The sequence below is a fragment of the Candoia aspera genome, chromosome 10 (genome assembly GCF_035149785.1).
Source record: "Candoia aspera isolate rCanAsp1 chromosome 10, rCanAsp1.hap2, whole genome shotgun sequence".
NCBI classification, from domain to species: Eukaryota; Metazoa; Chordata; class Lepidosauria; order Squamata; family Boidae; genus Candoia; species Candoia aspera.
The window spans coordinates 11,728,110-11,835,872 of record NC_086162.1 but is presented as its reverse complement, the minus strand read 5'-3'; the positions used below and the strand labels follow the sequence as shown (position 1 = coordinate 11,835,872).

At 42.4% G+C, this 107,763-nt stretch overlaps 3 protein-coding genes across 6 annotated transcripts; 1 reads left to right on the top strand and 2 right to left on the bottom strand.

Moving 5' to 3' along the window:
* Positions 1-47,424: 47,424 nt before the first annotated feature.
* Positions 47,425-57,022, bottom strand: LOC134503162 (metal transporter CNNM4-like). Its single transcript, XM_063311817.1, has 8 exons — positions 55,747-57,022; positions 54,180-54,320; positions 52,821-52,949; positions 52,411-52,580; positions 52,121-52,220; positions 51,463-51,490; positions 49,353-49,491; positions 47,425-48,284 (listed from the first exon to the last, which is right to left on the bottom strand). Exons 1-8 carry the CDS (start codon positions 57,005-57,007, stop codon positions 48,126-48,128), a joined length of 2,127 nt encoding a protein of 708 aa, XP_063167887.1. The 5' UTR covers positions 57,008-57,022; the 3' UTR covers positions 47,425-48,125.
* Positions 57,023-64,106: 7,084 nt separating this feature from the next.
* On the bottom strand, positions 64,107-71,614 carry TRNP1 (TMF1 regulated nuclear protein 1). Its single transcript, XM_063312287.1, has 2 exons — positions 71,532-71,614; positions 64,107-65,557 (listed from the first exon to the last, which is right to left on the bottom strand). Exons 1-2 carry the CDS (start codon positions 71,612-71,614, stop codon positions 64,675-64,677), a joined length of 966 nt encoding a protein of 321 aa, XP_063168357.1. The 3' UTR covers positions 64,107-64,674.
* A 9,660-nt stretch (positions 71,615-81,274) lies between these two features.
* Positions 81,275-107,504, top strand: KDF1 (keratinocyte differentiation factor 1). Of its 4 annotated transcripts, none has more exons than XM_063311884.1 (5): positions 81,275-81,693; positions 88,576-88,642; positions 96,800-97,886; positions 100,102-100,182; positions 106,642-107,504. In XM_063311884.1, the coding sequence occupies exons 3-5, from the start codon at positions 96,821-96,823 to the stop codon at positions 106,722-106,724; spliced, it is 1,230 nt and encodes a 409-aa protein (XP_063167954.1). In that variant the 5' UTR covers positions 81,275-81,693; positions 88,576-88,642; positions 96,800-96,820; the 3' UTR covers positions 106,725-107,504. The 4 variants fall into 4 exon arrangements, with proteins under 4 accessions (XP_063167954.1, XP_063167953.1, XP_063167957.1 ...); XM_063311883.1 differs by having other exon boundaries at positions 88,571-88,642; XM_063311887.1 differs by lacking the exon at positions 81,275-81,693 and adding an exon at positions 85,722-85,928.
* The last annotated feature ends 259 nt before the right edge of the window (positions 107,505-107,763 follow it).

The window sequence follows — 107,763 nt, the reverse complement described above, 5'->3', positions numbered from 1 at the left end:
TGCTTGATCGTTTGATTACTTACTTCCCAGTTCAGCCTTCAGCCTTTGATTTCCAGAGAATTCCCCATCGAAGTAATAGCAAGGATGGATTCTCTTTAGCTTTCTAGATCACCCAAGGCCAGCTGAAAAGGAAACAAGTTGGATGTAGTAATATGAAAAGTTTCAAGAAAAGGAAGTTTTTTATTTCATTGGGGTTTTTTTTCTTCTGTTGTTTATCCATCCTTAGTCTTGAGATATATCAAGAGTCAGGTGTGTAATTTATTCACACCTGAGGGCTACAGCTGAAAAACTCAACTCTTAATTGTTTACAAAATCTCTCATTATTGCTATTATTTGCATTAAAATGCACCAATTTGGTGGATACACACACTTGGCTGACTACTATTGTTTAGTTTGCAACTTTAGGTGACTTCAAAGCTTGCTTTGAGGAGCTGCTTGAAGAAATAGTCACCATTTAACCGAGATCACCATTTAAATATAATTGGGTTCAGAGATGCACATGTCCCCTTTGATAGAGAAAGTTGTTGAAGACCAGATTGCACTGTCTTCCTCTCATCAAGTAAAAGAGTTGAGAAAACAAAGTTCAAAGGTATGCAAAATGATGTGACCCATGACAAGTGTGAAGTCTAGTGAAGTGTGAGGGAATGGAAAAGCCACAGGATTCCATGTCTCGCTCTAAACAGATGCCAAGACTATTTCTCATGTTGCTTTCAGGCCAGAATGCTTCACACAGCGTTGTGCTTCAACATTCCTTTCCTGGTGAGACATGCACAGGTAGGTATACTGCAAGGCAAAATCGGATGTTGTATGCTTTGGTCAGAAGAGGTGTGTCGCATCTGCAGGTGGGGTAGTAATGGCAGCAATCATCTCAGCAGGAATGCTAAATTGGCCCTTCTGAATAAGGCTGTAAGGAGTAGAATGTGCTTAGATGGGTGATTCTTCACGTACAGAGAGACTTCATCTGCCTAGTGAGGTAAAGGTAAAGGTTTCCCTTGACGTAAAGTCCAGTCGAATCCGACTCTAGGGGGCGGTGCTCATCTCCGTTTCTAAGCCTTGGAGCCGGCGTTGTCATAGACACTTCGGGTCATGTGGCCAGCATGACGACTCGGAACGCCGTTACCTTCCCGCCGAAGCGGTACCTATTGATCTACTCACATTTGCATGTTTTCGAACTGCTAGGTGAGCAGGAGCTGGGATTAACAACGGGAGCTCACCCCGCCACGCAGTTTCGAACCGCCGACCTTCCGATCGACAGCTCAGCGGTTTAACCCGCAGCGCCACCGCCTAGTGAGAAGTTATAATAAATACAAATGCAGTATTTTATTCCAGGGATGTACAGCCTTTCTTTTGGGTGGGATGGGGTGTCACACTTTTTAAACATTTTTCAGCAGTTGAAGACCACCAGCATATATGTGTATACATGTGTGTGTGAGAGAGACTGTCACTGTGAGGACACCAGAGGATTAGAACTTTCAGCCACCTTTTTGTGATTTTGAAGGCCAAGCTCCTAAGTTGGTTGGAGAAAGCTGGGGAAAATGGATTAGAAAGCTGACCTAGTATGTTGTGTTACAGATTGAGAGAGAGAGAGAGATTTTTTAAAATTGCTCTTTGTTTTGAAATGGTAGATGAAACATATGCATATAAATCAAAACTTAGGACAATAGAATGCTATAGTATAATCCAATATCTCAACAAAAAACAAGCCTAATGTATAAGCAGCAGAAAAAAATCAAACTGAACTGGCTATCAGACTAGTCCAAATATTGCAGAGGGAATGGGGAAATGTAGGCCTTTGTCTCCACCAGAAGGGTTCATATTATTTGAGCTCAGTAGGGTTTAACTTCCATGTAAGCTTCTACCAAACTGCAGCCTCTGTTGAACTGATTGTAACTTATGTCTGCATCAAGAAGCGTACAAGTAGGCTAGCTCCTTCTCAGATTTGATGCCAGCCATTCAAATGATAGATTACAAAAAAGTAAGGGGAAACCTCCCAATCTGTTTTTTTTTAGTTTGATGTTTATGGGGATATTTGTCACAATTAGATTTTTAATATGCATTTTATTATTCAAATTTATATGTGTCAAAATTAAATTGCATTATAACTTGGATTATATTGCATTATATAAAGACTGTAAAAATTTATACTTATCACTTTAAGCCAAAACTCAACAAGCCACATTTAATTCAGTGGAGGTTTTGAAGCTGTGCCTCCTTACTCCTAGTTTGAAACTTTACTCACTGCACAACCCTGGTTTCCAGGGAGCTCTTAGGCTTTCAAATTCAGGAGCTACATCTCCCAACTGTGCTAGGCAACATAAAACAGTGATGAGGTTCACAGAACATATGAAGCTGTAAACCATAGCTTTTACAAGTACAGTAGCTTGGTTCATATCTCACCCAAAGCTAAAATCAAACGAACCACATTACATTTTAGTGCGATCTGTAGTTTATTATGAAACACAACAGTTAAACCCAGTTGTTGCCAGGTTCAGCCAAAAATATGAGGCTGTTGGAGGCAGAATGGCAGATGGACTGCCCAGCTGGATGACCACTTGGTGGATATTGAACCTAAGCAAGGGTTGGTTAGTTCTTGGATCAAAGACCACTAGAAGATACCAATCCTGTAAGCTCGGCAGGAGAGTTTTTAAAAAGCCCAGAAGAAGGTGATGGAAAATCATTTCTGTATTGTTGCCAAGAAAACAACATGGACATGACCATGAAGTCATCAGAATTCCACATGGCTCGAAGACTATTTCCTAAAATTGTTCTGGCACGTAAGACAGAACACCTCACAAACACCTCTTTCATTCACTGCCAGTCAAAATACAATAAAAACAAATTAAATTGCTAAGAGCTTGCTCTGCATTCATGACACCCCAAATCTATTTCCTGGGGCTGCCCTAATGGGAGAGCCAGCCCTGATATTTGCTTAGGCACAGATATTTAACTGATGATGCATTTCCTATGACTTTGTCATGGCAGAAGAAAACCTTCACCCAGAGAAAGGCAACTATTTTTGCAGTTGTTCATAGGACAAAAGAGCTTTGGGTGAATGGATGGATCCAGCCTTTGTCCGGTGGCAGAGAAGCTGATCTTGCAAAACCCTGAGCAGAGAAGAGAATAAACATTAGTCCACCATCAAGAATTTATTCTTTGGTATCAGACAGTCCGGGCAGTCTTAATATAGGAAAAGAGGAGGATACTTTTATTTAGCAAAATAAAATTTGTATTTTAAATTAATCAAAGCACACATCCTTACAATAGCTCAGATCTCTCTAATCATATCATGAAACTAAAATATAAGTAGGTACCTGATCCTCTTTCTAAGAGGATATTATTATATTTGTCAGACTGCCTTAGGCTGAGGCAGTTTCTGAAAATATTTATTTTACTGTATAACAGTATATTGTAGTTCAGCTATAACTGGTTATTTGATTGATTGATTGATTGAATCTAGATCCCACCTTGTCTCTGACAGCTCAAAGTGGTTAGAATAGGGGTCTCTTGTAGTCTTATCCCAACAAGAATGCTGTGGGCATGGGTGCCTGTGGGGAGGGGGGGCAGGAAATCTGCAAGATGGAGGGTATGGTGTTAAAATTGAAGCCACACCCCTTTTGTATATGTATCACAAGCGTACAAATAAAGCAGGGCTTCAGTTGTGATGCTGTGCTTGCCATCTTGCAGATTTGGACACACATACTCCCCTTCCCCAAACACCACTGCTTATGGGATAGGTTGGGCAGGGACTGGGAGAGAATGGCTGTCCCAAAGTTATTCAGGGAGTTGTTGGGTGGTGGGAACTTGAATCTGGGTCTCTCCATTCAAAGCCTACACAGCACCGATTAACCAGGTTAATGATGCCAATGAATTCCATTCACCACCTTTCTAGCTAATCTACCTCAAAGGATTATTGCCAGGTTAATGTCCTCCAGATCTCCCTGGAAATAGTAAGATAAAAATGTAGGCAATAGGGTCAATAAATCAATCATGACCATCTGTTTATCCCCACGGAGTATATTTTTCCAATAGACAAGAATATCTGTAGCTCAGGGTTGAACTGTGGAGTCCTTGGTGCTCTCTGAGCTTGGTGGTTTTCTTGCAAATGTTTTGTTGCCTGACTAGGCAACATCTTCAGCGCTGAAGATGTTGCCTGGTCGGGCAACAAAACATCTGCAAGGAAACCACCAAGCTCAGAGAGCACCAAGGACTCCACACAGTATATTTTTTCCTCTAGTCTTGCCTTTTCTTTCATGTACAAGAAGAGGGAGGAGCTCTGTGTAAGCCAGAAAGAAGAGAAGACTGTTATACCTTACCTGAGTTTATCAGCAAGGTAGGAGAGGCATTGCCATATTAATAGCCCTGATTGGACAAGTTTCTTTACCTTGGTTGGCCACTGATTTTTTCCATTTGATATGATACTGTGGGCACTAAAGAACTGGTGGGCCTTGATCAGGAGGAACAAGGCTTGGGAGAATTTCCATTTGTTTTTCTTATCAAGAGATAAAGCCAAAATCCAGATGGCTGAAAACTAGAGGATTTTTAAAAGAAAATTTAAAAAACCCAAGAAAGTAATTGTGTTCTTACATTAATCTCTGTAGCTGGTTTGCTCTGGCCACCATTCCTGCCCCGCTCCTTCCCCCTCCTTCCCCCAAGGTTCTGCTGCCATTGGAATAATCAGCAATGTCATAAGGGCTTATCTTTGCAGCCAATATATTGGCCCTACTCCACAGCACATTTCCTGGGTCAGTGGTGGTGAACTAGTATGCTGTAAGAATATTAAAAAGAGCTAAATCAACCTGCTGGAGAATATTTTTAGGCTCCCACAGACCCAGCCTTGCATAGACTTAAACTCATTCTACCCAGTCAGACGTGTTGTGGGAACACCAAAACCCAATTGCTCCATGTGGCTTGTTCAATCGTTCAAGCTTGGGAGAAACAGCAGCTGAAAAAGCAAGACTCTGCTACAGAAGTCGCTGCCAAGGCCTGGCAGCCCAGCACAGATCACACCAACCATGACTGATTGGGACCTCCCCTTGAAGACTACTCAGAAACTTCCGCTTGTCCAGAATGCAGCATCACAGGCACTTAGGGATCCAGACTGGTTCACCTTGTAACACTACTGCTTCAGGAGCTGCACTGGTTACCAATTTGCTTCCATCTATAATTCAAGTGCTGGTTATCTTTTTAACACACTTTCTGGTTAAGGACTCGGGTATCCTCAAGACCACCTATTCCCAATTGCAAACACAAACATGTTTGGCGGTGTCCCCTTGTATTTTCACGAATCTGTACATTTGTATAGACATTTTCCTAATCACCTTTATATAAATACATACATATAAATAAAAGAGTTCAGTGCTCAATTTGTAAAAAGTTGGACAAACCAACAAAAGTTTGACAAGCTTGTCAAAAATGGAAAGTGGGGTGAGATTTGCAGAAATGAAAAATCTGAGAGAACCCAAAACTGATAGATTTGTTCCTGCTGGAACAAAGGCAAATTCCATGTAGCTTATGCAACATTTCCTAATTTCTTTTTTGCTTTCTCCCACTGGCCCAACTTTGTTGGCAGCTTCCTTTACTAGCTGGCCTTTCTCTAAAGCTGCTCGGACCAAATTCCCTCTCTACATGCCCAGCTATTAAAAGCATAGAAAATCCATTCTGGTTTTGGTTGTGGTCACTTTGCCCCTGATTCAATCCCTCGGCTCTCTAGGGAAGGTTCTCAGGTTCCACCAGAGGAAAGGAATTTTGACTGAGACCTTTTGAAGAACCATTCTGAATTATCACAGAGAGTGGCAAGAGACAGTGGCTATAATGAAGGAACTTATTTTTATCCTTGTGATCGTAGGCACTAGACATATTTTGCGTAGGAAACTAAACTGGCTAAGACCCAGCTGAAGAATCTGCCCATTCCTTTTTGCACCGTCCAACAAATCAGCGTACACATTGCTAAAATGTTTGGAACATTACCACTCGGGCCGTGGTAAATGAGATGCTTACATTTGATGTGATTATGAAACAGCAGCATTGCAATGTAATTTCTGAAAACAGCAGGAATACATTTGCCAGTTTAATGGCCAAGATAATATGAAGCCTTGAATGAGAATGTGAAAATTTTTGGAGTGACATTTAAAGAAAGATCAGTCTACTGGTGAAAAGCTGGCATCTCCCCCTTCCCCCCAGTTTGGGACTGCTCCAATTTTCACATAAGTCCAACAAACTGAGCCAATGGGACCTTGAATTGCTCTTCTTTCCTAGCTAATTACTTAAGTTCATGATTCCATAGGGACCACATTCTCCCATAGCAGCCTGGGCTCATTCCAATGTTTTTTGGAGAGGATTTTCTTGCGGTGTCCCAAATGGGGCAGAAAGACAATTGGGGACAGAAAAGGAGCATTCTCAATGGTTGCATCCAAACTATAGAACTCCCTGTCCTTGGGACCAGGCCGGCACCCACTCTGGTGGTCTTTTGGCAAATAATACCATCCTATTTAGGAAGGCTAGATTCATTCAACAATCATTTTAAATTGTGCATGCTATAAGAAGTTATGACCCTATCTCTTGCTTATACTAAATCATCATTTTGGTCTTGTTTACATAATTTAACTTGTGTATTGATTGGACCTAAGACGTAAAGAGATAATTACCTAGTTATCTCTTCATAAGGTGGCCGCTCACGCACTTCAGAGAAGATGAAATATCTTAGCAAACTAAACTGAGAAAAGAAGACACAGATTCATACAAGATTTCCAAATCTCAATTATATCCGAAAAGGCACAGTCAGACATTATATCTGTGATACACTATTATTTTCCAGATAGACAGCTCTTTTTGGTCAAGAATTTAGGGCTTAAGTGGGGATTCAATGGATTGCCTAGTTGCTATTTTTTTTTCCTTAGCTTTTACTTTCTATTTGAATACAGGGTCTTTGTTGTTACATTTTCAGAATCATTTGACCGTCCTTTGGAGTGTTAGGGGTCAGTTGTTTTAGTAGGTTTCTAGGGATTGTGAACCACCCAAAGTCTGGTCACTGAGGGCAGTAGATAAATGTTGTAAGAAATAAATAATATTAATTCAATGGGAGTAAAAGACATCTCACCACATTAAGGAAGACGTGTGTTGTGGGCTTTTTCCCCAGATGCTGTTATTAATGGGTAAATCCAAGACATCCCTTTTCCTTCCCCAAGGTGCTTTGGGTTTTAAGAGGCTTGGACTAAACAAGATAACTTTCAAGAGGAGAGCTCTCCTCTACCGTGGGACACAAGACCTCCCTACCAAATGACGTTAGGCCAAACACAAGATTTAAACTAAGGTCCTTATTTGTAGCTCAATAGCCTTAACCACAACTGAGTACGAATTCTGTAGTCCACACATCGCAGGTGGAAATACCCCTCCCAGGTCCCTGAAAGTCTGCAGTGTAGATTCCAGAAACCTTCAAAATGTGTTGCAGAACTGCAGTGTCTAATGCAGTGTTTCCCAACCTTGGCAGCTTGAAGCTGTGTGGACTTCAACTCCCAGAATTCCCCAGCCAGCAAGCTGGCTGGGGAATTCTGGAAGTTGAAGTCCACACAGCTTCAAGCTGCCTAGGTTGAGAAACTCTGGCCTAATGTGACAAAAGGGAGAAATGCTTGGCTAGATGCATTACAACTAAACTTATTGCCTAGGTGTAATTTGAATTAAGTTCAAAGTATTGGTGAAAACAGATTTGGGGTTTGCACTAACATCATCTACTACTTTGGACAATAATCAGGAGGAGTCTGGTAGCACCTTTTCCATATAACACACCGTATTCAAAGGCGTAAGATGGGGTGAGTTCCTGAAAGCATATGCCTGTTAATAAAACAGATTAACACGGCTCTCCTCCTATGCTGGCTACTTTGCGCAATGTGATTTCTGGCACCCTGGAGCTGTGCACACAAAGCATGGCTAAAGGCAGCTTTCAGCCTGAGAAAAGTCGCACCCCCTTGCTCTAATCATCTGAACAGGAAGCACTGGAGTTAGCAGACTGAGCTGATTTTGAAAATGATTTTGAAAGGGTGTTTGGTGTGGTCTGGGGACAAATAGGTTAATCCTGATTCTCGCAGGGTTCTAAGGTTATTGTGGTCACAGTGTTGAAGATGAGTGGGATTATTTGGTGGGCTTCAAGTAAGGATTTTAATAAGGAAACTTCACTTGGAGTTTTCCAGGCACACCAGCCTTCTCCTCCTCCTGCTGGCCCCAACACCGGCTGCCAGCTGGGAGGTGGAAAGAGCAACCAATGTCTGGGCTTTGTTTTGAAAAAGAAAGTAGATCTGTTAACTCAGTGCATTGCTATTGCAAGAATTCTGACCTCCGCTCTTGTTCCATTTCAGGGAGACATTCCCAAGCTTCTTCTGTCCTTGGGCAAGTCACGGAAAAATGCTGCAATTTGCCCCCCCCCCCGCAAAAAAGTTAATAGGATTTGGAGGTCATTGCGTAACTTTTTCAAATATCGTTCATGAAAGGTCTAAAATAATGAATTGGCCACATGCTCAAGTGCTTCTGCTGGAAGCTTGGAATAGAAAGACTGCCAACCTGGAAAGATGTTCCTCCTACGTCTTTCTCTATCAGCCCCAACCAGGTGTCACACTGGTCTTTTAGATGCTGCTGCCTAAAACCAAGCCTTTTGGATGGGGGAGGGCAAACTGAAAGCCCCATCCAAAGGAGGGTTCAGTATTCAAACCGAGCAGGGGGACTAAAGCAGTGTTTCTCAACCTTGGCAACTTTAAGATGGGTGAACTTCAACTCCCAGAATTCCCCAGCCAGCCATGCATTCTGGGAGTTGAAGTCCACCCGTCTTAAAGTTGCCAAGGCTGAGAAACACTGCACTAATGTCTGAAAAGTATTTCAGTCCATAGGCAGTAAGATCAATCAATTACAGTATGAATCCCATGGATTGATTTCAGATTGATTTCCCCACACCCAGGTTGGATTCACACAGCATTTTCTGGTTTTCTCAATATGCTGAATTAGGAACAAAATGGCCTGGTTCTCACAATATGCTGAGCCACAATAACAACCTAGACAAGGTTAAAACCTAGCTTCACAAGTGTGAATGCAACTGCCAGACTGATAATAAACTTGTTTTGTGTCAGGGGCACGTGCAAGGGTGGCCAAAAAAGTCATGACTGTGCAATTTAAGCTCTACCCTTTCTTAACTGGCATTGCTGTCTTGACTTTTCTGACCACCCCTGCATTATGTGTTGTGTGACCAAAACAATTCCCAGTTGCTGGGCCATTGGCACCAGCAGCAAGAAACAATGGAGAAAAAACATGATACTGATGCAAGGAGAAGAAACTGGAGGGTGTGTCTGTGTTTCAAATGAATATCCTACATTCCAGGATAAGCTATTAAAATGGGCCTGGTGGAAACAGGAAAGTTGGTAACTTTAACCAACCTGTTGTTCTGGAGTAATGCAATATCTGGGAGATGGTGAGCAAATAATTTTGACATTTTAGGGAAGTGCTCACATAAAGGAGCTCCTTGGAAAAGCACAGCTAAAATGAAGAAATGAAAAACTAACAAAACAAGCATAATACAAATAGTCCTCACTTACCGACTACCAATATTCCATTTTCCGTTAAGTTGGGAGTAAAGTAGCTGCTTTGGGAGACGATGATCAGGCATTCGAACAACATGGCGATCCAGCGAAGTTGATGTTGGATGATCATTGTCTCAACACAGGCGGTCTTCGCTTCTTCCAATATGCTGACATGAGTCTGCCTATCTTCCCAAGTAATTTGCAGGATTTTTCAGAGGCAGTGTTGGTGGAATCTTTTGAGAAGTCGCAGATGGACAGCAAGAGAGATTCAAAGCTAATTTTAAAAAGCTTGATATCAGCACTGAGAACTGGGAAGTCCTAACTCATGACCGTTTAAATTGGAGGTCAGCCCTTATTAAAGGCGCTACGGACTTTGAAGAAGCACGAGGACAGGGCAAGAGGGGGAAGCGAGCCACGAGGAAGGCACGTCAAGCAAATCCTCATCGTGACCCTCTTCCACCTGGAAACTCATGCCCTGAATGTGGGAGGTTGTGTGGATCCAGAATTGGCCTTTCCAGCCACTTATGGATCCACTGTGAAGATTTTAATCCTGGAAGACCATCATACTCGGCTACGAGTGATTGCCAACACACACACACGCTTACTGACTGCCTCATTGAGTGACTGGTGCAAAAAATAGCTTTGTGACCAATCCTCACAGTTCTGACTGTGACAGCATCCCATGGTCACGTGATCGCCATTTGGGTGCTTCATAACCAGCACGCATTTAGGATCATTGCTGCGTCCCGTGGTCACATGATTGCCATTTGTGTGCTTCGCAACCGCTTGATGACAAGCAGAGTTAATAGAGAAAGTGGAAGCAAAATCGTTAGTCAAGGTCACATGACATTTTGCTTAACAACCAAAGGGGAAGTGAGGTGGTAAGCCTGCCACGGTCACGTGATCAGCTCACCTGGTCGTGTTTCTTGTCTGGTCCACGCGGGAAGGCTGTTGGGGAGGGCGCGTCCAAGGAAGACAAAAAGATATCACCACAAGAGCCCACCCATGACAGCGTGCTTGGTAGCTACCCAGTGCCGACTGACAGCTGAACAGAGTGCTTGTGGGCAGAGGGTGATAGAGTTTTTAAAGGTTAATAAAAGAACTCCAAGCAGCTAACAACAATCTTGCAAAGTAGAAGCGTGAACCAAAAAGAAACTTGCACATTAAGCTTAATTACGTTCAGAAAAGAATTCAGTCTTTACACAGTAGTTAGATGAAGAGAAAAAAAAAGGTAGCTTACATTTATTCAGTAGATCTGGATACAAGTAGCTTCATAGTAGAAAGCACTTATTCATCACCGGTTCTTTGTAGACATTTTCTATGGAAATAGAAATGTCTGCGTGCAAGCGAGATGAAAGGATGAGAGCTGCATTTTGCAGCACCTCCTGCTTGCAGGTGTGCCAAAAGGTAATCATTAATCCCCAAACCCAAGAAGAAGAAGGAAGTGGAAATCAGGTCACCCTGTGACATCCCACAAGCACAATAGAGATGCGTTTACTAGAGAAACCCCCTTTTTATGCTTATGAGACAATGCCAAGTTGACCCCTGATAATTCCAACAGAGGGGTGACGGATTGTCACATTGTAGAAGAGGGCATGGCTGGCTGGTTGGTTGGCACAAGGAGCAAGAAGCTTTTTGTTGCAGCTGTCTTTGGTAACCTCTCAAATGCACACTCAGTTCTCCTCTCATCCCCTTCCTCCTGGCATACATACTTCATGCTGCCCAATTCTCTGACACTGTTGTCTCAGTGATGTGACTGGAAAGAACTTCACTGACTCACTTTTTCCACTCCAGAAAGACCCAGGGATCCAGCTATGCGTTCTGCACGGGGACACTGCTGCAGGGCTGGGCGGATAGGGTTGTTCTTTGTATCTGCTGCCTATCGCTGACGGGGAAGGAACGGGGAACAGATTAGTCAGAGGGATAGGAAAGCCCAAACAAGCCCAAAGCAAAGATCTGGGGGTAACGAGCAGATACATTCTGCAGCCTTGGTAAAAATCCCTGTGCTCTTTCTCACTGGTCCAATGACTTTGCACAGAGCTAATTGCATACCTTTCCACTCTGACATTAGCAAGATGTTTAGAATGTCATGGCTGTCACTGCACAAACAGCAGGTCAGCTTCAGTTTTGTCCCAGTTTTTCTAGCAAACTATTTTAATAATGAGCTTCGGCCCCAGAACATTTGCAGCTTGTAACAGCAATTACCTGTAAGCGTGTACCATAGCATCCTATTTCCCTTCTCATTGAATAATTACAAATGCTTCCTATCTGGGTTTAATAGCTTCTTTTCGATTTGGAGGGTGTGACTTACAGAAGCTAGCATGCTGGCCTGTGCCCCAATTTTCTGAAAGCGAGCAGTGAAGGGTCTACTTTTCTGCTGCACATCAAAGCCTAATATTGGCCACTATTAGAAGATAGATATGCTTGCTTGAAGTTCGTTGTAAGCCATTGATCTGCTGTAGCTATAGATACACTGAATTCTAACTGGAACACAGAAAAAAGCACTGAACTCAGTTGGGAAAGTTCTTAACACTCTCAGTTGTTCTTGTTAAGCCAAATGTAGTACATGTTATACTGATAGTCCTTCTGGCTTGCAGCTCACTTTTCTCCTAAACTTTGGGTGGAATCTGAAGCCAATTGAGTGGCCTGCTAGGACCACTGAAATGGAGCAGAGCTTATAACACAGCTGAGAAGCTGGCACAGAAAAATAAAATTATCTTAGATAGCTTCAGTGAGCATGCCAGAGAAACACAGGTTATGGATCTTACACATTCAGCCCCCCCAAGCATAAAGAATCACACGCTTAGACATATTAGGTTAAGATAAGTAAAAGAATTCTTACTGACTTTATTGTTGCTTGTGTTACATCCATCTTGGTGGAAAAGATGAAGTTCCTTTGCTCTTATTTTCTTTCTAAATACTTCGTTTTGCCCTAAACTCTCAGCCCTACAGCTGCCAAGAGCTGCATGAAAGAAAGGAGAATTCCAGGCCTACCACATGGTGCCCAGAATGGAGGAGAGCAGTACACATCTATGTGCTTGCTTCTGGTAGAGAAGAAGGAAGAGAGAAAGAGGAAGTGGGAGTGGCAACAAACAGCTTCCTCAGAGCTGCATTGTGGGACAACTCAATTTACATGTTAATTCACATGCAAATGAGGCATGCTGGATTTGCCAGGACTTCCAACAGAATCATGCTTCTGTCCTTGCAGATGTAGCTTACCTATCTTCCGTCCTTGCACGGGGGGGAGCCACAATGCCCATATGAGCACCATTTTACAAGTATTTTATCTCTTTTATTTTATTAGGCTTTTTATACCATCAACTACTGAGGTGTCTTGATGGTAATTGACTTTACAGATGTGTACTAATGTTTTGTTGTCATAGTTTAAGCCAGAGATGTGCACCTATTTTTGGACCAAGAACCACATTTGGCCTTTCAGGGTGCCATGCAGGAGAGTTTAGTCTACTATACAATACAGATTGATTCCCGTAAACTACCTGAAATTAATTAAATACAGTAAATACAATTGCTCCATGTATATTTAATATTTGCCCCTTCCGCCAGATTAAAAATACAAGTGGGTGGCAACTTTTTAAGGCTCTGGGAGATGTTCTTCAAGGCGTCTGAGGGCAAAGGATGCTGTGGAAGTTCTCCAGTGAGGCACCTCCAGTTGAACTGCTTTGTGCCAAAGTGTTTTTTTGCTTGGTTGTTTATGGAGGCCGAAAGGTACGACTGTACCCTTGGCTAAACATGATGTAGCAACCTCACTTGCTGCTAATTGCATGGTGAAAAAAAGTCCTTGCAGCCTGTCTGCCTGGCATAAAATAGAAGACCAGGAGATACATACCACCTAGCCTTGCCTTGTTTTGCCTCTCTGCAAAAATCTCAGATTCTGACTCCACACTTGTTGTTTCGCAGAGCTTGGTATTTTCCACTGCTCAGTAGCTGGTCCCCAGCCATTCGTAACAGCTGCCTCCAGCTAAGCCAGATCAAGTTTTTTTTCCCTCCCTTACAACCCCGCCAAATGTCCTGAGCCACAGGCCAAGAGAAACAGCCCTAAGTTAGCAATTGCAGCTGAGGGAGTGGCAGATGGGGTGGCTAGGAGGCAGGCCTCGAAAGAGGAAATGAGGCTAAGCTGGATTGATGACGTGCATAACACTGCTGCGATAGACCTCCTCGGCTGCTTCAAGGACTCCTTGATGGTGATGAGTAAGTGGAAAAAAGAGGCATTGCATTGGCCGAAACATTTAACAGACATTCAGGTTCGTTCCTTGGAGGAATAAGGTCTGGGAAAGGAAAAGGCCTTTGCCAGCCTGCATCTCAGAGGACACAAGTCCTTCAGCTCAGGTTGCACCTTGTACTAAGCCATGGTTTCTCCACCCTTGTTCATTGAATCAACCATCGTTGGTTGGCTTCATCCAGTAGGTTAAAGCCCAGACCAAACCAATCATATTAGGGCTTAGTACAATGTGGGATCCAGGTCCCTCAGTTAAAAGTTGTGTTATAACTACAGTGACCATATTTTCTTGGGGGAAAAAAGGACGAACCTGAAAAAGGGGGAAATCTGAAAAAGATCCTTATCCTTCGTAAGGATAAAAAAAAATTAATGGTTTATGTCTGTAACTTTGCTTTACAAAGGGAGATTCAAGAACAAAACCAAGAAAAAAAATAATTAAATTAAATAAAGCTAAAGGACAGCTTTCTGAAATAAAGGACTGTCCTTCATAATAAAGGACCTATGCTCACTGTAGTTATAACTGGTTTCCTCAGTAAAGGGCTGATAATGTTTAAAAACTACTCAGCAGTGCTGTTATTACTGAAAGACAAGAAGATGGCACAGGAAGAGGTGGTTTTAATCTGTTGTGAACCCAACCAGGCAAGGTTTAAGTGGGAGAAAAAAAGGAAAAAATGTTTGTGGAACAGCAGTGTTGGGGGGGGGGGGTCATAAAAGGCAAAATGGCAGTCACTGCAATCATCAAAACCCTGGAAAGTAAGGGCCTCATTTTGTTTTTTAAGGGATGAGTAATGGAGACCCAACCAGCATGTTGTGCAAAGCATTGCAATAGCTCTATGGCAACTAGGCTAAATTAAAATAATCAAAACTGATAGCCATAAAAGAATAAACAAATTAACATAAGCAACGAAAGAACTGTATAGAGATGGAGGATTCTGATGCTTTTCCTTTCCTCCCAAATTTTTTTTTTTTAAGTTTATCCTTTTTCTATCCCATTTTTGAAGAACTGGTGCAGTTAGTGAATTCTTACCAATTATTTTGTTTGGTTTTTGTGCTTTCAAATCAGTCTTGACTCCTGGTGACTACACAGACAAGTTCCTGCAGTTTTCTTGGCATTTTCGGAAGTGGTTTGTCCTTGCCTTCCCAGGGCTGAGAGAGCGGGACTGGCCCAACGCCACCCAGCTGGCTTTGTGCCTAAGGCAGGATTAGAACTCACGTTTCTCCATTCCTAGGCCAGTGCTTTAACCACTAGACCAAACTGGTTCTCGTTTAGCTATGCCATTCATAATTCAGTCATCACAGCTATTCCAGTTGAGAAGAGGACTTGGCTCAATCTTTTTGCCATGAAGATGGGGAGCCTACTGGAAAACATTAAATAGTATCCTCAGAACCATATGATGAAAACAGATGAAAACACAGACATTCAAACCCACATTTTTAAGAGCTAAAACATTCTTCAAAACATTTTTAAGGTCTAAAACACTCTGTCCAGACAAGCGAATCTATTTCACCTTTTTCCAAATTCATTTAAATAAAAAACAAAGAAACCCCAATCATCGTCTATACCAGTTATGAAGAAATTTGGTGAGTTCTTATCCAAAAGTAAAGCAGAAGTAGTCCTGGGCATATTTTATTATATGCACAGCAATTCATTTAATTCCTCCTTTTTCAGCATTTTGAAACCCAGCTCAGGAAAAGACATATAAAGTGTGCCTATATGGGGAAAGTGTGAAAAAATGTATTGTTAGGACAATATGCACATAACAGTAGAACATATCTGAGAAATTGCTTGCAAAGAGTGCAATGTATATGTGAGAAATCCCCACAAAGATTAGCATACATTTTGTTTTCCACAGATTCTCTAGCTGAAATGAGAAGAACCTAGAGATAAATAAGTAAGCAAAGAACTGAGCAAAATCAAGCCTGAAAGATTTGCCCTTTGTGCTTAAGAGGGGATCACTATGAATTCACTAAAAGTAGAAGTGAATTCATTCTCCACCTGTATAGAAAGATGCTAAGATGCTACCAGGAGGTTTGAAAAAGTGCAGCCCCTTCCCCCCACCCTGTAGGGGGGAAACAGTTGAAGATGCTCAGTGGCCATAAAAACCTGTGCCCATTGATGAGAAATGTCAGAAAACTGGGAGGGAATTGGAATAGAGTGTCCTGGGGGGCGGGGAGTACAAGTGTCTGGCACTTTGAATAGTAAGACACTAAACTACAACATTCTGTTGCAGGTCTCCCTAAATCTTAACAAAACAGAGGCATCAAATTCACAGCTCTTGGCTGTTTTTGCCTTGATTGAACTTAGATGAAAGGAGAATTGAGGCATCCTAAGGCATGCACATACCTGCCAATAATCTGTTTTTTATTTGCATTAATTTTTAAGAACATGACATCCAATCATCTTCCCCGCATTGTAAATGTCTTCTGCCCCCAAACAGACAGGTGTGCATTGACAATCTCCTTCCAATTTCTAACTAAACTCTCTCCCACCCCACCCTCCTTCGGTTGCCAGTTCAGGTCCCTATAAACTTCCCTTATTTTTCAAAGCTACAGCTGGGAAGGTTTCTCAAACATAGGAAGTTTCTATTTGCAGCCAAGAAACTAATTCCAGAGAACAAATGTATTCATTTCCCCCAAGTTAGAAATGGGGTTTGGGGTTTGAGGGGGCGGTTCAAAATAGGTGCACACAACTCCATTGGGTTTATTTAGGCCTACCCTATGTGGGAGAGCCAGTTTCGTCCAGTGGTTAAGTCAACGGGCTAGAAACCAGGAGGCCATGAGTTCTAGTCCTGCCCTAGGCATGAAAGCTGGCTGGGTGACTTTGGGCCAGTCCCTCTCTCTTAGCCCTGGGAAGCAGGCAATGGCAAACCACTTCCAAAAAACCTTGCCAAGAAAACCGCAGGGACTTGTCCAGGTAGTCTCCAAGAATCGGACATGATTGAACAGATTAAAAAAAGAAAACCATATGTGGACTATAACCACCTGGATGACCACCAGGTGGCTGCAGAGAGATTCAGGAATCCCTATCTCTTCATCTCTTTTATATGGCAGCCCAGCCATGGCAACTACTTATCACATACCAACATTGTTTGCTGATGATGTGACCCAAGTTGTGACTCCTTTGTCATGGCACTTCAGGGTGGTCTGGAAAGACCCTTGGGCAGGGCTCCTTGCAGCTTCAGCTGGGTGAAAAATAGCTAACACAGAAAGTCAGGACATCTTCCTAGGAAATGAATCATCAGTTTCCCCAGCCATGGACCCATGACACAGGTGCACATACCACTTGGTGGTAAAATATCTTTGCCTTAGATAGATACCAACTACACAGATAGTAGTCCATTATCTGTACACAGACTTACATTTAATGGCCATTTTACAAGTCCCACTCCTTGGAAGATTGCCTTGGGAGCAATGTACTTGCCAGGATTATGGTTAAAAGTCAAGTTGGGGGTTATGATGGTGCAACCAATGCTCTGGCTGCTTTTTATTATAAAAACCCCACACCCTTGACTTTTTTAACCATACTCTGCAAACACTCCTGTCTATTTGGAAACATTGCAGAGCCAGCTGCATTCCAGGGGAAGTCGGGAGCTTCACGCAGATAAGACATGGCCTGAAACCAGACAATGGACCATACCTGTAAGGTTTTGATTTGTGGTGTCGATTTCCCAATAACTCTAACAGGGAGAATAGCGTAGTCTTTGGTTGTAGATCCATTTCGGATGGATCAAAGGAAGGCTCTACCTCTAAAAGCCAGTTCCTGGGGAACAATAGTGTGAAGAGCTTGAGCGACTGGATCTGCTGGTTGGCCGTTCTAGACATCAGAATGCTGGACCAAATCAGCTGAACTTGTTTGTTTCAGCAAGGAGGTTATTCTTATGCCTGTACATGACCTAAGATACATATCCTTTTAATCAGCTTTCACCCACAGGGTATAATCCATATGGGTTGGACTTCAACTCCCACGCTGGCCAATGCATCTGGAGGGCACTTCATTCAGGAAAGTTGCTTTAAATCATGTTTACTGAAAGCCCCAAACCACTATTGCTACTATAGCAAGGTTTCTCAACCAGGGTTCCATGGAACCCCACGGTTCAACAAGAGGTCACTAGGGGTTCCCTGGGAGATCACAATTTATTTTTAAAAATTATTTCAAATTTGGGCAACTTCACATTAAAGAGGTAAGTTTTCATTCTGTATTTTTAGTTTAAGAACACTGTTCATGCATATATGCAGGCCTACCCATGAAACGAATATAATCATCTTGTGACTTCTGGCCTATCTTTGAGCCTGAATGTGCAGGGGTTCCCCGAGGCTGGAAAAATATTTCAAGGGTTCCTCCAGGGTCAAAAGGTTGAGAAAGGCTGTACTATAGTAAGTGGAGCTACCAATTCTGGGCTGCAGAAACCCAGATAGCCACTATATGGCAGACAAAGCTTTCTGCAATGTTTTGCTGGCATCCAGTGGTTGTCCAGATGTTTGCCGCCCAGATCTGGTAGACCTAAGAAAACTAGTACTAGGCATAACCACATGGGTATGTTTTGATGATTGGAGGCAAAACACAGTCTACATTTCTAGAATTGGCACATATAGCAGTTATTCAGCAGGCTATGCCTTTTAAACAGATGATATCAAAGGATATGACACGAAGGACAACAAACGCTGGGGTGAGGCTCTCTAGAAATCAGACACAAAGGTGTGTCCCTTGCTCATAAAACAGCAAGCAAACAGAAGCAAACACATTCCAAGTGTGAGAATCAAGCTGGTCACCAAGTAAAGTGAGCAGCTATTTATCTCTCCAGGTGTGACACCAGTGCCTGAAATACTAGAAGTGACTTTTGGGGATGGTAGTCATGCAGTTGCCAAATACTACATCATGGGTGGATGTGCTAGGTCTTCCGTACTATTTGTCTACAATCCCTTATCTAATTTTGGAAAGAAATGTGTTTATTCCATGGCAAGTTAGAGTAGCACCTGAGGCTTTTTTGTGTGCAGAGGAGGTATAGAGGGCTCTGACAGAAGTAGGTAAAATCATGCACGGTATGGAAAATGGGGACAATTTTTTCAGCTCGGTTTCTCTTTCATTCCCTATCACAATGCTGGAATTTGAGCGGCACCCATTAAAATTAAATATGGGGAAATCCATAAAAGGAAGTAATCCTTTATGGAATGCATAGCTAAACTGTTGCACACTAACCGCCACTTTGAAAAGGGGATTGGAGAAGTTCACGGGGGATCAAGCAAGCAGCGGCTATTAGTTCTGATGGCTCTTTATCCCTAGAACTACAGACAACATCCCTCAAATCCTTGCTGCTCAGGAGTGACAATGCGACAGGGCTGTCCCCCTTTTTCCATGTCCCTCAGCTTCCTGAATGTATCTCTCTGGGGTGCGGAATCCAGGACTTGATTCCAGCAGACAGTTCCCATGTTCTTATGGGCCTAAAGCAGTGTTTCTCAACCTTGGCAACTTCAAGATGTGTGGACTTCAACTCCCAGAATTCCCCAGCCAGCATTGCAATGCTGGCTGGGGAATTCTGGGAGTTGAAGTCCACACATCTTGAAGTTGCCAAGGTTGAGAAACACTGGCCTAAAGAAAGCAGTAGTAAATCCACCCTTGTGATCTTACAGAAAAGCAATAGGATGGGCCAGTCAGAGGGCACTTATGGGTTCAACTGGTAAAAATGTATTCTGTGTGCCTATTGGTTTTGGGATACTAAAAGAGAGTAAATTGCATATTTTGTCTGGCTAGTTCTCTAAGGCCATCTTGTGGAAGTGCCTGACTAAGGCATCTCACTAGAATGGAATCTGCCTGTCTGGTCCAGACCTCTAGTAAAGGCCTGTTGAGGACTTTCCCCCACGCTGCATAGGACGTGAGATGGCAGGCCTTCTTGGTGATAGTCTCTTCCATTTGGGACCCCCTTCCCCTGGAGGAATGTGTGGACCCCAGCCTTCTACTATTCTGCAAGCAGGTAAAATCTATTCTATTCCAACAAGCCTTCTCAAATCCATACAGTGTTTAAAGAACCAAAATAAACGTGCTACTTCTAATTATAAAAAGAAAAAGAAAAAAAACGTACCCCAGCCCAAAATTGGGGAATGGGAAATACTGGCTTTGCTTATGGGTGTGAATGCGCACCTGTGCCCATCTTGCATGATGACTATATATCCACACCAGCCCTAATCCCCCCCCCAACAAAATGGTATGCACAGCCCCTCATTTTCCAGACTCTGTTATACAACCTTCTCCTTCTAACTGGCATTTGTGGTAAGGCTAATTAGCCCAGAGTGCGAATTCCAATAGTAATTTGGTACATTTTATATTATTTATATTATTTTATTTTATTTATTTTCTATCCCGCCTTTATTAGTTTTATAAATAACTCAAGGCAAGGAACATACCTAATACTTCTTCCTCCTCCTAGTTTCCCCACAACAACAACCCTGTGAGGTGGGTTGGGCTGAGAGAGAGGCACTGGCCGAAAGTCACCCAGCCGGCTTTATGTTTATCACACTTGATATGTTTAGGTACAAATTTTATTGTACTTAGTAAGATTTACTTAGGACTATATTGCCTAAAGAAAGGAGGGAGTGTGCTCCTTTGCAATCATTTTGGTATTATAAAACCGCAAGCAGGACCCACCCTTAAAAGATCCACATTGGTCTCTTCCTGCCTTGAATTAAAGAGCCACCATAAATTTGTCTTGTTCTGCCATAAACTTTTGAAATTAGTGCGGAGTAAGAGGAATTAGCACATAATGTAGGCCTTCTACATTATGACTTGGGTTATCCCATTCAATGACCCATTAAAATTCCTGTCTAAACAAAGATCTGCTTCTAGGAGAAGCCCGTCTAGCAGGGAGGAGATAGGCAGGGACAAATTGGATAGATAGATAAACAAGCAAACAAACAAACAAACTTTAAAAAATAAAATAAAATAAAATGAAGCCATGAAATCCAGCATTGGTCTATACCTCTGTCCTGCTATTGCTCTGTCCTAATGCAGGGATCTCTAGTCTAATGAAGCCTTAAACCACTTTTTCCCAATTTTTCAATTCCTAAATGTTGTTGCATTACACTCACCAACTTTAGTTATGGTTGGGGATGATGGAAGCTGTGGCCCGAGAACATCTGGGAATATAATAGGAAAGCCTGCTTTTACTTATCATCCTCCATAGGTTTGCTTGGAAGAATTAAAAAAAAATTCAGCTGCAATTTCATCCTTAGCTCTCCAAAAGGTAATGTAAAAAAGAAACTGGTCCCAGTTGGGATTGTATCAGTTCAGATTTAGAAGTAGGAGTTGACATAACTGAATATTCCATCTCTAAATATTAAATCATTATTATTATCATCTTCTTCATTATTCCCAGCCCATAGAAGCTATTTATAAATGAGAAAAAGTAGGGGTGTAGATTTCTCTATGAAAGGCTGGGATAAGCATGAAGTGGAACAGTTCACCCAGATGTTCGTAGTGAAGAACTAGGGCAGCAAAATCTATTCAAAGAATATATCTTTTTGGATTGTTCTGGATAGAAACTCTGTGTCTTTCCTTGCCAGGCCTGTAGGATATGGGGGTTAAAAGAATATATTTATCTCCAACAATTATGTGCTTTAGCACATTGCTTACTGAGCAGTTAATTACGCAAATAAAACATGTGTGACTATTGCACAAACCTGTCAAAGTAACATCTGGCCCACAGAACTGGATGACGATGGGAAAGGGCACAATTCCATCTGGCAGTCGCTTTCCATGAAGCCATTCAAAAGGGAGGGGTGAATCCCAGGCTTTAAAAATACGACTGCCTGCCAGGTTTCATTCCTATGGAAGAGCTGATCGTCTCTCGCCACCCCTAAACCCACAATTCCCATTTTTAATATATATATAATTTTTATTAAAAGACTTCTTAAAAGAAAGATAAAAACTAACAAAAACTAATCTAAAATAAAGAAAAAGAGAAAAGTACAGAAACAAGAATAGAAATAAAAAGAAGTAGCTTCCAATTTTCCTTACAGCAGCCATAACCATAAATATAAATTTATCTCTTACTGTATGATTACAACATAGCTCTGTATGTTGTACATTATAACATATATGTTATAATGTACATATTATGTGTGTGTGTGTGTGTGTATATATATATACACACATGCATATAATGTACATATGTAAATCTCATTTCTGTTGAATGCAGTGAAGAATGGGTAGAAACCTGTAATTATGTGAACATTTGGTTTTCTATCCAATTTATATCCATAATTGTAGTTTTTCACTTTTTTTCCTATAATCTATTTTTTCTAGTCATCAAAACCATAAATCATGAGTTCATTTTTTTCTGTTTCACACAAAAAGTCTATAAAGCGTTTCCAGTCAGCAATAAACGTAGATAATATCTTTTCTCAAATCAAAGAAGTCAATTTGGCCATCACTGCAAATTCCATCATCTTCACCATCCATTCCTCCACTGAAGGTAACATTGAATCTTTCCACCTTTGTGCATATAATAATCTCGCTGCAGTTACCATGTATAAAAGCAAAGTTCCATAACTTTTTTCTAACTGTTCTTAACTTACAAGTTTTTTAAAAAAAATTTACTCCCACAATCATCTCATCTTGTTTTATGTCTCTATTCAGTATTGCAAGAACCAAAATAATCAGAAGAGGGGACCTCACAGTTCCTAAGGCCTTTGAAAGATGCAGCTCTTTGCAACAGGCTTGTTTATCTGCAGTTATCCAAAATGTTGGAAAGCTATAGAAAAGGAGAAAGTGCAGCATTAGCTTCAGATTGGCAGAATCCTTCACATGTGATGTATTTGCACAACCCCAACCCCACCCCAAAGTTAGGTTGTGATAAATGCACCTGAAAAAGAATGCTGATTTCTGAAAGCTAGAGATTAAAGCGAGATGGTTAAAAAGGGTTACATCTGGAAATTTACATTAAAAATGCCAACGTCATGGAAGTTTACACAACAAAAACCATCTGGAAAGTTTCTGTTTAAAAAAAAAATCCTTGAGAATGTTGATTACGTACATTAGGGGAAATTGCATGCAAAAACTTGATACGTTGGATATTTTTCAACAAAACAGATGTGATTATTTTGACAAATAGTTTTTTAAAGTTGACAAGTTGAAAAATTGTAGATTGCAGATGGTGAAGTGGACCAAATGTATTCAAATCCATGCTTCCCTAGAAAGGAAATGAATGAATGGTTTGATTGGGTGCCAGCCCTGCATCTGGGCTGGCCCATGTGGCCCTCCAGATCTATGTAAAGAGCCATAAGAGGTTTAGAAGTTAACAATATTTCTTTGCAGCTTGATGATTGTTGTCTTCCAAGACAACCATCCTGTTGTTCACTGGATTAAAAAAAAAAATACATTGGATTGAAAGGCTCTAAAATGATCCCAAACAATTTCTGATTCCAAATACTCGTTTGGAAAGTCAGCCTTGTCTGGGTGTGAAAAGGCAAAGTGAATCACAGAGGATGTAAGGACAGGCAGGAATTAAATCAGGGAAACCCCAACATAGTCCTGTTTAATATCTAGGTTTTCCTTGCACAGATATAATTCACTGAGTACCCATCTTGACTGGCGAAGTAGCTGCTGCCTCGCCACAGCCATGTTCATTGAATGAGATGAAACATGCCATGGCAACGATTGCTCCGCTGCTGTAATTGATAGTTTGTGTCTGAAAAACCAGCTTGCACTGATGCGCTCTCTGCTTCGTGCTCTGCCCTCTGTGGGTTTCCCAGGCATGGGAAGAGCTAAAAAGCCAAACTGATCAGCCATTCCACATCCATCCAGGGACACACAGACACACTCCAAAACAAACCAACACATCCTTACAACCAGTTGCTGAACTTGGACTTCCAGGGTAAAATTCAGGGTGGGAAAAAGTCCACTCCCAACTATTAGAACGATCTGTAGAATGTATACAGCATCCTTGTGTGCGCAGCAGCTTATAAAATGACGTGTCGCTAGTCCTAAATTAAGTTAAAAATCATATTCACTCGGTCCTGAAAGCCAGGATGATTCCAGCTGGGTGGCCCCTAGCTCTACAGATCCTTGCACTTCTGTTACAAATCTCAAATAGAATTACAGTTGACTTTCCACACCATCTGGGAGTAATGCACGATTGCCTATCCTATTATGTTCCTACCCCACTAAGTTTTCCTACAAGGGTCTTTGACCATGAAGCATTCCTTCACTTAGGATCTGCAAGCAAGGATTTTTTTTCCAGCATAACTTCTGGGTCCTGGTCTGTATCTACCTATAGCTGTGCGAATCTAAAATCACTGTCGTAGGAGCAGTAGAATTGTAACAAGACCAGGCGAGCAGGGTTTGGAACATTCCATCTTGCACATTTAGCACATGGAGAGGAAATGATTCAGGATATTCTTAATGCTTAGTAACATATGGCTGCGAGAGCTGGACCATAAGGAAGGCTGAGCGAAGGAAGATCGATGCTTTGGAACTGTGGTGTTGGAGGAAAATTCTGAGAGTGCCTTGGACTGCAAGAAGATCAAACCAGACCATCCTCCAGGAAAGAAAGCCAGACTGCTCACTTGAGGGAATGACATTCAAGGCAAAACTGAAATACTTTGGCCACACAATGAGAAGACAGGACACCCTGGAGAAGATGCTGATGCTAGGGAGAGTGGAGGGCAAAAGGAAGAAGGGCCGACCAAGGGCAAGGTGGATGGATGATATTCTAGAGGTGACGGACTCGTCCCTGGGGGAGCTGGGGGTGTTGACGACCGACAGGAAGCTCTGGCGTGGGCTGGTCCATGAAGTCATGAAGAGTCGGAAGCGACTGAACGAATAAACAACAATTCTTAATGCTAAGTGTCTTTCCCCAAAGCCCCCCTATTTTTCTGCCCTGATGGAATTTAGGCCTCTAAAAGGCTGATTTATGCTTTCCAACAGCTGTAAGAGAAGCCCAAATCCAACTGGCAAGAATTGCTCCCAGTCAAGAATGCTGTTGTACAACTCTCAAACAGAAAGGAACCAAGGAAAAAGGAAAGGGAAGTGAACCAGAGAAGTTTTGATTATTATTTATTCACCAGACTTACGTTCTTTCTGTTCAGAATGCACACTTGAATGGACTTACCAGTTAAAACAATACATACCAAGAAATACACAAAGTATAAAGATTCAAAAGAAGTATTTGGAGAGGAAGGTGCATGGGAAACAAGGGGACATTTGGAGGGGGCATGCATCCTATTTTAGAAAGGCAGCTCACTCCTTTGAAAGGGTCTTTAGCTGAAATCCGCTTTAAAAATAAAAAATCGCAAGAAGGGAAAGTAGAAATCTTGATGATGTTCTAACACAGAGACAATTGGCTGAGTCAGAAGGTTGTCTGTGTGGAATAATGTGTTTCTATTTAAATTGCTATTAAGTTTGCTCCTCTCTGTGTGTGCAGACAATGCAAATTGATATCCTTTTCTGCCTGGTTTGGGGGAAAATAGCTTCTCCTCCTCCTTCTCCTCCTCCTCCCTCCTTCCTTCTCCTTCTCCTCCTCCTCCTCCTCCTCGACTAGCATGCAGGCTTTGCAGCTTTTTTTTTTCCATATAGAAAAGGAGTCGAAAATCTTTATTCTTTAAGCGTTAAGTATTAAGTTTGCATTTTCAACTGCACGCACACATGCATGCACAAAAGGGATGCTGATGAAGGGTTGACAATATCTAGCCACTTCTACATGTAATGAGCGTGATGTTCCCATTTGCTCAGGTAGCAAAAAGTCTTAATTTAGAGCCCTAGATAACCACTTCAAATTGAAACGCTGCTCTCTGGAAGAGGTGCTAATCAAAGCTGGGAGATCGCCCTTGCAGAAGGAAAAAACTGGAGGCATTATCATTCCATTCCCTGGTGCTCTAGCTTGGATGAAGCTATGAGGAGGCCTGGAGTATTTCTTGCGAGTTCCCTCTGACATCAAGGGCTTCCCCCGCGGCCTCTCTCCATAAGAGGAGCTGTTTCGGCAGCTGGTGTGGCCTGTAAAGGCCTGCAGACTTTCCCCTTCCCCCCTCCTGGTTTTCTTCTCCATAAGAGGCGAGGTGGTCAGGCCAAAAAAGAAAACCACCCCCTTCCTTGGCACCCTGGTGCATTCCATTCTGCTCGGTCACAGACCGATATAGCCCATCACTTCACTCCTCCCTGACGTCTGAAACCTCAGGCTGGGCCAGGAGGTCAGGCTGCACTGAAAGTACCTTCTCAAGATATTGAGCTTAATATGGCTTCTGGGTTGGAGTAACTGTATCCTAGTACCCTGGATCAGATGGCATTAAATCCATTGTGCAATAGAAGCAACGTATTGGGTGGCCAAAGTACTCTTTGTGCCTTTATGTCTTCCCCCACCTCAATGCCCTGTCCGGATTCTGCTTTTCCCTGCGGTGAGGAACCAAGAAGGCTTTCATTCTCTTCCTGTCCTAACAGTCAGGAACCATGCTGAAACAAGGAATAGGTCTCTAGTGTTTTATTACTGCTACATTAGACAGAAAATCCTAACAAACTGAAGAAGCGTGGGAAAACCCAGACAGATAAACCCCAAAAGTCAAGGTGGGTCTGTTCTGTGTCTCTTTGAATGGCTGCTCAACTCCTCACTACTACGCATGTATTTTCCCCCCTGGATAGGGGCCCCCTCCTGCTCACCATCAGTGCTCATGACACTTCCCTTCTCCTGTCTAGATAGCATGGAATTGGTCATGCCCATCATCAAAGCCATTTTGAGTGAGGGCATTGAGACCACGTCTCAGATAGGCTCACTGGCTTGGCAGCCCCATAAATGTACTTTTCCTTGATTGGATTGGTGATAGGGACATCCTTTTCTTGGAAAAAGTGAAGGAAAAGGGGAAGGCAGTGTCAGACAAATGCTTTAAGCATTCTGGTGGAGTTTGCGAATGTTCTTTTGATGTTTTCTCAAAAGCGCAGAGCCTGTTTGGAGAAGCCCAAAGACATTTCTGATGACACAATGACCTTCTTTTCATCTGTCGTGCCTCAGCTGTCACAAAGCTGTTGATGAACTTTCAGAAACCATAGCTTAATAGCTTAACAAGCTATTTCCAGCATAAGACAACTATGCTCATTAAGTTTAATTATTGATTAGATATATATATATCCTCTCTTTTGTTCAGGATTCAAAGTAGCATACAGAGTGCTCCACTATCTAGCTTTTTCCCACAACAACAACCCAGTAAGGGAGGCTGGGCTGAGAGGGAGGGACTGGCCCAAAGTCCTCCAGGAGCTTCCATGGCTGAGGGTGAACTAGAACCCAGGTCTCCCTGATGCCAGTCCAACATCTTCACCACTGCACTACCTGGGCTGACAGAGAGCGACTGGCCCAAAGTCATCTACAAAGCATCCATGGCTGATGGGAGCCTAGAACCTGTGTCTTCCTGCTCCTAGTCCTGCAGCTTCTCCACTGAACCACCCTGGCTGTTGCGCTGAAAGAAAGGGACTGGCCAAAAGTCCCTCAGGGAGTTTCTGTGGCTGAGTGGGACTAGAACCTGGTCTTCCCACTCCTATTCCCAAACTTCCAGCAATATTCCATACTGATTCCTGTGGGATCTCACACATCTTTCTTTTTTTTGTTGGCTAGAGATGAGGGGATTGATTGATTGATTGATTTTCTATACCTTTGTCTGTAGGTTGAGTCATGGCAACTGGATTTCTTTCTTTTTGGTTCAAACGCTTCACTGCTTGTCCAAGCAGCTTCTTCAGTCTGGGCAAATGTTGGTGAGGGGACCCCATGTATGTCTTCCAGGGTCCCCTTACCAACCTATAGGTAAGGGTCACCTATGGTTGGGTAAGGGTCCCCTTACCCTATGGGGTACCCTTACCAACCTTTGCCCAGACTGAAGAAGCTGCTTGGACAAGCAGCAAAACATTTCAACCAAGAAGAAAGAAATCCAGTTGCCCTGACTCAGCCTACAGACAATTCCACCTGGATGACTGAGAATCTTCATCGACATGTTTCTATACCTTTATTATTTTTATAAATAACTCAAGGCAGCGAATTTGCTACCCTGCAGCAAGAGGGACTGAGCCAAACATCCAAGTGCTGAATATTTTTCCCATTCTTGGTAACTGAGAGGACTGATTTCCAATCTGAACTTTTGCATTGTGTTTACAAACAGTGAATATGATGGACTGCCCCGGGTCAAAAAGGCAAACGTGAAGTCAGGGCAATCATTTCAATACATTTTGAAAAGTACAGGCCTCCTGATGCCAGAGACAAACACTTCTCAGCTGAAAGAAATGTTGTCAGCTAGGAAGGATCTAGGAAAGGGAGCAATGTCCCAGAATCCCCATAAGCTCTTAGCTGAATTCTGCAGTCTCCTGCAAACCAATGAAACACAGGGATTAGGCTGCATTCTTTATGGCCAGTAGGAAAACACAACAGTTGACATCCAGCCACTCTCCTGTCCCCAATCCCCATCCTTGCCCTGCTTTGTCTTTCTAGCAAGAAAAAAAAAGGTTAAGCCTGAGGAAATGGTCTAAAACAGCATGGCACTTTAAAGAGTGCTGAGGAGCAGGAAGTGGGATAAGACAAAAATTCCCATCAAGAGGAAAACTGTCAGCCTGACTGCTTAGAAATCAATGCTCATCAGCACAACTATTTCTGTAGAGATTCTTCCAGCTAAATTGCAGCAGGGACATTTTTTTAAAAAAGGAGGGGGCAGGTTATAAGGATTTGGTGCAAATTTCAAATGGATGTAAATGCTGCTTAGAGCTCTTTGTGCTATGTCTTGATACCAGAAGATAGAGGGGGAATTTGATAGACCTCTTGAAGTACAGTACAGTACTGGAAGGGTTGTGCCAAAAAAACACTGCAACCTGTTTCCTATTGTCCTAGAGTCCAGGAAACAGAATTATGGCTTTGAATGATAAGGAGGCAGATTCTGGTAGTAAGTTAAGAAAAACATTGATCCAAAAGTAGTTGGATAGTATAACCAGGTATCTATAGGGAATTAGTGGATTCTTCACTGGATGTTTTCAAACAAAGACCCAGCCTTTTTTTTTTCTTGGGGATGATTAAATTTGGATCCACTTTAACAAATCCTATCCCATAGCATTCCAGTTCTGTTTCTAAATGCAGAGGCCATGTTGGTCCTAAATTGTTAAGCAGAAATTATGATGAATTTTTTTAAGAAGAGAGAGAGGGTGGGTACACAGTCAGGTGAGTAGACAGCATCCAGGGTTGGAAGGATCATGCTCCCTAAGAGATAGCTACCTGGGCTTTGCTTTAAAGCAGCCTTTCTCAACCTTTTGACTCTGGAGGAACCCTTGAAATATTTTCCAGGCCTCAGGGAACCCCTCCACATTCAGGTTCAAGTAGAGGCCAGAAGTTACAAAATTATGATATTTGTTTCATGGGTAGGCCTGTATATATGTATGAACAGTGTTCTTAAACTGAAAATAAAGAATGAAACTGACCTCTTTAATGTGAAGTTGCCCAAATTTGAAATAATTTTTGCTTGGACTATTCTTTGATAGTTATCCTGTTGGATTGTAGCTTTCTTCAACTTGGGCATCCTTCAGAAGCTTGGACTTCAACTCCCAAACTTCACTGCAATGGGCATGCTGGTGGGGGAATTCTGGAAGCTGAAATCTACAGATATGGAGGCTACCCAGGCTGGCTAGGTCAAGTTATCATCCATGTCTGATGACAGGTTCTAAGTGAACTTGAGCCAACTTAAATTGTCAGGTCAATGACTATGCAGTTATATGGCCAGATAGATGAACTTATTGCAATATTTACTTTCACTTTTCTGGCTCTAGGGTTACTAGAGCGTATCTTATTACAATGGATTATCTCTACTTGTGAGCCTATAGTTGAAAATCTACTACATTGGTTTTTATTCTGTCTTCTTTTTGTGGTCTTTTCCCTTCACAGGAAAAACTCAGTTCATCTTGCTAAAATTATCTCTCTTCTAATAACATATACAGTGTGGAGGCAGGCCACCTGGACTGTGGTCAGGCTTGGCCACTAAGAAGGAAGAGGGAACCCCAAAGTTTCCCAAAATAAATATACATAGACACACAAAAAAGGAAAGGGCAAAGCATGTTCAAGGCCACAAAAGGTTAAGTATTTCAGGATGAAAAAATAGGAAGATGCATTGGACTACAAGAAAAGAGTATGAATTTCTTGCTGGAGCATTGAGTACAAGCCCTGTACATGGCAACATTTTACTGTCTACTTATTTACTTATTAAAGATGATGCACAGTTTATATATGGACAGTAACTGTTTTCCTTGGCTTTCACTCTGTCCAGTACGCAACATAAATTTAATGAAGTCTACATCCTTGTTTGCCATCTGTGTTGTCACAAAGGCTGTTGGCAGAGTGCTAGAACGCATTTGGCCCAGGAGAGATCAGAAAAGTCACACACCAGACATTTCTATAAAAATTTTATTTACAGAAAACAAACATATTTAAAGGCTGTTTGCTGAGAGGAGAGATTTATCTCAGCTGCATACCCTCTGCAAGCCTACACAGAAGGGAAACTGAAACTAAAACAAGTTCAGGCAAGTTCCTCCCTTAGGCAATGCAACCATTAACACATGAAAAGGGGACAATTAAATTCAACCTCTTCACTGGGCCAAAATGATTAGTTACCATAGTAACCTTAATCTGTAGTAGAAAACATATTAACAAAGGCTATACTCACAGCTTTCTGTTTAGAAGAAATTAATTGCAATTGTGGAAAGATTTATGCATTTATATATTCAATTGCCTCTGCTTAAAAGTATTTTACCAAGGGAAACTCATCACCTTCTGTTTCTATTCCCTGTAGAATAGCTTTGCTACCAGGAATGCTTCCAATCTAACTTCTTCCATTTCTACTCTACACCTGCCAAGGAGCTTTGTGATTCGTTTTAATTTGGTGCTTGTACCACAAACTTAATCAGATTATTACAAACCCAGCAGATACATTCATCTAATATGTAGTTTCATTGTTGGTCAGTTTTGAACAGGTAGCTTCATATAATGGGATGAAGCCAGGCCATTTAATTAGCTGAGGTAAGATGTATATTATGTGTGTATTCAGAATCTGGAAAAGAAAAGGGAGTTGTTCAAAGCATGGAAAATAAGGAACAGATGGACATTTCAGCTTTATTTCTTATGCAAGGCTTCAATCCATCAGTTAGGAAGTTTGTGAGAAAAAAATTCAAACAACTCATGAAGTCCCTACCTTAATATACTCACTGATCATGAGGATCACCATTTTCTTATTTTGTTTCCAGGATTCTGTAGTCTAACACCTTTTTCCTGGCATTAAACCTAATTAAGGAGACTGGGAGAATCTTGCTTTCTTGGTTGTGCTCTGCTTTCATTCATTCATTCATTCAATTTATAGAGCCGTCCATCTCATATACATGACTCTGGGCAGCTTAAAGGTAAAGGTTTCCCTTGACATTAAGTCCAGTCGTGTCCGACTCTAGGGGGCGGTGCTCATCTCCGTTTCAAAGCCGAAGAGCCGGCGTTTGTCCGTAGACACTTCCGTGGTCTTGTGGCTAGCATGACTACACAGAACGCCGTTACCTGCCTGGCGCAACGGTGCCTATTAATCTACTCACAGTGGCATGTTTTCGAACTGCTAGGTTGGCAGGAGCTGGGACTAGCAACGGGAGCTCACCCCGTCACACGGATTCGAACCACCGACCTTCCGATCGGCAAGCTCAGCAGCTCAGCGGTTTAACCTGCAGCGCCACCGCATCCCTCTGGGCAGCTTACAGAGTTTAAAACACAGAAAACAATACAAAAATAACCAAAACCATAACAACCAAAACCATTAAAACACATTAACAATAAAAATTATTAAACCTGTTAAAAAAATTAGGGGCTTAACAACCTGCTGCCTACATGAACTCGTTTTCTGAATTGTCACAACCAGAGGAAGAGCTACCCAACACTAACAATAATTAAGGCTAGGATATTGTGCAAAGTCAGCCACTAGCTCTGTAAAAATCTGGGTGAGCATTTTGCACTGCACACATCTATAATTCAGTATATTATTGTGCAAATCTAGAAAATGGGTTCATTCAGTAGTCAAATGTTACAAATTGGAAGCAGGGATAATTTAGAAAGCCTCCTTGACAAATCTCTTTTTCCAAGGTTTCCCCTGTAAAAAATAATTTTGATATACCCCCCAGTCCAGCTGGGGAGTTCCTAGCTCTTGTATCCAGGGCTTCAGCCCAGTTCTAGAAAAAGAGAAAGAGGCTGTTTTGGATCTTCCTGCCCCAAGCCCAGAAATACCTTGGGAAGAAGGAAAACATGGGAAAAGCAATAATCACATACGAAGAGTTCCATATTTATTTATTTGTTTGTTTGTTTATCAAATTTATCACCACCCATCTCCTCCCACCAGCGGGACTCTGGGCGGTTTACAACAAAATAATCACGAAAACAATAAATATATAAAAATACACTATAAAAGAGTTACACATCGCTAATAAATATAAATAAAAATAAAGTCCAGATGGCTATGATCTCATTCAGTCTTTGCGTGAAATGAATACTTCAAACAAATCAATAAAGTAAAATCAATAAAGTCTGCATAGTTAAATTAGTTACATATTACTTCCTTGAATAAGCTTTTGGGTTTTTGGATGGCCGACCCTCCTGCTTGGATGTTCATAGGCAGGCCCTTCTTGCTGGTTCTTGTTTCTTCCTCTTCTCATGTGCACCTACCCCTGATTGATTATGTGCCATCAAATCAATGTCAACTCTTAGCAACTACAGATTTTCTCTATGATGATCTGTCCCTAACCTGGTCTTCCAATAGTGGACCCATTGCCTCTGTAACTGAGTTGCCCTTACCTTTACTTTCACAGAATGTGGGATTGAAGTAAAGCCAGCATCTCTCGGGAGATTAATTATTGCTTTACCTAATCAGGGTCAATGTTCTACCTATGATGTCCTGGATCTAGCCAGCAAATCAAGAATTATCTAAGGGCTAAACTCACTGTCTTTGGATGGATTCACAAAGGTGCAGTCTGGTTTTTACCAGTTCGACTTTTATATAATGGGAAATGTACTTTGGGCAAAACCAGAAAAACTGAATCACCCTCTGTTCAGGCCTCTCCACAAGGGATCAATTTATGAGATGCTGTAGGGAGCACTGTTGTGCCATTAAGCATGTTGTGTGAACAAGGAGACAATGAGGAATTTGGTTTATCTGTCAAGCAACAACGAATAGGCTAAGGCAATCAGCTTCATGAATGTATAGGATGCAAACTATTTTTTAAGGTTAGATTGGATAAGTAATTTAAGAGGATTCATTAGGAATAAGAAATAAGAACAAGATAAATTTAGCAGAGTGGCCTGCTTACTATGGAACATATGGAAATAAGTCTCTGAATCCCACTTACTTCATATTAACATTACCAGTAGGTATTGCCTAAGTTTTCTCAAGACCATGAATTTCCAGGGATTAGCTCAGAACAGTCAGTGTTATAAAAACATAGACTGGAATCAAATTTAAGAGATCTTCTAGTCCAAAGGTGTGGAACTTTTCCTGGGCCAAGGATCACACTTTCTCATTTGAGTGGCATACCTAGAGAAGACCCCACAAAAGCTAATTTTAATTTCATTTGCCTTTAAATTGAGTAGCTTAAATTACACATGTAATTAATATGAGTAGTCTTCTGCCCTGTATGTCCAAATTTCTCCCTGCTACCACATTAAGAACAGCTGGTGTGCCAGATGTAGTGGGACCAGCTCCCATCACAACTCACCATTGGCTGTGATGGCTGCAGTTGATAGGGATTGGATTTAAGACCAACTGAAGGGCAGTGTCCATTCATCCTTTGTCATAGGAATAAGCATTCCATCACTAGTTATCATCCAACAGTGAGGTTGTCACCCATAAGTGAGTCACCAAAAGGCAACCTTGTCTTAGATCATCATAGACCATCATGTTAGACATCAAACACATAATCTAAAAAAGGTTGTCATTCATTATTTTAAAACAATATACACATACATCCTTTAAAGTGCTAAGATTAGAAAGGCTGAAAATTACTGCTGGCATAGCCATTTCAAAGGTTTCCAAATTCATCTAAACACAGAGAACTGACTTCAGATAATAAACTGCAGGGCTGGGCCAGGTTTAAGCCACCAGGCCTGTGGGCAGTTTCCCTAGGTGCCTCTTCAAAAGACAAACATGGTTGTGCAGCTCCTTGTTTCCTGTCTGCAAGTAGGAGTTATAGGAAAATTAATCTAGGGAATGTGGTGGTTTGGGTGTTGCTTCTAAGCAGAAATAAGAAACTCCCAGATCTTGCCAAACTACAGCTCCCAGCAGTCCTAGCTAATAAAGCCAAAAACATGGGATGGTTGGAGTTGTAATTCAGCAACTTCTGGAGCAGGCCATAGGTTGCCTACCACTGGAGCGAGGAATTAATTAATAACGGCTTGATTCTCCTTTTTCACAACTGGTGCCTAAAATTCTTCCTGGCTCCCATCCCCCAACCAAAAGATAGATGCAACATCTTGGTAGATAGTAGATTGATTATGTGCCAGCAAATTGGTATCAACTCTTAGCAACCACATAGATAGATCATTCTGGAGAAGAGCTATCTGTGTGGTCACCAAGAGCTGATAATGACTTGATCATTCTGATCTGTCCCCAAACAGGTCTTCCAACAGTGCATGCACTGTTGCTGTAATCAAATCCATCCATCCTGCTGTCAATCATCCTCTTCTCCTTCTTTCCATCTTTCCCAACATTATAGACTTCTCCAGTAAGCCAGGTCTTCACATAATGTGTTCAAAGTAGGATAATGTGAGCCTGGTTTATGTCATTTATGCCTTGAATGAGAACTCTGAATTGATTTATTTGATGATCCGTGGGTTTGTTTTCTGGGCTATCTATGGTATTCTCAGGAGTTTTCTCCAACACCAAAGTCCAAAAGCATCAACTTTCTTTCCATCCTGCTTCTTCAAAGTCCAAGGTAGTAGATTAGTACTGAATAATGAAGCCTTTGATTGTTGATAGAGATGTAATAGGAATTTGAAAGAGGTCCCTGCATAGAAGATACGCCTTCTCAAATGCTCACAAAGAGGATTAGGACACAAACATAGCTCCTCCTAAGAACTGTTGTGTCTGTTTCCCACTTTCTTTCACTAAAGTGAAGAAACTTATCAAAGGAAAGGCTGAGGGGTAACTATCAGGGCTCCCAGTCTCCAGCAGAAAGTTATTCATAGCCATCCATGAGCAAGGATGTTCATCGTGTCATGTCCATCATGATATTATGCAAGTGACATGAGGTGTGTAATTTGGGCAATGAATCCTGTGACATCATCATGGTTTGTATCAAATGCTCATGATGTTATTCCCTGTAAGATTGGGAAGATGAGACTCAGCCTCTCCAGCAGGAACATTGCAGAGAATATATATTTAGTTGCTGCACTAAAGTCACCAGGTGAGATTTGTTGCAGCATGGAGGTGAGCTCCATGTTCTCTGTTCAAATCTGGAGGAAGGATAATGGATGGTTTCATTTGGTTCATATTGTTAAGCAGATTGAACAAATTTGCACTACCCAGGATGAATATGCAGATCAGATCACACTTACTCTGCACTTCTCAGAATTTTGTGATGTGATTGCAGCTCATGAACTGCATATAAAATTGTGCATGTTACAGACAGTTGCAATCAGAATTGTTATTTAGGGAATGTTGTGTTGGGCAAAAGAATATCTGCGTTAGAAGTTCTCTGTATGAACATTCACATTTATTTCTGTAATCATTAAAAGTTGAGGACCTATGCAGAAATTGAATAGATTGATGAACTGTTGTCATAGCCAAGTCAAACTGACATAAACTGAAAACTGGCTAGTTAATGCATTCTTTAGTCTGCAGATAAGCCAGAGTAGAAGCTGAGGTTTCTTTTAAGGTAAAAGTTGGTAAGCACCATAGCTTATATGTGCCTGAAACAAGATATTTGCAGAAATAAATTCACAGATAACACTTGGATTTTATGTCAACCCACTCGCCAATTCACCCTTTTATAACCACATACTGCACTGTGGCCTTTCACACATCATGCTAAAGCAGTTTATTTAACCACAATTTGATGAAGAAGCCATAATCAGCCCAGATCACACACACTAAATTATAGAGCATGGATTATAAACCACAGCTGGGTTCCTCACTTTTTCTGTTGGAGTGGCGAAAGATTTCCTTCACTGGCAAAGCAATTGGAATGGGTGACCTTTACTATAAAACAACCTGTTCTGTAAATCCTTACAAGCAAAGAGATTAATTGTTTCATTCAGGCTTTTTCAGAGTCAGCCAGTTCTGGAATACTGAGACAAGAACATGCTCAAATGCAGAGTGTCCTTTTTTCAGATAATCATAAATGGCTGCCAAATTAAGCAATTAGGGATGGATGACTGGAACTGGCAACCTTTCTCACCATCATGCCCCCGAGAAATTGCCAGTCTTGAAATCTTACACGGGAGACTCCCAGAATCTCACAAAATTATGTCAATCTGGTGAGATTTCATTGAGATAGAAATGGAGAGACAGAGATATTACGCGGTAGCCAGGGTGGATCTTGGAGGCTGTCAAGCACCTTAGTGTCTGTGGGTGGTGCCACCTTCTCAGCTTCTGATTTACTGAAGCCCACTTTGACTTATTTCAAATGAAAGCTAAACCAAGGTTTTTCTACCATGGCTTACTGAACAAGGCATTATGGCTGGCTTGTACATAGCCCTAAAACATATTCAGTGAGCTCACACAGCCTGCTAAACCAAACTGACCAATCACATTATGGCTTCATGTTATGTGCAAACCAGGCCTTTATTTGTTGGATGTGATGGAGATGTTTCCAGTCTCATATACCTGTATACCTAATATATACACACACATACACACAATTTATTAACTGCAACAATTTATATGCCACTTCATTTCTGGACACTCTGAGCAGCTATGTGTATATACACATCTATCTATCTACCTCTCTAGTTACATACATTTAATAAATAGCAATAAATCTATCTATTATTCATGTACACTAATCTTTTGCAGTTAGCTGCTCAGGATGGTATAGCTACAATCCTGTGCATACTTAGCTATGAATAAGCCTTACCTACCCAGTGGGTCTTGACTTCTGAGTAAATGTGTGTAGATTTATTTGCACCAAAAATAGGTTACCTCAAATTACATAAGGTTTGATATAACCAGGTTCCAAGCATGCCTGCCCATTTTTAAATTTATTTTCAGCGGTCAGGTGAATAATTGCCCCCAATCCCTAGTATAATTTCATTAGGAGCAAGTGTTTGCAATGTAGAAGATACATCTTCCAGACACGACAGAACTTCAGGAAGAGAAGAAATTAAGCTGTGGCTCAAAGATTATTTTGGGACATCTCACAATCGTAATGATTTGCAAGAGAAAAAAATCTAGTATGTAAGTTTATGAACTTCCTATAACAGTATCATAGCTCAATGATGTTGCTGACGCTAACACTTCTGGAGTTTCATCTGGTTTAAAAGAGCTTTCTGTGTTCTCGAATGTAGAACTGGATCCTGGTGGAGTTTTATTGAGAGAGGACACTTTAAAATGGATGGAAATGAAGTTAGCCATGATAGCATTCCAACCAGTTTGCTCTCAGTGTGACTAACTCTGGCTCTACCCTATTAGTGGGATTCACACATTGAGCTAAACTATGGGTTGTTTGCACTGTGGCTTCCAAAATAAGCTACAGTGATAGTGTGGTCACAAATCAAAGCATAAACAATGATTTGTTGGTCATGGTGGCCAAGCACATATATTATGCTGAACGAAAACCAAACCCATTACTGATTAACACAATGGGGGACTGCAGCCAACCTGTATCAGCTACCAAGTCTTGCATCCAAATTCTACACTGAAGGTGGAACTTGGTGTAACCTGGTGATGGAAACATAAATAGTTTCCTTGGGAGGATGCCAACACAGGGAACACGAAGGCCTCAATGCACAAACTTAAACCTCATTGAAGAGGAAAAGAAGGGCATGTCACTAGAATAAGTATATGAGAAATAAATAATATGTATTGCATTCAGAAGACCCCAGATTCAGGGCTGCTGTGTGAAGTCACAGAGACTTCTTGCTAATTAGGGTAGATTAGAATGAGTTACATGGAATAACATCTTACTTAAGTTCTATGGCAGTCTCTCTCTCTCTGTGTGTTATATAACATGGTTGAACTAGGTAGAAGAAAAAACTTCCCAGGGTTTCTTTTAATACAAGGTCTTGAAATATCAAGTTTGGACTGATCGTTCAAAAAGGTAAGGAGAGATTGTTTTGTATAAGCTAGAAATACTTGTCAATTCTTACTGATGATTTTTATTATTTTGGTTATCTTTGTTAATCTTAGACCTAATAATGGTTTTTGGAGTGCCCAACTGATGTATGGTTATCTTTATATATTGTCTTCATTTAATGTTCTAGTTGAATAATAGAGAAATTTTTTCTTCAGATTTTATAAATGTTTGCCTAATTTTTACGATTTGTAAATACCTATTTGTATTTCATTTTCCATTTTTCCCCCCTTTTAGTCATAAGGACATTTTTAAAAAGAAAAGGAAAAAAAATGCCAGAAAAAAACAATGACAAATCACCTGCATATAATTGACCAGAAATTGACCAGAAATGGTCATAAACAAGGGCTTTTTTACCATTCCTGTTCAACCATCTACAATCCACAGTAGTCAGCCTATGCTCAGAAGCCTCTTGCTTGGTGGAAGCCTGAAGCCTGATTGTGCTTCACATGCTTGAGACCAAAAAGGAGAGAGATTTGATCTAGGATATGTTAAAACAGGGGTCCTCAACCACCGGGCCACGGACCGGTATCGGTCCGTGGCCTGTTAGGAACCGGGCTGCACAGCAGGAGGTGAGCAGTAGGCGAGCGAGCAAATTTAGAGCCTAAGTGTTTACAGCCTCTCCCCATCTCTCGCATTACCACCTGAGCTCTGCCTTCTGTCAGAGAAAGCAAGCCCATTGGCTACTATCTCCAAACGGCACAAAGAAAAAAGAATAAAAGGTTGGGAAAAAGAGGAAGTACTTGAATCATCCTGAAACCATCCCACCCACCCTGGTCCATGGAAAAATTGTCTTCCATGAAACCGGTCCCTGGTGCCAAAAAGGTTGGGAACCGCTGTGTTAAAGGGATAATTAAAAAATAATCTGTGATAAACCTGCCTGGGTTTAGTGTAAATAAGCAATTGAGAGCTGATAGGCTGGTTATATCTGAAAAATAATGAATAAATAAAAATGTCAGTGGGTTGTTGTGAAGGAGGGTAGAATTCACTTTTTATATCAGCGCTACCAAAAGGAATCCCTGAATCGTGAGCCGAGTGTCAAGGAAGACAAGGGCACCCTCTTGTGGATGAATTCACAGGCAAGGCGGGATGCACTGAAACCAAGCAAAAGTTTCTTGTGTTGTCTAGAGTTCAGGACAACTTGAAATCCTCCGGATGGTTTGGATTTCAGATCTCAGTCACCATGTCCAAATTAATTATAGTGCAATCTATTTACAGGATACCAGATTAGGGAATAATTATTCCTTAAGCAAGTTTTTCTCATTGTGAACTTCATTTAGCTAAGTCTAACCCTAAACATTACAGATACTGCTCTTAAGCTGGCTTGCGGCTGAAATTCAATAGCCGGTAATTTGCTACCCAAGGAAAATGATATCACTGCTTATTTTAGGGGTCAGGCAAATGAGACTCCCAAAGCACAGCAAGGGCTGCACATTGCCTGAAGAGGCAATCTGTATCCCCAAACCGTGTTTTGGCAGCCCAACAGCCCCTTTCAATAACAGCTGCCAAAAATTGCTCAGTGGATTGAAGGCCTGGTGGTACCTGCAATTTATGAATGAGTTGCTTACAGAAGCGGGTTATGTACAGAGTATTGCAATGAAATAGGGTCATTCTTTTCCAGGCAAAAATGGGTATGATCAAAAACAAAGATGGCAAGGACCTAACAGAAGAAGAAGAGATCAAGAAAAGGTGGCAAGAATATACAGAAGACCTGTATAGGAAGGATAACAATATCGGGGATAGCTTTGACAGTGTGGTCGGTGAGCTAGAGCCAGACATCCTGAAGAGTGAGGTTGAATGGGCCTTAAGAAGCATTGCTAATAACAAGGCAACAGGAGACGACGGCATCCCAGCTGAACTGTTCAAAATCTTGCAAGATGATGCTGTCAAGGTAATGCATGCTATATGCCAGCAAATTTGGAAAACACAAGAATGGCCATCAGACTGGAAAAAATCAACTTATATCCCCATACCAAAAAAAGGAAACACTAAAGAATGTTCAAACTATCGAACAGTGGCACTCATTTCACATGCCAGTAAGGTAATGCTCAAGATCCTGCAAGGTAGACTTCAGCAGTTCATGGAGCGAGAATTGCCAGACGTACAAGCTGGGTTTAGAAAAGGCAGAGGAACTAGAGACCAAATTGCCAATATCCGCTGGATAATGGAAAAAGCCAGGGAGTTTCAGAAAAACATCTATTTCTGTTTTATTGACTATTCTAAAGCCTTTGACTGTGTGGACCATAACAAATTGTGGCAAGTTCTTAGTGGTATGGGGATACCAAGTCATCTTGTATGCCTCCTGAAGAATCTGTATAACGACCAAGTAGCAACAGTAAGAACAGACCACGGAACAACAGACTGGTTTAAGATTGGGAAAGGAGTACGGCAGGGCTGTATACTCTCACCCTACCTATTCAACTTGTATGCAGAACACATCATGCGACAAGCTGGCCTTGAGGAATCCAAGGCTGGAGTTAAAATCGCTGGAAGAAACATTAACAATCTCAGATATGCAGATGATACCACTTTGATGGCTGAAAGTGAAGAGGAACTGAGGAGCCTTATGATGAAGGTGAAAGAAGAAAGTGCAAAAGCTGGTTTGCAGCTAAACCTCAAAAAAACCAAGATTATGGCAACCAGCTTGATTGATAACTGGCAAATAGAGGGAGAAAATGTAGAAGCAGTGAAAGATTTTGTATTCCTAGGTGCAAAGATTACTGCAGATGCTGACTGCAGTCAGGAAATCAGAAGACGCTTAATCCTTGGAAAAAGAGCAATGACAAATCTCGATAAAATAGTTAAGAGCAGAGACATCACACTGACAACAAAGGCCCGCATAGTTAAAGCAATGGTGTTCCCCGTAGTAACATATGGCTGCGAGAGCTGGACCATAAGGAAGGCTGAGCGAAGGAAGATCAATGCTTTTGAACTGTGGTGTTGGAGGAAAATTCTGAGAGTGCCTTGGACTGCAAGAAGATCCAACCAGTCCATCCTCCAGGAAATAAAGCCAGACTGCTCACTTGAGGGAATGATATTAAAGGCAAAACTGAAATACTTTGGCCACATAATGAGAAGACAGGACACCCTGGAGAAGATGCTGATGCTAGGGAGAGTGGAAGGCAAAAGGAAGAGGGGCCGACCAAGGGCAAGATGGATGGATGATATTCTAGAGGTGACGGACTCGTCCCTGGGGGAGCTGGGGGTGTTGACGACCGACAGGAAGCTCTGGCGTGGGCTGGTCCATGAAGTCACGAAGAGTCGGAAGCGACTAAACGAATAAACAACAAGGGTCATTCTTTATTGAAACTGTTGTGTCAAATGATGCATACACAAGTATTCATGTATGAAAAGCCCTCACATATATACAGATGGTCCTCAGGTTACAACCACTTGTTCAGCAACTGTTCAAACTTACAGTGGCACTGAACAAGTGGTACTTGCAACTGGTCCTCCAAGTTCTGGCCATCCCAGCACCCCCATGGTCACCTGATCGCGATCTGGGCACTTGGCGACTGGCTCACTTATGGTCACATGATCACAATTTCCGACATTCCTTGCTGGCTTCCCACAAACAAAGGCAGTGGGTAAGCTGGCAGGAAGTCAGAAGTCACAGTCATGTGAGGTCCTCGCCTAACAACCAACAGTCATTCACTTAATGGTGGCAACTGGGATTGCCAGAACTGCTGTTGCTAAGTGACATGGTCATGTGTTGCTTTGCAACAGCAATTCCGGTCCCAATTGCCATCATGACCCATATCACTTTTTAATTTTCCTGATTATTTTTCTCTTTGTTCTGATATATTAAATAAAGCCACCCATCCGGAAGCCCAAAATTGTCAGAGCTCTTTCTTGAAAATTGCAGGGTACACCCTTTACAAAATTGAATGTTTTTAAAAAAGAGAATTAAAAAAAATCCATCACATACCTGGAAAAAAAAAATCCTGTAAGTGCCAGCCATGCCTATGAACATGGCAAGGCCCTGCTCATTTTGCATTACACCTTGGCCTTTCCCTCCCAAATGTTAGGTGTAGCTACTCAGACGTTGCCCAACTCTGGTATATGTCATAGTACCAAGCCAGAATCAGCTTCAGCCAGCTGCTGAGTTCAGAGCCATTGGGTGAGACAGGGCAACAGCTGAGACAGTATGATTTAGCTTTTGATAAAGTGGGTAGAATAATAATATTCATTTGAAGCAACAGAACTAAGCACTTAAAATATAATCCATGCATCCATTCATTCACTGGATTTTTACCTTTCTTTTCCTCCTAGATCAGGGTTTCTCAACCAGGGTTCCATGGCACCCTAGGGTTCCATGAGAGGCCACTAGGGGTTCCCTGGGAGATCACGATTTATTAAAAAAATTATTTCAAATCCGGGCAACTTCACACAAGAGGCCAGTTTCATTCTTTATTTTTAGTTTAAGAACACTGTTAGTGCTTATAGACAGGCCTACCCATGAAACAAATAGAATAATTTTGTAACTTGAGGCCTAGATCTGAGCCTGAATGTGCAGAGGTTCCCCGAGGCCTGAAAAATATTTCAAGGGTTCCTCCAGGGTCAAAAGGTTGAGAAAGGCTGTCCTAGAGCATATGGTGGCTTTGATGGTGGTGCTGATTTTGGAGATAGGGAAGGATTGAGTGAGCCATTAAGGTGTGAGCTTGCAGAAAAGATCCCAAACTCCAAACCATCCCACCTTGATTTTGTTTAATCTAAGATGGAACAGAGAGAAACTTGGAAAGGCTTTCAAGATTCTGTGGGTCTACCATAGTACAATAGAGAACATGCCTGGAATCTCTGCCATGCCTGTTTCTTGATCTTGCCTACCTCAAAAGGGCTGACCCACACAGAGATCTCCTTCCATTTTAATCCTATAACAACCCTGTGAGCTAGATTTGGGATGGGAGAGAGTGACTATCTGAAAGGCATCCAGTGAGTTAGTAAGGCCAAGAGAGGACTTGAACCTGCATCTCCCTCCTCCTAGTCCCATACCTTCACCACCCCTCCAGAATTTCCCTCCATACTCCAAGGCCATAGACTTCAAGGGACACAAGCCAATAAGCCTATATCAGAACATACACTGATATCAGTCTCATGTGAGGAAAATGGAGAGGAGTGGGAGCTGAAATTGATATTTTGCCCATGAGTTTCCCTAAGTCTGGATCTAAAGAACAGATCCTGAGCTGAACGTAGACCTCTATCTTCAGTCAAAATACAGTGAACCAGCCTCCTTGTTCAGGCTTTAAAAAACATGCCTCTTCAAGCTGAGAAAACAGAATCTTGTCTTAGGAACTGGAACTACCCACTGTGCCCTGGAGAAAGCTGGCAACCCTTCAAAGCGTGCTCTAAGCCATATCTAGCTTAAGCAAGCTCTGCTAACCTCTTTCCTCTTCCCTGATGGCAAGCACATTTTTCTCAGGATCAACGCAAAAAAACTTTTTAATGTGGCTGGGTAGTGTGCGTGCTTCACCCAAGCTCACTTCTGTTGGCGTGTAGACAGAGATCAGTCCATTTGAATAGTAGGTAATAATGTGAGCACAGCAGGTTGACTTGAAATAGGTTGGACGCAATGAGGTCACAGCAGAAGGGTTGTGTCATTAGGTGATGTCATTAGGTGTCCCATTGCTGTGACAACTGCACTTGCTAATTCAGTTGATCTGGACTTCAGAGCAGGTAGCAAGTCCCCATAGTCCCCATCTTTCAAAAAAAAGAGAGACAGCCATGAGTGCAAAAACTACCATGGGATCAGTCTACTTTCTAGGGTTGGTAAAATATTCATGTGGATAATCCAATTCAGAATACAAAACCAAAGAGAATAAGTGACCAGCAAAGAACAGGCTGGTTTCCATCCAAACTGGGATTGCTGTGACCAGATATTCATGTCACAACAAGTCATAGAAGGATGAATCCAATGAGGCAAACAACTCATCATAACGCTCATTGATTTTGCATCTGCCTATGACAGTGTGCATTGACCCGCTCTTTGGAATGCACTTATTGCTCAGGGAATGCCAAGTATGACCACATGGCTCTTACAGCACACTTACAATGGGTCATCAGCAGGAGCCGCACTGGGGCACATTGTCCCCATTGCTGCTCAGTGCTACAATAGATCCCATTATAAGAAAAATCTTATGGGCCAACTGCTGCCCTGTGTACAGCCCAACAATGGTGCCCCTGGATGGAAGCAAAACTCTCACACCATGAGACTGAAACAAATATGATCTCTGATGATACCTTCAGACCAAATGTTTAAACTTTAGTCACTCACCATGCCAAAGAAAACATTTTTTAACAATGCAGATTAAAGTCAATTGATTGACTGGTTGGTTGGTTGATTGATTGTGTCATCAAGTCGTTTTCAACTCCTAGGCAGATTTTCTCCATGACCATCTGTCCCTAACCTGTCCTTTTAAATTTCCCACTGGTGCACTCATTACTACTGTAACTGAGCCCATCCACCCACTGTTGGTCGTCCTCTTCTTCTCTTTCCTTCCACCTTGCCCAGCATTAGAGCCTTCTCCAAAGAGCTGGATCTTCACATAATGTTCAAAGTAGGGTCATTTGAGCCTGGTCCTTTGTGCCTCGAGTGAGAACTCTGGGTTGATTTGTTCAATGATCCATCGGTTTGTTTTCTTGGCTGTCCACTGTGTTCTCAGGAGTCTTCTCCAACACCAAAGTTCCAAGGTGTCAATATTCATCCTATCCTTCTTTAAAATCCAAAGAATGCCCATAGACCTCAGTGGAATTCACTTTTGCATAAACATGTTTAGCTTCATGGAATATATAATGCTTTGCGGGGAAAGCAAATAGCGTCTCTTTCTGAAGCTTCCTGTGTCATGGTGAGTTGCCCAAATTGCTTGCTGTTAGTAAATCCTGATGTATTGATTGAGGCAACGTAAAGTATATTCCCTTTTATCTTGTTTCCCCGATTTATCAAGGCATTTTCCCCAGGCAATGGAATAGGGCAGTGTTTCTTAAAGTTTTTTCTCTCAGGAATCCCACTTTTAAAAATTATGGAGGACCCTGAAAGAGCTTTTGTTTGTATCGGTTATAATTATCAATATTTACCATATTAAAAATTAAAACTGACACATTCACTGCCACTACTGTTTCTCATGATTGTTTGATGGGATTTTAACATTGCATTATTTCTCAACATAAACTGGCAAATAATTTTGGTTTTAATTTCCTAGGACCACACTTTAAGAAACACTGGAATAGGCTATGTAACCAAGTCATTTTTATTTTGTTCACTGACTAGCATTATGTAACATAAAACATGGAAATAAAATAAAAGATAAAAGATAAAAATTAAAAATTAAATGGAATAAAACACAGCCGAACCACAAAAATGTAAACTTAGAAATAATTAAAGGTAAAGGTAAAGGTTTCCCTTGACGTAAAGTCCAGTCGACTCCGACTCTAGGGGGCGCTGCTCATCTCCGTTTCTAAGCCTTGGAGCCGGCGTTGTCATAGACACTTCCGGGTCATGTGGCCAGCATGACTCACGGAACGCCGTTACCTTCCCGCCGAAGCGGTACCTATTGATCTACTCACACTGGCATGTTTTCGAACTGCTTGGTGTGCAGGAGCTGGGATTAACAACGGGAGCTCACCCCGCCGCGCGGTTTCGAACCGCCGACCTTCCGATCGACAGCTCAGCGGTTTAACCCACAGCGCCACCGCGTCCCTCAGAAATAATGACTGTATGTTTAATAGAAAGCAGATACCATGCTTACCTTGCTTAGTTACAAATCTTATTTCATAAAATGTTTATTTAATTTTAATTTACAGTATTTATATGCTGCCTCAGTCAACAATCCTGGATCAGCTCCAACAAACAAATCCATCATCCACAGCATTAAAACAGTGGATCACAGAAACAACATAAAACATAACTAAAAGCACAGTTCCCAGAACGGACTTTTCACTGAGCCCATTAGAACATCCAATCTGTGCCAATAGATTGCAATCTGGGATATGCTAAATTAAATTAGGCTTTAACCTTAATAATTGGAGGGGGTGTGTGAATTAAATGCTTGCCATTCTGAAGTATTTAAATACTTTATGGTTTAATACAGTGTTTCTCAACCTTAACAACATTAAGACGTCTGGCTGGGGAATTCTGGGAGTTGAAGTCCAGACATCTTAAAATATATTGCACAATATATAGTGTGAACGCCACCAGTGCATTAACATGATGGAGAAGACTGCTGATGGGTGACCCATATATTTGTTCACTCCGCTGCCGGAATGATGGGCAAATTCTAGGTCTGTGCTTTGGAATTCTTTCCCTTGCAACTGAATTTAGTCTAGGCAGCACTTCAAATGGAGGATTGCTTGCAGATATTCTGTTAAACAGAGGTCTGCCCTTTGCAAGGAGGACCCAGGAAACTTCCCCGCACAAGCCTTTAACAACCGGAGATCTGGAATGAACACTGCTGAGCCCCCACCAATGGCCAGACTCCAGTGGGTGCTTTTTAAAATGTCCTTGTAGATGAAGGAGGGGGAACCTTTCTGTCAAAGGGAACAAGGACAGTGATGGTCAAAGGAGAGGGCATGGTTTGGCCTGGATTTTCTGTTTCCCTGCGTTTGAAGAACGGACTTTGTGGCTTGCCTTTTTAAAAGGTTATTTTAGGCTGTCTACTATTGCTTTCCTGGAATAAAACTAAAATTCAGCAATCTATTCAAGATAGTTGGGTAAAAACAAGTTTGCAGTGGTACCTGAGTTTAAAGGTTGTCTACCTCTGGGGTTAATTTATCTGTTTTTCCTAGTTTGTGAGAGTTGCAACCTTTCTGTGCCTTGCCCTCTACTTTAGACTAATGTTATGGACTGGCTGAAGAAGATAGATAATTGAGTGGGACATCGTGACATGAGCATGAACCTTAATATTGATTGAACATAGATGTCCTCAGGAGTATCCACAAGGTATGGTAAAAAAAAGTGAAGATGGCACCAACAATGAAACAATTGAAGCTCTGCCCGTTTTTATGCATGACACCAACTTGACTTTTTTTACCACACCCTGCTGACCCCCTCAGATGTCCTTTTCTGAACATCAAATCCTCACAGAACACATCCAAAGGACAAAAAGGAGTGAAATAAATGTGCATTTTATTATCCAACTCAAAAGCAGAAGCCCCATTTTACATTGAGCAAGTAGCATAATTACATACATAAGGAAATTCCTCATTTAAAAAGAAAAGAAAATCACACATTTCTATCAAAGTGGCCTGTGGCAAACCCAGATAAATACTGAGGTATCTATGACAAGAAAAAGAAAAAGTACACACAGAAAATCTGATGAAAATAATTATGATCCACTTGTTAAATCGGTAGCTTTTTGAAACAGGAGATTTCATCCACTTATCCAGGTATAATCCACTAAGCATTCTCTGTCTCATAGAAATAAGCATGTTTTCTACTGCAGTATTCTGAAATCTTCTAAATTATGACACTCCTTTTAGGCAGAATTTAGCCTATGACTCTATTCTAGAATCTTCTGCAATGAATGAATGACTACAACTTCAACAGAGTTCATGCAAAAATTCCTGAGGCTCAAACACTAAATGTATAATTAGAAAGCATGCTCATGTGTGTTTTATTAATAAGAATGCTTTGTTTTGTTAACTTAGTAAGAAGTGGGAGCAAGCAAATTTCACTGCAAACAGAGCATGTAGGGAGGCGGTTCTAACACTTCCCTTTCCAGCCACAGTCTCAGTGAACATCTTTCTCCTCCCCCCATTGATAGGCACCTTAGAAAAAACAGCTCCTATTAGTTGCAGTCCCTAAGCCAACCAAGAAAGGAAGAAAGAAAGAGATGGGGTGCAAGTGGTGGAGAAAAAGATAGGCAGACTAGAGCTTCCTAGCTTCCAGACATGGACTTTGTCATCTTGGGGATTATCAGTGAGTATCTTGTAATCAAAGGACCTCAGATGGCAACTTGAAGGCAGATGCTGGTGGTTCAAGCAGGAGGCATTTTAGAATCAGGTCCTTATGATCTGTTTGAATGATGTGCAACCACCCTCATTCCGACCCAGATGGCTCTTTGGCCGTCTTCAAAATGGATTTACAGTTGTTCTGGGGCGGGTTCAAGAAGTTAGGCGTCTTAGCAGTAACTTCACCTGAGTTATTGTAGTCTATTAAGGAGGCCATCACACAGTTCTGGTATTGCATCCGTGTGATCTGGGTTAGGAAGAGAAAGCAATTGTTCAGAAACTTACCACTGGCCAATCAAGGGCATGGGGTAATTTGGGGGATGGTGCTCCAGAAGTTCCTTCCAGCCACATATTAAACTCAGTCAGGCCAGAAACAACAGAGGATCACAGGGTGGTGACCCAAGCCTTTTCTCCAGTTGAGAAGGGTGCAGGCAAATGGACCAAGCAAAAGCCAAACAGAATTGGCATAGCATACTAAGCCATAATTTGTTTAGCTATGGTATGTTGTTCTCCAGATGTGTTGGATTGTACTGTACCTCCACCATCCCTTGCTTTGTTTAGGAGTTTACCTATCCATTCTATTTCCAAGAATCTATCCTTAATGGCACCATACATCTTTTCTAGCACAAGGTGATCTATCACCTATCTACCTATCTATCAACGTAGGTATCAGCTATCATTTCAGGCTTTTTAAATTTGTAGAGCTTTAGGTTTAAAAAATAATAGGTATAACTCCTCCCATACGAAGCTAAAACCATATGAAGGCTTCCTTCTACCATTGCAACACTTCAGCAAAGTTCACACATTGTCCAAACCATGGCTTGATGATTAAGTCACATGCTGCTCTAAACCATTAGCCATACTTTAAAACCACAATTTGCTAAGCCAATCCTAACAAACCAATTATTTTGCTTATGTAGTAACCAAATCTAGTCACCATCTCTAGAGTTATGAAAATTGTATACAAATGGATGGCATCAGGTTGGGAAAAGGTGCCTTCTAGGAATGTGTTAGGACTGGAGACTCAGTCTTCATATAAACCTGCCACCATAGTATTCTGTTTGTCCCAGAGGAAGGGAGGAAACTACTAAATCAGTGGAATGTTAGTTATGTTCCTTAGTATTCTGTTGAAGGCAACTATATGGAAGCAGAAGTGAGGAACTAGTGGTTCTCCAGATGTTTCTGAGAGTTGTAATTGAGCAACATCTGCAAGATCATGGGTTCTCTGACCCTGATCTACAATAACTACAATAACTAGATTATCTACAGCTTAGAATAGATTTTTGAGTCTCAGAGAAATCCCTGACTGGCTCACCTTGATGAACAGGAGGTCAGTGAGGGCTCGGACAGTGAAGTCAGCCATATATTGCAGGCTGGTGCTGGGGAGAACCTGGTTGGTGCTGATGTTGCTGCTGAAGACAGGAATCATCTTTTCATAGCTTATCCGGTTGATACTGCTCAAACAAGCCATGGAACTATCCTCAAGACCTAGACATTTGTAGACAAGGAGACAAGAATAGTATCCTTTCGCTTGATCCTCTCTCCAACTTGTTCATATCTGTGTTACCTTATCCATCTATCCAGGCTTGGCTTTTTCAGCTGGGGCATTTACCAGTTCACTCACTGTGCTAAAGCATGGTTTATTTAAGCTTCCTTTGCTGAAGAAACTACAGTGCCATGGTCCCCTTCACCAGGTTTATAAATGATTATGACTAGAGTCACACAACATGCTAAAACAGAACTAGTCCAACCATTCTGGAACTGAGCCGAGTGGTGAAAGCAGCCATTGACTGGGTGGGCTCCCAGGGTTTCAGGAATAGCTTTTCCTAAATGATGAAAATGGCCATGAATGATCACTCCTGAACCACAGCCTCTCTCTGAGCAAATACAAGGGCAGCCAGATTTTCTAGCTTCCACAAGTCCCTCCTTTTCCCCCCAGCTATCTTTCAAGGTGGCTGTTCATGAAGGAAGACAAAGTAACACACACGGCACTCTGGTTTTCACTTTGGTTGTTACAACTCAGTTACAAACCCAGCAGCTGCATTTGCACAACATATTGAGTTTTTTCATCTTCATTGTTTTTGCAAGATGGGCAGCCATCCCAATTGAATCAAACTGACTGAGATACTAACTTGGTTAAGGTTCATCTGGCTAGTTTTGGGGTGGTTTAGCAAGCTGGGTGAATCCAGCCTCTTTTGATTATGATTCAGTGCATTGTGCATGTTGGCAGAGTGCTTAGAAAGCATTTGGCCCAGGAGAGATCAGAAAAGTCACACACCAGGCATTTCTATAAAAATAATTTTATTTACAGAAAACAAACATATTTAAAGGCTGTTTGCTGAGAGGAGAGATTTCTCTCAGCTGCATACCCTCTGCAAGCCTACACAGAAGGGAAACTGAAACTAAAACAAGTTCCTCCCTTAGGCAATGCAACCATTAACACGTGAAAAGGGGACAATTAAATTCAACCTCTTCACCGGCCAAAATGATTAGTTACCATAGTAACCTTAATCTGTAGTAGAAAACATATTAACAGTGCAAACTCAGAGCATGGGTTAATTCAATAGCTAGCAAAATAATGTTGTGAGAACACAGCCTTTGCTTAGCATTTAGAGTATTAGAGCAGAGTACAGTAGCATTTAGACTTAGCATTTAGAGAGCCAGTTTGGTCTAGTGGATAAGGCAATTGGCTAGAAACCAGGAGACCCTGAGTTCTAGTGCCGCCTGAGGCATGAAAGCCAGCCAGGTGACCTTTGGCCAGTCCCTCTCTCTCAGACCAACTCACCTCACAGGGTTGTTGTGGGGAAAATAGGAGCAGGAAAGAGTTATGTTTGCTGCCTTGAGTTATTTATAAAAATAATAAAGGCAGAATAGAAAATAAATAAATAAATAATTTATTCCCTGAGCAAGGCAAGGGAGAGAGGAATTAGTTTGTAAACTGTGCTGCAAATTCAAACCACAAGAGGGCACTAGACAGCATTTGATCTAACAGTCAGCAAAGAATCTTGGTCAACAAGGTATAAAGGCTTGCAATAGTATTGCCAGGGGGTGTAATTGGGCTTTATAACTTTGGTGGAGCTTCAAATTCCATGCTATAGAGATTTTCAAAACAAAATACAAATTCAGCTGAGGTTCCTACCACCCCTTCCCTTCCCCCTGCCCCAAAACATTAGATTTGTTTTGCCTTGAGCCCAGAAAGAGAGAACGCACGTATGCTACCATGGCTGCTTAGTAAAGTAGAACAGGGGGAAGAGAAAGAATAGAAAAAGAGAGTGTGCTGGAGGGAAGAGAGAGGGAGCATTTCTACAGGAGAAATCTCTGCCAGTTTGAAAGCAAGGTCCTGTATCCCCAAGAGCTGAGTCTATTTCTTTCTGGCTCAGCTGCTGTATGTTGGAAACCATAGTAAACCCATGAGTGCAATTTACGGGCAGTCTCTTTCTCCATTTGCAGAAACTCCTGCCTCACCAACTTCCCAGCACCAGAGCTTCAGCCATCCTAGCAGGGCTTTCAAGGAGAAAAGGGTCTGGATGACCTTGTAGCTCCCCCTCACAGGAACCACTTGAATTTTCTGTACAAAGTCAAACAAAGGACAAGGAATGGGAGTATAAACAAGTAGTTTACTGTATTTCCTTTTCTATGGAATCATGGAGCTTTTCCAGCACCTGTAGTAGCTGGGGGACAAACAGAAGCTCTACCTAATCTCTCTCTGTCTTTCTGTCTGTCTGTCATATGATAAAGGCTTTAGCAAATCCCTCCTGCAAAGCTTCTTCCCAAAAGAACACCATCCCCTTGAAGGGGTCATGCTGCCAGCTTTGACCAGCACTTGGAAGCGTTCCATGCACACAGCAGGGCGTGTGGGGAGGCTTCCAAGAGATGCCTGAACACAAAAACAACCACCTTCTGCCATTTCCAACAAGACTGAAAGCTAAAAAGCCACTCAGAGAAATTGGGAAGAAAATTCTGAAGCCCCTTCAGGATCAGGTAGAAAACAGAAGGAAAACATCTGTGAAATGGCAGAGCCCATCTCAACATAGCACTAGGCAAAGGAGGCACATGAGTGGAGAGAAAGGAGTGGCAAATTACCTGTTGGGATGGATGGCCCTAGAGCCATGACCCCATAGTAGGAGAAGGGCCCATTCTCAAACTTCATGTTTTCTTTGCATGCTTCTACCTCCACCTTCCCCTGGAACAGATAGAAGGTTACAGTTGGAAAATTCTGTCTTGATGGAGAAGAATTGAACTGGGCATAAATGTGGCCCACCTGGAATGTCACACCACCTTACTCGAGCCATGCAGGTGGGACTCTTGTGCCACTCAGATTTATTTGTGGAGAAGAACCATTCACAGGGCTGAAAGAAGAGACTGCAAAGTACCTGCAAAATGAGGATGAAGTAATCCGCTGTCTTATTCCGTTGATACAAGTAATGGTGGGGGGAGTCCTTGAAACTGTCATCAATTTTCAGTTCACAAATGACATCATGGTGCTTCAGCAGACGCAGTAAGTATTTTTCAGAGATGATGGTGGGGCAAAATTGCAAGACCTCTGCATGATGGGGAAAGGGCACAGGCATGAGAGTGTCCCCAAGGACATCTTTTCCCCAGACCGAAGAGCATAAATTCTCCCCCAAAGCTGCTGCAATAAAAGTCTTCCTGGCAACTCAGATACAGTGCCAAGCATTGCCTCTCCTTCAGGTGGGCTGCTGCCTGAAACAGATCACTTCTGCATGGCAGAGCCAGCCCTGACATGAGTTGCTGTTGGCAGTGGACCCATGGGAACCCCTACCTGTGGAGAGGAAGCGATGGGCAGCCAAGAGTAGCTGCTTGGAGATCTTTGCTTCGGTTTCATAATCCCTGAAAGCAGAGAAATCCCACTTCCTTATCCCAGTGCCTCTTCTTTTAGAGTGATTGTCAGCTGCAAAGGTGAAAGACAGAGAAAAGGTCACTGAGGAATCCTTGCTGGGGCAGCCGTGATCTCCCCTCCCTCCATTTCAGTGAGCGCTGCCAGTGTGGATGTGGTTGGAGCTGGACTTGAACTGAAGAGGACCAGATTCAAATCCCCGCTCAACCATAGACCTCCTGGGGAGGTTTTGGACCAGCCACTCTCTCCACCCAACCTCACAAGCTTCCAATCACATCACAGCAAATCAAATCTTTATTATGGTCATAGACCAGACCAGCCTAAGGACCAGCCTTTAACTCCAACTCCTTCACTACGACACCACAGGAGCTCTTAGGCTGAGAGGAAGGGACTGGCCCAAAGTCATCCAGGGAACTTCTGTGGCTGAGTGCAGGCTAGAACTCGGGTCTCCCACTCCTTGTCCAACACGTTTACCATTATATCATACCAGACTGATGCTCAGTGACACACCACCCCAAGCATGGTCCTCAAGCCAATGGAAGTTCTATATCCCTGATCAAGCCCTAAACCATTTTTCCTTGTAAGATCAGTGTTCCCAAAACTGTTTTCAAGAAAACTAGGAGACCATGTATAACTCGTACGGCAACTTCCAAAAGGCTTAACTGCTCACTAAACAGGCAAAATAACATTGCTAGACCGTTTTTTCTTATTGTTTCTTATTGTTTTTCTTATTGCAATTTTCATTCAGAATCCATTGGGAAACATACCTTCACCATGTTTTCTGAACTGGCACTGATATGGTCTATATCGGTGTTTCTCAACCTTGGTGACTGGGGAATTCTGGGAGTTGAAGTCCACACATCTTAAAGTCGCCAAGGTTGAGAAACACTGGTCTATATTATATAAAGAAACTATGTTCCTGCAGCAACTTCATTTAAGGAAGCTGAATCTGGGGTCAGCCTCAACAGTCCTGAAACTCCTCACCCCTTGAAAGTGAGATGCAAATGAATAATTGTATAGGGAGGTCTCTCTCCTGACCATTTGCAGAAGAGAAGCCATGCTCATCATTAGCAGCAGAAACAAGAGGGGTCTTTTGGGACCTTAAAGACTAATGCATTTATGATATTGATTCACCTAATGCTTATGCACTAATAAACACACTCAACTTCAAGACCCCACCAAATGTGTAACTGTTCATGCAGTGTGAGATTCTCCCTGTTGTTGTCTCTCTCTCTCTCACACAGATACCACAATTTTCTATGAGTATTAAAGAATGAAACTAACTGTAAACATCAGATTCATCCACAATTTCAGACTTGATGATTTCTTCAATGACGTCTTCCAAGGTTACTATGCCCACCACTTCAAAGATTTGGTCACAGTCAACTTCATACATCTTGTGGACAATGGCCAGGTGAGACTTACCTGTGGGACAGACTAGTTATTTTTCTGTGACCAGAGCCACATCAAAACAGTCCTTTAAAACTAGATTTCATTTTTGTAAAATCTTGTAAGGATGATGATGTCTGGGAAACAACCTGTTTCATGTCACCTTTACTCTGAGCGGAAGGGACGCGGTGGCGCTGCGGGTTAAACCGCTGAGCTGTCGATCGGAAGGTCGGCGGTTCGAAACCGCGCGGCGGGGTGAGCTCCCGTTGCTCGTCCCAGCTTCTGCACACCAAGCAGTTCGAAAACATGCAAATGTGAGTAGATTAATTGGTACCGCTTCGGCGGGAAGGTAACGGCGTTCCGTGAGTCATGCTGGCCACATGACCCGGAAGTGTCCTATGGACAACGCCGGCTCCAAGGCTTTGAAACGGAGATGAGCACCGCCCCCTAGAGTCGGACACGACTGGACTTTACATCAAGGGAAACCTTTACCTTACCTTACTCTGAGCAGGGACACTGATTTCCTTACACACTGTCTTACAACAGTTTATACCAGTGTTTCTCAGCCTTGGCAACTTCAAGCTGTGTGAACTTCAACTCCCAGAATTCCCCACCAGCCATGCTGGGAGCTGAAGTCCACAATAGCCTGAAGTTGCCACGGTTGAGAAACACGGGTTTATACAAAGCCCTTGCTTCTATTTTAAAAATAGATGGCGCTCTGGACCCAGATTTTAGCCATGCCTGTCTAGTCCTGTTCAATAATTATAGCAGGGTTTCTCAACCAGGGTTCCGTGGCACCCTAGGGTTCCGCGAGAGGTCACAAGGGGTTCCCTGGGAGATCACAATTTATTTAAAAAATTATTTCAAATTTGGGCAACTTCACATTAAAGAGGTCAGTTTCAATCTTTATTTTCAGTTTAAGAACACTGTTAATGCATATATAAGGCCCACAAAGGAAACGAATATAATAATGTTGTAACTTCTGGCCTAGATTTGAGCCTGAATGTGCAGGGGTTCCTCAAGGCCTGAAAAGTATTTCAAGGGTTCCTCCAGGGTCAAAAGGTTGAGAAAGGCTGAATTATAGCATTAAAATAGTAACTTGTATAAAGAAATTCTATTGCTGAGATACATTTTACAAAATAATTGTTACTCTTAATTTCTTTTCTTATTGGCCTTTATTACTATATATAAAACATTTTTTCTCCTTATTCAAACATAAAGCAAAACTATTAGATATTTACAAAACTTTTAGGAAAGGGAGAAGTGTGTTCGCAGGAGCAGGACTAGGTGCACTGTGCAAACCTCCAGGAACATTAATTCACTACCTAGATTGAGCGTGTTGTGTGACTGATCACAACCATTTCTTTACTTATGGCCAGCCGCTTTTCCCTCTTCTAAAGATCCAAAATTGCTATATTTTATAAACTCCCAAAAGCCAGCATTAAACCCACTCTGCCATTACCTTTTTTGAACTCTTCAAGCACAGCATCCAGTCTGGTACTGTGGGAAACATAATGGATTGGGTGGTTATAAAACTTTGTGATTGTCTTGAGTGGGGTGCAGTCATCTGGGTCAACAAAGGCAAGATCTTTGACATATAACATGTCAACGATGTTAGTCTTTTCCCTCTCATAGATGGGGATGCGTGTGTAGCCACTCTCCAGGATCTCTGTCATCGTATCAAAGTCCAGGATGGCATCACAGTTGATAAAGAAGCAGTCCTTTAATGGGGTCATGACATCTTCCACTGTCTTAGTCCTCAGCTCCAGGGCTCCTTCGATGATATTCAGCTCTTCTTTCATCAAGTCGTTATAAGGCTGAGTCAACCTGAGCATCTCCATCAGTTTCTCTCGGTTGTATATAGTGCCCATTTCTTTCCCAAGCAGGTAGTCCAAGATCTGACTGATAGGGTAAGAGACTGGGAATGTCACTAACATGATCAACCTGGTGATGAAGATGGTGTTGGCACCTATTGCCAAGCCATGACGGGAGCAGATAGCCTGTGGGATAATCTCCCCAAAGAGGACAATACCAAAAGTAGAGACCACAATAGTCCCAAGGCTTGCCCCAATTATTTGGTCAAACAATATGGTAAGAGAAGTATTGACTAAAACATTACCAAGCAGCAAAGAGCAGAGCAAATAATTCCCCTTCCTCCGGATGGGTTCAATCTTGGTGGCATATTTCCTCTCCTTAGGTGTGCCACAATTCTGCACAATGCGCAGTCCCATAGGATCAAGGGCCATTAGGCCCAGATTGAGGCCACTAAGCATGCCGGAGAGTGCCAGGAGAAAAACCATTAAGATAATTTCAAACCAGAAGGGTAGGTTTGTATCCGTACTCTCTATCACTCGGAGGAGCAGATCACTATCACTGAGCCGCTGGCGCGGTTGCCCACGATCATCCTCAAGGCACATCATGTAGTCCTTGAAATGGATCCTCTTCCGCAGGGTCTGAACAGTCACAAAGAGTATTGCAGAAGTATCTCGTACATCATGACTGTATGGGTGTATCAATAAGTCACTTGTTCTTTGGGGACAGTCTGAAGAGTTCCTGATAATGGTGCCCAAGGAAGAAATCTCCACAAATCGAATCCTCTGCCAGATGTATTTGTGAATACCCTTACCATAGACCCGAAGATAGATCATGCTTCCTTCCACCACTTGGATTATGCCCTTTTCCAAAATTTTTGTCTGTGGCTTGCTACTATTCTCCAGCCTCATGCCTACAATTATGGTGCCATTATGGGATGGTGCTCCCTTCCCAGCACTGGCTTGCAACAGGAAGGTGAACAGAAGCACAAGTATCTTTGGAAGCATCAGTACCGGCTTTGTGATCTAATCTCTTCCTTTCTGTCATCTACCACACTTCAATTGATCAAGTCCATGGAGAATTACCTTTATTTAATGCATCCATGGATTTCCTCCAGTTACTCTCTAAACCACACATCAGACTGGAGTAGCACATGTCATAAACCTATCTCCTGTGCAGACCCGCCCACCTCATTTGCATGCTACATTCTTTCCTGGCAACTTTGAAACTCATCACCACCACCATCACCACCAAAGCCTCTTGAAGTAGATTGATTCGCATCTGATTGGAAGGCATCAGAAATTCCTGTGCTCCAAACATATGAATGTTGCATTTCACAGAAGGGAACTAGTTTTATGAAGACCAACTCAGAGTCTTCTGTAAGCTGAAGTGTAGTATGTGTTATACTCCCATCATCCCCAGCCAATGCCACTGTCGTAGAGGTGGTGCTCTGCCCTCTCCATGCTGCCACCTGATAAGAGTGCAAACCCCATGATAATTCCTCCTTTGACTCCTTCCCCTATTTTGCTAGATAGGATTTGACACATTGCTGTCAATTACTGTAGACCAGTGTTTCTCAACCTTGGCAGCTTGAAGATGTGTGGACTTCAACTCCCAGAATTCCCCAGCCAGCATGCTGGCTGGGGAAATCTGGGAGTTGGTCCACACATCTTCAAGTTGCTAAAGTTGAGAAACACTGCTGTAGACAGTCTAAGCTGGTATAGAGCAGGGTTCCTGACTTTCAGCATCATAAAAATCCTAGAATCCTGTCTTTTATTGATCCAGAGCATTGGTCTGAGTTTCTGGGTTTACTACCATGATTTCCCAGACTGTTCAACACCAGATAGATATATCTTCCAAATCTATCTGGAAATGCTGGGACTTGATCCTAGGACCTTTTTATACCCAAGGCACGTGACCTTAACCTTCCTTTGATAATCTGCTAGAATACTGGCAGTTAAACCTGTGCATCATGTTCACAAGTGGGTTCACATATCGCACTTGGTCAGGTCAATTACAACTTTTAGGCTGTGTTTGCATGACATCTTCAACTTCAACTTCATTAGATTTTTTTTTCAGCTTAGCAACTTGTATAAACTTTGTCTAGTTTATGTTCCATGTATCATGTAGACTCAGAAAATGGGTTAATTCAGTAACCAGGTTAAAGATAGAGTGAACAGAGCCAGAGAGAGGAAAAAACTCTAGTATCATTATAGATAACTTTACAATTATCAACTTCCTAAATGTTTTGGAAAAAAATGAGGATTTTAGGGCAAATTACATTCTTGCAATTGGTTAATTTTAACTTTGGTTAGCTTTTTTGTAACCTAACATGCAGTGTGAACTCAGCTGTGCAATATATTGTTCAACGTTTTGTACAGAGAAATAGGATGAATTTGGGAACAAGGACATCTCCAGATGGTCAAGAAGGGGCCATGATGGTGCAAGGCATGCAAAACAGGGTGGAGTTCCACACAGTCACAGCCACTATTTTGACTTTAAACCCCCCACCCCATATCCCTGATTTCAATTCCCATTGCATCATATTGCCAAAGGATGACAGAAATTGCATCAACTTCCATCATCCAATGCATCTGGCAGAAACTAAGTTTGGGTATACTAATTTACCTGTAAATTTCCCCCCATGGGACATAGAACAGCTTTGTAGGGCAAGTCAGATCAGGAAAAAAAAATGCAGCTGAAATTGATCCCTTTCTGTGGTTCCACAGCCCTCTTCAGTTCTCAGCCTCACCTCACACACAGCTGCATTTACCTTTAAAAGGATAGATGGCATTGAGTCTGGTGTTGGACCTTATATAAGACTGGGTAGAGAATTCTGCCTCCTCTTGTTCTGTAAATTGCATTTTTATTTTTCATCCCCGCCTACCATTCATGTATGCCATTCCATCTGGGTAAGATACTGTCATATATTCTCTACTACCCCTTCCATTTACTCCGCAATGCTTCAGGGTTTTTTCAAGCACCCAACAATGCCTTGCCTACGAACTCCAGCAGTTTGTAGTCTCTAGTGGTGGTGCTAGGTGCTTCACCTCCCCCCAATTCCCATTAATCTAGTTAAGAAGGACGCTGGTTTGGAATGAAGCTACTCCAGGATTTCCTATTTGTGGATCAAAGGTATGAGATGCAAACTCCTGTATCCCCATGCAGAAGCCCTCTTGAATTCAAGGAGGTACTTCTGGCTCCGTGGGTGTTCAGACTGTCTGTACGAGAAAGAATCTTCACTCACAACCCGAGTTCATCTGTGCAAAGTATCAACGTGTGTAAGATTAGCTTTCCTTGGCATCTCACCTTTTTCATCCCACCTCTGGCAGCCAACATCAAAGACAATTAATATACAGTGAACAAAATATTTATTTAGGTACAAATGACGTTTCTTTCCAATGGATCCCTCGGCCACAAAACGTGCATTCATTCCAGGAGAGTAATTATCCATCAGAAATGATGGGCCTCAATGTTATACAACAACCTGCTCTCTCTCCATGCTAATCGAGCCCTCCCTTGTGCTCTCATGAAGCAATTTTGTGAGTGGGGGGGTTTAATATTTTTTTAAAAATAAGCATCAAAGTTCCTCAAGTACCTTCGCGTTTCTTTCAAAGAGATACCTTTCTGGGCAACAGAAGGCACTGCTGATGAAATGTAAAGAAAATCAAGTTTTCCTATCTTTGACACAGGAATATTACAGGCAGCTAGAGCAGAACCAACATGAATTCTCCTTCAACGTACATTTGAAACCTGTGCCCACTTTTCTTTATCCAACCTTTTACTCTATAAATAAAAGCTGTTTAAAAGCCATCTGCTTGCCCAAAGTGCTGGTTATTGGTAATTTCACCCTTTCTCAGGCTGCAATTCTATGTCCTCTTAACTGGGATTACAAAATGTCAAATTCTACAGGACTTATTTCTGCGTATATATTTGAGTACTGGAACATACTTAACGTGGCCAGCTAATATCTAGCAGCTGTATTTACACTGCATGTTAAATTTGGATAGCTTAGTTTTAACTCATTTTTAGTGTGTTGTATGAACCCAGCCAGTTAAATGATTCAATGTATAATGTCAGCCCTGAAAATAGGTAAATCTAATACCCAACTTAATTATGTTGGGGAACCCATCTACTGTTAAGCTACTGCACTGTATGTTTCAGAGAAGAAAGTACTATATGCTCAGATAATACACTTCATGGAAAACCTAACTCATTTCAGGGAATGTTGACTTCATCCTGGCATATATTAATTTTCAAGCAGGACAGCATTTAGCTATACAGGCAGTCCTCACTTAACAACCATTCATTTAGTGTTGTTTCAGACTTATGACGGTGCTGAAAAACTGGCTTGCGACCCGTCCTCACATGACCATTGCAGCATCCCCCGGTCACATGATCACGATTTGGGTGCTTGGCAACTGGTTCCATTTATGACTGTTGCAGCATCCTGTGGTCACATGATCGCCATTTTCTACCTTCCCAGCTGGCTTCTGGCAAGCAAAATAAATGAGGAACTGCATGATTTGCTTAACAACCACATGGTTCCCTTAACACCCATGGTGATTTTTTTAACAACCGCCACAAAAAAGGCCATAAAATCAGGTCAATTCCCTTAATGACCACTCCACTTAGCAACCAAAATTCCAGGCCCCATTGTGGTCATTAAGCAAGGACTACCTGTAATGAATCCCTGTCCAGGGTTTCCACCTTCCACCAGTACCTGCCAGCCCTGTTCTTCTGTCTTTAATAAGGACCTGACATGCAACCATTAAGTGGTGATTTTTATCACATGGGTTACATTGGCATGTGTTAACCCATGGCTAATGTAACCATAATTTACATCACCTTTCCCTAAAGCTGGCATTTTCCAGTGTGGTGCTTGGAAGTAGAAACTTTCTGAACCCTGGTCACAATAGCAAACATCTAATACAAATAATTTTCTAGATTGGGAACAATGTTTTTCAGGGAATTGCCACTTCAGCGCTCTCTTTTCCTTAGATCAGCGATCCCTGATTCCCTGCTGCTTCTCACTCCACTCATGAAAGAGCAATACTGTAAGCCATAAAATGAGATACATCTTTATAGTTTTCATTGCTGTATAAAGTAGCAGGACTATCTTGTTGGATGCAGAAACGAGCCAAATTTTACACATTACTCTCTCCTGCTTTTGGAACAGGTATATTATGCAATTTCAACTGATGCTGCTTGTGTGCATGCGTGCCTTCGAATTGGTGTTGACTCCTGGCAACTGCCTGGATGAGTCCCTGCAGTTTTCTTGGGAAGGTTTCAGAAGTGGTTTGCCATTGCCTCCTTCCTAGGGCTGAGAGAGGGGGACTGGCCCAAGGTCACCCAGCTGGCTTTGTGCCCAAGCCAGGACTAGAACTCACTGTCTCCTGGCTTCTAGCCTGATGTCCTCACCACCACACCAAACTGGCTCTTATGCTGCTTAGACCAGTGTTTCTCAACCTTGGTGACTTTGAGATGCATGCTGGCTGGGGAATTCTGGGAGTTGAAGTCCACACATCTCATAGTCACCAAGGTTGAGAAACACTGGCTTAGACTCTACAAATATTCTATTCCTGTGAGTGGATAGGTTAACCTGCAGTTCTAAACTGACAGATCTACCGAACAAAAACTTAGACAGGCTTTTCTCCCAAAGCATTTTTAAGATGGGCTATATACATGCTTTGAAACACATTTCAGTTTACACCCTCAATATGAAGTAGCATACATGTGTCATACACACACCCCATACACCCAGGCCTGCTGGATGAAAAGGATCAATGTTACAATATTTGCTAGATATAATGCTCCAGATTAATGCACTGCATGAATTCAAATGACAAACTTACGTTGAAAGTGTAAAACAAAACTTCAAAAGTCCTCCTCATTTAATTCTTCACCTTATTATGGGGAAGAAGTTAGTCCTAATATGCCAGTGAACTGTCACCTGTATAACCAGGATGGCTCTCAATATGGAAAACAATGCTCCGATACTTTTATACAACAGACACTATACAGTACATTCAGGACAGATGAACCTAGCTCAGGGTAGTAAACGCTACAGAAAATTATCAAAGAGTCATCATACAATCTTTGGAAGAAAACAAAAATTAGTTTCTAAAAATAATTGTCTAGAAAATAGGGGCCGATTCAGGACTCGGCTCAGCTTGGTTATGGTTCTCTCTCAGGCAGCCTTCTCAGAATCAATTTCTTGCAGTAGAAAGGAGAAAGAGGAAGACAGGAAGCTAAACATGGCCAAACAGTGGCAGATCCAAAGCACATATCACAAGGAGTCATCGTCTATGATGAAAGCCGTCTGTCCATCAGGTTCCAACATTTGGGTAACTCTAGCTTTCCATATTCAATAGCAGTATACTCTTGAATCTTTGGCTGATTAATCTGGAAGCCAGAGAGAGAGAGAGAACACCCAATATTCTCTCTGATCTCCAAAATGTCATTATTCAAAAATCCACAGGCTCAACCAGAGATTAGGAGTGACAATGTCAAGCCATAGAAAAGCAGATTTAGGAATTGTGTAAGGTGAAACGGTCTAAAGCAGCGTTTCTCAACCTTGGCAACTTGAAGACATCTGGACTTCAACTCTCAGAATTCCCCAGCCAGCATGAAAGCATAAAGCTGGCTGGGGATGAAAGGCATGAAAGCTGGCTGGGGAATTCTGGGAGTTGAAGTCCACACATCTTCAAGTTGCCAAGGTTGAGAAACACTGGTCTAAAGAAACCAAATGCTCTCTTAGGCTAGGCAGTATATATGCTTGGACTGGATGAGATTCTGTAGAACAGAAGAACACTTTTCTCAAAGCTTCAAGGAGGAATGTGTAACCTCTCAGAGCTGGAGGACTACATTGCAATATGGGAAGCATCTGGTAGGCACACACCCAAAATGGTTGCCACAATAAGCACAGCAAGTCACAAAACCTTTATCTAACAGAAGACAGACTGGTCCGCCTACCTTAGTCTTTTCTCCAGGTCGATGGTATTATTCCAGGAAAAACACCAGACTATAACCATCTCATATGTTTATTTTCCAAAAATGTCTAAAGATTATACTGGAAGCTACTGTTTTGCTTAGCAGCATGTAAATTTCCCACTTATGCAGGGAAACTTACAGGTGCTTCTAGGGGTACATAAGGACCTGCAAGCATCTCCTTGCTTAAAAACCAACCAGCAGAAACACACAGCTCTGGTCTTGCAGGGCTACCTAGAGGTTCATCAGTATTTTTAATCCCTGGATCCCCATTGAGTCAAGCAACCTTCCCCAGTGGCCATGGCAATTAGCGATTCAGAGAACTGATGTCCAACAATATGTCGGAGAAGGCTAGACTAAAGAGCTCTAAGATACAAAGATCAAAGCTAAGGCAACATTGCCCTGCTGATCGGAAATGAGGCTGACCTTATCAAACCAAATCAGCACACAATCTGCTGTCTCTGGGCTGCTTCCAACCCCTGCATCTCAGAAGTTGCTAGATAAAAAAGTCAGTTTTGCAAAAGATCTGGTTTATGATTGAACTAATTTTAGGGCATATGTTGCCTTTAAGTTTGTTCATAGAGCTGCTAGATAATGGAGACAATTATGTGAACACGGACATTCCCAATTGATCTAGCCTTTTTTAAAAATTGTGATTACTGCTTTTTGGGACATTATCAGTCCTTTGCTTTGAAACTGTTAACTCAATAACAGAATATTGCAAAACTGGTTAAAATAATTTAACCTAAGCTAGGCAGATTGAAATGAAAATTGGAATTCGTGTCAGCGGGCAAGCCCTTACTCTATTTAGAAAATTTAGATACAACAGGAACTTTAATTGCTACTTTATTTAAAAAAGAATTATAATGAAAAATAATTGGAGTCATTTGAAAGGAAAGTACACGGCTTGTTAAGCGTTCCATCCTGTTTCAGAAACATTTGAAGGACTTTTCTTTTGGTTTAGTTATAAAATATATGCTCTGTGTTTCAGGACATTGATTTCAAATGCACAGGTCTAGATGATTATTAATTTCATAATTTATAGATGATATAAAAATTATTGACAAGTCCCTGTTCTATTTCAGATAGCACACTAGGTTATCTACTGTGCTGATATTAAAAACAATAAATAAAACACATCTCCAACCCCATCAAGAGTTGTACTCCGACCGCTGAGTTCACACAACACTTAACCCTGAGTGACCCAAATGCAGTTGCAGTATTCATACAACATGCCATGCCCAAGCAACTAGATGCTAGCTTAATATGATGGCTTGATGCACAGCATAAGCCAAAGCTATGGCTGAGTTCCCATCCCTGGCTGAACCCCCACCTATCAAACCCGAGTTTAGCAAGGGTAACAGGCTGAGCAAACCCAGCCCGCGTGAGAAGCCGGAGATGCGCAGGGGAGCCGCCGTCGGTTTCTGCGGCGAGTCACAGGCATCGAAGGGAGTAAGAACCGCCGCCGCCGCCGCACAGTCGCCGCTGCCAGCCAGCCAGACTGCCTCCCGCTCGGGGATTCGGCGGCGACCCCGCTGTCGTCCCAGCTCTTCGGTCCCTTCCTGCCGGCTGCAGCCCTTCGGGACGGTCACGGAGCAGCGCCGCCGCCCTTCCGCTCCCCGGCGCTCGACAGGGGCTCCATCTTGCGCCGCTCCCGGGGGGTCGAAGCTGCCGCGCCCTGGAGACTCCTCCGGAACGGGGACTCCGGCGGCTCCGGGCCGCCCCCTCGCCGCACCCGGCAGGCCGCCCAGGGCACGCAGCTGCCCAGGGCCAGCGCCGAGGCCAGCAGGGCGGGTGGGCGGGCCTTCTTGTAGCGCCGCGCGCTCTTCTTCAGGCGCTGCCCGTGCGCCGCCAGGTGCAGCTCGGCCTGCCCCACGCCGCTGCCCAGGCGCCCCAGACTCTCGGCGCGGCCGGCCATGCGCAGCTCGGCCGCGAGGAAGACGCGGTGGAGGTGCTGGACGCGGCTCTCCAGCTCCGAGACGAGGCGCCGCCGCCCCTCCGCCTCCAGCAGCCGCCGCCGGGCTTCCGCCAGCTCCAGCGCGCCGCGCACCGCCGCCGAGGCAGCGCCGCGCACCTCGAGCTCCCGGCCGCTCGCTGCGGCCGCCGCCTTCTCCGGCTTGGCAGGCTCGGACACAGGCGGCGTCGGGACTCCGCCGGCAGGAGGCGCAGCCCCGCAGCCGGGCATCAAGGCAGGCGCGCCGCTTGGCAAGGAGAGGGGGGCGCGTCGGCGTTTGGGGGCCGCGCTGGATATGCGCCCCGGGGCGACGGGCGCCGCCGCTCCAGGCGCAGAGCGGTCCCTTTCAGCCGTGACCCTTCCCAAGAGCGCTCCGGGAAAGACGGCTGCGGGGGGGAAGGGGGGGCAACGGCAGGCTCGCCACTCCCCGCCCCGATGCTTCAGCCAGGGAAGCAGCGCGGAGCACGCGCGCTCTAGTTTGCGGCGAAAGGCCGAGCGCTCCCCACTCCGTTCAGGTCTGGCCAAAGACGGACCGGCTCCCGAGCACGGTTATAAGGCAGCGGGGCGGGGGGCGGAGGCGACGGCTGGGAGTTGAGAGATGCTTCGCTGAGCCAGTCGCAGAAGCTGCGGGAGCCTCGCTCGGCGGGCTAATCCCCGCCCGGCATCCACTCGGCCGGTTTCCGGAACTCGTCTCACCTCCACCCGCTTTCCCGACCGTTTTCTTCTCTAATGGGGTCGTTGCAGCACCTTCCCAAATATAGGGCTGGGGGGGGCTTTTTTCATCCCTCCCCCTTTCATCTCCGAAAATTGCTGAGAAGATTAGGGTTGATCAGGCACTTTTTCATTCTGACCTCGCGCAAATGTTCAGGCAAACCAGCCTGGAACCTGCGGTTTGGCCCAGCCTCCCCCGACCTGGTGCCCTCCAGATGAGAACTCTTCAACTCCCTCTGGCCAGAATGACTAGAATTGCCAGGATGAAGCATTCCCAGTCATCTGGAGGGCATCCAACGGCAAAAGGCAGATCTAACGAATATTTAGGACTGTTTCAGAGTTTGCTCTAAATAAGTCATTGCCTTATTTATAAACAAAGATGACAAGGACCTAACAGAAGAAGAAGAGATCAAGAAAAGGTGGCAAGAAGATACGGAAGACCTGTATAGGAAGGATAACAGTATTGGGGATAGCTCTGACGGTGTGGTCAGTGAGCTAGAGCCAGACATCCTGAAGAGTGAGGTTGAGTGGGCCTTAAGAAGCATTGCTAATAACAAGGCAGCAGGAGATGACGGCATCCCAGTTGAACGGCATCCCAGCAAATCTTGCAAGATGATGCTGTCAAGGTAATGCATGCTATATGCCAGCAAATTTGGAAAACACAAGAATGGCCATCAGACTGGAAAAAATCAACTTATATCCCCGTACCAAAAAAGGGAAACACTAAAGAATGTTCAAACTATCGAACAGTGGCACTCATTTCACATGCCAGGAAGGCAATGCTCAAGATCCTGCAAGGTAGACTTCAGCAATTCATGGAGCGAGAATTGCCAGATGTACAAGCTGGGTTTAGAAAAGGCAGAGGAACTAGGGACCAAATTGCCAATATCCAATGGATAATGGAAAAGGCCAGGGAGTTTCAGAAAAACATCTATTTCTGTTTTATTGACTATTCTAAAGCCTTTGACTGTGTGGACCATAACAAATTGTGGCAAGTTCTTAGTGGTATGGGGATACCAAGTCATCTTCTCTGCCTCCTGAAGAATTTGTATAACGACCAAGTAGCAACAGTAAGAACAGACCATGGAACAACGGACTGGTTGAAGATTGGGAAAGGAGTATGGCAGGGCTGTATCCTCTCACCCTACCTATTCAACTTGTACACAGAACACATCATGCGACATGCTGGGCTTGAGGAATCCAAGGCTGGAGTTAAAATCGCTGGAAGAAACATTAACAATCTCAGATATGCAGATGATACCACTTTGATGGCTGAAAGCGAAGAGGAACTGAGGAGCCTTATGATGAAGGTGAAAGAAGAAAGTGCAAAAGCTGGCTTGCAGCTAAACCTCAGAAAAACCAAGATTATGGCAACCAGCTTGATTGATAACTGGCAAATAGAGGGAGAAAAGGTAGAGGCAGTGAAAGACTTTGTATTTCTAGGTGTGAAGATCACGGTAGATGCTGACTGCAGTCAGGAAATCAGAAGACGCTTAATCCTTGGGAGAAGAGCAATGACAAATCTCGATAAAATAGTTAAGAGCAGAGACATCACACTGACAACAAAGGTCTGCATAGTTAAAGCAATGGTGTTCCCCGTAGTAACATATGGCTGCGAGAGCTGGACCATAAGGAAGGCTGAGCGAAGGAAGATCGATGCTTTTGAACTGTGGTGTTGGAGGAAAATTCTGAGAGTGCCTTGGACTGCAAGAAGATCAAACCAGTCCATACTCCAGGAAATAAAGCCAGACTGCTCACTTGAGGGAATGATATTAAAGGCAAAACTGAAATACTTTGGCCACATAATGAGAAGACAGGACACCCTGGAGAAGATGCTGATGCTAGGGAGATTGGAAGGCAAAAGGAAGAGGGGCCGACCAAGGGCAAGATGGATGGATGATATCCATCATCCCTGGGGGAGCTGGGGGTGTTGACGACCGACAGGAAGCTCTGGTGTGGGCTGGTCCATGAAGTCACGAAGAGTCGGAAGCGACTAAACGAATAAACAACAACAACAAAAAGTCATTGCCTGGGTCTGGACAATACCCTAAACCATAATCCACAGTCATGTGGTTCATGAAAAGCCAAAACCAAACAAATTATTGCATGGTCAGCGCAGTGCATGAGCCCAGTCACTGATGAGTGCACACTGCACTAGTTAAGGCAGATGTCCTGCCCCAAGTCATGCTTAGTGGCAGAAATGTGTAGGGCTGAAGAAAGGTTTAAGTAGACTGAGTGACAGCCTCCAAAGATGTTGCAGCGTGTGGAATGGGAACGAGTGAATGAAGAGTCACAGTTGGGGGGAGATCTGCTAGGCATGACTTTAATTATATCCTAATATAGAACATGCTACTCTCAGAACAGCAACTGATGCTTCCACATCAACCAATTGGAAGGAATGTTGTTTATTCTGTATGTGGAATTAAAAGCTGTCTATTTTGAGCTGGCCCAGCTTAAGATACATGGAAGCCAACCCCGCTTCACACAGTGAGGGTTGCTTCTGAGTAGCATGCATAGAACTGGATGTGAGATCAATCCTTTGAACTTTTCTTGATTTGTGGGCCAGTTAAAGTTGTGGTTCTGTGCACGTTTCCTTGGGCACAAGCTTCACTGAACACAATTTCAGTCCTGCCTCTCACATTTTGGGTGTGTGTATGGGCGTGTTTAATATTGCCAGTGTGGCACATATTGCTAACTCTCTGAGTGCTGTAATATGATTGATTGATTGATTGATTGATTCTGGCAGGGACTAATTTGGAGGTCCCTTCCTATCTTTGCAGGCTGTGAGACAGTGACTAATTTCACACATCACACTAAGTCATAATCTTACTTGTTTGATTTTGTCTTAATGATTTGAGCTGTTCTGGTGGGTGCATAGACTATAGTCTAAGGCAGTGTTTCTCAACCTTGGCAACTTGAAGATGTGTGGACTTCAACTCCCAGAATTCCCCAGCCAGCATATGATCCCAGCTAACCATGCTTTTTTCAGCAAACTACAGCTCAGCAAACTATGGCTTAGTATGATTGTGAACCATGCTGGTTAGAGTACAGTTCTACTCATTCCTGTTCAGAACTAAATTCTTTTGAGTTTGAAGGGATTAATCCTCACATCTGAAAGCTGCCTAAAAGGCTGTTAACTGTGTCCTGTGAAATGGAAATGACTGTCTCTCTTTGCCCTGTTCCACATAAAAGTCAGCTATTGCAGGTCTGAATCAGTTTCATTTCTTTCTGCTGTGACTCTCCTGTGATTCAGGAAAAAAACAACAGATGGGCTGGTGCAACCTGGTAACATCAAGGAGGAGATGTTTCTATAGTGATCCGTGAGTAGATATGTTCCCAGGGGAAGAGCTGTTGGAAAGGACATTTTATTGCCAGAAAAGTAAAAAGTCTCCTTCCAATTGACTACCTATCTGAGCTGCAAAAATCCAATCATTAATGGACATCTGGATTTTTGCAGCTGAATATTATAGCCCTAGTGACTTCATGACTTGGCTATGTAGGTTGTTTTTTTTTAACCACAACATGAAAGTGATTCGCCATTGCAATCTTCTCCATTTTGTTTAACTTGGTCTAACCCACAGCCCTGGGTTCTGTGGTGTCTCCCATCCAAATAGTAACCAGGCCTGACCCTGCTTAGCATCTCAGCCCGGACAAGAGGACTCCCTGATGCAGTATGAGAAAGAGAGAGAAGAGAAAAAAGGGAGAAAGGAAGGTATTTCCATGTCTTTGTCTCCTGGTGAAATACAATAATTCACCTAGGTTTACTTGCATAAGTAGAAAGACCCAGAATTTTACTCTGAAACAAAACTGGTTAACCTATGGGCCCTTGAATATGACTGAAGTGCATTTCTCCGAATCTCTAATCAATTTCTGTGATAATAGAGCCACTGGAAGTTGTACTTCATCAACTTCTAGAGGCTCAAGAGGTCCTCAGTCCTAACCCAAATTCACTGACTTCTTCCAGTTTGCCATGTCTGGTTTTATATTAAATGCTGATTCCAGAGAAGGAGTCTCGTATAGGGATGGGCTGTAAAAATTTGAACAAGGGCTAGACTTGTGGTGGAGTAAGTGTGAGATAATTTTTAGAGCATCTTGGCAGGACAAGTGATACAATGGGGCTATAGACTGAAGCAGGGCCCACTTCATTTCAGCAGCAGTAACACCAATATTTTAATTTTTCCAGCTTTTGTTTTCTCCCCCCCCCAACTCTCCACACAATGGTTCAAGTTAATCCCCTGAGTTATCTAATCACATTGCTTTCTGGTAGAAAATGAAGCTGGGGAAAATCTGTGCGTTCTTTGAATTATAGCATCCTTTCGGAAAGTGCGCCACCTGATATTACAGTGGGTCTGCCAATAGCACGTTACATAATGCTTTATTAATAAAGCTTGAAGTGGGATGATTTGGCAAGAAATCAGAGACTCACTCAGAGCCAGCTAGAGTTCTGTGACATCCAAATGCCATTGTTACAGCTGCCTAGATCTAACTAAGCAGAAGGGAGCCTCATCTGCTAACCCTTTAAGGATCCGCTTTTTGTTTTTGCTTTCTAACCAGGTCAGTTTAAACTGAAAATAACTGTACATGATAGGTATGCAGACTGAATAGTGGGATTAGCACAGGGTTCCTCAACTTTGGCAACTCTAAGCTGGGCGGACTTCAACTCCCAGAATTCCCCAGCCAGCAAAGTGTTGCCAAGGTTGAGGAACCCTGAATTAGAGTTGCCGAGGCTGAGGAACCCTGGATTAGCAGATATTCTCAACTGGACTCACAGCATTGATTGTCTTACTCTGATTCTTCATGATGGGTGCTGCAGAATAAAGAAGTTGCATGGCAAATATGGACACTTAGTACACTGTATGGTTTCTAAGGGGGCTTAAAGGCTTATAAACACTGCAAATTGGTCGAGGCATAAAGAAGGGGGAAGTCAGAAACCAAATAGCTTTTAAATTTTGTGTTTTCTTTTGCTTTTTTTCTTTTGTCTAATATGCATAAACAACAATAAGTAATAGAGTGGAGATCTTAGTATTAATCTTATGCTTGAGATAGAAACTTTTATATATAACAAAAAAAAATCAATGCATTTTGCAGCTGTTTATCAATGCCACACTCAGCCCTAGAAGTAAAATTTAAGCAAACTTATGCTTGTCAACATTAACATTTTGGAAATCATAATTAAGATTGACATAAACTTTATCTCTAAAGGCTTAAATTATCTAAATCATCAGAGTGTTAATAATCTGTAGTCAACTCTGTATAAATACCACTGTACCCAAATAATATAATGTACTACTTGCGTTTTATAGTAGTACAATAAAGCAATATAAAAAAAGAATAAAGGAAAAAATAAAGCAGCTCTGAACATGAGAAAGAGGCAGAACTCATCCCTCCCCCACCAGAAAAAAACATTGGCCCCATTCCTTTTACAGTCCTCAAAAACATGCAGCTGATTAAATGTTCTGTGTCATGCTAAAGCATACGTATTAGTATCCAGACTTGGTTAATCCTGGTAGGGCTACATGTATGTTTTTAACAAAAGCTATAACCAACAAACACTGCATATGGCTGTGGAAGGTGGACTGAAACAAACATCGTAGAAAGCACATTTTCTTTTTTCCCACGTATCAAAATGTGTCTCTTTTGACATTAGCCCCATTGGAGCATCCACAGTCACCTCCTATGCTTACTTTCCTAAAACTGTTTGTCATTTCTCTCCCACCCCACCCCAAATATGTGATCTGGGAGGCTTCAATCCACTTGCCTAGGTCCTCAATAGGACTTACCTAGACAGCCTGTTTTGGCCCTTAGCATCCCCTAAGCTAGTACAATGAGTTCCAATGTTGAACGAAGATTCCAGGGGAATCATGGGATCTGTGTTTTGTCCTTCAACTCAAGCAGAAAATTTCCTGGCACAGCTTTATTCCAGTCTGTTCTTCCTGTCAATTGATTAAAACAATAGCAGGCACACCACACGTGGGGTATGTGGAAGATGAATAACAGTGATCATCTGGAGGTTACAGAAAATTAAATACCGGCTCATTTCTGTGCTGCATGTTATGACTAAACGCTTTAAGCCTTTCAAGCAGCTTGTCTTCCCCCAGTCTTCTATTCATAACTGGACTGTCAGATATATCTATTTATTCAATCCAAAGAAATAGATAATAAAACCCTTTTACATAACGCCAGTCTCTCACCAGGAGATCTGGGAAGTGGGCTGATTCAACATTTTATTTGGAACAAATCCCTGCATTCTACAATAGTCTTTATCAAATACCTCTGATTATTTTTCCCACCACCAACTACTGTGTTCTCCCAAGAAGCTCTCCCAGTGGTTTTGATTACTGATCCAAATTTGGTTGTCAATCCACCCACCCCCTGTCCAATATCCACGTCAAGTCCATCCATGAGGAACCATCTCATCCCAATTACATCAACCTGCCCCACCCAGTTCAGCAGGAAGGGCATGTTACGGACTCTGTCAGCTAAAGAATTTAAATTGGTAGGGTCTAGGAGGAGAGCCTTTTCTGCCATTGCCCCCACCCTATAATGTTTTTTATGACCTTTTATTTGTAAGCCACCCAGAGTCACTTATAGAGAGAGATGGGCGGTGTATAAATTTGAATAAATAAATAAATAAATAAGTCATCCCTTTGGGGAGAGATGAGCGGTAATAGAAATTTGAAAAATAAATAAATAAATAAATTCCAAGTTGGAGCACTGTGCTTCCCCATCTCTGCCAAAAACAGAAAAATACTGTTGCCTTTACTGTTGACACAATACACGCCCTACAATCTTCTCAGGCCTCTCCCTCTGCCTTCATCTTACTTCCTGTTCTTCTTTGGTCTGATTTTTTTCTCTGCAATGCATCTGGTGCCATGATAGAGGCTTTGCATAGGCTGGGCCCACTCTAAGCAATCAGCTGCTCTCAGCTTCGTCTACTTTTCAACAGTTTGGATTGAGCAAACTCTGCATCCCGGACTGCTAGTAAATGCTCCCAGCCAGTTCTGCAGCTAGGCAAGTGAGGCGAGCCAGGAGACCTTCCAGAGAAGGTGGCCCGGTGAAGCTAAAGCAGGCTGCAAAAGGAGCTTGCTTTTGCTGATTCTTGCTCTTCTTCTCTCTAGAGCAGAGGACAATTCCAATGTGCAGGATATGGGGATAAATATCCCAAGGCAGCAGAAATAAATGTACAGACCCTTCATTTTCATGTGCATAGTTCATCTTGTGGAGCCAGTGTATATACTCACAATATAATCCAGGCTCAAACTCCAGCAGGGAGGGGAAGAGCTGGGGAAGTCTGGAGTGGAATTCTTCAATGGAGTGGAGTTCTTCAATGCATAGCACTCATTGGCTGGTGTTAGTGACCCCAAGCCCTCTTTTGTTATATCCTTCCCAAGGTGTTCTTCAATGTTTAAACAAATTGTTATTTTAAAAGGTTGGAGTGGCAGGTATATATACAGTAAGTATAGCCTGTATTCACTTCCTTGAGTAGAAATCTTACTAACTAAAGATTATTCTGAAGTGATATGCCTAGGGTTGTGTTGTTAATCAAACGAACACAGGAAGCCTTTGTATATCAAGCAAAGCACCTGGCCCCCATAGTTAGGTATGAACTCTAGTGGCTTTCCAGGGATCCAGGCTGGAGTCCCTTTTAGCCGCACCTGAAGAAGTCAGGGGTTGAATTTAGGACACTCTGTCAGCACAGCAGATGCTCCAGCAGTGAACTGCACCTTAGTTAGGACCAAGCCGTCCATCTAAAGCATTGGGAGAGGTGCAAGACAGATGGATGACTCAGTGTTGCACTCACTGTGAATAGGTCTGTCTAAATGCACTAGAAAGGGGGTCACAAAATTTAGAGTCACCCTATGGCGGAGGAACGAAGCCACAAAGAGCTTGATTTCATACAGACAGAGAAGTACTGCTCCAGAATATTTTTTCTAATATTTTTTTCTAAGGTTAGAGCTATTATTATGTTACCTTCCACAGTGCCAGGTAAACGATGGAGTCACCTTGCTCTGCCAAGTGAATGAGAAGATAATACGGGTTTCAAGTTTCAGTGCTATGGATGACAGATAGAAGAAGTCAGAGAAATGTGGAAAATAATAAAACAGCAATGCTGCTGTTTCTTTCTCTTCAGTAGGCAAGCTTATTTTGAAATTAAATGGTAACACTTTATTTTTCTTCAGCCTATTACCCCCAGCAATTTTCAGTAGTCACAAAAAATGCTTCAGATTTTTCCCTTATTCTGGAGATGCCTTCCCAGACCTGATGGCCCCTAGATATGTTTGGAAAATAATTCCCATCATCCCCTGCCATCATGGTCCACAGGATACTGGGAGTTAGCATCTGATTCATTTGAAAGGTGCCAGGTTAGAGAGGGCTATCATGAAAATAGAACCCTTAACAAAAAGAAAAGTAACATACCCAATATTTCATGAATAACTCCAATTACAAGTAGGGGCACTTTTCCTTTTCTTTCTACCTCCTACTTGGGCTTTAAATGGTAAGACATCCTTGCACTGCCTTTTAAAATATACATTAAAATGAAAACTAGGTTTGTTAGGACTGCAGGTGCAAAGCCCAGGCACTATGAACTCAAACATAAACACTGCTGCAGCTGATGGAGCTGATTTTCAGATATCTCCTGTGATGCCGTCCTTCTCTGCAATTCTGAGATTTAATTAGCGCTTTGTTTATTTGTTTGGCTAGGCATCTCTGGGATGGAATTTTCAACAAGGGTGCAATAAATCACAGACAACCAGGCAATAACTGTGGAACAAGCCAGTGAGGGAGTGTCCTGTGGGACTGGCTGGCACAAAGCATCACAATATATACTGCTACACCATGCAACATTTCTCAGAGCTGAAACGGCTGTTTGAAAAATTAAACCCCAAAGGGAGAGTCCTAAGCACTGTGTTGTATGTCTTAAACAGCTGTTTCCATTTTATCACAAGGCCATGCCCTCTGTGCAATCTAGGAGTTGTGGTCCAACATATCTGAAGGCATCAGGTTAAGGAAGTTTAGCATATTTTAGTGGCAATCTCTTACGTTATTTATTACAGAATTTCATTCAGCCAATTGAACACATCCAGACCTTGTGCTCTGCACTAACCATTATTTTATCATTATTATTTATCTGGTAGATGTACGTCCCTCCTTGCCTCCAGGAGCTTGAGGCAATTTGAATGGTATTCTTTCCTCCTAATTTATTTTCATAACAATCCTATGATGTCAGTTAGGTTGAGACGTAATGACTCTCCACTGACACCCAAGGAGTTTTCTTGGCCATCTGCAAACAAACCTGGGTCTCTTCATTCCTAAACTATCACTCTAAGCATGAAACTACATAGGTTCTCTAGAACATTCAACAAATGCCAGTTGCTTGCATTCAGTCCCTCCCAGCTGATAATAGAGGTAAAGGAATGTTGAGATGACCTTGCTATGAAAGAACCATTAAACCCTTGGAGAAGCCATTACATAGTCCAGAAATTGAAGCAAGCATGAGAAAAAAAATAACGCCATCTTGATTTTGCTAGTATGAGAGGGAATCCAGAGAAATTTAGACAGGCTTTCAAGATTCTGTTAGTCTACCCTGTAACAATACAGTAGAATTCCTGGAATCTCTGCAATGTCTGTCTCATGGCCTGCACTTTCTCGAAGGACTGACAATAAGGTACTTACTAAAATATAATTATATGTCCCCCCAGCCTCCACCATGCATGCAACCTAAGGCAGTGTTTCTCAGTTTCAGCAGCTTTAAGATGTGTGGACTTCAACTCCCAGAATTCCCCAGCCAGCATGCTAGCCAGCATTCTAGCTGGGGAATTCTGGGAGTTGAAGTCCACATATCTTAAAGTTGCTGAGGTTGAAGAACACTGACCTAAGGCTACCAGAAAGATCTGAGCTGCACTCCAATGACCACTAGATGGCAGCAAAATATATTGAAAGCTCTTTTTTGCTGCCATCTAGTGGCTATCTGTATTTGTGCAGACCTGTTCTGGTGGCCCTACCCTTGCAAGTAATTTTTAGTAGCTAGAGAAGGCAATTTAAGAACCTATCAGAGAACCCTATTTCTCTATCCTAGAGAAAGTTTCCCTGATCTGATGGCCTTCAGATGCATCTGGACACTAGATCCTGTTATCTACTACCAGCATGGCCAGTGAGATGATGGAAGTTGCTCTCTAGTACATGTGATAGGCATCAGGTTAGAGAGAGCTATCCTAGAAAAAGAACCACTGACAATAAGATTTCCAACCGTTCCTTTATAATTCTGAAGCTCTGGCTGTGTTGTGCATTGCATAATAAGGGAGGTTTTCTCCATTTTTGAGATGGGTTCTTCCTTCTCCCTGCCTTTGTTTTTTAAGCAGTCCAGAAACACAAGCAGATTTTCATTTAATCCTCCATGAGCCTAAGTTTGTTTGGGATTGGCTCTGATTGCAAAGGTCTATTAAAAATAACTATTGTAATGCTTCTCATGGTATCAAAAGCCAGGACCAGCCCCTAAATTTGCCAGGACTTTGCTTCACTGAGCAGAAAAGTACTTTAATTGCCAGTCTACCCATCTTACTCTGAAGTGCTTTCAAGCCTCTCGCCAGAGTGTTATCTATCTAGGAGCTCAGCCACGAATAACAAGCTTTGACGTCAGTGATTGCTGCTTTCATGCGTAGCTGGCTCTGCAGCTCCACTGACTAATAATGCAGCCTTTCTCTCTAGGTTGCAGAGCATCGCATAGGTATCAATAGCATCTTCAGCTGTCTCCATCCAAAGGAGATAGCACATGCAGCCAGCAATTCCAAACAATTATAATAGTAGTTATAACTGATAGTGCATTTACAGTCCAGCTTTCCTCTTCAGAGCTCAAGGCCTTACACCAGGTTGGACAGGCACCTGGTGGTGAGTGATGCTGTAAATCTTGCTCAACAGCATCTGGAATGCCACAGGTTGTCTGTTCCTGGATCAAAGCCTATGACAGGTGCATACAGACTCATCATACGTTGGTAAGCTAAACAGCAGGGGTCTACAACTTCCATTAGCTTGAGGGCCGTACCAGACTTCGCATAGCCTCTTGAGAGCCATTTGGAAAGGGGATCTCTAGCATTTGAACTGGTGAAATAAGCATCTTCAAGGCTGAAGGCGCCCATGTTGCCCCTTAATGCCCCAGCAGATGCTAGAAGAGTCCGTATTTGTGGCCCTATCCACTCTGAGTGTCACAAGAGCCATGCTGGGCTTGCACCCCTCCCCCATGAGTAAAAAGAACAAGAATGAAGGAGAATGTAAGCAACAGTGGGCTGTGAAAACATTATGCTGTGCTAATGGCATTTAAACCCAGAGCCGTTTGCAAAACACTGTTCTTAAGAACAAACATCCTGGCCTTTATAAGTCAAGAACAGCATTAATTAAACAGCACAGTGTTCTAAACTGCCACCTACTGGATGCAAGTTTCCAATTTAGCCTCCCTTTTTCTATCATTTTTCTGAAGCTTCTTTATCTCAAAAGATCTCAAAGCTCTTTACTTGCTGGCTTAATTAACTGGGTCCAGCCTTGGAAAGATCATTATCACCATTTTCCTTTGATAGTTGCAGAACCATATAGATACATAGTGCTACTTTTTCTTGGCAGGCAGAAATCCTACAGGTTTGGATTTTCCCAATCTGGTAGTTCAAAGATGGAGCGCGAAAGTAACTTCAGTCTGAGGGCAGAGTCAAGTCTGTATTGCAATGTGTAGTCCTAGTTTAGAACAAGCCTAAAGAGGCTGTTGTGCACCAATGTTTTATGTGGTGTTCCAGAAGCCCCTTTTTTTCTCCTTCCTGTCCTTGAAGGCTAGCTTTCTTCAAATGTCACCTTCTAAAGAAGGGGTTTTCTCAACTTTTTCTGGGCCAACAGCTTTTTTTTTTAATTGCATTTTCATTTACAATAGTAAAGTATAGTCAATATGAGATAGACAGACAGACAGACAGATAGATGCCTTCAAGTTAGTGTTGATTCATGGCAAATGCCTGGACTAGTCCCTGCAAGTGGCTTACCAATGCCTGCTCCTTCCTAGGGCTGAGAGAGAGGGACTGGCCCAAAGTCACCCAACTGGCTTCATGCCTAAGGTGGGACTAGAACTCTCCTACCATGCCTGATTGGCTCCTGGGCTGAGAGAGAGGGACTGGCCCAAGGTCACCCAGCTGGCTTCATGCCTAAGGTGGGACTAGAATTCATGGCCTCCCGGTTTCTAGCCTGATGCCTTCACCATTACACCAAACTGGCTCTCTAGTCAATATGATTACTGTCCCACAATTCCTCACACATCATTACAAAGCAGTTTGTTAACTATTTTTGGAAGCCTTTGTAGGCTGTCCTCCAAAATTGGGGGGGGGGGTTTTACACATAGTCCCTGGGGCTGTAGTCTAGGCCCCTCTGCTCTTGTTCTTCAAGGATCATCTTTAATCTTTAATGAACCTAATGACTGCTGTATCCATGCAGGATCTCTGATTTCTAGCTCTGTCCTTTGCACATTCGTGTACTGACAGTGCCATGTGCAACCCTGGTTTAAGAATCTGGTGTTTGCTTCAATAAATATGGCACAGCAAGTCTGCTATGTTAGGGTGGATGGGGTGGGACGGAAGTGTCCTCAGAGGGTCAGAAAATCAAGATGGCACCTGCACTGGCAAAGCCCCTACCCATTTTTACCTGATGCACGTAAAAAAGAGGTGGGGCTTCCATCACAAAAACATGGTGCCATCTTGACGTTTTTGAACCGCTGCAGATGCTCCTGAAGGCTGTTCGATGTTTTACGACTGACTCCCATCCAAAGTTCTCACAAACCTTCAGCCTCCTTTGTGCTCACAATCTCTCAGCACACAACCTTTTCTAAAAAAAACAATGACTATAAATTACTGATATGGCCAAATGTCAAATGCTTACTCTATCTGTTCTTCTACCAATATTAATACGTGATCAAAAAGGCTGTTAACCCAGAACTCGCTATTTGTTGCACTGGGGCTAACAACAGTCCCAGAAATTGTTTAGATTAGATAAATGGAATGAGAGAAAAGGATTTCCCTCTCTGGAAGCAGTTAGCACATCAAATGTGAACCCTCTTGTACCTACCTTAAAGACTTTTCTTTGTAAGCTTGGCCAATACAGAAAGACAAGATTATTTCTCTTTAAATTGTACCTGTTTATCACTAAGTTATCTTCCTGCAAGGCTTTCCACCAAAAGTGATAGCTGTTCTGGCTTATTTAGGACAGATAGGAATAGAATTCTGCAACATTTGTTAAACAGGTCAATATTTATTAACCTGGTTATTAGGTTTAAACTGTAAATCATAGAGTAAAAGACTATAAAAGTGCAATCCAATGTGTATTTACTCAAAAGTGTGGAGAAAATGTATTTGGTATAGTATGTCAGTAGGAGGCAGGCAGCAACAAAAATTGTATAAATAAAAAATAAAAGAGGTGTATAAATTGATTAAATAAATACAAGTAACTTCTCATTGCATCTAACTTGATTTACAGGTAGTCCTCACTTAATGATACAGTAGGTACCGGAAAACTGTTGTTAAGTGGTGCAGTCATTAAGTGAGTCACCATGTGACTGGACCCAATTTTATGACCATTTTTATGATGGCTGTTAAGTGAATCACAGGTCTTAAGCAAATACAGCTTCCCCCATGGACGTTTTTTGCTGGAAAGTGGCAAAAAAGGTCACAAATCATGATCACAAGACCGCAGGAGGCTGCAACTGGTCATAAATGTGAGCTGTTTGCCAAGTGCCCAAACTGTGATCATGTGTCTATGGGAGTGGTGCAACATTTTGTGACAGTCATAAGTGTGAGTACAGCACTCTTTCCGAGGCTGTCATAACTTCAGACTGTTGTTAAACAAACGGTCATTAAGCAAGGACCACGTGTACTCCTTAATGTTGTTCATAAAGAACGGCATTTTTTGTGAACACACAGTTTAAATAATACAAATCAAAACTCAATAATCAACAAATTGTCCCATTGTTTAATCATGGTTTGTGGATTAAGTCACAATTGTAAAGGTTCACACAATATGTAAAGCCATAAATCCTGGCATACAACCACAATACCTGGGTTTCACACAACACACTATGCGAAAACTAAACAAACACAATGCCTTAGTGCTATTTGTGGAGTCAAGTCTCTTAAAAACTCAGAAGGCCACAAAGTTGCATTCAGTTTCACAAACGTGTCTCATTTCCCTGCTTTCAAAACAGTCCTTTTGTATCAGACATTTCTTTTGAATGTTTAATACAAAGTGTACTTTTGGCTGAGTGATTCTGAAATCTTCTCAGGGCAAGCAGATCCACCAATAAAATGGATCCCTGGAACAGAAATAGAAGGGGCGGGGGGCTGCTAGAGGCAGATAGGACCTGTAAGAGAACGCATTGTGAGACAATGGACCAATTACATCACGTTCCAGATAGATCTTTCCATTCACCCACTGATCAGCCCTGCACCTTCCCAGGCTGCATTTGGGTCTAAGGGTTCAGTTGCCACTGGACTGCTTTGGGCCCTCATCACACTGCCTTCTCACCCCCCACCCCCCACCGGTTTGCAGTTATAACCCCCAGAATTCCCAGCCAAGGTGGACAAGGACCCTCCAGATTTTTGGACAACAGTACTACTATCTATCTAAGAAGCAGGATAGGAAGAATATTGACCCCTTTAGAATGCTGGTGTTGAAGAAGACTCCTGAGAATACTGTGGAGAGCCTCAAACAAATCAGTTCTCACTCCAGGCACAAATGACCAGGCCCAAATTATCCTACTTGGGACCCATTATGAGAAGACCCAGCAGTTTGGAGAAGGTTCTAATGCTGGGAAAGGTGGAAGAAAAGAGAGGAAGGGGACGACCAGCAGCAAGGGGGACAGACTCAGTGAGTGCACCGTTGGGAGACTTCAAGGAACAGGTTAGGGGTAGATGGAGGTGGAGAAAATCTATCTATGTGGTTGCTAAGAGTTGACAATAACTTAATGGCAGGCAATCAGTCACCGCTCGCCTTGCGATCTCTTGCCCTGCTGGCTAAGATTTGCCGGAGGGCTCCAGACTGAGGAACGCTGCCTTGGAAACTTTTCCATAAAGGTATTTTTTGTTGGCACTTCCTCCAGCTTCGGAATTCCCCCAAACGCTGTTCCCAGGCCTCTTATCTTGTGTCAGTGGGGGCTCCGCCAGGCTTCCTGCTCGCCTGGGAATTCCGAACCAGAGGTGGCAGAGCAGACAGGATTCCCCCTGCCATTGAGCATGCACAGAGTTCCCTCCGAACCACTCTCTAACTGCAAGATATGCTGATCTTTCTCGGAGATGAGAAAGATCCCTCGCTGCCGCTGCCGCTGCCGCTGCCGTGAGATCCGGGCGACATCGAGCGGCAATTCGCCTGCGGGCACGGAGCGGAACCGAGTGCCGTCGCTGGCCGTCGGCGGCGTCGCATTCCGCTCCCCCCCCCCCCACGCATCCCCGAGAGGGTTAGCCTGCCTTCCGGAGAGGCGCGTCCTTCCAGGCAGCTCGTGCGTCACGTGGCCCAGGTGAGGGAGGGGCCCCAGACGCGGTTCACCTGGCTGGGCAGGTAATGCCAAGGCGGGGTTGGGGGCCACGATTTCCCAGGAGGGGGGAGAGAAGGGCGCCCCTTGGTGTTGGGGGAAGGTGAGCTCGCCCCCAGGGGCCCCGGAGCGGCCGGAGGCCTTCCGTCAGGAAGTCGAGGCCTGGCCCAGGTATCGCTGGTGGTGACACTTCCCCCTTGGATGCCTCGGTCCCCTCCTTCCGCCCGTGCAGCACTCCCCCCTCCCCATTTTTTGGAGTCTTTCGTCGCTGCCCGCCTCTTTCCCCCGAGGATCCTCCGGCTTTGGGGAGGAGGTCGGAGGCCAGCCCAACTCCGAAGGGCTGGGCGAGCGAAAGTTTGACATTTGCACCGCGGAGGGCCCCCGGCGCTGCGGAACAGGTAACCTCTCGCGTTGTGTCTTGCCTTGTGTAAAACTAAAGAACTGTTTTCAGCCCTCGCGCCCCCCACCCCAAAAAAGCCCTAAATCCTACGTGGTGACTCCTAAGGTCCGGCTGATTTCCCGGCAGACTCAAATGAGGTTTTTTTCCAGGTTGCTTTCTTACGTGCAGGAAGTTCGCTGGGAGACAAGTTCAGCTAGTCCGGGAACGGCTGCCTGTCCCAAAAGAGTGAAAGGGGAATGGCCCTACGGGCAGTTCAGTCTTGGCAGGGGAAGACAAACAGCCCCCCTCCAGATGTTTTGGACTTCAACTCCCAGCAACCCCAACCAGCAGGGCCAGCGGCAAGGGGCGGTGGGGGTTATAGTTCGAAAAATCTGGAAGCCGCCCAGTTGCCTTTCCCTGGTAAGACTGAGCTGCCTGTCAGGCCATTCCTTCAGAAGGATTTCATTTGCATGTTCCATTTATTAAGGTTATTGATCTGAACGTTTAGCTAATCTGATGGAGGACTGTCCGCAGACCAGCTCCCTGTAGCGCGGGTAATCAGTCCAGATTACCCGCACTCTGTAGCATATGTATCCACTCATTTTCTCTCTTTCCAGCCAGTAAAGATGTAATTTTATTTGAGCTGTAGGGAGACACCCCACCCCCATAAATTTACCAGAGACTTCCTGGATTGTAAAGCAGCTACTTGATCCTGCCCTCCCATTCAGCAGAGTCCTGCCTTAAAAGAATCTAAACAATCTATTCTGTGTTTTCTTATTTTATTTACAAAAACAACAAGGCCAAAAAGAAGTGATGTCTCTCCTAAAGTAATAGTTTGTGGTTGATTATTGTGTTTGGTGGTTGAGAAACATGAGTTTAATATTGGAAAAAGTTGTGTGGGTCTTTTAGTAGTAGTAGTCAGATGGGAAGTAACAGGAAATTACTGATGGGTGGGAGCAGTTCCCTCAAGGAATTGGTTGAAATGACACATAATAGGCATGGTTCAACCTGGTGATTATGGAAAGGTTTGCAAATGGGAGCCAAGACAGATTTGTTCAACACAATATTGGTAAGTCACCCATTTGTGTTCTAATGCTGAATATTAGCATAGAGGTTTATTGTTCTTAGCTGTTACGCTTTGGGCTTAACTTCTTAACCATATGAAGCATTATATTATTATATAATTAAGCATCATATTAACCATATGAAGCATTATTCTCAGTGAACCTCCAACCAGATGATAATTTACTCATTCCTTTTCTGCACAAATGACATTTGCAAGAATAGTCCACAGGAAGGAAGAGCTAATGAGTCTGTTTGTCTTATCTGTTGAACATACACAAACAAATGTACTACCACCTAACTGATACTTTCTAATATTTCAATCAGACCATAGCAAAGGGTTACAAAATCTTAGTTCCTATGAAAAGTTTGGAAGCCACTGCCAGTCAGTAACAACAATGCTGAGTTAGATGGAATAGCCTGATTCTGAGCTGTTTACACATTGCACTAAGCCATGATTCATTTAATTGGCTGGGTTCATAGTATGTCAAATCGTAAGCCAGGGTTACAGTCCACAGTGACCAGGATGGTACATGTTGAGTATAAACCAAGCAAACTGCATTATGATTGAGTGTGATCCATGATGCCAGTTGAATTAGTTATGTATGTTGGTATGACCTAGAAAACATGGATTGAGGTTCTTCCTTGATGGAAATGTCCCAAACTCTGGGTAGAAAGTGTGGCTGTTGACATTTGCAATTCTTTACTATAAAACCAACCAGGCTAGAGTGGTATTTCTCAAATAGATTTTGTTCAGATCCACTTTGTATGTGCTGATGCTTTTTTTTTTAATTCGTTCAACCGTGTTGGATTGTTGGAGACTGCCTGGACAAGATCCTGCAGTTTTCTTGGCAAGTTTTTTAGAAGTGGTTTGCCATTGCCTCTTTCCTAGGGATGAGAGAGAGTGACTGGCCCAAGGTCACCCAGCTGACTTTGTGCCCAAGGCGTGACTAGAACTCACAGTCTCCTGGTTTCTAGCCCAGTGCCCTTAACCACTACACCAAACTGGCTCTCTTGCTGATGCTTTACATTCAGCTAACTAAAGGAAACCTAGGCTCATTTATGAATACTTTGGTAACCTCCAGATTTTATTAATAGATTATTATATCACCCAAGACTTATAGCATTTGCACACACTTCCAATTTACATTGAGACTCCATGCAAAATGCTGAGATTGTCTTCAAAGCTTTCCTGACTTTAGCGTAAAGTCGCTCTTTGAATATGCTTTAACTTGGGGGACGTGCAGCTGTATTATAAACCACGGGAAAACAAGATGGTTTGGGAGCAGCAAAAACGAGGAGGGCTGTTTGGCTATTCCTCCAGACAGCCCTCCCCTTCAACCATTTCCCTCTGTAGGAGATTAAGCTGGGTTCACATTTCACACTAAGTCATCATTTCATCTGATGTAGCATGATATGGGAGTTCAGCCATTGTGGTTGCTAAACCATAATTGATGACTGAGCATTCTGTTTAAACCAGGCCACTTTTGGCTGATTTAACATCCAGGTTTAAAAGAAAGCCCTGTGGCTGAATGCAAGAGGTGAACTTGGCCCATACCTACACACCCCTGGTTTGGTGTCCTCAGATTCAGCTGTGATCACTCTCCCATCACTAGTATAGAAGTAAGATTCAGCTGGCAAGCCAAACAGCTTTTGTCTGTGGAAGGTGAAGAATGAACTAGCTGGTCCTTCATGTCTTGTGAAAGCAGTGAAGATGTCTTGAACCAGCCCTTTCTGTACTGAAGAAACCAAGTTATTGCAGAAGACACAGAACTTGCCTTCACTGTGTCCAGCTCTGGTGTAGAAATTTTCTTCTCTAATCATTTACTCCAGCTGTTATGCTTGCAGACTTGCATAATGGCCAGGTTCATGCAGCACACTTAACCCTAATCCCCAATTAACAACATACAATTGGTGTGTCCAGATAATGTGCTAACCCTTACTGTAGCTTAACATAATGATCACATAACATGTTAAGATAATGTCTGTGTGTTCTTACAATACGCTGAATCCACAAACTGCCCAACCTCTTAGCCTAGTTTGGCATGTTGTGAACTTAGTCACTGCACTTATATCACGATTCCAGTTCCAGAGATTATTTAGAAATGGGAAAATTGGGTATGGTTTAATAGTGCTTAAACCTACATGCCTGCTTAATTTTGCACCTCTGCTGAATTTGCATTTGGAGGATCAGGGTATTTGTTTAATTGTTATTTTTTGACTGTGCATGTGTGTATGTGTTTTGGGACTGCTAGCTTCCTTGGATGCCCAAGTGACAAACATACTATAAAATTACTCTCTTGCACCATTCTGTCACACTTTCACACAGTCCTGGAGGTATGGCTGATAGGACAGGAAAAGCAAAACAAAACACAACTGAGCAACAGTTGGTGACCTTAGTTGAAAAAAAAACCTGGCATTGTTAAATGATGGTAGCTTTGGCTATAGATGTTGGAGGTGATTAAAAGGAGGTGGATGGATCAAATCTTCACTCTGCCCCAGAACCTGGTGCTCTACAGATATGTTCAGAGTTGCAATCCCATCTAGTTAAAGATTCTGGGAAATTCAGCTTGGGCACACCTGGAGCTCACCAGTTTGGGACAAGTTGCACTAAGAAGTTTGTTTCCAAAAGCTTTTGCACCCCTGCAATGATTTTTATAAGACCTTTGCAGGAAATTTTCCTATGATTACATCTCATGCACCAAAATTTCTATTACTAGCCCATGCAGGGTCTCTGGCTGCATTTGCTTGTGAAACTGAAACTTGTGTCAAAAAGGGTTGTTCGCTAACTAAAATGAATCTCTCCTGGGAGATTTCCTGGATGCCAGAAGGCACAGCAAACATAGGTATTGTCTTGCAAAAATGGCACTCTTTCCTCCCTTCCAAGGTTTTTTTTCCCCCAAAATTCCACCTGGTTTAGTTTATTTGGGAACCACAGGCAGAGCTCCCAAAGATTCTGTAACTGGGGGAGAGAGACCAGAACTGTAGTATCTGCCTTGTAGCCTCATAAACTTTCCTAGATACATAGATGGAATGTGTTGTGACCACCTTGCTTAACGAAGAAGACATTTCAACTTTTGGTTTTTCATTTCACCATCACTGGTTTATCACAGTTGGGATAGCTGATTGGGTATCCTGCAAGCCAGGTCTGCTTTCCTAAAATACCTTCACCTGTAGCCTGAATACCAAAAGGTACGTTGAGCAAGACAGACATATTTCATGGGCTCAATTGCAAGAAGAATGCATAGTTCCTCGCATATGCAGTTGATTGTATTGCTATCACACAAGTGTTCTAGACATGCCAAAGAGCACAGCTATCCTGGCTCTGGAAACATCTGTCAAGGAAGGTACTCATTCCTCAGTCCATGTTTGAGCAACCAGGGGTCCCGAAAGCCACGTCACCAAGCCCAGTTTTGCAGTTCTCTCTCCAATACTGCTGAATTTCAGCAATGTCATTGCTAAAAATTGGTGGCACATCTCTAGTCCTTTTGAAATTGAAAATCATGAATACTATAAAGTAATTCATAAAATAGGTTTAATATAGTTTAAAAAAACTACCCTCACAATCCTAGAAAAACCACAACAAGTCTCCGTGTACAGTATGACAGGGCCCTGCCCATTTTGCAATTATGTCCTTGGTGCCCCCCACCATTGTTAAGTAAGGGCCCCCCTCAACAAAAGGTGGTCCAGCTCTGCTTTAAGTCATCTCCTCTCTCTGAACCAACAATGTTTTAGGGTTGGGGCAGTTTGCTTCATACCTGGAAACTGCTTGTTGACCCTAATCAATCTGATCCTGTCCTAACAGCCAGGAAACACACTGAGACAAGGAACTGGTCTCTAATATTTATTGCTAGTACTTAACAGGAATCCTAACAAACTGAAGAAGCGTGGGAAAAACCCAGACATATAACCCCCAAGGGTTAAGGCAGTCCCGATCTGTGTCTCTTTGAATGGCTGAACAATTCATCGGTGCTACGCATGCGCTTGACAGTCTGGATGGGAGCCCCCTGCTCGCCATCCTTACTCATGACAGATCCTCTGGCAAATATTCAGGCTTTATGATACAGTATCTATATTTGCCAGAGGATCAAATTGACTAGGACTCCAACTAGTGGCTGGAAAACATTGTACTATGTTTCCTGAGGTTTTTATAGTGCAGAGCACCTTATTTCTGAATTAAAACTGGAAGCACTTGGCTCCTGGTAAAAATTATCCAATTGCTCCCTGCATTCCTGCATGCATGGATTTAAGCTCCAGAGAAGAGTTTACACAGAAGAGCAGAGAGGCAGACTTTAAAGATAAGCAATGTTAGCCCAAGACATTACAGGTAGTCCTTGCTTAACAACCACAATTGGGACTGGAATTTTTGGTTGCTAAATGAAGCGGTCATTAAGCAAGTCCAACCTGATTTTACAACCTTTTTTGTGGCAGTCGTTAAGCGAATCACTGCAGGTGTTAAGTGAACCATGTGTTTGTTAAGTGAATCACGTGGTTCCCCACTGATTTTGCTTGCCAGAAGCCAGCTGGGAGGGTTGAAAATGACAATCATGCAACCATGTGACACCGTGACAGTTATAAATGTGAACTGGCTGCCAAGCACCCAAATTGTGATCATGTGACTGTGGGGATGCTGCGACAGTCGGAAGTGTGAGGACCGGTCGTAAGTCATTTTTTTCAGCACTGTCATAAGTTCGAACCATCACTAAACAAATGTTTGTTAAGCGAGGACTTCCTGCATCTTAGTCACCACCATTTTTTGTCTTTGATGCAGAGGTCAGCCCCAAATGGTAGACCCTTACTTAAAGTGTTGCTTGTTCTGAAATTGAGGGAGGATTATCAGAATTTGTAGTATTTGCAAGTAATCACTTTAATATATAAATGACCCCTCTCTGCCATTATCTGGATCTTGGATATCATTCAGAATTGCTATTATTGGGCTATATTGTATTTTAGAAAGCACCTCTGTATATGTTCATTCCTCAATAGATACATCTAGTCACATTTTCCAGCTCTCCAATGTGTGTAATTGAATAGCACTAAACTAAGCTTTTCCAGCTACTCTGAAGCAAGAGAAGAAATGGGAGGAGGAAGGAACACCTGAGCATACCGACTGTTCATGTAGCCCCAAGCCAAGAATTGGCCTTATGTCTGAACATTCCAGTATTTCTTAATAACCTTTTGCTATCCACCCACATTTTTAAAAAGAAGAAAACTCAACCTAACAAAACATAATCCATGTATAAGGCACTTCTTGCAAAATAGAAACGTCTTAATGGCCATTGCTTTAAATAAGCATAATATTACAAAAGTTGGCTGTTTCACCCCTTGTCAATGTCTAAAATGACAATAATTAGCAAGGACAGCTGACATAAGCAACCTGGAATTCTTTGGAAATGCAGATACTGCTGGCTTTATGATCACTGAATTCTTTTCTTTGTTTTTTGATGGTTTGAACCCTGTGGCCAGCTCTCCCATTTGATACAGCGAGCAGCTGCCTTAGGGAGATGACTTTGGCTACTGTAAAGGGTAGCAAATTCCTAATTTACTTAATTTTTATTCTCTTTTTTACTGACAGTAGGCAGGATATCCTTGTGAGCATGACTGGTTTTGTATGCAATGCACTATGATGGGAAAGAAAGTATGTTCTTCTCAGTTTGAAGCCACAAATGATTTCAGCTGGTTCTCTGCATGGAGGAACTTTCTTCTCCTTGCACCCCTCTTAACGTACGATGTTTTTCTGTGTATAACCTTTGCTTATCTCCAGATAGAAACTCTGCTTAATCAGAGCTTATCCACCAAATCACTATACAGTTTAATTCTTTTTTCTCTGCAAGCGCAGGGTCTTCTGACATGGAGGAAATAGCTGCATAGAACCTCAGTGATTCCATAAGAAGGCAAAGCAAAAGGTAACATGTCTCAAAAAAACAGGAAGAGATGTAGGTGTAATGGGATGTGGGAATGACCTTGAGAGACAGGAGGCAGAGCTGCAGATTGGACAGCTGGTGTGCAAACAGTATCTCAACCCACAGAAGAAGGGAGGCTGTGGGAAGCATCTCAGAAGGGACCCTCCCTATTTTTCCAGAGAGTAAAAGGAGAGGAAGGGAGAAATACTTTCAGTTTTATAAGATACCCTGCAAAGTAGTTCAGACAAGAAGCACAACCAGGTGGACCAGCACTATCTTTATTGTAAAGTTACATCAGTGTTTCTCAACCTTGGCAACTTTTAAGGCGTGTGGACTTCAACTCCCAGAATTCCCCAGCCAGCTTTGCTGGCTAGGGAATTCTGGGAGTTGAAGTCCACACGCCTTAAAAGTTGCCAAGGTTGAGAAACACTGGGTTATACTAACAGAATCTTGCAAGACTGAAAGTATTTCTCCCCTCCTCTCCTTTTACTCTCTGGAAAATTAGGGAGGGTCCCTTCTGAGATGTTTCCCACGGCCTCCCACCTTCTGTGGGCTGAGATAGCTTCTACACACTGGTTGTCCGGTCTGTGGCTCTCCCTCCTGTCTCCCAAGGTCATTCCCACAGAGAGAAAGGGCTTGGAAAACATTCAAACACTACCTCTAGGTGCTCTGCACTTAAAAAAAACAACAAAAAACCTCACCCCCAGTTCCTGACAACCCTATGTGTGCTTCTGAAAGAAAATGAACTTTTTAAAATCTACACAAACGAGGCAAAGAGAACCCCATTTTGCGTGATATCTGTTTTATGTAATTCTGCCATGTGTGCCCTTCTTGTGATTTATCAACAACAGATGCTGGAGTCAAGGCACTCTGCTCAATATCAAAGTCCATGTCTACTCTTGATTACCGTAAATCTTGTATAGATACGTTTCCATCTTTTGATGGAGGTCCCGATTCCCATTTTACAGTGCGAAATGCTTGGGAGTGATGGTAGAAACCTTACATCTATTTATTATTTTATTATTTATTATTATTTATTATTATTTATATGCCACTCCAATCATAACCAACTCTGAGCAGCTTACATACCCTGTTTACATAAACAAGCTTTTAAAAATACAGATTCCAAAATGTAAATAATAATATAACACAAAATACAGCACCAGAGAAAAATAAAATTCTGCATTCTTTAACCTCCAGATTACAGAAGGGAGCAGCTCACAACATTCCTGTAATGGTTGCCTATTCTAAAACACCATCAGACTCATGAGTATGAATTCAAAGATATCTGATTTATTAAAGAATAGTATGCAGGATCACAGAGAAAGCTGAGAATGATGAAAGCGCGCCAAATTCAAACTAAAAACCCTCGGTGCAAATGAATCCCTCCCCCCGTAGAATCTTCTCAAGTTCACAATCCCAGGTGCTCCTAACGGTTTCTGATGGTCTGCAGGAAAAGTCCTTGAACAGAGAACATAACCCAAACACATTCCGTTGTACTGATTTCACATACAGAGCAGCTCCCTCCCAAACAGAAACACGCATCAGCGCCATGGCATGTGAAATGTTACAATGTATAAACTACATTGAATCAGTGAACATGACAATTCCCATCCCAAAGACTGTTGCAAAAGTCAAGTTTTGATGGCTTTTCTGAAACCCAGCAGGGAAGTTGTTGTCTGGATCTCGGGGAATGCTATTCTGAAGGAGGCAGTGGCTGAAAAGGTCACCCTCTGGGGCTCTGAAGATGGCAATCTCTTGGTGAAAAGAAGTATGGTTAACAAAAGAAAAAAATGATGCCAAATTCTCCACCCTCAAATCATTTTGGGGTGGGGAAAAGTAACAAGAACAAATCATGGCCCATGTACAGTCTCATCTACTTTTTTAAATAATAAAATTTTATTAATTTTCAGAATATAGTTAAAATACAAAATATAGAATATAGAAAAGATCGAGTACAGGACTAAAGAAAAAAGAAAAACTATAAAAGTACAAAACAGACAGAAAAAAGAAACAGAAAATGACTTCCAACCTTCTCCAATACAGATATGAATGCACTTACAAATCTAATCTCTTACCATTAGAAACCTTAGTAACATTTCTATCAAATCAAACCATTTAATAATTAAAACCCAAAATCAAAACTTCATTTTTTTCTGACAAAAGCGATTGTCTAAAAGTGGTTGCCAAATAGCAACAAGTCCAGACACAGTATTTTCTCTTATCAACGCTGTCAACACAAGACGGAAGGTGAAGAAATATGATGAATAAATAAAAATGGCTTTTAAAATCTTTATTATCATACCACAAATAGGCGTGCCACCCAAATCTCAATTCATGTCCTTCAAGTTGCAATAACTTCCTCTTCTTCAAAATTATCCATTCCTTCATCTAAAGCAAACAACAGGCATCAAAATACAATTTTAAATCAGGTAAACCCAAACCACCTCATTATTTGGCATCTTTTAACAATTTATATTTAATTTTTGGTTTTTTGCCTTGCCAAATGAACTTAGATCCTTCTGCCACTGTCTGAAAGGTAAATCTGTTGTCATAATCGGTATAGTCTGAAAGAGAAACAAGATCCTGGGCAAAACATTCATCTTAATCACAGATATTCTCCCCACAAGAGACAGTTGTAGTTTTTCCCATCTTAACAGATTTTTTTTCACATCATTCCAAATTTTAACATAATTATTCTGAAACAACATACTATTCTTGGTTGATAAAATTACCCCCAAATATCTAACCTTTTTTCGATCTTAAAACCAGTCTTTGTTGTTTATTCGTTTAGTCGCTTCCGACTCTTCGTGACTTCATGGACCAGCCCACGCCAGAGCTTCCTGTTGGTCATCAACACCCCAGCTCCCCCAGGGATGAATCCGTCACCTCTAGAATATCATCTATCCATCTTGCCCTTGGTCGGCCCCTCTTCCTTTTGCCCTCCACTCTCCCCAGCATCAGCACCTTCCAGGGTGTCCTGTCCTCTCATTATGTGGCCAAAGTATTTCAGTTTTGCCTTTAATATCATTCCCTCAAGTGAGCAGTCTGGCTTTATTTCCTGGAGGATGGACTGGTTTGATCTTCTTGCAGTCCAAGGCACTCTCAGAATTTTCCTCCGACACCACAGTTCAAAAACATCTATCTTCCTTCTCTCAGCCTTCCTTATGGTCCAGCTCTCGCAGCCATATGTTACTACGGGGAACACCATTGCTTTAACTATGCGGACCTTTGTTGTCAGTGTGATGTCTCTGCTGTTAACTATTTTATCGAGATTTGTCATTGCTCTTCTCCCAAGGATTAAACGTCTTCTGATTTCCTGACTGCAGTCAGCATCTGCAGTAATCTTCGCACCTAGAAATACAAAGTCTTTCACTGCTTCTACATTTTCTCCCTCTATTTGCCAGTTATCAATCAAGCTGGTTGCCATAATCTTGGTTTTTCTGAGGTTTAGCTGCAAGCCAGCTTTTGCACTTTCTTCTTTCACCTTCATCATAAGGCTCCTCAGTTCCTCTTCACTTTCAGCCATCAAAACCAGTCTTACCCATCAACAATTCTTGACTGGATGAAGTCATATTTTTAGTCAGCATCTTTGTTTTTTGTTTATTTACTTTAAGTCCTGCCAATGACCCAAATTCTTTCCGTTTCTTCATCAGATGTTCCACAGTATCCAAAGGGTCCTGTAGTATCAAAACTAAATCATCAGCGAAAGCCCTCAGTTTAAAAACCTCTTTTTTAATCTTTAAGCCCTTTGTTTGTTTGTCTCGTGCATCCTTGTCTTGTTCCTTTTTGAATATGACATGAATCAGTTAACTCATCGTTCACAATACACCTTTTGGGGTGTATAAATTGACTCAATTCCCTGAATAAAATACTCTCCAAAGTCCATATTTTCCAAGACTTTATACATGAAAGTCCAGTTCAAATTATCGAAGGTTTTCTCTGCGTCTAGGAAAGTAAGAGCTGCTTGATACTCATTATGATAGTGTAAATATTCTGTAATGTCCAAAACAATTCTTACATTATCTTTTAGCTGTCTTTTGGGTAAGAACCCACAGTGATTGTAGTGAATAAATTCCTGTAAAAAAAATTTCATTCTTTCAGCCAGTATTGAGGCAAATACTTTATAATCATTGTTCAGCAATGAAATTGGTCTGTAATTCTTAATTAAAGAAGGGTCTTGTCCTTCCTTTGGTAAATGTGCAACATTAGCTTCTTTCCATGAATCTGGTGTTGCAGAGCCTAACAAAACAGAATTCATCAATCTTTTAAAAGGTTGAAGAATCTGATCCTCAAAACATCTATAATATAATGCGGGCAAACCATCAGATCCTGGTGCTTTCCCCAGTTTAGTTCTTTTTATAGCTTCCACTATTTCAAAAGTAGTTATAGGATTATTCAATATTGCTTTCTGTGACTGTGAAAGTTTTGGTAAATCTTGTTTGTTCAAATATTCATCTATCTTCTCCAAAGAGACTTGGTGTTTTTATACAAGTTAGAAAAAAACCCTATAAAATACTTCCTTCTCATTGTCCAATAATTCCACATTTCCTTCTTGAATATTTAATATCATCTTCTTCTCTCCTTCTTTCCTCAACTTATATGCTAACCGTCTTCCTGGTTTATTTGCAAATTCAAAATGTCTCTGTTCAGCATATTTCAACTTTATTTCTATTTCTTTCACATTCAACATTGACAATTGCTGATGTAGTAACTTAAGTTGGTACACAATATTGTTATCTGTTGGTTTTTTCTGTAGCTCAGTTTCTTTCAACTTGGTCCGATCCAAAATAGTTTGTGACTTTTGTTGGGATTTCGTCTTTAGACTACAATTATGATAAATGAAGTGACCCCTCATAACTACTTTACTAGTGTCCCAAAGAGTTTTTAAATCTATTTCATTGTCTAAGTTAATATTTTAAAAAATCATTTAATTTCCTCTTACAATCCTCCACAACCTCTTCTTTTTCTAAAATTCATTCATTCATCTCCATCTAAATGTCCTGAATGTTTTCTTTATTGTCATACCTAACAGGATTATTATCAGAAAAAGTCTTTGGTAAAATGTCCACTTTATTTCCCAAATTCCTTGAAATCCATATCATATCAATTCTTGAAAAGGATTGATGTCTCTCAATAAACAGTATAGTCCTTTGCCAGTCCTTTTTTATATCTCCAAGAGTCCACCAATGCCAAATTATCCATCAAATCAAAAAAGGATTTTGGTAACTTCCCTTGTTTAACTTTAATTTGTCTCTCAGATGTTCTGTCAATCAATGGGAAAATAACTCCATTCCAGTACCCTATTAAACACCAGTTTTGATATGAAAAAGATGACAATTCATTCAAAAGTTGCCTAAACATTTACTTTTATCTTCAGTTGGTACATACACGCCCACGGTAATAGATTTAAGTCTATAAAGTTCCACTTCAACTGCTATATATCTACCATGCTCATCAGCTAATAATAAACATGGTTTCAGATGTGGTTTAACATATAATACAAGGCCATTAATTTTCTTCAAAGCTGCTGAGATAAATTCTTGTCCCAAATTTTTATTTATCAAATATTTTATCTTTTTTCCTTATGAGTTTCTTATAGACATATTACATCATGTTTCAATTTTTTCAAATAATGAAATTTTCTTCTTTTTTGAGAGACGTTTGCCCCATTTATATTCCATGTAAGACAATTCAAGGCCATTTTTATGCAAACAATCTACCAAAGTCTTTAGAAGTAGCACCCATCTCTTCATCTTGTACTGTGGAATCCACTTGTTTAGTTCCAGATGCAGCCTTTTCAGTTGCATCCTGCTCCAACTTGGTTCCATGTCTGGCAAGAAAATCCTTAGCTTTAGGAATTGAAGTTAGTCTAAACCTTTGTTGTTGGTAAGTAAAACTTACCCCTTCCAATTTTTCCCAGCAGAAAGCAATCCCATTCTTTTTCAGAACATCAGTCAAAAAAATATATTCTTTTCTCTTTCTTAAAATTCTCACAGGGATTTCTTTCAGTACAATTATATCCACTTTGTTGAGTTTGGAATCAGAGTCATCTTGTAAGACCAATTCTTTTGTTTTTCTCCTAGCAAACTGTACCAGAACATCTCTCGGCTTGCTATTTATAGTGGCATACCTTGAGTTAATAAGAAAGATTTTTTCTATTACTTCCATCATTTTATCATCCTCCCATTCAATTAAAGCTGCCAGAGCGTGTGAAATTTGTTTATTTATTTATTTATCTGTCTGTCTGTCTATCAGTCAAATTTTTATCACCACCCATCTCCTGCCACAAGGAAGGACTGTGAAATCTGTGTAATCTTATCTTTAAGACTCTCCTCCTTGGCTTCAGGAATCCTCCTGAGCCTTAAGCAAAATTCTTTATCCCTTAATTCAAGCAGTGCAATTCTGTCAAGCTCTTTCTCCTGTCCACTTTCCAATACATCAACTCTGCTGGTTATTTGTTTCACATCTCCTCCTGTTTTCTCTAATTTCTGTTCCAATCTTTTTCCAAAGTCAGTAAATCTTGCATCCATCTTTTTTTCAAAAGCCTCAAAAGGTTGGGCAATAGATTGTGTACATTTCATAGTGAACTCCTCAAGCATGCTCTTTAATCCCTCATATTCACCAGAGGCTTGTCTTTGTACTCTTTTAGGAGCCATGGTTTCTATTTTCCTTTTTTATATATTGATTTAAAACTTCAATACTTAAAAACTTAATACTTTTGCTCCCTCTAGTGACCAGCAATATTATTTGTAATGAAAAGTAAAAATTAAAATTAAAAAAAGTAGTTGGTGGAAGGAGAAAGTTTCCAATTACAAAGTATCCAGTCACAAAGCCACAAGTTGAAATTGAAAGTCTTCCTTTATCAGTATTTAAAATAAGTAGCCAATCCCAGCTTCAAAAAACAACCACAGCAGATACTTTCCCACAGCAATTAAAAAACAAAACAAAACCAGTCCCAGTTCCAACAAAATCTTTTAGTACTTAAAAAGCTTAAAAATAAAAAATAGAAACTAGAAAATACTCACAACATTTATTCCCTTTAAAAAAAAAAATCACGGAAGCGGTTCAACTTTCAGCTTCCTTGCTCAAACTTTAATCCTTTAAAGCAATTAAAACATTAAAAAAAATCCCAAAAATAATGAAAGCTCAACCAAGAGAATCAATATTTCTGTACTGGAGAAAGCCTCTTTAAATTCAAAATTTCAAAAACAAAAAGGCGATTTTAGAAGTGGGGTGGTTGGAGTTAATGTCCGTTTTTCGGCTGCAACGCAGCTTGGAAGAGGTGGTGATCCTGCCTCTCAGCTGATAACTCACCACTCAGTCCATTGCACCATTCTCCAGCAAGGAGCAGCTGTCCAGAGGACACGGGGAATATTTCCTTGAATTCTCCTTCCTCCAGAGAATATTTTGGAGCTCCAAGGACCTGCCTGAGTCACCAAATGAACACCTCATTATCAATCCTAGCCCCGGAGTTCAGGAGGATCAGTCTGTCTGCCATTTTAGCTCCACTGGAAGCCCAGTCTCATCTACTTTTTAACATCACATCTCCTGCTGCCTTTGATTCCCCCACTCCCCTGCATTAAAGGTAGCTCCAAACCACCAAAAGGTTGCCCATCCCTGATTTAAATGTTAGATATCATGTGACGCTTGTGTCTGATGCTTTTGAAAGCGCAGTCTGATGAAGAATTTGGATTCCAGAAATGTGATTATATTTAGCCTGGTTCTGAAGAGGTGAAATCTCCCTGTCACAGGGAATATAGGAGGGACCAGGGCAAGAGACAGAGTGTACAACCACGTTAACACACACACTCACACACATTCCCAGTTAAGCCAGGTTTCTGAAATTTACGGGGCGGAGTGTGTCTGCCAACCTAGAGCTGAACATGGCATCTGTAGCTGTGCAAGTCATACCAAGAAGAGACAAGTATATGCCAAAGGTGCCAGAATTCAGAATGTGGCACTGAGAATTCAGATCCATGTGTACAGGTGCCGACCTGTTGCACAATTCATACCCAACAGAAAGACTTGGATGACAGAGGGAAGTCTTATCTGTTAGAAGAGAGAGATAAAGGTCTTTATTATATCCGGTTTGGGTAGCATGGCTATGATATCTGATCACATCTGGAGCAATTTTCTCTGTTTTCCTCTTCCTGTCAGGTCTCTTAGGGGTGGTGAGTCATGCTTGGGAAGAAACAAGAGCATTGTCAAAACATAAGCAACTATGATCAGCCCCCTCAAGATGTTGCAGTCCCACAGAGAATCAGTTCTCCTAAGGCAAGTGATATCAGCCTGGAGGTATTTAGCGGTTCTACCCCAGAACTTAAACGCATCCGCAGGCCCAGGCGGGATAGAAGAGCCTATAAAGCTGATCCCAGAGACTCCCATGGAGGCGAAGGAGAGACCAACACCTTTATACCCAGACCTGCAGAAAGTGCCCCGCCCCCGTGCTGTCCCAGTCTTTCCCAGGCCTGGAATACCTCCAAAGCAATCTTCTGCTGCCTCGTAACCTGCGGGAGCTGCTTCAAGGACTGCCGAGCCAGTATCTCATACAATAGCACCCTGACTGATGACGGGAAGAACCAGGAGTGCAATGGACGTTCACCCAACAGTCCTGCCAACAGCTCCCCCGGTGAAAAGAACGGAAGCCAAGCTGAGAAGAGCACAATGGGAAGCAGTTTTAGCTACCCTGATGTGAAACTGAAAGGGGTTCCGCTTTATCCAAACCGGAACCCTGGCTCTGCCACAGACTCCGATTCATGTTACAAGGAACCTTTGCCAGAAAAGATCCCTCAGCTCAGCATCGAGAAGCAGCCTGCCCCTACTAGCCACCGAAGCTCTGAGGAACATTATTCCTTCCATGAGTCTGATCTTGAGTTTGGTGAGCTGAACAGCTCCATGTCCAGTAGGGAGATTGATGGCCTAATCTTCAGAAAGCTCACTGAGCTCTTCAGTGTCCACCAGATCGATGAGTTGGCCAAGTGTACATCAGACACGGTCTTCCTGGAGAAGACCAACAAGATCTCAGACCTCATCAACAGCATTACTCAGGACTACCATTTGGATGAGCAGGATGCCGAATGTAGGCTGGTCCGGGGCATCATACGCATCAGCACACGCAAAAGCAGGGTCCGACCCCGTGTCCCTGCCCCGAGTCTCCCAAGTTCAGGGGAGAACATGAGCCGAGGCAACCCACCTCCCAGTGGCAATGAGACTATGCTGGCATCTTTTCTCACTAGTGAAGAAGGTATGTACGAACTTCAGTTTTTGTGTAGGAAGCAAGCACTGAGAACATGGTACCAAACGGGGGGAAACCAAATAGACGGCAGGTTGCAGTGCCACACGTGGGGCGGTATTGAGTATGTGTTGTATGTGAAATAAGTCTACGTCTTTCCCTTCTACCCCAATAGTGTCTCTATAAGGCAGATGAATAGAAAAACATCTCCGCATAACCTTCCGCTAAAAGTGATGTCTTTCAGATGTGTTGAGCTACAACGTCCATTGGACTCAACCAGCATAGCTGATGGGGAAGTCCTAGGATGCCATTTTGGAGACACCATTTATCCGAAGGGTGCCATTTTGAGAGAGGCTAAAGGAAGCATACGACCTTACGGGTGGGGCTAATCATGGGGCCCTACCATATTTCTCATTGTCACACCCAGAGTCACTGGGAATCAGGTGGCATACAAATTCAAATTATTATTATTATTATTATTATTATTATTATTATTATTATTATTATTTCTCAAGGATCGTGTGGGGCCATTAGTTACCCTGCATGCACAACCATGCACAAAACATGTCTTAGAACTGCCTAGCTTACACATATGCATGTAATTAAAGCACATTGCCTCAAATTCTAGAGCAGTGTTTCTCAGCCTCGGCCACTTTAAGATGTGTGGACTTCAATTCCCAGAATTCCCGTCAGCCATGGGAGTTGAAGTCCACACATCTTAAAGGGGCCAAGGCTGAGATACACTGCTCTAGAGGGTATTCATCTAAGTGTAAGACTGTTCTCTTCTGCAACAAGCGTTTTGCATATATGCAAATGAATTATCAATGGCTCCCTGGAATGCAAAATACAACACAAGAGAGTGGCAACACTTCTGAACAGCAGCTGCCTGGGCACGCTGCTCCTCCGCTTCCCAGGCCGCCTTGGCGCAGCTGCAAGCATCACCCTGCTCTTTTCTCGCCCCTGGGGCTCAGCCCACAGGCTACAGTGCCCAGGCAGAAGCTGGAACTTGGGCTGCCTGGGATCTGGCGCTGCCTTCGTGGATCGGAGTGGCTCTTCAGAGAAGCAAGGGTGACAGCAAGGAGAGACAGTGATGTTGGGACCCAGAGCTAGGACAAATGATGGCGGGGATGCACAAATGGGAAAATGGTCCTTGTGGAAGATCTTCCATGAGGCCCTTATTCCTCTGACAAAACAAAGAATTTTTTTTTAAGGTTCTGTTCTCTCTGGCGCCCCAAACAGAAATAGCCATGGAAGCCTAAACCCCCATATCCTAATGGGAGGGGCAGTTCTGCAGCAGCCAATTGGGACCCTGCTGGTCACCCATGTCCCCCAGGCTGTTCCTCCGCGAGACCTGGACCGTTCACGTAGAAGGGTTCTTGCCCCAGAGCAGGATGAACATCCCACCTTCCTCCCAGGGCAATGAGGGTATCATCGGCTGAGCTCCAAAGCAAAACAGTGATTTGGGGTCTTCTGAGAGGAGGTCCTCCTGTGCTTCTATTAAACATAATAATGGAACGGAAGGAATGGAATTTGAGGCTTTAGGCATATTTTTACCCTTCTGCAAAAATATGTGGGCTTCAGTCTGGAACCCAAATTGCACTACTAATGGTGGTGGTGGTGGTGTTACTACAGGTAGTCCTCGTTTAGTGACCACCATTGGGACCAGCAACTTGGTTGTTAAGCAAAGCAGTCGCTAAGTGAAACCGCCACTGTGCTTATGGTCTTACTTCAGCTCTTTTTTGCCTTATAGACCTGTGAAGGTCATAAATGTGAGGATTGGTTGTAAAGTTCATCATCATAACTGTGAACAGTCACTAAATGAGGCAGTCGCTACATGAGTGTATACATATTTTAGAGTCCCATCTGGTGCCCAGCCTCTCTCAGTCTGGGATTTCTCTTTTAAAACAGAATGGTCTATTTCTCTGTGAAATTAAACCCTCTCTCTTATAAAAGCTCAAACCTGTGGCATGACAGCATACTGCCCCTTCACTTGGCTGCCTCAAAGATCAAGGGAAACAGTTTCTTCCTTGGATCCTTACCTTGTGCAGGTCAGAGAGCGATAATTGTCTGTTGTTCTTTGCAAAGCATGCCTCTGCCTGACATAGATAATCGATCCAACATTTCTGCCAACACTGAACCTCTTCGGTGAATCCGAAGATACGTAACATGGCCCATCTGAGTTGGGTGTCTATTCAAAAGTCAACCTTTTTTGCCAACTGCCTTTCAGATTTACCTGTTCAGATATCGGTAGAAAATACAGCGGATGTGCAAGCCAGAAACATGAGGCAAGGCGGCTACAGCACAGCAGGTGATTTTTCTTCACATAGAACGGGGTGTTGGCGTGCTTTGTTTGGGGTTGGGGGCTTATGACAGTTGGGCCACTGCTGCCTTCACAAAAGAAATGGAGCTTTGGGAAAACCTACAGACATCTGCAATTTGACCAACTGTAAGGAAGAACTCAGAGTGGTAGGTGGCAGTATTGCAACTGAAACTCTCCCACAACCCAAATTCAATCCCAGCGAAAGCTGGATTCTTGGGTAGCTGGCTCAGGTCCACTCAGCTTTCCATCCTTCCAAGGTCAGTAAAATGAGTCCCCAGCTTGCTGGGGAAGGTGGCGACTGGGGAAGGCAATGGCAAACCACCCCGCTCTATAGTCTGCCAAGAAAACATCACGAAAGCAGTGTCCCCCCAAAGGGTCAGACATGACTCGGTGCTTGCACAGGGGACCTGTCGCTTTTCAAGGAAGAACTAGTGGGTTTCTACTAAGTTATTGCACGAATTTATACTTTATTTATTCTAAGATATTGCACTAATTTATACTTTATTTATACTTTATTTATGCAAGTCATTATTGACTCTTGGCAACTGCCTGGACAAGTCATGGCCCAAGGTCACCCAGCTGGCTTCATGCCTAAGGCAAGACTAGAACTTGTGGTCTCCCAGTTTCTAACCCAGCGCCTTAACCACTACACCAAACCGGCTCTCTTAAAACAATTATAGTGCAATAATAGTCATGTGTATTGGGAGAGTGGGACTGTGACTTTCTGCATTTAGAAGGAAGCCCCATCTGACTTTGGTTGTACAGAATTCACTGTCACAAGGAGAATCTATGGACCCGTGGGTTTCTCCTCCTCTTCCACCTCATGCAATTATTTCTCTGGCCAATACAAGGTGGCCCTCATTCAGCTTGTTTAGATGTTGGGGTAACACTGCCTAACTTACTAACATATTTCATGTTGCTTTGGAGGTCTACTCTGGCACATCCAGCATTGTATGCACTGAAACCTTTGCTGGTACAGTAGACTCTCCATTAACCGGAACTTAAGCAACCAGCAATCTCAAGCAACTGGCACAAAAATAGAACTGGAAAAAAACAGCACTCTCAAGCAACCAGCAAAAAAATCTGTATCTTTCTGCTGCCATCTAGTGGGTATTAGGGTTTAACAGTAACTCTCAACCAGAAACTACATTTATCCGGCATCTACAAATCCCCATGGGTGCCGGTTAACTGAGAATCTACTGTACTTCTGGAGGTCACTGGAACAAGATGAGGCAATGAAGCAGTTCTGTTTTGCTCTGTAAAAGTGAAGGCCCATATTGCTTCATGAAGCAGCTTTGAAAAGGTGCTTTGCTCAGAGCATTGTCCAAGTGAGGCACCCCGTCAGAGCTTTCCACAGCCCTACTCTGAAGCACCCATGCTGAGCATCCAAACAGAACTATGGGTATTGGCTACCAGGGAGTGAAAGTATTTCTGAGGATCCAGCTGTGCAGTGATTCCAAGAAATCTGGGCTATACCAGGAACAACTCCCCCTCCCTCCCTCCCACTAATCTATGACTCTGCTTGGATGAAGTGAGGTTATAAATTGAATATTAGAGAAAAAAATCCTCATGGTTCAACATTGTTCAGTAGTTCAAAGGTGGAACCAGTTACCTAAGAAAGTATTATGCTTCTGTTCACTGAATATATTTAAGCAGAGCCTCGATAGCCATTTGTCAGGGATGCTTTAATTTAGTTCCCTAAACTGAGCAAGGAATGGGATGCCATGCTCTAATGGCCTCTTCCGGTCCTATGATACATGCTAGGCTGATGAATGGGATAAGGTACAGTGGTTTTGCCACTGACTTCAATATGTGTTTTTGTTCATGCATCCATATGAACCCTCAGTGTGCATCCTCTGTGCATCCCTTTAGGAGCTCAGAAGAATAAGATGTCCCATCAAACCTGGGTGGGTTTTCACTTGTTCCCAACACAGAGTTCACTCACCCTGACTGCATGTCCCTTGAACTTCTGGTGTACAGGAGAGAAAGTTTGTGAGCAGACCTTGAATTTTCATTTTGTTCCTGGCCATGCTCACAGTCATTCATGCCTCTGTCACCTCTTGCTTGCACTACTGCAATGCACTCTCAATGGACCTGCCCTTGAAGACCATCCAGAAGCTTCAGCTAGTCCAGAATGCAGTGATGGATGCTCAAAGTTCTTCCATGTCACAGCTGTACTTTAGGAGCTGTGCCAGTCACTAGTTTTCTCCTAATTCAAAATATTGATTGTCCCTTTTAAAGCCCTTCACGGTTTAGGAGTTGAATATCCCTGGGACCGCTCTCTTTCAGTGGCATCTGCCCATGTAATAAGACTTGGGAAAGTGGGCTACCCCCAGGTCCCTTTTTTAAGGACTGTCATCTTCAGGGACCACAGCCTCAGCCTCAAGTCCCCTTTGGAATAGCACACCCTGCAAAATTATACTACCCCCAACCTGTTGATTTTTAGGGAAGCCATCAAAACATGGCTTTTTCAGACAGTTTTAGACATGGAGTGGTTATGAGTGGTATCCCGTTGATGTTATTTGGTAATTGGTTTTGGCTGTACCCCATGGGCTGGGATTTATTGTTTTCTAGCGTCAAACATCACACAAACGTGTGCCAAGGATATTTTTAAGCTGCTTTTTTTTAGTTGCGCCCTCATAAAGTTCTGAAATGACACAGATGTCATGGATATTTATTTATTTAATTTGTAGGGCTGCCCATCTCACCAAGTGATTCTGGATAGTGAATAGAATTTTTTTAAAATAAAAAGAATTAAAATAATACAAATATTAAAATGCATAGCAATGAGAAGAAAGCACCCGTGTAGGCAAGTGATTTAAATTAAATGATACGCATATGATAGAAAACTGAGGAAATCTTGCCCTGAAGAAAACTGCTATGGGTTTGTTGTTCACTAGCTTATAGCTGGGAAGAGCACAGTCTTCAAGGCTCATTGAAGCGTCCATAAGAGAGAGCTGCAGAAGTGAGGCAATGCTGAGAAAGGGGTGTTTCTTTGTCCTCACCAGTGTCACCAGCTCTTACCAGGGGGCAGACGTCCAAAACATTGCCGGAGCAACAGAATCATACAGGCTGATAATGCTTCTTTAAATAACTTGGTCTTAAACCATTTATGGCTCTAAAGTTAAGTTTCTGAGACAGGGCAAGGCACTTTAAGTCTGGTTTTATTTACCAATGGGGGTGCTGTCAGTCATATTTATGATGAATGAAAAGAGGATGCACGAGCAGGAAAGAAATGGCAGCCAATACAGGTAGTCCTCGACTTACGACCATTTGTTTAGTGGCTGTTTGAAGTTATGACGGCACTGGAAAAAGTGACTTGCGATCTGTCCTTGTACTTGTGACTGTTGCAGCATCCCTGCAGTCACATGACCAGAATTTGGGCACTTGGCAACCGTCATGTATTTACAATGGTTGCAGTGTCCTGGGGTCACATGATCACCATTTGCGACCTTCCCAGATGGCTTCTGACAAGCAAAATCAATGGGGGAAGCTGGATTCGCTTAGTGACCACATGATTTGCTTAATGACCATGGCAAAAGGTAGTAAAATCTTGCACAGTCACATGGTGCCTCACTTAATGACTGCATCGCTTAGCAACTGAAATTCTGGTACCAATTGTGGTTATAAGTTGAGAACTACCTGTAGCTTTCATGACATGCAAAAGCATTAGTTCTGAAATCTTGGTTGGGATTTGCCTGTTCACTTAAGCAAAATAAACTACTCAAGAATGAATTAAACCCATTGAAACTATTCTCACAGTGGGACTTAACTGTGACCAAGTACCCATATACACATATACATAAACATAGTATAGTTTGTAATATATTTATATATATAAAATGTAATGTTGTTCTTTTCCTGCTAGCCATGGAGAGAGGCAAATGTTATTCAAGGTATGAACGTTTTGTCCTTGGATTGCTGCATTGAAGTACTTCAGGTTCTGCTGGCTTCTGAGGTTGCTTAAGGCATCACAGAGCCTTAAGGGCTAGGAACCTGCTCTTGGCTTTTTAATGCCACCTGAAATTCTCCAGTTTCAGAATTCTGTTATCCGGCACCAGATAACCAGAAAACTCAAGAGAAGGGGGAGGGAGGTGGTTAGAATAAATGACTGTAATTGTAATTATGGAATGTAAGCTCTGGCCTTTAATGGAAAATCAATCAAGCCAAGTGGGGAGCAAACAATCCTTCAGATTTTACCAAAAGGCAGACTCTAGCCCTCATGGCTGCATACTTCTAGGAGGGCTCCATTGCTTGCCTGGGACTCTAAAGGGCTTCCATGTTTCTATATCCCTTTTCAGAAATATATTTTTCCCCTTTAAAATAAGGGAGAGGATGCCTCAGCAGTGGGGGAGATCTTCTCTAGCTTTTACTACAGTCCTGAAGCCAGTCCAGTGAAGTTGGATGAGAACTAGAGGGGTTGACCATAAAGAACAGGGTGCTTCAAAACCGGGGGATGGGGGGTCACTGCAGGTATGTCAGGACAATTTCCTTTTATTATTATCACCAAAGAAGCAACACGTGCAAAAGACATATGGGTATAATCAACAAATTAGCTAATTCTAAGCTTCAGAATTCACTTTGGGCACTCAGATTGAAGTGAGATCACAGTCCTCACCAAAGGCCTACTTATAGTACACCCCAAATTTCTTCATTCCAGTAAATGGAAAAATGATCTTCACACATTCAAACACTGCAATCTAGTGCAGTCAGATGGAAAATAAGCAGTGGATTAAAAAAAAGAGATTAAAAACTAAATTGGAAAAAAGGGATAAACAATTTGAATCTGTTTTTTACTGTTTAGAGCAAGGTTTCTCAAACTTAGCAAGCTGGCTGGGGAATTCTGGGAGTTGAAGTCCACATGCTGAGGTTGAGAAACCCTGGTTTAGAGTTTCCCTCAATAAAGGGCAAAATATGTCAAGAGGAAACGAATCCAGTTATTGCCGAAGCAGTAATTTTAACGGTGTTTTATCTAGCAGTAAATCTTCTGCCTGCCCCTACTTTGAAAAGAAGCCACTGCCATCCTTTACCTGCTTCTTCTTGGGAGGGTTGAAGTACCTTATGCTACATTAACAGTGCCTCTTAGCTTTTAACCTTGAAGGACACTTAACCATGGTAAAGGGGACAACCCATTTCCATACTGTTCCCAAGAGAACCACAGGGATGCCTCCATGTGCTTCCCAGGGGTTGAGATCAATTCAAAGACATCTTTACTATTTCTTTAATAGCTTGGTTGAGCTACATCCTCTCAGCTGGACACGGGAATGGCTGGGTGAATTTCTTTGGTTTAATGTGGGCTCTTGGGTCAAGTATAAACAGGGCTGGGTATCCATAACTGCAGTGTCGTGAGAATTGGCTGAAAATGTAAGCTTTCATCTGTCTAGTTTAAAAGCACACATCCCGCTTTCATGGCTACAGAGAGCCTCTCAGAAACCTGTAAGTGAGGTTTGGTTGAATATTGTTCTTTAATTTCTAAGGCTTTAGTGTTCCTTCTCTTGACAAGCAGAAATGGGAGTTTAAAAATGCTGAGAAGTTGGGGGGAGGTTAGGTAAGTACAAACAGAGCCAGTTTCTCGACATCACGGTTCTTGAATGCAGCATATGGAAAACGTTGGAAGGACAGAAAACAAGGCACAATGTATTTCCCTTGTCCATTATTTCAACAGTTCACATTTGTTGGAATTTGAACCACTTGAAATTCTTTTCACTTGCACGAGCGACTTCCTGTCCTATTTTGTTTATATATAATTTTTATTGAAAGATTAGAAAATTACAGAAACTTAAACAGAAAAAAGAAAAAACATAAAAGAATAAAAGAAAAAGTGAAAAACAGCAAAAGGCAAAGAAATAAGAAAAGACAGCCAAAGAAGCAACTTCTGATCTTCTTTGTAGCAGTTATAGACCTGACTGTCACCATGTCCACCCTCCCAAATTACGTATCTTGCTTCCCTTCTTCCCATAACCCATTTTAATCAGTGAACCCCAAAATCACCAATTCATTTTTATCCATTTTCAGTGCTTCCTGTCCTATTTTGGAGGGGGGCAGCTAAAAGTTGTAGCAGTGTCACATGTCCATTCCATAACAGTAGTCTTCACATTCTACATCAGGTTTTCTCAACCTTGGCAACTTTAAGATGTGTGGACTTCAACTCCCAGAATTCCCTAGCCAGCCATGTTGACTGGAGAATTCTGGGAGTTGAAGTCCATACATCGTAAAGTTGCCAAGGTTGAGAAAACCTGGTCTAGATTTTGACAGAGTTTATGCAAATCAGTACAATTTTCAAATTATTATCATTCACAAAATTGGAACTTTTTTTGTTGGGAGGTTATATGCAGCTCTGGTTACAATAAATTGCTCCATCTTATCCTTTCAGCATGCTTTATGCTAGCTTTTGTTTCTTGTATGTAAAACTCTTGTCTTCCCCTTTTAATTCCCCTTCCCCTGCAGGATCCCCGCTGAGTAGAGGTTCTTCTTTCCAAGATACAGAGACAGACTCCTCTGGAGCCCCCCTGCTTAAAGTATATTGCTGAGAAACATGGACCTTGGGAACCCCCAAAAGCAGCAAGGCCTTCAAGTCAGCCTCACTAGCAGGTGGTGGAGACATAGTTTAGAAGCGAAGCAATTGGCAATGAAGCGATTCAAGCCATCAACTGTGCCTTCCCAGGAATACTTGATTTCTGTTGCCATTTTCCAAGGTTGATCCTGCTGTAAACTTGCTTTAAGGTGACCATTGGTGCTTTTTGACGATTTCTTGGCCAATGTTGATCTCTGCTTGAGATGTGAATGGATGTTATGTAGCAGTGACAGCTTTTTGCACATATTTTTTCCTTTGACCATTCAACTCTCCCTCTACCCTTGTCAGATAAAAATTCACATCTGCATTTTCTTTTGCAGAATAAAAGAGATCTTCTGCCTGTCAGGCTTATTCATACAACAGACTATCTGTCAGTGGCTTGTCATTCACTCTCTCATTGGGAATTCAGACTTGATTGTTCTCATGTAATTCCCCTACCCCTTAAAATATGCACTCTTAATTGTAAATAACTCACCAGAACTGATGATGAAATTTTGTTGATTTAGGGAATATGACAATCCCTCCACTGAAATCTTCAGAAACTCTGTCTTTCCTGTATTTTATTTTATTCTCTTTTCTTTTTCCCCGCCTCATGTGAACCATGGGGTGTCTAGACTGTCTGGAAATGCAGGGTTTGGGGAGAGCTGTTATTGCATCTTAGAGTATTTTGATTCCTATTGTGCTTTGGTGTTGTTGTTTTTTTAAAGAGCAAATAAAGTGATATTTAAACAATGAATGTTGAAAAGTTGCCCCCATAGTCTCATACAAAGGGACTAATTTAATGGCTAGAATTTCTGAGAGTTGTAATTTCAACAAAATTGGAGAGGACACCAGGCTGGAGAAAGGTAATTTACAGGATGGCATCTGAGAAAGGAGTACAGTACTCTTTGGGGGGCGGGGGGTAAAAACATTTGCACAGTGTTCTAACAGTTGTTTCTGGCTCCACTAGGAAATAAAATTTGACTCTTGTGTAGAAAAATGTCATGTGACAGCAA

Coding starts and splice junctions, on each gene's coding strand:
- TRNP1 (XM_063312287.1), bottom strand. CDS start 71,614: ATGATTCCCCTGGAATCTTCGTTCAACATTGGAACTCATTGTACTAGC. Junction 65,558..71,531: donor GGCCAAAACAGGCTGTCTAG/GTAAGTCCTATT, acceptor GTCTTTGGCCAG/ACCTGAACGGAGTGGGGAGC.
- KDF1 (XM_063311884.1), top strand. CDS start 96,821: ATGCTTGGGAAGAAACAAGAGCATTGTCAAAACATAAGCAACTATGAT. Junction 97,887..100,101: donor TTTTCTCACTAGTGAAGAAG/GTATGTACGAAC, acceptor ACTGCCTTTCAG/ATTTACCTGTTCAGATATCG. Junction 100,183..106,641: donor AGGCGGCTACAGCACAGCAG/GTGATTTTTCTT, acceptor CTTCCCCTGCAG/GATCCCCGCTGAGTAGAGGT.
- LOC134503162 (XM_063311817.1), bottom strand. CDS start 57,007: ATGAGGCTGGAGAATAGTAGCAAGCCACAGACAAAAATTTTGGAAAAG. Junction 54,321..55,746: donor GCTTGAAGAGTTCAAAAAAG/GTAATGGCAGAG, acceptor TCTGTCCCACAG/GTAAGTCTCACCTGGCCATT. Junction 52,581..52,820: donor CCATCGCTTCCTCTCCACAG/GTAGGGGTTCCC, acceptor CCCATCATGCAG/AGGTCTTGCAATTTTGCCCC.